General features: G+C 37.1%; 1 protein-coding gene across 1 annotated transcript; it reads right to left on the bottom strand.

Moving 5' to 3' along the window:
* Nucleotides 1-27,758: 27,758 nt before the first annotated feature.
* Nucleotides 27,759-67,160, bottom strand: LOC149183400 (WRKY transcription factor 28-like). The gene is made up of 4 exons (XM_089418722.1): nucleotides 66,382-67,160; nucleotides 65,836-65,938; nucleotides 65,449-65,592; nucleotides 27,759-28,402 (listed from the first exon to the last, which is right to left on the bottom strand). The coding sequence occupies exons 1-4, from the start codon at nucleotides 66,929-66,931 to the stop codon at nucleotides 28,231-28,233; spliced, it is 969 nt and encodes a 322-aa protein (XP_089274848.1). The 5' UTR covers nucleotides 66,932-67,160; the 3' UTR covers nucleotides 27,759-28,230.
* Nucleotides 67,161-144,179: the final 77,019 nt, after the last annotated feature.

The following is a 144,179-nucleotide window of genomic DNA, read 5'->3' as shown; positions in this document are numbered from 1 at the left end:
CATCTTTCTTTTTTCTTTTATGATTTGAATAAACACCATCTGAGTGGATTTGTGCCTCACATAAAAATAAAATAAAAATAGTAATTTCAATACCATTATGACCTATGAAGCCTTTTGATGGTTATCTTTATTCAAAACCTGATATGGTGCATCTCTATAATGACTAGCTGAACATATTTTCTTTGGACACATCATAAAATGATTTATTATTTCTGTATTGAAGCTTCTGTGATCCATAATGAATTAAGCAAAGTCTTTTGGTAGAAATCACATAAGAGATTTTTTATTTTTTTTTGTCCTACGCGTTTCGAACCAAAAAGTGTGGTTCATCATCAGGACCAGATGAAGAGGCAGACTATGGCAAAGGCTTAAATAGAGAGCAATGTAGAGACATAATTTCAAGTAATGGCTATATTTGAACAATAATATTTAAATTATAAAATTAATTTATTAATATATTAAAAACAAATATTATTAAGTAACAGCTATATTAGACGGCTAGTTTTTGAAAAATAACATTTAAATAATGATATTAGTTTATTAATTTATTAAAACTATTAATATATAATGGCTATATTAAACGTCTAGTTTTTGAAAAATAATATTTAAATTAATTTATTAAAACCAAGTATTACTAACTTTTTAAAAATAATATTTAAATTGTCATATTAGTTTATTAGTTTATTAAAAACAAATATTAATAAGTAACCGCTATATTAAACAGCTAGTTTTTGAGAAATAATATTTAAATTAATAAATAAATATACAAATATATAAATAAATAATTAAAGTCAAACTTTAAAGGAGGGGAGTCAAAAATTATAAAAACGAGTGAAGACCCTAATCGAGACAAGATCATTTGATAAATAAAATAATTAATGGAAATAAAATAAAACAAAAATATACACAAGTCAAAAGAAATATATATATATATATATATATCCAAAGAAAAATAATCAATAAATAAAATGGGGTCAACAATAAAATAAATAAATACATAAAAATAAAATAAGATATATATATATATATATATATATATATATATATATATATATATATATATATATATCCAAAGAAAAATAATCAATAAATAAAATAGGGTCAACAATACAATATGGGGCTCAGGGCCATTAAACGAATAACAAAAATACTAAAAGAAGTTAAGAATGAATAGGATGATCTAAAATACATAAAATAAAGACAAAGGAAAAATAAACTCCAATGAAGAATAAATCAACAACAAATACTATAAAAATGATGCCAATACTTACATAGATAAACAAACAAACAAAATAAATCCCGAAAAGAAGCCTAAAAAACTAGGAGGACATGACAGGGACCCAACTTCTACTAATATTCCAACCATCATCTCTATTCAAATTATTGGGTCTTTTTTCAATTTCTAGGGCCTCTCTCAATTTATGATGATGGAAATGACTAACCCTCACAATGACTTGGACCTCGTCAATGCAGATGTGATGCTTAGATTTATCTGCATGCTCCGCCAAAGCAAAGGAGCGGGTCCTGCCATGCTTGATGTTAGCAGCATGGCGAAAGACTTTGCTTAAATGATTCATTATTTTAAAACCATGCTGGCTTATTTTTCACACTTTGAAATGGATAAATCCCTTTGATATTATGATATGGGGGTAAAAGTATAAACTTTCATTGGCATCTTTCTTACTTCTTACACCATCCCTGACTCCTAAGGAGTAAATGAGCCTCCCTCTTTTCACAATAAAAGAATCAAAATATGAAAATAACGAAATATGAAAATACAACAAAAAGAGGATAGGGGGTCTCATCACGAGCCAACCTACCATGATCATAAGTATGTAACAAGTGACATTCCATGTTGGCCACCAAACCGAGGTAATGACCTTCTTAATAATTAAAATTGTCAAAAGGATAGGGGGTCTCATCACGAGCCAGCCTGATCACTTTTTTATATCCTGGTGAATGGCACTATGATTATCTGGTCACCATGTCAACATAGTGGTCTCTTTATTACAAGAAAATAAAGAATCATCTACATCCTAAAACGAAGATTCTAGCTCATTTGTGGGGTTAAAAGCAACATTGTCGAGGCTATGCATGCCCACTAGCAGCAGTGGCTCTGCTTGTGGTATCGGACTATTATCTTACACTGCCAAATTCTCTCTATTCTATTACCACCTATGGATTCGTTTCTAAAGGAAATTTCCCATTTGAAAAGCACTCTTACAAGCCAACATGCATGGTAACTTATGTTATATATTCATTATATTATATTTGTCCAATCACTTTATGATAGTCATTAATACTTACTGCCAATTATGCGTTTGTTACTAATACCACTTAAGGTGAAAATATTTTGACATAATGATTTAAATATCTGCATTTTATTTTTTGGCCATTTCACCTCTAATACGTGTATATCTTTAATTTCTTTGTCATAAATCGCACCGCTTTTATGGATTGGTTTCTGGCATTTATGAATTACCAATTCTTTCTCTTGATTTTCACATGCTTGGTGGACGTGGACGCCCTTTTTTCATTGGAGGGGGGATGGTCTGCATATGAACAACATGTGTGACAGTTATGGATAATTGAGTGATCATTACTAAATTGATTTTCAGGTAAAGGACTGCATGATGATTATGTATGCATAATAATTATCAAAGTATTTCTAATTGCAGAAAGGAAGTCGAACATTATGGATGGAATGCAGATTTATTATGAGACTATATCAAATATTGTTGATGAGACAAATGACTTGACTTTATATGTTGTTAATTCCCAAAACAATGTCATTTTCTTGTTAATTGATTTAAGGTTCTTTGTTGTTGTTCTAACTACGAAAGTCCAAGAGAAGTGCATGCGAGTGAACCAGTCACAGGAAAACAGTAGCCATGGGAGGTAGAGCTATCCGAAATGAACCCACAGTGCTCATGGTATTGGACCAGGCTTATGCAATTCTCGAGCGCGTTGGCTGGCTGCAATATCTGAATAAATTGCAGGGATTTCACGAAGAAATGACACTCGAATTCTTGTAGAATTTGCAGAATGGCAGCACCACAGTAAGAGGCAGAGACATAACTATCTCTAAAGCAGTCATAGCCGAAGTCACTGGACTTCCAGCTAAGGGAACAAAATGGACAGACAAACACGTCCTTCTGCACAATGTGGTCACAGTGTTCTAGGACCCAGGCAAGCAATTGGTGTGAATAGGGAAACAGATTCACCCTTCAGTGTTAAGACAACCATGGCAAGAATTGGCAGTAATTGTGCAATGGTACATCACATGTGACGGTCGTGAGGATGTGGTAAAGCCCCGCCAACTCAAATTGTTAGCGATCCTAAAACATAAAATTTTAGTTAATTTGTCATTTTATTTGAATTCCCTATTTCTTGATGTCGCTCGTCGAGTTAGAAAAGCTAAGGACCCACACATATTAATCAGTCATCATGGACTGATCAAATTGATTATCATGCATAGACTAGCCCAACAATAACTAACCTAGGACAATATTGTAAATCCTACTCTAGCCCCACCTCTAGAAATGCCAGCAACAGAACAGTCAGGGCCAAGGACCTCAGGTCTGAGAAGGACACTAAAAAGAAAGAATTCTTATGTGCCCTTGAACCTAGCAAAACATAGGTGCTCTGTTCGGGTTAAGTCCCAGTGTCATACCCCCATTCAAATAAATGAAGTTGGGCCATCTCACACACCACCTTCATGTCCACAAAATGCCCCTTTGTAAGACTATGAGGAAGCAGTGGCCAGGGTATTGGAAAACATGGGGATATTTGGTGAGGGAAGAGAACACTCTAAGAATGTTGAAGGACAGAATTGTACCCCCAACCAGTCTACCTATGATGATAGCCCTGGTTAAGATCAAACCCTGCCATTTACTAATTTCTTGGAAGAATAGAGGGAACTAGTCCCTTCTGTGAAAAAACCCCTTGAAGCCGAGGTGCATGAAGAGGAAGCCATTAGAGAAAAAAATTAGATACCAGAAACCGTTCTAGTGGACCCCCAAGCTGAAGAAAATCTTGCAGATGAAACCCTCGGATATGAAAATCAACCAGACATTACTAATTTTTTTAAGTCCCCTGAGGATGAGGCCTACCCAGAAGAAACCCCAGAGAATGATAATTACTCAGGAGACACCATTTTATTGGGGTCTTCTGAGAGAGAAATTCATGACGAGGAAGAGCTAGAAGGTGAAGCTCCATCAGGGGATACAATTCCAATTGAAACCCTCCCTGATGCTCACACAATACCACCTGTTATCACCCCAAGAAACTCTCCTAGGTTGTATATCAGAGATGCTCAGGAACATTACAAACTCAACAAAAATGTTGGAAAAATGGTGGATGAATGAAAGATATGCTGCATATTCAAGCTAGATAACCACTTCTACTATGATTGACCCCAGACATGGGTGAACACCCCCAAACTAAAAGGCTTTAGACCACCAATTACTCACAGTTTAAGAAAAATGTGATGATGGAGAAGACTGACCACACCAGCAGATGCACAGGACCCTGTGATGGTCGACTACAACCAGTTAAAAGGTTTGTAAATCTGTTTCCTAATACACATACAAGATGGCAGCTCTCTGGTATTAAAACAACAAAAACCTACAAACAAATTCAATGATACATGCTAAATTCTAACACAGAGGTGGGATGACAACCCCTCTAATGTTAAACATTAACAACACATGAATAAATGTAAAACAGGCACAGCCTGGAACAAGAAGAAGAAGTGGAGAGTGAGCAATTAACAGCAAAAGAAGCTTGCATTAGCTAAAAATGAAGACCAAACGCTGCAGGTGGCACAATAGTTACAGTCTCCAGAAGTTGAAGCTTACAACAGAATAACATTCATCAACCTGATTACATCTTGTTTTTCAATATATATAGAATTTGTTTACAAAATTGCTTTGCTAGGCTATGCGTGCAGGTGTCTTAATTGACCACCAACCGCATTTACAGTTAGATATGGGTCTTCTACTACAATCTAAATGTTTTAATGAACCAAATGGCTCTTTCTGTACTCTGGTGTACTCCTTGAACAGGTGGAATGTTTCATGAATAAATGTCCATAACTGCTGTATGAATTCAACTACTCAAGGAAATACTTTATCATCCTTGACTGTGCTGTTCTCCAAACGAAGTTGCTGAGGATTAAATGTCTAGATTTCTGGATCATCTCTTCCTTCTACGCGTGCATGGGATAAGCCAAAAACACTAAAACACACCTTGAGAATGGATGAAGAGTCGAGAAGGAGTGTTGGCCGTCGGATGAATTAGATGGACGGTCTAAATCGGATGGCGAGAGGAGATGGGACGTCACAAAGGCGTGATGGATTATAGGCCAACGAATTTGGCAAATCGGACGACAGAGATCAGATCTAAGAGCTATCGGAAGCACAGGGGAACGAATGAATGCTGACCATCGGATCATAGAGATTGACGATGGGGATTGAATTATGGAATCCATCGGGAAGAAATTCGAATGGAAAATCGAGGTGCAGGAGGGTGGTCGGATCACCGTCGGGCAAATCTAATGGTCATCGCACACGAAAGTTGCACGAAGTTTAAACGGCGGGGAGATAGCAGTATAGCAGGCCGGCGGTTTCCCCACACCGCTTATCGGGTAAGGGTGCTTTACATACGACGGCCTGCGATCCAATAGATATGCGACATGTGGCAGATGGGACAGTGGGGAAACAGCTTTCCCCGCTGGCTAACAGTTGCGCAGGTTATGGGAGCGGGGAAAGCGAAAATCGTTGGATCAGCGGGAAATGATCGGGTGGCCCAGATTTAACGCACACGTTCGGGGTTGACATGATAAGCAAAGCCGTGGGCCCGGAGTTTTATGATATGGAAAAAGTGCACGGTTATATGTGTTATGACTTTAGCGCCTGGGGACTAAAACAAAACAATAGGTTAATGTGAGGGTTTAAAGGGTTATCGAGGGTTTATAAAGCTTTTAAACATAAATGAAGCCTGAGAGCCCGAAAAAGGGTTTATGAGGGGTTATGGGAGAAAAACAGGGATAAAAGGGGTTTAAAGAAGAATAAGGAGGACTCAAGGGGAAAGAGGATATGGGGATGTGGGCGCTATAAGGTGAAGAGGGAAAATGAAGGAGAAAACATGAAAGACTACTGCCAGCCTTATACAACCAAGCCAGCACTGCTCAACACCTATTTTATCCATCAACTGTTGAAGAAATTAGAAGAGCTAACACTAGCTCCCTCTGGGGATGAGATCCTCCCTGTGAGGTCTCAAGAACCTACAGACCAATGCCTTTCTAGCTGAAAGCCAATTAATCAAAATTCCTAGTGTTCCATTGGGCATGGACTCTATTGTGCCTACACAAAACTGATAAAAACAAAATATCTACAGCCTTTAAGGCCAAAAGACCTTAAACAACATAAAATTTCAAAAATAGCCCATTAATTGGGCCATCAAAAACTGTCTCTCCTCCCATACTTTTCAGTATGAAGGTGTTGTTCCATTGAACCTGTGAAATGATGAAAGGCCCTATCTAGAAAGCATAAAATTTCCCATTATTGTCTTTCTTCTCTTTCAATGCATCCCACTTCAAAACCAAGTCACCAACCTGAAAATTATTTGTTTTTTCCTTCTTGTCAAAGGCTTCCTTGATCCTTCTCTAGTGTGATGCAGCCCTTTCAACCAGTTGTTCTCTAATCTAATGTATTTCTGCCAAATCAGTGATCCTCTTTGCCATGTCTTCTTCCTCATCCTGCTCTTCTTGAAGGAATTTTTCCACAGGGAGAGTTAACTGAATAGGAAATATAGCCTCAGTGCCATATACCAACTTGAAAGGAGAATTGCCTGTGGATTTCTTAATGGTCACTCTATCAGCCCACAGTGCATACTTGAGCTTTGAATCCCAATTCTTTTTATTGTCCTCTAATAGCTTTTTAATTATCCTGATCAGACTTTTATTAGAGGATTCTGCTAAACCATTTCCCTGTGGATAATATGAGGTGGAATGAACAAGTTTAATACCCATTGAATCACACATTTCCACCAGCTCTTTTGCCCTAAAAGCTGCTGCATTATCTGTAATTAATTTATGTGGGCAACCAAATCTGCTGAAGATATTCTCTGTCAAAAAGTTTATGACCACATTATGATCAGCCTTACTGGTAGGGACTGCCTCAATCCACTTGGTAAAATAGTCAATGGCTACTAATATCCATCTGTGCTGGCCACTGGAATGTGGATTGATTTCTCCAATGAAATCCAAACCCCCCTGTTGAAAGGGTCCTTTTGCTTGAATTGGTTCTAGGGGCAGGGAATTCAACTACTGTTTTCCTTCAAATCTTTGGCACCTGTCACAAGATTTAACAAAAGTAAACACATCAAAAAATAAAGTGGGCCAATAGTACCCAGCTCTCAGGATCTTATGGGCTGTGGTTTTCCAATAATGGTTCCCCCCACACATGTTATTATGAAACTGTTGCATAACTTCCTTTGACTGTTCTTTGTCCAAACACCTTAAAAATATTCCAGATGGATCCCTCCAGTAGAGCAGATTATCCATAATGCAATACTTTGCTGCTCTAAGTTTTAAAGTTCTAGCTTGACTTTGAGTAATCCTGAAGGGATCTCTAGCTTCAGCAAGAAATTAATTATTTCAGAATACCAGCTACATGAAGCTAGATTCTTAGCTACTAACTGCTTTTGGTCTGGTTCAGCTGCTTCCTCTTCTTCTACTTGACCATTTTCTGCCATTGTACATAGGAAATCCATATCTAAAGACCTGCAATTTTCTTCAGCCAATAACTTGGCAAGACCCTGACCTTTGACCAGCTTGGTGGGCTTCAGCTCATTATTAAATTCTATCATTTTTTCAATCCACTTTTCCCTTCTTCCATCAACATCAGGTTGTGTTAGGACATCTTTTATTGCAACAGAAGGCACATAAGCAATTATTTTTTAATGCAAGATATAAACTCTGAAAGCCTTCAAGGATTTGATAAGAGCATATGCCTGTTTTTCTATAATATCATACCTCAGTTCAGAATCCCTCAAATTCTTGCTGAAAAATGCCACTGGATGCTCTGAACCTTCTTCACCTGCCTGCAATAAAATTGCTGCAATGGTATCTTCAGAGGCAAAGGAAAATATGTGGAACTCCTTGCTATAATCAAGACTTATTGAAGTGGGAGCCTCCATAATAGCCTTTTTAATAGACTCAAATGATTGTTTTGTTGTTTCAATCCATCTTACCTCTGACCCTTTTCTCAACATGGAGGTCACGTGCTTCACCAATTCTACAAAATTTGGAATGAACCTCTTGACAAAAGTATTTTTTCTTAGAAAATATTGGATATCCTTCTTTGATCTAGGGACAGACAAAGACTGAATTTCTTTGACTCTTTATTGGTCAATTTGAACACCTGCAGCAGACACAATATGTCCTAACAGCTTGCCTTCATTCAAAGCAAATTGAGATTTTTTGGGATTGACTGATATTCCAAACCTCCTGCACTTCAAGAATACTTTTTTCAAATGCTGCAAATGATTTTGATGGCTGTTGGAGTAGACTATTATATCATCAAGGTAGATAAGCACAAATTTTTCCTTCTCTCCCACAAATGCTATATCCATAGCTCTCTGAAAGGTGGCTCCTGCATTCATCAACCCAAATGGCATTTTAGCATACATAAAAGTGCCCCAAGGAGTGGTAAATGTAGTCTTTTCTTGATCATTTGGGTGCACAGCAATCTGATTAAAGCCTGAAAATCCATCCAAAAATGACATTACTTTAGCTCCTGAGACCTTCTGTAACAAATGCTCCATTTTTTGCAGAGGATAGTTATCTTTCTTTGAGAATTTGTTCAAATTTCTGAAATCAACACACAGTCTGATTTCTCCACTCTTCTTCCTCACCACCACTAGATTGGCTACCCATTTTGAATACTTGAGAGGAACAATGATCTTGGCAGCCAGCAATTTTTTAATTTCTTTTTCGATCAATGGAAGAAGCATCAGATTTATTGGTCTCAACTTCTATTTGAAAGGAATAGTATCCTTTTCCAGAGGGATTTTGTGTTGAATTATGCTCCTATCATATGTCTTCAGGTTACCATACTCCCAGGAAAACACATCTACAAACTGCCTCATTAAATTGCAGTATTCAGCACTTTGATTAGTAGACAAATGAGTGGATAGATTTACATACCTAGGCTGACCTGGACTTCCTATATCATGCTTAAAGACTGCGGATTGGTCTTCTTTTTGGGCAGCTTCATAAGGCACATCATTTTGGTCAAACAGTCTTTCAAGAGGAATTAGACCCTTAGGGATATGGTTACTAGGAAGCTGAACTATGCTGTCTTTACCAATCTTATTTCTAAGCTGGGACTGGGGCTTTTCTTCCAAGGCATCATTCTCTTGGTCAATTTGCATTTCGGAAAACTCATCAATGACTTGAAGGAACCTATTTAACTCATCATCATCTTCAAAAACTTTCCAATGGTGGACATTATGAGGCAAGGAAGGTCTATATCTCATTTGAACTTCATACACTAGTTTTGGAGGCATGGGAGGTATAAATAGACTAGTAGAAATAGCAAGGGAAACAGCAAGATAATTTTGAGCTCTAGGAATGTATGAAATACAGAAAAAATAAAAAAAGTCTCTGATTCTCCATACCTCATCTCTATATGCTTTCAGCCTTGGGTGCTTTGTTTGAAATGTTTTATTCACTTGCTGAATAATTAAATCAGCATCTCGAAACACCTTTAGATTCTTGATTCCTCTATCTTTTTTTGCATTAAGGCCTAACAGCAAAATCTCATACTCTGCTATATTATTTGTGACTTGAAAAACCAGCTTAAAAGACAGTTGAATGCTTTCTTGTTCTGGAGATACTAGCACCAGCCCTGCTCCTGCAGTCTCCCTGGTACACGCTCCATCAAAGAGCATCTCCTAGATCTGACTTCCTTCCTCCTTCTCGGCCTGAACTGTTGGTTTTCTTAGCTATATTTCGGCCTTCTGAGCCTCTTCTATTTGGAGAATACATGCTCCAAAATCAATGTCCACTGCATATATGGGATGATTTGTAGGATTCTTTTCATCACTGATGATATATGCCAACTGTGTTTCTCTATATAACCTCCTGCTCTCTCCTCCAAAAATTGGGATAGTGGCATAAGATAGATCATTTTGTAATGTCCCACCTAGTCTCTTAATCCACCCTCTGGACAGCGGCATGCCAAACTTCGGATGGACATCTGCTACCATAATATCCATCATCATACTCTTCATGGGCAGTTGAGTTAGGGTAATGGCCAGATCTTTAATCAATCCAAGACATTTCACCTTCCTTGAATCAAAAGAAAATAAATCATGATAGGGTCTCGTGATATTAAGGCCCAACTCTTCCATGACAACTTTAGGCATTAAATTGTGGCTGGCCCCTGTGTCTAGCAGGCAATTGTGGACGATTTTGTCATGAATGGTCAATGAGACATAAAAAGATGGAGAATTATTATCAGCAGGTTCAATCATAGGGCTAAGCACAATAGCAGGCTTGTCATCTTGCAAATTAACAAAGTCAGTGGAGGTTTGTTTGATTTCTAGCTCAAGGGCTTCAAGGATAGGCTTCGCAAATACTTGACTCTTCACCAACTCAACCAGAGGCACAAATATTTTCAATTTCTGAACTTTTGACTCAAAGTTGAAAGAAGAAGATGATTTAGCAGAACTTTTTACCTCTTGAACTGAGGCTTTGAGGACGACTGGATCAGCTGCTGGTCTTCTTTGCTTGATATTCTGTGGTTCTACTTGGACAGCAGCCCTTTGGGCAGGATTCTCCTTTACCTTTTTTGCATTTGACCTCAGATTATATCTCTGTTGATCACTAGTTTGTAGAACAGCTCCTCTGTCCCATTCTTGGCTGCCTTGTTCATGTAGCAATGATTCTTCATACTCAGCCAACATAAAAAATGCAGCGCTGCCTTTATCTTCCATGAAGTGAATTTCATCCTCATCTTCTTCAAATTGTTCCTCCTCCATGACTACATTTTGAAAAGGAGCTTTAACTTTCTGATCTTCTTTTGATTCTTCACCCCTCTGCATTATTTGTAACTGCTCATTTGCTCTTCTAAAAATATTCTGATTTCTTGGAGCAAATGTGTTTTGTTGCCTTGTTTTCCCTGAATTTTTCTCAACCTTTAGCTTAGAAATTTCAGTAGCTAATGACTCTATCATTTTAGTCATTTTATCTAATTTAGGCTCTCTAGATGATGCAGAAGAAGTAGAAGCCTGACCTCTCTATCTTCTCCTGTCAGCTTGACTTTTGAGCTTTTCTACTGCCATGATATTAGATTCCACCTCTAGAGCTGCATCATGCATGTCTGCTAGAGTAGCACATCTCCTTTCTCTCAGTAACAATCAGAAATCAGAGTCAAAAGCATTTTCATAAGTGAGTTTGGCAGAGGTGGGGGTAGGTTTTACCTCAGCTGGTATCTTACTATACATTCGATTGAATCTTTTATTAAAATCAGGTATTGATTCCCCATTTTCCCTCTTCAGATTACCAAACTCAGTATGGTAATACAACAAGTCCTTTTTACCTCCCCATTGCTTCAAAAATGCATCATCTAATGCCTCAATATCTATTATAGATCTCTGGGGTAATTCTCTAAACCACTTCCTAGCCTCTCCATCAAGGCTTTGGATAAAAACTCTCATCCACACATCATTTTCACTTATATCTAAATAATCAGCATAACTGTAAAAAGCTTCAAGGAGTTATTCTACTGTCACTCCCTTTGTTCCAGTGAATTTAGGCATATATTTTTTATATTCTCCCACAGGCATAGGATTTAAAGGGACAGGCAACACCAATGGTCCATATCTGGCAGCTACAATTCTTTCTATCCTCGTAGGTGCTTGTTATCCTGCCATGTTTGGAATATTTGGAAGACTGCTAGCAGATTGAATGGTAGGGAGTAATGCAATGGATGGCAGAGAAAAAGGGATGTTTTGGACTAGATGGGAAGCTTTCTTTGGACTGAGATTCAAAGGGGAACTAACTGTATAAGGGGTTGAACTAACCTCTAAATATTTTTCCTTATTAACAGTGTTGTGCTCTAAATCTTCAAACTGTAAATCTTCAGCAATAACTTTGTCTTTCGGAGAAGAATGAGATTTCTTAGGCTTACATGATCCCGATGCCCCTTTCTGTGAAGCTTTCTTCGATTTATAGTCCTCTCAGGTTCAAGCACTGCTTCAGCTGGAAATTTCTAAGGATTTCTTCAAGTGTGTCTCACAAACTGAGCCAGAACTTCAATGTGGAGTCACCAAAGGATGGTCTTCCTCCAATGGAGTCACCAAACAGATGATTACAACCAGAAACTGTGTTCAAACCTTGTCTGTCATCAAAGCTTGAAGCTGTGTCGTTCTCCCAGAGAAGTTGAGCTTCGATTCTCCTCTCCCTAGCAACGGCGCCAATTAATGTTATCACCCCAAGAAAATCTCCTAGGTTGTATATCAGAGATGCTCAGGAACATTACAAACTCAACAAAAATGTTGGAAAAATGTTGGATGAATGAAAGATATGCTGCATATTCAAGCCAGATAACCACTTCTGCTATGATTGACCCTAGACATGGGTGAACACCCCCAGACTACAAGGCTTTAGACCACCAATTACTCACAGTTTAAGAAAAATGTGATGATGGAGAAGACTGACCACACCAACAGATGCACAAGACCCTGTGATGGCCGGCTGCAACCAGTTAAAAGGTCTGTAAATCTGTTTCCTAATACACAGATAGGATGACAACTCTCTGGTATTAAAACAATAGAAACTTGCAAACAAATTCAATGATACATGCTAAATTCTAACACAGAGGTGGGATGACAACCCCTCTAATGCTAAACATTAACAGCACATGAATAAATGTAAAACAGGCACAGCCTGGAACAAGAAGAAGAAGTGGATAGTGAGAAATTAATAGCAAAAGAAGCTTGCATTAGCTGAAAATGAAGACCAGATGCTACAGGTAGCACAATAGTTAGAGTCTCGAGAAGTTGAAGCTTGCAACAGGATAACATTCATCAACCCAATTACATCTTGTTTTTCAGTATATATAGAATTTGTTTACAAAATTTCTCTGCTAGGCTATGCATGGAGGTGTCTCAATTGACCACCAATCGCATTTACAGTTAGCTATGGGTCTTCTGCTACAATTTGAATGTTTTAATGAACCAAATGGCTCTTTTTGTACTCTGGTGTACTCCTTGAATAGGTGGAATGTTTCATGAATAAATTTCCATAACTGCTGCATGAATTCAACTGCTCGAGGCAATAATTTCTCGTCCTTGAACGTGTTGTTCTTTGAATGAAGTTGCTGATGATTAAATGTGCAGATTTCTGGATCATCTCTTCCTTCTACGCATACATGGGATAAGCCAAAAACACTGAAATACGCCTTGAGAATGGACAAAGAGCCGAGAAGGAGCATTGGCCGTCGAATGAATCATATGGATGGTCTAGATCAGATGGCGGGAGGTGATGGCACGTCACAGAGGCACGATGGATTATAGGCCATCAGATCTGGCAAATCAGACGGTAGAGATCAGATCTAGGAGCTATCAGAAGCAAAGGGGAATGAATGAATGCTGACCGTCGGATCACAAAGATCGACGGCGGGGATTGAATTATGGAAGCCATCGAGAAGAAATGTGAATGGAAAATCGGGGTGCATGAGGGCCGTCGGATCACTGTCGGGCAGATCTGACGGTCATCGCACATGAAAGTTGCACGGAGTTTAAATGGTGGGGATACAGCGGTATAGCGGGCAGGCGGTTTCCTTGCACTGCTTATTGGGTGAGGGCGGTTTACGTACGAGGGCATACGATCCAACAGATATGCGACATGTGGTAGATGGGACAGCGGGGAAACAACTTTCCCCACTGGCTAACAGTTACGTAGGTTATGGGAGCGGGGAAAGCGAAAATTGTTGGATCGGCGGGAAATGATCGGGCAGCCCAGATTTAATGCACACATTCGGGGTTGACATGACAGGCAAAGCCGCAGGCCCAGAGTTTTATGATATGGCAAAAGCGCACGGTTATATGTGTTATGACTTTAGCGCCCGGGGACTAAAATGAAACAATAGGTTAATACGGGGGTTTAAAGGGTTATGGGGGGTTTATAAAGTTTTTAAACATAAATGAAGCCCAAGAGCCCGAAAAAGGGTTTATGAGGGGTTATGGGAGAAAAACAAGGATAAAAGGGGTTTAAAGAAGAATAAGGAGGACTCAAGGGGAAAGAGGACATGGGGATGTGGGAGCTATAAGGTGAAGAGGGAAAATGAAGGAGAAAACATGAAAGACTGCTGCCAGCCTTATACAACCAAACCAGCAATGCTCAACACCTATTTTATCCATCAACTGCTGAAGAACATAGCAGAGCTAACACCACCTGACCATGAATTTGAGGAAAATGCAGTTGCACCACCGCCAATTGAAAGTCCCAAAATAAAGAATTCATACAAGAACAGGCTCAGAAAAATTCTTTAAAAGTATAAAAAATAGAAGAGAATAATTGGGAAGCTAAGACAGTGGTTAAAAGAAGCAATCAAAGCCAGAAAATTGATAGTGGAAATGGAGACCACAGGAACACTGACATAACATTGTTTTGGAAAAGATGTTGAAATCCAAACTAGATTCTTTTGGTCTATTCAATGGAAACTCAGACAGAGCCATGTCTTGTAGAGGACACTAAAATGCAGACTAAAGGCCCCTGTGTTTTCTCATAGAAGACCCAAACGAACTACCCTATTGTGAACATTGTCGCTCAAATTGATGTTGAAGAAAGCATCCCAATTGATTTTTCCAAATTCAAGAATCAGTCAAGGCTACTGCCCAAACTGAGCCTATGGAGACACAAGATAACGAATCCCAAACAGAGGAGACACCTACTTACATTCCCTTAGTAAGGGATGCATTTATTAGGAGACTTCAGAATGAACTACTAAAGGTTCAGCAGGAATTAACTCAGCACAAAGAGGAAGTAGTGCCCCTACGTATACATCAAGAATTAAGGAAAAAGTTTGAGGCACTCATATCTACTGAGGATGAGACCTTCGCTCAGTACAAGGCTGAGTAGAAAAAGGTTGAGAAAAAATAGGAAAAATTAGAAAAGGCTAAAGAGCAGTTGGAGATTGTCTTCTCTCTTTATTCAGACACCCTGTCATGTTGAGCTCCTAATACAATCTATGAATTATTCCTCCTGGAAAGGTACCTCCTACTGAAAATCAAATCAGTTAAGGCTGGAAAGTCTATGGAAATCAAAACTACCTTGAACTTTGTCAGGTGCTTCAGAGAGTAGAACGAGTAGGTACAACGCCTCCTTTGTGAACTTTACATGCACAATTTCTTTTTGGAAGATGACAGAGACAACAACCCTTGCCCCTTTATAGGGGATTTCCAATTCCAGGCATTTATTTCTTTTGCTACTAACAAAATCAACTGGGCCAAGGTTCACAATACTTTTAGAAAACGTGAATATGGCATCGAACTATGGGTTAGGGGGGAACCTACAAAACCCCTACATCTCTCTATGAGGCACAAGCAATTTATGAAGTGAGTTGGTGTTGTGGCCAATTAGGGCCATTCCACACAGATATTATACAATATGGGAATGAGTACTTCCAAGAGATCAAGGAAGAAGCCTTGTCTGTAGCCAAACAAAGGTGGAAAGTCTCCAGCAATACTATTAGAAACCGAGAACCATTTGGATACCAAAACTTTAAATCTTTCTCCTCTCGTTTCCATAAATACAGTAACATGGTCTTAACCATGGGGCCTAAATGGATAGGATGTTGGCATAGAACCCCAACCATATGGTATCCTCTAGATAAGTACCGCAATGACTACAACTTGAAGTATCATGAAGTAAACCAGGATTTCATTGTAGTTAAGAAGAAAAATGGCTTCAAAGTTTATAAGGAGGAGGTATACCCTACCTATTCCCTAACCCAACTGCACCTAAACCATTTAATTGCATGAGGACATGCAACAAGGTAAGCTGAGGACTATGTTGGGTCAAGAAAAAGGTATGTTTTCTCCTTGGTAATAGCTTTATTTAGCACTCATAGTCACATGATTATCTTTGTTTATGGATAAAAGTAGAGGAAATAACAGCTAAAGTTGGGTAAAAGTAATCAGTAAAAAATTAGATGAATATAACCAGGAAAAAATGATTTTAACTATCTTTATGTTTAGAAGACACGAATTGGATGATAGTTGTTTAATCGACAGAATAACGACATCTTATAAAGGAAAAAGAAGACGTCATAGGAAAAGTAGGACAATGGAAGATCGATTAGACTGATGCTATTTTATGACAGAATCAGATCAAGTATTGTGAAATCCTCAGGATCCCCTAATCCCGAGGATTCACTTTTATCTATTTACTTTTCTAATTTTTATATATAAGGTCGAAAGGAAAACTGCACAACTAGTTCAGAAATTCACAGTTTATAATTATTCTTTTGGACATATAATATTGTTACTTTGGTGATGTTGTAACTCTGTTATTTGTTTTAATGAAGAAGATTGCGTTTAAATCATAATTATATTATGAGTATCTCATAGCGGAGACTTCTAACGACTCTGGGCCCAGTCAAGAGAAGATCTACTGCTTCACCTATGCTATAATCTTTTCTATTTTATTCTTTATTATTTGTTAATGTTAAGTTAATATCATTTTGATTATGAGGATTGTCAATTCCGATTTGCTTTTATTGTTCTTTTGAGATTCAAATTTAGCTGTGTGTTATCTATGAGTAATTTTTTTAGTTGGATTGGTTATGTTAGTTCCAACATTAGATCACTGATTCATTCCAAGTAATGTTATCATAGATTTCAGAGATAGAATTGATCGCTTTCCACAATATAGTTACTTGTTGTTCAGATATCATTTGTTTTTCTATTATCATTTGCTTTTCAATTATCAATTGTTGTTCAATTGGGATTTGATGTTCAATTATCATTTGCTATTCAATTGTCACAGTTCTCTTTAATGATTGAGTGAGTTAGTTTCAAATCCATTTAAGATTGCCAAGTGTGATTTCTACAATTGTATTCAGATTCCTTTGTTGTCATAATAGGTTAAGTAGAATTGCAAAGTATGTTATGAATTTCTTTTAGAATTACTTCTTTCTGAATTTTTTGGATTGAGTTTGAAGAGATATTCATTAGAAATTGCAACGATTTATTACTAGTTAACCTCTGAATTCACTGCATATATAGTGCTGACAATCTTGAAATAAAAAGACTTGCCTTGGGTTGACAACTAATGTAGGAATTAAGATTGCTTGTAAAAAGACATCTTAGTGCACCAATAGGTTGGGTTATTGACCCCTTGATGTGATCCATGACCTCATTCTCAATGTGATTTAGGTCAATTCTTTTCTTCCACGCAAGGAAGTTTGAAGCCCCAACTAATTTGTTGCTTTATTTGCAATAATACATTTTGAAAGTATCAAATGAAGTCATAAACTTACTTGAGTGATTGATGCTTGCTTCCTCCTTAATATTGATATTTATTGAATATTACTTCATGAAGAATTGATGAGAGAGGGCTTGCTTCACGATCCTTCTGGAATGTTCTAACCTTCTTTCATTGATGATCTTAGAAATGCTTCTATGGTTTTGGTATGATGAAGATCTTGATCTCTTGCTTTGTGATCTTTGACTTTCTTTTGATCCTTCTTTGAAGCTCGATTCTTTTGTGTCTTATTGCTTGAATTCCCCTTCTTGAATTCAACACCTAAGCTCTGATACCATGTTGAGAAATCTAAGGAATCATAAGTTAGGATATTTCTCTTCTTGATAATTACTTGTGATATACTTTTACTTCTTGGATTATGATCTTCTCTTTGTTATGTTATTATTGTGTTCTTATCATCAAGACAATTACCAAATGAACAATAGAAGACAAGAGACATAGTATGTAGGCTTGATAGCCAGGGCCAAAACCTCTCTCTTTGAGAGTAAAACCCAATCAAAAATATTTCTTATAGATATTCAATTGATGAATACCAAGACTATGACACAGACCCTTGACTCTTGTATCCTCACAAGGCCCTTTTAACTATCCTTGATGCTCTAACTCCTCTCCTTCTCGGCTTCTTCTAGAGAATCACAGTCTCTTTTCTTCTACATTTCTCTTCTCAGCTTCCCTATAGAATATTGGTCTCTTAGGTAAACCCTAGAACAATCTTCGTGTCTAAACAAGGTCACTTCAAATGTAGCAGCAAGTTCTTTGACCTTCCCTTTATGCCCTCAGACCTATTATTCACACATGGGAGAGTATACAAGCCCAAATCAGAATCCCAGAAAAATCCCTTCCTTCACTATCCTTCCTTTGTTCTTCACTTCTCTTGTCTAGTCCCTTCTTCGCACTTTTACCTGTAGACTCTTCTTCAATGAATTTATTGCATTCAAGTGAGCCCAAGTGTGCCTATATATACAAATTGTCTCATGTCCTTTAGGTTGACATGATCACTTAAGGGAGAGCTGACATGATCTTCTAGGTTTCTCCATTCGTTGTAGGCTGACTTGAAGGGGGTTAGCGACAAGATCTTGGAGGAATAATTTACATAAACAATTGTGACTCTTTACAATGTGTAACATGACTTAATTACATGACAATGCCTCTTTTATTCTTTTATGGCTAGATGTAAAAATTCCTAAAGGCTCTCAATGGGAGTCTTGACTCAAAAATAAAATCTCTTGCTCATGAAACCCATGATGCAAGCATTGCAATAATTTTATTTTTCTTCTTTGCATCTCTTTACATTAAATCACAATTACATGTCATTATGAAGATCAAACCTAGTTACACTTTTCAATAGGTCAAACATGTGAGAAGAGCATGAATTTGACTAACTTCTTGAGCCCACATATGTGAGATGTTGACTAAGTTTGACCAAAGGAAGTTGACCGAGTTGATCTATTATTTGACCAAGAAATTTGAATTGGCATCGACTATAGAATAGATTGATTTTAGCCATAGAAGAAGGTGGAGTTGAACGCAAGTTTGATCACAAGTCCAATTTGACCATAGGGTGTTGAACTCACAGCCACATTGATTGTAGGACCATGTTTGACTAGGCCAACATTTGAATGCATATTTAACCATTGGTTGGTTTGACCAAGATTAAATTTTTGGAGTTTTGACTAGATTTGAATGGTATTTGACTTAGATTATTAGCAAAAATTTCTAGACAAATGTTTTATTTGTAAACCTTTCTAAAGAATAATTTCTCCTAAAGAAACATTTTTGGGTTTTCCCCAATTTTGGTTTCTAAGGGTAAAAATATTGTATCTATTGTGCCTGACTAACTTTATATGATGCTTATTATTTCTGTTGCATTTACTATTGATTTTTTCTTAAGTATAATTTCTCAATGATATCAATGGCATAAGAATATTGTGTGAAAATCACTAGGAAGTAATTAGCTAGGAGAAAAATGTATCTATTGTATATTGTGTACAAAAATCAATATGAAGAACACCTCAAGGCCCTGTTACAAGTGATATAGGAGCATCAACTATATGTTAAGATAAAAAATGTGATTCTTCTAATTGCAAGTGCACTACTTGGGTTATTTTATCTCCAAAGGAGTGGAAGTTGATTCTAAAAATATCAAGCCCATACTAGAATATCCTACTCCCTAAAATGTAATGGAAGTTAGATATTCTACGAGGTGGCTAGGATATTATGGGAGATTTATTGAAGGATTATCAAAGATATGGAACCCAATTACAACATTCAAAAGAAGCATTTGATATTTCATTGGACATTAGAGTGTGCATCTAGCTTTGAACAACTTAAGCACCATCTCATACATCCACTTATTTTTAATATTATACCTGGATAAAGGCTTCTTGGTTTACATAAAATATTGTGAATAGGGAGTCATTGGTGTTCTCATGTAACATGGACATGTGATTATCTATGATTCTAGGAAATTCAATGAGAATTGGAAAAAATATGTAACCCGTGATTTGGAACTTGCAACCATTGCAAATGATTTAAAAATGTGGAGACACTAATTTCTTGGGAGAAATTTTATATGAATGAAATATCACAATAAGATGAGATAATCTATTTTATCAACCACAATTAAATGTTATACAAGCTAGATGGATGGCCCTTATCAATGAATTTGATTTTGAAATAAAGGACATTAAAGAAAAAGAAAACCAAGTGGCAGATGCAATTAATAGAAGCATGCAAGGGATACAAATGATATCCATAAGCACACATGAGCTAGACATCACGAAAAGGATTAGAGAATCACTATAGGGATATGAACAATTCCAACATATAGTAAATTCTTGCAGAAAGAGCCCAAGGGGCCAATGGGAGAAAATTATTAGCTAGCCAAGGATATTTTTTTGTTTTTTAGAGGCAAGTTATACATACCCAATATGGTTGAATTAAAGAATTTCATAATGGACAAGTTTCAAAGAATCCAATATGTAGGTCACCTAGGATACAAAAAAGATGAAAACAACCACTAGGAAAATCTATTACTGGTTAGGGATGAAGAAAAAAATTACTAAATATATTGTCAAATGTTTAGAATCCCAACAATTAAAGTGGTGTACAAGCACCCAACACGATTTTTACAGCCAATACGAATTCTATAATGGAAGTGGAAATTCACATCAATGAATTTCATCACTGGATTTCCAAGAACCACAAGTAACGCAATGTGATAATGTTTCCAGTAGATTAGCTCATGAAGACAATTTGGTTTATACCTATAAAGTCTATATATAATGAAATTTATGTTGCCCATATTTTCATGAAGGATATTTTTAGACTACATGGTATGTCAAAGAAGATCATATCAGATCAGGATACCAAGTTTACTTTTAATTTTTGGAATGATTTACTTATAGGATTTGGAACTTATCTCTAAACACAGAATATCACCCTTAGAATAATGGATAGACAAAAAGAGAACCAAATTTTGGAAGATATGAATAGGATGTATTTCATGCACTAGCCCAAGAAGTGGGAAGAATTTGTACCTCTAGTGGAATTTTCATATAATAATGGCTATCAACAATAATTAAAGATGAGCCCTCTTCAATATTTGTATGGAGGAAAGTGTAATACCCCAATAAACTAGGATAACCTAGTGGATAGAGTCACACTAGGGATATAAATGTTAAAGAAAATGGAATAGGAAGTACTTAGAAAGAAGTAGAAATTAAAAATAGCACAAGAAAGACGTAAGATTTATGAAGACCAAAACATAACGCCTAAGAAATTTGAATAGAAGATTATATATACTCAAAATTAGGGTAGAGAAAGGTTCCCTAAGAATGGGATCATGTGCCAAGATAGCACCACAACAATTTGAAGCATTTTGTGTCTTGGAGAGAGTGGTACCAACAAAATATAGACTTGCTTTTCTGACCATAGTGAAGACGCGTGATGTGTTTCATATCTCATTCCTTGAAATACATATACATGATCCTAATCACATTATTAATTTCACTTTGATACAACTCAAATGCAAGGGAATATTACATTTATAACCACAATGCATACTTGATACAAACAAGACCATGCTTTAGAACCAAGTCGTCATGCAGGTCAAGGTGAAATGGAATCACTTTGGACCAAATGAAGAAACATGGGAGATGGTGGATTCGATGAAAAAGGCATACCAATTTTTGTTTTCCATATAAAAATTCAAATCTACAGAAGGTAGAACACCAAAGATGGTGTAACTTTGAGGAGGATGGGGATGTAACATCCCTTCTTTTAATCCCCAAGTTTTATAATGTAATTATAATATGATAACGTTGTAGAACTAGCATGGATATATTACCAAGACTATTTCATGTAAATATTTTGATTTAATCATAAAACTACTAAATCTGAACAAGAAGGATAACCAAACATAGATCCCGATGGCTAGAAGGATAACTTGCTTAGGAAATTGTAAGGGAGACTGGTAAGTTTCTTATATTACCTAAATTTAATGTTATTACCCCTAATTTTTTTACTGGTTTATCAATTTCCCAAAAAATATGATAAGGATGGGGGATGAGGTACACAAGCCACCTAAGTATGGATTTCATGCCTCATGGTAGACTCCTAGCTAACTCTACAGCCTGAGAAGGGCACCCCATACCTCTCTTACATGAAGTAGTTCTCATGGGGAGAAAATATGCTAGTCATTTTTGAGTTATTCATTTGGAGGGGATTATTGTAGAAATTTGGAGAATAGAGACCCAAACTGTGTGCAAACCCTATAACCTTACAGCAATGTGTTTAGAAATTGGACTATAGATTCCATTCATTTGTGATAGCTAAGGAAACCAATGAGAGAGCCATTTTCCTTACTTGGGTAGACTGAGAAGAAGTATATTATTAGGTTGTGTTTGTGAACATGAAGGACTCGAAAGAGGCGAGATTATTAAGGGAACTATAGAAAGAAGTGATGGGGTCTCCATTTGTGTTATCTTGACATTAGTGGCCATATTTAGTTGTGTATTCATCCCATCCTCACTTATTGAGAGGTGGCATCCTCATTTCCCAGCCAGTGAGGGAAATTAACATTCATTCTCTATCTCTAAATTGAGCTTTGGTGTGAACCCAGAGTGAACCGTCCTTTAAACATCAGATCTAGCTCAGGGTTGGTCAACGAAAATAAATTTGTAGTGTAGCTATGCCTAAGGTTAGGTGGAGAGTGGTAATCCATTCTTCAATTTCAAAAAGAATTAAGTGTAACAAATGAGTGTATCTCTAACCTATGAATGAATTTTAAATTTCCTTCCATGCTTCTTATTTATATACCATGCTAGATTTATTATGTATTTATGTATTCATTGGTTCAGAGCTAGTGTGTAGTCATGTTGAATATTAAATTGAATAAGTATGAATTATAGTGATTTGATTATTGAACATAACTTTCTTAGATGTTTATCTACATTTATATAATATATAGGAATGATGTCTCCATTAGAAGCCCTTCTTTTATGCTAAGTGATAATTTTATATGTTGTATGTTCAAAAAATGAAGAGTTGGCCCAAGGCTATAATGGTTATACCCTTTAATGTTTCATTAATGTGGAAATAAGGGTTTTTTGTACAAGATGTTATGGTGTAGTAAACATATGTGTTTAAAATAAGAAGTTTGGAATTCCTTATATAAAGGCAAAGAAAGCTATATTGGCTTGGGAAAAGGAAAAGAAGTTCAAAATGGGAGTTGGGAAAAAATCTCCCAGTTATTTTAGAAATTTTGAAGTTTTGGGAAGCCTCAATCCCACCCTCTAATCACATTGCCCAAGCGGATCTAGGACCAAGAGCTAGTTGTAAGAGGGGCATATCAACATATCGGGTCCTAGGAGAATAAAAGAGAATACACCTTATATGAAAAAGTATGATATATTGCATCCTGGGTTATGGATTGTCACTTGAACACCCTATTTCTATTCTCAAGTCAATTAATCAACGAACTTGGAGTATTAGAGTAACTAGAAAAATCAGAGTGATGTGATGATGACACCATGGATGGTGATGTGGAAATGTAATATAAATGACACGTGTCACCTATATTGAGCCCTTTTGGTATGGAATTTATACAAATACAAGTGACACGTGGCACACATCAGCAATGCCACATGGAAGGGGACACATCAATAGATGCCATGTGTTAGGTGATGATTGCATGTCAGTGATTAACATGGCACATCAAGTTGGCATATCGACATATTAACATATCAAGCTTTTGGGAGGACTGTATCCTAGAAATTCTCCAATATCACGATACCCCAACATACACATCAGTCATGATATGTGTTAAGCACAACATCCTTTGTCACGTGGTGGGTTGCAAATAGGTGTCAGAGTTATGAGGTGGCATGCCATGTTTGATACCAACCCATTAACTTATCAATGTTTCATGAAGGATTTTTGTTATAAAGAGAATTATCAGATTTATGATATACCTTGTCAAGTAACACTATATCGACTTGTCAAATGTTGGGGGCATAATTATACCAGCACATTGGGGGCTATATCAATATATTAGGCCCTCAGGATATCAAAACCTTTATTCATATTGATATACTGACATGTCAAAGATTCAAGGATTTGGAAAGTGCAATATTATGGAATTCACCAATACGATGAGGCCTTGGTATGACATATAGGTTGAGCACGTGGAATATTTTAGAGGTGACACGTGGCCAAGGGCCACCATGTGTTAGCCACATGGACATGTATAGTTGATGATATGGCCTTAAGGGGAACAACTTCAAATGGGCATAACTTTGTTCCTAGATCTCATAGGAAGATGAGCTTGTATATTATTGGAAATCTCTAGATGAGAGGAAGACGATGATGGGGTCATATTTGTGCTTTTAGGAAATGGAGGAAATAATATTTTTTTATAACCCCATATTCATAATATACCTTAAAGGTTGTGCTTAATTATGCTCCAAAACCATAATATGGTATTAGGGGTTTGGATTTGTTACAAAACCACATGTCTTACCACAATACTTGTTGCTTCCATTGTATAACATGAAAATAATTTTCATGCAATACACCCTATATCACATGAAAATTATTCTTGTTCAATACCTTTTTTACACTCAAATTTTCCTTTAAACTTATATAAACAATTCCAAATTATTTTAAATTATTTTTTAGTATGAATAAGCATTTTATCAAGGTCCATATGCTTCTTAATACATTAGAAAGGAGCTATTAAGACTTAAAATTCGATCTTGATTTAGCATAGGAATTCAGATTTAGGCTCATACATATGGCTTATATTGAGGAAGAGTGATTGAAATCTAGGATTTAGTCCTTAATGTTGCATCCTTTATCACATGTCTAATTTCCAAGTGTTTCCAAGTCCTAAAAATTCTTAAAACATAAATTTAAAGTTACTTCGAATGAAAATACAAGGTAATATTTAAACTTCAAATATTCCTTAATACATAGCAAATTCACTACTTTATATGAGGGAAAATAAGCATGGTCAACTAGATTTGAAAATACACATATACTTTTGGGTAAAGAGGGCCTTTTCATGGTCCTATTCAAATTTTTGATATAACTTCAACAAGGTACATATATGTATCACCAAGTCAATGCAACATTCAAAATGCTCATTTACACTAGAGAATATCTTAATAGTCAACCTATATATATATATATATATATATATATATATATATATATATATATATATATCGCTCCCAACCACATTTGATCTTAATTTATCCTATCAAATAAAGCTTTACTTAGCATAGCTCGCACAATAATTTCTAAATAAAATCTCATCTTACAATATATTCCATTTTCTTCTTTTAAATTGACTAAAATAAAGTGTAAGATATTCTTACAACATTTCATTAAATGAAATAAATTATAACTTATATTAAAACACTTAGCTTCAAAATAGCATTCACATGTACTCAAATAAAATTTATTCCAAATAAGACAACTTTTCTCATCCACTATTTACCTAAATAGAATGCATAAATATTTAAACAAACTACTAAGATGATATTCTCCGAACCTTAAATAGAATGCATGAATATTTAAACAAACTACTAAGATGATATTCTCCGTGCTTTGAGGACATTAGGTTAAATAGTCAAAAAATTTCCATGTTTGTAGTTTTATTAAAAATAAATTGTTAGCACATTTATGAGAATAAAAATAAGGCTTATCTAAAATTAGAACATTGTCCAACAAACCAACCACTATTTACCTAAGTAGAATGCACAAATATTTAAACAAACTACTAAGATGATATTCTCCACGTTTTGAGGACATTACGTGAAATATTCAATAAATTGTTATGGTTGTAGTTTTATTAAAAATAAATTGTTAGTACATTTATGAGAATAAAAATAACACTTATCTAAAATTAGAACATTGTTCAACAAATCAATTAAGTTGTATTTTTCTACTTAATCATTGGCATAGTTGTGCTAATTGTTTCTACAAATAGTTAACCCTAGCTTCACCATAATACCAAGAGGGAGAGAAAAGGTATCTATTTGCATGTGTGAGTTTAGTAATATTCCTCCTCTACTAAAAGTAGAGTCTCCACTATCTCAAGTACTTCTCTACATGTTACATAGTCCCTAGGATGCTCCCCTCCCTTTTGCTTATTATACTTTCTCAACTTGGCACCACTTCACAACCTTCAAAATGTGCAACTTGAAAATCTCCTCTATATATTGATTCTAGGCATAAACAAACCTACTATCTCATGGTGTATGAAAATTGCTTCTCATAGAAAAAATGATTTTCATTTAGATATACATTATCTTTTTCATACCAAAAAATTTCACTTTTTTTCTATTTCAAATTGTATTTTCCTTATACACAAAGATTACCTCACCAGATAATTAACTAAACCAATCTCATACTTACACATATATAATTTTAATATGTAAATCATGTATGATTATTTAAATATTATAAAATCTATTTTATTTTTTAAAACATTTTAATAATAAAAAATGTTTTAAATTGTTTTATTTTAAAATTTTATATTTTAATTTGATTAATAAAAAGTTTTTTAATATATAACCCAATGTATTTAAGTTACCATAATTAAATAGAATCAAATTTTCAAAATAATCAATGTGAATTTTTTTTACTAAAATTTAGTATTATGCAATTTCTAAAAATTTTATAAATAAATTATCATTATATAAAAACGATAAAAAAAAAAACAAAAACATTCCTCCTAATATCATGAGATTTGAAACCTAATTGCATTCTATTTAATTTTCAAATATTTATATTTATAATTATATTAATAGTTTAAATTTATTAAAATATTTAAATAATAAAAAGTTAAAAAAATATTATTTAATTTTAAATAAAATTTATAAAATTAATGAAAAGTATATTACTTATCCCAATAAAAGAAATAATATAATGAAATAAGTTCAACACGCTATCTCTATAACTATGTATCTCTATAACTATGAGAGTTATAACATCACTATTAGTGGATGTAACTATGATGTGTTAATTAAGTGAATACTGTGTGACATTAAACATGCTTGATTAGCTGTATTGCACTTAGGTGATTTAATAATAGATAAATATAATTTATATTATTTATTTTATAAAATAATTCATGTAACCTCACATCAACTTGAACCTTTAGAACACCACAACAAAACTTGGTCCGTAAAACTACTTAAGCATGAGATCTAACACTAAAGTAAATTTTTAAATAGGTTAGAACTATTCATCTAACAATAATGTAATTTCTTAAATATGTTAAGATTATTTATTGAATAGAATAATCTTCTCACATCTAGAAATATTTAGTGGATAAAGCAAAGAAAACTACTCTAAATAGCAACCCGCTTGATCATGAGGAGCATGAATGAAACTGCAACCTATTTGATGGAATAATTGTTGATAGAATAATTTCCTCAACATTTAGATTTTTAAATACTTTCCAAATTCTATAAATCAAACCTAAATTATTAGGTGTTAGAATATAGGTGGGACTACATTAAGTATTAGAATACAAGTCACATTATTGTAAATCGATTTTAAATATTAAAATTCTAGAGGCTAAAATTGGTAATGAGATTTGCTTTCATATTATATGTATCTATACTCTATGAGCTAAAAATGACACCTCTAAAAAAAATTTAACACCAATAAAATTAATGCAAATCGATTCCAAATACTTTCCAAATTCTATAAATAAATTTAAATTATAGATAACATAAAGTAGGCTTGATGTGACCAGTCTAAAAAGCATTTGAGAAGGTGTTAGATAACTCGAACCTTCAAGATCATGTTTTTACTTGGTTAACAGAAGTGACAATGTTCAATCAAATGCTAACACTCTGGCATAGATGTGAATGAGTAACAGGTCTCTTGCTTTATCAATGCAGTAAGAGAAACATGAAGTTAATAATTCGAACAAGCTCGTAGCATCTTTCAGATTACTCTGTTTTTGACTGAAAAGAAAGCGAATGAATCAGGGGCCAAGGCCTGCCTTCTAAGGTTTCACAGAGGAATGAAATGAAAATGATAAATTATGGTACTTGTGCTGCATATTGGGACTTTGATATGTGTGATACACAGAATCTATATCAAAATCCAAACGGACTAACATCATATGAACTCCCTTGGGCGATTGGAATTTAAGATAGAAAGTGCATTTGGTTCAAAATGTGGTCGAAACTCTCCATTGATTTTTCTGAAGGGTGCATGTGTATGCCCTCATACGTTGTCACAACAATCTCTGGATCTCTTGAAAGTCGCTGGACCTGTTTCTTCACACTGCAAGTTTGGTGGGTGCAGCGGTAATAACTTCTGCAGAAAATCAAATATATCAGCTCAGCTCCATTGCTTAAAACAAATATTATGAAAGTAAGTACCTAAGAGAGAAATTTAACAAAATACATTACACAGGTTATTCCTCTATTCACCATGTTATTAACTTTTTGACTAACTCAGCTACAAACAAAACCAAAAAGCATTGAAAGAAGAAATTAGAACAAACTCTACCAAACACACCAGATTACAGGAGATATAAAACTATTACATTTTATAAGATTAAATCAGCAAGATCGACGACTTTAAGACAATTAATCAATCACTGTCACGGACTACCTAACCAGCTTACGTTAGACGTACAACATTAAAAAGTAGGTGTGAGAGTTTTTAGTGGGAACTTGATTAAACAATTTTTTATTTTTTTATTTTTATTTTTGAAATTTTGAAGGAGTAGGTGTGAGAGTTTTTAGTGGTAACTTGATTAAACAATTTTTTATTTTTATTTTTTGAAATTATGTTGGGGGGAAGTTTATGTATGAAGCTGCAACACAATCCAGATGCAGAAGATATCCACCCACTTGAGCAGCAGCAAAACAGTTCCAAAATGAAGCCGACAAAGAAAATGAAATTGTGGGCACAAAAAGAGTTCATGTTTTTGAAAATTTAAATTTAGACAAAGAACTTTCACCGAAAACAATATAGAGCAAATTAGCAATGATTCTAGTAGATTTCAGCCGGAGGTGATAAAAAGAAAGACAAATAAAAAGTGAAATAATTATTATCATACTTAATTTGGAAAGTTTCTTACTCCTTTATGTAATCTTTTTGGTTTCTTTTTACTTTTGCATAAAAGCATCTAGACTTTACTTACTGAATGAGTTCAACATCTACAAAATGTAATCTTGTTTTTTTTTTATAATTTGATAAAATTACTAAATGTAATTTTATTTATTGTTTAAAATTTAATAAAATTACTGATTTTTTTCTTTGAAAAATTTAAAATTGAGTTTTTGATTTTATATATAAATTCAATGATAGGAAAACTCCTAAAACACTTTACAAGTCAAACTTATCATTCCAATCCATCTTTGTGTAATTAAATAAATTAAATAAATATATATATATATATATATAAATCTCTGCTCTGAGACCTGTAACAAATAGACTACGGCTATATATGTCAAGGATCATTAAAGCTAAAACAATACACTTTAAAAAGCTCTGCTCTGAAATCTGTAACAAATAGACTACTGCCATATATGTCAAGAATCATTAAAGCCTCTCCTGCATTCAACGTATACGACCAAGCAAATGGATTGAGATGCTCCAAAATTGGTAAGACGACACTGGTAGATAACCATCGAGCACCAACCTATACTACATTTCAACTGTCAAATTGACTTGACATCAGATAACTACAAGCGATATAGACATATGTAACTTTTCTCTAGTAGCCTTTCAATTTGACCGTCAATATCTTTCGTGAGCTCGGGTGGGCCCTCGGTATCGTTCACTTTGTGAGGTCAGCCGATGTCAAAGCTACGCAATCCTTTCCTCGGATTTGTTCAGGGTTGAGAAGGATAAAAGTCTCTGTTACACCGGAATCGCTCTCGAGAGTTTTCAACGTTTTCATGTTCCAGAAACTCATGTAATATAGATAAATTTATAGTGATGGACGGTTTAAAACGACGGATATGAAAATCAAATTCAACCCTTTTTCCAGAATTAAAAGGATTGGATAAAAAAGTCAAGTTTAAACCTTTGTCCATTCAGAAACTGCGTGGCCAAGATCGACATGTTTGTTTCGTGTTCATGGGGATGTTCTAGAATCCAAATTACTAATAATGAGGAGATCGATCAATTAATCAAAAATATTGACTTCTGATCTCCTCAACATAAAAATGTCCGATTCAAATTGTCATTTTAAAACTCAAAGTAAAAGATTGTTAAGCCTCTTTTGTAGAATGGAAAAATGATTTGGTAAGATATTGTTATCAGGATTATTAAATATTTTATCAAATCTGGAAATTTTTAGAAACAATTTTTATCCTCCACAATTAGCAAGTTCTATCAATTTTAAATATGGTTAGAAACCATTTTTATAATTTACAATTTGGGTCACCCTTAACTCTACAAAATCTAGACAAGCTCAACATAAAATCTATAGACAAGAGAAAGGTAGTTGCAGATGAGCAGGCCCCACAGATTGCAAAAAAATTCAGAGTGTGGACATTATTTGTGTATACACTTGCTCTTTCTCCCTGGTATACCTTACTCGGGGAGGTTGGCCGAGACATTAAAGTGAAAGCAATGGGAGTGAAAGCAATGGGGGCGAAAATTCAGTTCTCGTTAAAAAGTTGGAAAGACAGAAGGACCAAAATAGAAATTTCACACCTAAAACAAGTTACACAAGATTTATGGTTTTTCTATTGATCACACAAAATTTGATGATTACAATGAATCAAGTAAAGGATATTTAACTTTTTCCAACTAGAGACTCATTTAAAATAACTTGACATTGACATACAACCACACACTAAATTCGACTAAGCTCTTACCCTCTAATTTTTAGATAAATCTCCATAAGAAAATTAATTAACTATTTTGAACAAAAAAAACACCAAAAACATGGTGAAAAGGTTTCTGAAACTAGTAAAAAGTAATTAAGTATAGTTAAATTAAATTAAATTACAGATTTTAAAATATTCTAAAATTTTATGAACAAAAGCCAAAAATGGTGAAAAGGTTTCTGAAACTAGTAAAAAGTAATTAAATAAGTTAAATTAAATTAAATTACAGATTTTAAAAATATTCTAAAATTTTATGAACAAAAGCCAAATAAATTATTAATCTAAATATAAATAAAATAACATAAAAATAACGAACGAATTATCCCAGAATCCACAATCTAACCGTACACAACCAGCAGGAATATCGAACGGTATAGATACATGGACAGCCAACTCTGCAATGTAGAGAGAGTTTACAGGCACATCAATTAATCCTTATGCTAGACGATTAGCCATGTATTTTAACGTACGTCTCCAAAACGACAATGCCATTATATTTTTATATGTGACTCAATGGAATCGAGAAGAATATTGTATTTGACGTATACGCATAAAATATATTGAATCGTACGTTATATATATATATATATATATATATATATATAAACATATATATAACAGCAAGCGGATTATATTTTTACTTTGTGATCTACTTAGTAATCAAGGAGAGGCTTCTTATTTTTGAACGGCTTCCAAGAAGATGCTTTTGGAGAGGTGTATCCCGTTATGTCTCAGCTCTCCATAGGTCGGCTCGCTTGGCTATAAAATTCAAAGTCACTAAAGTGCTGAATGCGCATACTTGGCGTGCAAGTAACATCCTAAAGTCCAAAGTTGTCATCGTCGTTTAACTAATAGCAAAAAGTCCAAAGTTCACATCGTCCTTCAAATCAAAGTTTTATGTTTTTATAGAGTTCAAAGTCTTTTAAATTTGGACTGCACATGCTTTGCGTACAAGTAATGCCATAAAGTCTCAAAGTTCTCATCATCGTCTCCACTAAAGTTTTCCCGAATAAAAATCATCTCGAATTTCGTGGGCGTTGAATTGAATGCTAATCCAAACGAACTGGGATGGAATCTTTTCACGCAGAATAAATAAAAATCATCTCGAATTTCGTGGGCATTGAATTGAATGCTAATCCAAACGAACTGGGATGGAATCTTTTCACGCAGAATAAGAATGGGGTGGTAAATATAAAATATATAAAAATATTATATTATTATTATCTAATTTTAAAGTCACGGTTAAGTTAGACACTATATTGGTATATAAGATTTTTTTTTTTGAGACAATGGACCTATTTTCACTTAGTGATTTGACTACTAAATTTATGAAGGCATATATACTATAAGTCTCTACTCTTGAATCTATGACTTTTTAGGAGGAAACACATGTTCTTAACCATTAGGCTCACTCAAGTTGGATATATGTGTAGTTATATATATTATAAGAATTTTAATAGAATTAGCACAACCATATAGCATATGGAACAAGATTTTTAATCATCGAGATGTAGCTTGATATATATATATATATATATATATATATATATATATCATCCCATAAGTAAATATCTACTAAGTTACAATAGTTTCAAGTCTATAATAAGCATTCCATCCTCCATTTATCTTTTTCTCAATGATATAATTCTAGTTGAACTTGTGAAGGATATCAATTCCATGAAATTTTTTTATGGAACTACCTCCAGGTTTTCATTGTCACAAATGAAAATGTCATATATGTGACCTTTCTATATTTAATTATCATGGATTTCATTTGTGTCACTATCAATAGTCATTGTCTACTTGGAACAAAAATATTGCAGGATTCTTAGACTCATAGCTAAAAGAAAAATATCTTCAAAGTAAAAAAAAAATGACCTATATATAATAATATCTAAAAATTTAAATTAACAAAATTCTATCTTAAACTCATATTTACTAGTATCAAGAGGAATTAAATTTATTTAAGTATAATGTTTTTTCCATCTAATATGAAGAAGTTAATATATGACATGGAATTAAATGATAAACAAGATATACATTAATAAATATGATCCATTTAAATACTTTGATATATATAGATATAAAATAATTTTGTGTTTATTTCAAAAAATTCACAATAATCATAAAGATTTAAGATAAATTGAGTCCTTCCTTAAATATTCAGTGGATGTATTGCTTTGAAAATCAACCTATTAACAAGCATACTCATAACTTGAAATTGTACAAAATATTAGAAATGGATTGCCATATTTGGCACTACACTGACATAACAAGAAAAAGGAAACATGAAAATCTAGGGAATTTCTTCATTAACATTATAGAGAAGGAAGGTCATTGGGAGAATTATTTCTAGTGGGAGTTTTAAAAAGTAGGATATTTAGTTGTTACACGTGTCTTCTATTTTCAAGGACATTTCTAACTGCTTTCTCTTTCCTGTTAACATTGTTTCTAGTGGGAAAAAGTAGACTATGTAGATATCAAACTTGTCTTCTATTTTCAAGGACATTTCAAAATCCTTTCACTTTTTTATTAGGTTGCATATGGATGCTTAAGCTTCAATTTTCCATTCCATGAGGTGTTTCAAGTGTTTTTGGAATCTTAAAAGATCATAGTAGTAGTGTTCACATTTTTTAATCTCTATATAAGCTCGATGTTAAACATACAACATTTTATTAAGCCATAGATATTGAGTGATTATATTTATATTGTTATGTAGGCTAGAACCTTTCATCGTCCCATTTTATTATATGTGTACCATTTGTATCCTATATATATAATAAGAAGACATAATATTAGGATAATTAGATCCTATCTTGTACACTGTATTCATTGTAAATAAGGTTCCCCATCAAAGAGGACTGTAATTATTGGTTTCTTATCATTTGTAAGGCACAAGGTTCATAACATTTGGTATCAGAGCCACAAATTTTTTCTATAATGTTTCAAATAGTAAAACTTGTCAAATATTCAGGAGAAATATCAAGAAAAATCTTGTTCAAATTTCAAATATTCATTTACTATACTTTCATATATGTTCTCTATGAATGTTCTAGTTCCTAAATGCCCCTGAAATTAGTTTCAAATAGGTCAATTTGGCATTTTTTCTATAAAAAGAAACTTATTGATCAAATGGTGAAACTTGGAACATATTGAGGTGAGATATTTGGGAATAACTATTTCAAATTTGATAGTATGGTTCACTATTATTTCACATATATACTTTGTGGATGTTAGGGTTTCTAAAGGATCCTAAAATCTGTTTTGAACAAGTGAGCTTGGTAATTTTTCTATGACTTATTTTCTAGGATCTTTGAGACTGTGAAATATTCAAGGATCATAGGAGATATACTGAAGTATCTTAGATAACAATTTTAGAATTAAATTTTAAGAATTGGACAAAGTGCATGCTATACAATTTTTCCCATAGGAAGACACCAAAAATCAACAGTTTTGGGAAAGTTACCATAACTTTCACTTGGCACATCAATCTTTAGTTAAACATATGGAATTATAGAGAAGATATCAAAGTATTATAGACTAATTTTTAAGATTTAAATGGGATAAAATCTAGTCTATATATCAAGAAAGCTATCAACCATTCAAATATCCTCCGTATCAAGGTTTCAAAGGCGTGTCACTTACGAGTAACATAACTTTTCATTAAAAGGTCCATTTACATTTTGTGCCTAGAAATCGTGATAAAAAGGAGTGCTTTTATTATATTCTCACATGGCTCCAAAGAAATATCCAAAATCTATTACACAAATTAAACCTCTTGAAGGCTCATCCAAGACTTATAAAGAAATTGAATAATTACAATTTGGGTTCTCGCAATTAGAGAATAATGTTAATGAAATGAATTGTCGTATGTTCAAAAAGGTGGATGTATAAGTATTTCAATAAAACCTTAAAAGAGAAATTATGGATGACATGTAAAAGAATAAATAATAAATGCAAAAGAATATGAAAGAACTAATTCTAACTAACGCATGAAAATATATTATTGGGGAAGTTTCTAATAGCTTTATATCTTGTTAGGGGATCTCCATAAAGTTACCAACAACCGTTTCAATGTATTTTGATTAATACCTAAGGGTCCTCCACCTACTTGAGATCATGAATATGCTATTCATTTGCAACTATGAAGTGTACTGGAGATAAACGGAGAAGTGAAAATCATACTAGAAATAGAAACAATCTTTGGAAAAAGGATTAAATAGTTGATTAATCCAAGAATTGTGGAGCCCCTCATCAAATGGAGGAACCTACCAATAGAAGAGAAGACATGGGAATATGACTTATTCATGTGGAATCATTAGTCGATAGTCATTTGTTGAGGAAAACACTTGTTTGAAGTGAGGGACACGTTTTTCTTTATATAAGCCCCATGTTTCCCCTAAAACCCCTTATTAAGACCTACACATTGAGTGATTACATTTCTATTGTTATATAGGTTAGAAACTTTCATAGTCACAATTTATTATAATTGTACTCTTTGCTTCCAGTATATACACTAAGGATACATAGCCTTAGGATCATCGATTTTTGTCTTCTGTAATGTATTCATTATAAAAATAGGTTTTCCTGTAAAATAAGATTGTAATGATTGGTTTATTATTATTTTTAACATGCAAGGTTCATAATAACAATAACTATTTAGAGAAGATAAGTTTCTTATTCATGTTAAAGATGAATTATTAGATGAATTGCATGGAGAAAGTTTCTCTACTATGTTGGATCTCCATTCAAGATACCATCAAATCAGAATTAGGGAACAAGACATTCCCAAAACATACTTTATAATACATGAAGGTCATTGTCATTTTTTTGTTAAGCCATTTGGACTTACAAATGCACCTTCAACATTTCAAAGCTTAATGAATTCTATTTTCAAACCCTTCCTTAGAAAGTTTGCGTTAGTATTTTTTGATGACATACTAATATACAACAAATCTTAAGAAGATCATGTACAAAATTTTGAGAGGGCATTAAAAATATTGGAAGAACAATAAATATATTCAAATCCTTCCAAGTGTTCCTTTGGGACTCAAGAAGTGGAATATTTGGGTCCTATTCTATCTCATGAGGGTGTCAAGTTGGATCCTGAAAAAATAATAGCTATGATGGAATGGTCAGTCCCAAACACCTTGAAGAAACTCAAAGGATACTTATGATTGAAAAGTATTACTATATGTGTGTCAATAATTATGGTCAAATAGTGGCACCTCTAATGAAATTATTGAAGAAGGAAGAATTTTCTTGGAATAAAGAAGAAAAAAAATCATTTGAAAAACTTAAAGATCCTATGTGTACAACTCCCTTCCTTACAACACCTGACTTCACAAAAACTTCATTGGGGAGTGTGATGCCTTAGGCCATGGCAATTGTGTAGTTTCCATACAAGAAGGAAGGCCCCTTTCCTTTGAATGTAGTGAAATTAAAGAAAAAAATTACTTAAACCCATCTATGAAAAAGAAATGTTGGCCATAGTGCATGCCATTAAATAATGGTGTTCATACCTAATAAAAAGACATTTCAAATTAAAAAGAATATAGAGTTTTTCTACAAATCTAGCTCTGATACCATGTAGAAAATCTGATGTAGGTTAACCCAATAATGCAATATAAATCAAAGCAGAATATTGTAACCTACTTCTACTATCAATTTGTGGAAGCTTAAAGATCGAGCTAAACAATATAACCAAAAGAAGAAGAATCAATGGCACAATACACATGCAAATACTTTGGGAAAGCCTCAACTATAAACCCCACACTATTGTGTTATCATACATGGTGGAAATACGCAGGAATTATACAAAGCCTTAGCTCTCACAGCTAGACAGCTCTCAGTACAATCCTCACAGATGCTCACAGGCAATCTTGGCTTCTCTCCAACCTTCCTCTCTGCCCTCCAAGCTCATATTTCTTTGGGTTGTTCCTTGTGGATGATTCTTCTGTTACTAAGTGGATGATCTCTCTCCAAAAATGCGCAATCCTCAAGGATTAAATCCTTGACTGCATGCATGAGTTTTGTCCTTGAGAAAACACATGCAACTAATAGTACATTGTCCTTAACTTTAATCTCAATTGGGTCTTTCTCAGAATAGACATGCATGAGCTTCTGATGAGGGAATCTTTAGTTAACTGTAGTAGCACTAGTTGAGTGCATGCATGCATCAACTGACTGTTAACTCTCTATTAGTTCCTCAAACAGTTTGGAACTAATTTAACTGGACTTAACTCAGTAAATTGAGTTAACTAATTACAACTCAAATATAACTCAATCGTATCTCCTTAATTTAAGGGATAACTCTTGCATGACTTCAGAAAGACTTCTAACTTCAATATCTCCAACTAATTAATTTAAAATAAATTAATTAATTATTTCCATGTAGTTGTTAAGACTATATTCGATTTCAATTCACAATTTAATTCAAGGACAAATTAAATTGGAATATTCTTGTTGCCATATTTCAACACTCCCTCTCAACAAGGAAGGGATTATCTGCCACCTCGATCCTGTCTCTATGGAACTCGAATTTACACTTTGACAATGCCTTTGTCAAAATGTCAGCATCTTGCTCCTCTATCGAAATATATTGTAGCAACATGATCCTCTCGACCTGTGAAAAGCCACATGCAACAAATCTTGCCTTATGCTTCTCCACCCTAACATCAGCAGCTTGCTTTACCTTGTAAAGCCAACGGGAACTCACAACTGACTTGTTCTCCGGTCTTGGAACCACATCCCAAACACTGTTACGAACTATGGAGTCATACTCCTCCACCATAACATCAACCCAAATCGGCTGCTACACTCCTTCCTCAAAGGAATATGGCTCGTTCTCAACACATTCCCCAATAAGGGCCATGTATCCAGTGTACCTCTCAGGTGACCTCCTTTGTCTGCGCTGAGAAGATGGTGGTCCCACATTCTCTCTTGCATCCTCCAACAATCTGTCAGCTTCTCTTGTACCCTTCCGTCCATCTCTGGAAGACTCTGCTTGAGTGGATGTCTCCACTCCTGGAACATCTGCATGCGACTGCTCTGCATCAGTCTAAGGCTCCTCCTCCTTAGGAACCAACAATTACTCCATAGCCTGTAGTTGGAGCTCCCTCCCAAGGGAAACTCGCATGACCTTCTGCTCATCAAACTTGAGATCTCTACGAACCACTTTCCTCCGACTGGTAAGCAAGTACACCCGATAGTTGTGAGGTGTATCAGTGTAACCCAAAAATATCCCCAACTCTACTGTCGGCTCAAGCTTCTTGCATGCATCCTTTGTCACATGGAAATATACTGATGAGCCAAAGATCCTGAAGTGACCCACATCTGGTCTCTTACCGGAGAAAGCTTCCTCTAGTGTCTTCATCCCAAGTATGCGATGCGGGCTTCTATTCTGCAAATAGACCATTGTGTTGCATGCCTCAGCCCACAAGTGAAGTGGTAGGCCTTGGTCATGCAACATTGCCCATGTTGCCCCTACAATAGTTTTGTTCTTCCTCTCGGCCACCCCATTCTGTTGTGGGTTATGAGGTGTCGTCAACTCTCGTTTAATTCCTTCTGCTGCACAGAAGTCCTTAAACTCTTGAGAGACATATTCTCCATCGTTGTCACTTCTCAAGGCCTTGATCTTCTTCCCTGACTCTTTCTCGATGAAAGCTTTGAACTCACAAAAATTTGTGAAAGTTTGGTCCTTCTTTTGCATGAAATAAATCCATAATTTACAATAATAGTCATCAATGAAAATCACATAATACCTTTGCTTCACTATGGATGCCGTCGAGAATGGTCCACACAAATCAGTATGAACTCGCTCTAAGATAGCCTCTGCTACCCTATCTCAATCATGAAAGGAAGACTTGGTGTACTTTCCCAAGGTACAACCTTTGCATGTGTCAACTTGCTCAAGTTTACCTTTGGGAAGTCCTGTAGATATCTGTTGTAGTATCTTCAAATCCTCATGATGCAAATGGCCTAACTGCCTGTGCCACAACTCGCCAATGTCTTGGCTTTGCACCAACTCTACTTTCATACTTAATGTTGCACAATCATCTACCTCTAGTTTATAGATATTCTTCACCTGAATCCCTATCCTCTTGGTCTGACCCATGGCTATGTGTCTTAGGAATGCCTTTCCTTTACTAAAGACAACATCTTAGCCTTTTTCCTCCAACATCGCGACCGATACCAAGTTCTTCTTCAGTCCATGCACATACTTCACATCTGTCAAGGTGAGAGGAGCTCCATGCTCCCTCTAAAAAGCAACTGTGCCCACTCCTGAAACACTATACCTTCTGTCATCACCCATCTCTATGCGCATCTTGAGCTCTTTCTCCTCCAAGGCACTGAATAAAGTTTTATCACTGGTCATGTGGAATGAGGCTCCACTATCAAGATACCAGACACAACACATCATCGATGACACCATGCATGTGATGAGGGTAAATTCCATTTCGAACTGAGAGGCTAATGCCTCAACTTCCGATCCTTTCGAGGATCCCTTCTTGGACTTCTTCAATGGGAAATTAATCACATAATGTCCCATTGTGACAATTAAAGCATCTTATTTTAGTCATGTCACCCTTCTTCCCTCCATGAGAAGAATTCGATTTGGAATGGGAAGCCTTCCCCTTCCCTTTCCTTGCCTTACTTGCTAAGGCCAGATTTTCTTCATCATCATTCTTGGATGAAGAGCCATCTCGTGTGCTCCTCTTGATCTCCTCCTGCATCAGATCCAACCACAGTCATTCCCAATCCGGCAGTTTCTGCCTTCTATTCACAGAGTCCTGGTAGCTATTCCAACTCTTTGGAAGGCCAAGGAGAGCGAGGATCACCATATCATCATCGGTAGTAGTTATTCCCACACTGCCAAGCTCATATATGCAAGTGGTGAGCTTGTTCAGATATGTGGAAATAGTATCGCCCTTCTCCATCTTGATTCTTCGAAGCTTATCCTTGACCGCTAATTTCCTCTGGTTGCTACTGTTCTGGTAGAGGTCATTCAATGTCTTCCACATTGAAAATGTAGTATCCTTCCCATGGAGACTCGAGACAATATGGTCTTGAACTCTCTCAAGGATGATCCGTCTCACCTTCGCCACACACTTCTTTCCACTTAGCCAACTCTTGTGCATTAGTTGAAGTTGGCTTTGGGATTTCTTGATCAATGAATTCCTTCAAGCCATTATCTTATAATATAGCCTCCATTCTATCTTTCCATGATATGTAATTCTAGCTACCTTCCAAGGCATAGTCAAGTCTCAAGCCATAGAACACCATTGGCCAACCTTGAAGTATGATATGAATTCGATTTGCACCTGCAACCCCAAACTTCAAACTTTGAATTCTCTTCTCAGTATACTATTCACAGCTCTGATACCATGTAGAATTTTTCTACAAATCTAACTCTGATACCATGTAGAATTTTTCTACAAATATAGCTATGATACCATGTAGAAAATCTGATGTAGGTTAACCCGATAATGCAATATAAATCAAAGCAGAATACTATAACCTACTTCTACTATCAATTTGCGAAAGCTTAAAGATCAAGCTGAATAATATAACTAGAAGAAGAAGAATCAATGGCACAATACACATGAAAATACTTTGGGGAAAGCCTCAGCTAAAAACCCCACACTACTGTATTATCATACATGGTGGAAATACATAGGAATTATACAAAGCCTTATCTCTCATAGCTAGCCAGCTCTCAGTACAATCCTCACAGATGCTCACAGGCAATCTTGGCTTCTCTCCAGCCTTCCTCTCTTCCCTCCAAGATCCTATTTCCTTGCGTTGTTCCTTGTGGATGATTCTCCTGTTACCAAGTGGATGATCTCTCTCCAAAACTACGCAATCCTCAAGGATTAAATCCTTGACTGCATGCATGAGTTTTCTCTTTGAGAAAACATATGCAACTGATAGTACACTGTCCTTGACTTTAATCCCAACTAGGTCTTTCTCATAATAGACATGCATGAGTTTCTGATGAGGGAATCATTAGTTAACTAGAGTAGCACTAGTTGAGTGCATGCATGCATCAACTGACTGTTAAATCTCTATTAGTTCCTCAAACAGTTTGGAACTAATTTAACTGGACTTAACTCAATAAACTATTTTAACTAATTACAACTCAAATATAACTCAATCTTATCTCCTTAATTTAAGGGATAACTCTTGCATGACTTCAAAGAGACTTCTAACTTGAATTTCTCCAAATAATTAATTTAAAAATAAATTAATTAATTATTTCCAAGTAGCTATTAAGAGTAAATTCGATTTTAATTCACAATTTAATTCAAGGACAAATTAAATTGGAATATTCTTGTTGCCATATTTCAACAAAGAAATCATGATAGTTTGAATCAATTTTTGTGACAAAGACTATCTTTAGAAGAACAAAAGATATGGGTTCCAAATATGTTGAGTTATGACATTGAAATTATATACAAAAAAGGAAAACAAGATATCATGGTGGTTGCACTCTCAAATAAATAGGAAGATACAAAGGGTTTACTATGTGTTATTTCCATTCCACAACTTGACTACGTGGGAGAAGCAAGGATATAATGGAAGGAAGATGAGAAGGTATGCAAGATCATTCAAAAACTGCAAGAGGAGCTCAATGCAATAAAAAAAATGTGGAATAATGATTTTTTGTGGCATAAAAATTGCTTATATTTATGTAAGCATTATTAACACAAATAGAAGGTCCTTTGGGAGTTACATACTTCTCCAGTATGAGGACATTCATGGTTCTTGACGGTATACCATAGGATCTAGAAAGATTCCCTTTTGGGAAGTTCTTAGTCATGCAAATGTACACAAGTTTGTGGCTTAATATGTGGTATGCCAACAATATAAGGGAGAGAGAATCAAGATCCCAAGGCTCCTTAGTCACTAGCCATACCAATCCAACTTTAGGAAGTTTCAATATGTTTTATTACATGTTTATCCAAATCTAAAGGAAATAATGTCATTATGGTAGTGGTATAGCAAATGTAAAAGTATGCCCATTTTTTCTCTCTTTTTCATCCTTCCATCACAAGTAGAGAAGTAGAAGAATTCATCGAAATAGTTTGAAAGATACATGCAATAGTGGAGATAATTGTAAGTGATATAAATTCAATTTTCACTAGAAACCTTTGAACTAAATTATTTTCTTGTTTGCATACTCAATTGGCTCACAAATCCTCTTATCGTCCTCAATCTAATGGGAAAAATGAAATTATGAATAAATATTTAGAAGGATATATATTTTTCTTTACATCTGATTTAAAACACAACGAGTAAATGCCTTCCTTTGGAAAAATGATAGTACAACACATCATTCCATAATTCATTAAAAAATTTACCATTTATGGTGCTTTAGGGATATGATCCTTCATCCATCACATCACCCTTGAAAGGGAATATAAAGATTCGAGTAATAGAGGATCACATAGAACACCAAGGAGAAATTTTCAAACTATTGAAGGAAAAATTAGTTGCAACACAAAATAGGATGAAAGAACAAGCAGATCAACATTGCAGTGAAAGGGAATTTGATATTTATAAGAATACAATCATATAAATAGATTTCCCTCAAGTAAAAAAATAAGGACAATAAATTATATCCGAGGTATTATTTCCATTATAATTTGTCACAAAGGATTGCAGGTACATATTACAAATTGGAATTTTCTCCATCTTCATGTGTACATACAATGTTCCATGTTTATTTCTTAAAGAAGGTAATCAATGAAAATATCCTAGTGAAAAATATTTTACCAAAGATTAATGAAGAATTAAAAATCATGCTAGAACTAGAAACTATCCTGGAAGCAAGGATTAAGAGGCTAAGAAATTGAGCAATTATTGAGTACCTCATCCAATGGAAGAACCTAGAAGAAGAAACATGGGAATATGAGTTGTTCATCCAAAAAAACATGTATATAGTCAAGCGTTGAGGAAAACAATTTTTTGAAGGGGAGGTACATGTTACGACCTATATAATCCCCATGTTGAGCTTAAAACCCCTTGAAATTCCTATATATTGAATGATTACAATTTTGTTGTTAAATTGTTTTGTATGATAGAAACTTCATAGTCCCATTTTATTATAATTGTACCCTTTGTCTCCTATATATATATTAAGGAGATGTAGTAACAAAATCATCAAATCTTGTTTTGTACATTGTATTCATTGTAAAAGAAGTTTTCCCCATATAAGAGGACTATAATTATTGGTTTCTTATAATTTTTAAGGTGCAAGACATATAATATGTTTTTCCTTGTACATAGGGAATTATATGTTCTTAGGTTTTCATGTACCATGAGAATGGAATATACAGCACTGTAAAAATACAAAAACACAATACAATCACATCTGTTTGAACCTCCACGTAAGTATTTAATCTCCATGAATGAAAAATAGTGATAATAGGAGTGATCCACTTGTGGGATTATTTGAGAGACATATACAACCAATATTCCCTTAATTTCCCTTTTATCACCTTTTAGTCATGACATGGACGGTATGATGTTGTTGGTGTAGCATCTAATTTAAAATATTTGAATATTTTTCTTGTATTCTATGGTTTTAGGTTAGTTATACTTTGGTTTTTAGTTACATGAGTTATGGAAAATAGGATTTGAGAGTATAAAATGTGTATTGGTTATGATCAATATGAGGCTAATATAAAGTGTAAAAAAGTAATCAAATTGTTGAATGTTTTTTGGATAGTTCATCCAGAGCTTCATCCCAAAAACCACATAACAAAAAGAAGATTATTTGGAGTGAAGAGTAATTGGAATGAAGATATCCTTATATCTTGAACCCAAGAGCATATATTTTTTAGGAAATTAAAATAGGGTAGGAGGTCAACGTCATCAATGAAGTGGATAGGAGTATAACATTAGCCTCAAAGGAAATATTGATCCAATTTTTTCCATCAACATGACAATAGAACATTATCTTCTTATATATGTGTTCGATGTTGTGCATGGAGGTCAATGACTTTAGGTGATCCTTGAAAATCCATGGGAGTTGATGAATAGAATTGAATGCTAGATAGATCATATTTCACTATGGTATCTCCTAGCCATTCCTTGTACATTTGAAATCTTGATGCATTACCTCATACTTAATACCATATACATTTATGTCATTTGCAACCATACATAGAATTATTTGTTGACTACTCTACATAGAAGAAGGTCTTATGGTTTCACATGAAGGATGTCATTGAATTTATGTTGTTGTAGAAATAGAGTGTTATGAAATCACATGTAATAATCAATTTTGTTTCATGTTGGAAGCAATTTATCCTAACAAACAAAGGTTAAATAACACTTCCTTTTAATGATTTTTTCTATATGGCATATACCTTGTTGAAACTCATTCAACAAGTGTAGATTAAGATTCAACTTGGTTTCCATTGGTTACTAAGACATTTTTTTATCTAAGTATAATAAAGAAATATAATTTCATGCTAAATATGAGAGTCAATTATGATCAAGGAGAGTTTCAAATATGATGATTTTCTATCACATAAAATCAATAGTGGACTTTTACACTACTAGAAAAAGTGGACCCAAGATTCAATTTCAAAGCCATAGCCAAGACTAGAAATATAAGGTAGAGTGGTATGTCAGATTCAGAACTATAGCCAAGATCTAGAGTTGATAGCCATGTTATAAAGAAGTAAAAAAGGGTTGTTGATCTAGAGATTGGTTCCCTAGAATATTTTTGCGACAAAATGTTAAGCCTTAGACAAAGTCGCATGTTAATTACTAGATAAATCCCTAGATATTGAATTATTACAATGATCTTTTTATCTTGTTATTGTTATATATACCTTTTAATTATAATTATGCCTTATTTTTCCTATATACACACTAAGGAGGCATAGTCTTAGGATTATACTAATAAAAGGAGTTTTCCCTCGGAGAGGCTTATATTTCATTCTTGTATCTATTTATCAAGGTATGGGGATAAATATCTCTCTATTTCTATAACATTTTGGTGTTTGTTGTATAATATCAGTTATCAAAGATGATGGTCCTAGGGTTTTTCTCCTTCAATTAATACATATTGGAAGTTTCACTATATTATTTTGTTTGAGAGATTTCAGATATAAAAAATTTAAGGAGACTAAGAAGATATAGAAATCTACATGTGATCAAATTTTATATTTTTTTCTTTATACTTTCCAAGATATTCCTTATAATATCTAGGGTTTGTAACTAGTCCTAAATTAGTCTAACATAGGTTACCTTTTTATTTCCACCATAAATTATTTTTAGAGTAGTTTCTTACTTTGAATTCCTTTTGTCCTTAGGATACATAGTTAATAACTTGTAATTAAAAAATCATGTGTCGGATCACTAAAATATATCATTATATCCTATGGAAGTTAAGTTTTTTTACTAATCCAGAAATTGGCCACAAATAATTTATCTTGAAATTTTCACTATAACATTTTTTGTTGGTGTATCAAACTATAAATTTATCATAATTACATGGAGGAATATTTAATAACCCATGTTATAAATTTTAGGTTACTATATCTATAATTTCAAAAATACATGTTGTGGAAATTAGGGTTTTTTAATAGTCATAAAACTAGTCTCAATCAAATGTTCCTAGTATAATTGTCATATATGAAGCTAGGAAAATCTGAATTCACTTCCATGACGTTTTTAAGAAATAATATATACCATAATATTTTATGTGAAAGTTTTGAAAATATATATTAAATATGAAGCACATGACATTCCATAAAAGTTCTCTCTTTAGAAAATGAAAATAATTAACAAGTTTTGGGAAAGTCACAATAACATTCACTTACACATAAAATTTTAGTAAAACTTAAGAAATTGTAGAGAATACATATGAAATTAATTTATACCAAATTTTTATACTCCAATTGACCAAGAAAGAGATACATTAGAACAAATATGAATTAGAAATACAATTTCCAAATTAGTGTTTTAAAAGGTGTGTAACTTATAATCGGCATAACCTTTCATTGAAATATCCACTATTAATGATTCAAAAATTGTGGTAGAGAGAAAAAATAGGTGTATTATTATATTCCCAAGTAATAAATGGTTCTATAATAATTTCAATTTCTAGTAAAAGTTTACACCTAAAATCCAACAAAAGTGAAGACTTTGAAAATAGGTTCCTAATTAAAGAAACATGTTATGAAATTATTTGTAATATGTCGAAACTTGCAAAATTCTCATATTCATTAGAAATGTTAAAAAGGGAAATGGAAGACAAGTTGGAATATTTGATGTATAAAAACATCAAATAATTGAAATATTATATGCATTCCATGGAAACCATTTCCTTATATAGGTTCCCTGAAATTTATTTGAATATCCAAGGAAATCATGAAAATAAGGGGAATAATAGTATTGAACGCAAATCACATATGTGGAATGATTCAATACATTTAGAAAGAAAAATATTGAATTTGAATCTTATAATAAATCATCATTTATCACTCTAATATCGACATGATTGAGGATTCAACTTAGATCCATGGAACTACTAAATTCTCTCAAGATGTGTGTAAAGTTGATGGTAAATATTATATGACATGAATATTATAAATGAAGAAATTCTTTAGTCTACATAAAGTTCCAACTTTATGAAGAGTAACTACTGCATCCTTGTATTTAGGACTTTAACCATTTATTTGGTACCAGTGATTTTATGAATGAAAAAATGGTTGTACTATATCCTTGTCCATTTTTATGGATGTATTGATAGCACACTATAGGGATATATTTTTGTTGTGACAAAAACCCTCCAAAATTTTGCCTATATTTGAATTTTGGAGCCTATTATGGATCTTGTGATCATTTGTTCTATAGTCATTTCTTGGTTGGTTGATATTCTGTTAATTATTTGAGCTCCCTCCTTGGATTGTAAATCACTTGCTCACACGTGCTCAGTCTGTAATGAATTCATAAGAGCATTCCTTCATGCAAGCTTGAAAAGGCAATAACATAGTCCAATAAGATAGTGCCTGTGCAATATTCAACCCATGTCGACATTCAGTGTGCACAGTCATTGATACTCTCTCACTTTTGGTTGTGTTTGTACTTCCATTTCGGTGAGTTTTTCAAATTGTTTCCTTTGCACACCTTCGCTTTCGTGAGTGTCATTTTCATTTTTTTTATTGTTTCTTTTTTCTTGATTTCACATTAATGAGTTTTGTTTTCATGCTATATTCTTTATGGAATGTGTCTCTTTCACTGTCGTTCGCACATCACAAGCGTCATTCGCACTTTTCTTTTCATATAGCAAATGTTGTCCTTTATCATCGTAGACGTCGCACATAATATAAAATTAGTTTTGGTTTGTTTCAAGTGGTAATATTTGTGTTAATGAGTTTTAATTATCATATAAACATGTATCTCACTCATTCCCAAAGTTTCAAGCATTGTTGCACAAGTGTCGTCACTGTCATTGCAAATTGTATCTTTAGTGTCTCACTTGCAGTAAGTTGTCGCAATGTTGTCGCCTTGAGGAAAGTATGTTTTTCATGTGTTCTAAGTGTCCTGTGTTGTGTCATCAAGTGATCTAAGTCGTTGGTCATGTTATATTCTTGTTCTTGTTCAAATTCATCTCACTGATCCCACACTTAGTCAAAACTGGGAAAACTCCACGAACGGGCCACTCGCCCTCATTGATCCCTCTTGAACTACGCATTACACAGTCTTAGACCTCAAGCAACAACCTTTCCTCTTGGAACTATGCAATTTTCGTTCTCTACCTCCCAAAACTATGCACTACGTAGTCATAGTGCTCAAGCCCAACCTCTAACCTCCAGCACTGTGCAATTTTCCTCTCAAGCTTGTCCTTCACTACACATTAGGCAATCTCAATCCTAAAGCCTTATCCTTGAGCTCTTGAACTACACAACTGCGTAGTAACTTGGTCTCCTCTCCTTCCATAACTGCATAGTGGGAAATCTCAGTGCTCAAGCCCTTAGCCTACCACCTTGAGTCCCTCAACTACACAATTGACGTGTCCAGCCCAGCCTAAACTGCACATTCCGTAGTCTCAGGGCTTAGTCCTAACCCTTGACTATTTGAGCTACATAAATACATAATATTAGATTCTCTCTCTCATTCTATCACCCAATTCTAGCCTGTTCAGTGGATCATCGTGAAGTATCTTATACTAGGGCTTACCAGATTGATTTCGTCTTGTCATGAATGGTTGTTAGTTGTAAGTACTTTATATCATCATGAGAGGATGATGATGGAGGAAAAGGAAAAGGAGGCCATGTTAGAAGATACCTATGGAGATGAAGAGACCAGATGAGCATCAAGTGAGAAGACAAAGGAACACAAGGTTATAATAGAAGACAAAAGATCAAGATCACATTGAAGACTCCTTATCTTTAATTCATGAGGAGGAGGGAGAAGAATAACATGCACCATATTTCAAGAAGTCACAAAGGGAGAAACAACAAAGAGTGACTTGACACTCCCATGCCATCATGCATTCCATGTCACTAGTGCCATGTCATGTGATGTCATGTTTCATCATGTGCCACATCATTGGACAAATGTATTGTAAAGTGGAAGTCCAAGAGACATGTACAAAATTTTAAGAGTCATGTAAGAGTAAAATATTCATCGTGATGGTAGTCCAAGAGTCACAAGGGAGCTGAATGGTCGCCCCATTTGTTATATATACACCCTCATAGCTCATGACAAAGGATTTTTCACCTTGGATCCTCCTACCAGGCATTAGAGAGGAAGACAATTGTTTTGGAGGAGCGAGCGACTGCTCTAATGTTCCACTATTGGGGCTAGTGGTGTTCACTATCTTGATGTATTTTGGAACTTTTACTTAATTGAGAAATATCGTTGAGACAACACACTTTCATGCATATTTCATGACTATTGTAAGACTCATATTTGATTGTTTTTGATATATATTGTTTCCATCTGTACTAAGGAAATTGAATTTTTTCGATGGCTTTGGTAATTATCGTATTGAAGTTGTGTTGTATTTGCCTTAACAATCATTACTTCCTTGTGAACTATTTCATTGGTTGTTAAACGATTCATTCATATCTATATGCTCGTGTTCCTTTTCTAGATTAGTATTATTACCTGTCTTTAAAGGGCCCACTTTTCTCTTCCCTTTTGGTACAAGGACCTTGATATTTTCTGCAGCTGAAAATTTCACAAGGAATACTCACTTGCTGATCTAAAAATACCTATATATTACTCTCTTGTGTTGAACTTTGTAGGCAAGGAAAATCTACAAGGATACATGGCATCCATATCAAAACTTCGGATAGGGCTCCTACTCTAAATGGTGCGAGGTCTAATTGGGACTTCACATCGGGGATACCCCTTGGCTGACGGAATTCCAGCATCATCAACAAATGGCACTAGAAGGACTGTCAGATGACAAGGTGTGCCCGTTGAGTCTGTTTTGAACCTATTATCTGAAATGGCTCATCCTCAAAACATACTCTTGGGGTGTTTTTATAACCTATCCCTTGGTAAAATTTCAATCCCCAATGATCCTCCTCATGACTTTCCTCAATTCAAGTTTGATGGTGAGGTTGATACATCCATTGTCGAGCATGCATCTCTTTTCCTTAATTTCTGTGAATACTAAGAAATTTATTGTGAAATATGTGTCTTATATTCTCTTCTACCTCACCCTTGAGGGTCAATTTAGTCAATGATGTCACACTCTACCACATGCTTCCATTCATTCTCTTTAACACTTCATCAAGGAGCCTTGTTTAACATTTGATAGGTATGATTACAAAGATTTTTATAGAAGGATTAACAAAATAAGAATGAAGCCTAATGAATCAATTGAGGATTTCTCTAATTGATTCCTTTTCCTATGTTATGAATTTCCTAAAGAAGACACGGATTGGTATCTCTTTAAACAAAATTTTGAGCGTTTGGTTCATATCTCTTTACACGATGAAGCCAAACCACCTGATGTCTCTACTTCCCCAACTCTTGTAAGTCATGATACACCCCTAATTTTAGATGAGGAACTTATGATTCCTTTTTTTCCTTATACTCCTCCCTTTTCAGTTTCAATGTAGGTACCCCCTTGCGATGATAATAAACTTGAGAAATTTTCAAGTCAAATTCATAATCCATCTTCTCATCCTCATTTCACTTTTCATTATTCAGATACAACAAAGGAAATCCAACAATGGTTCATGAAGCCTATGGTGAAGACTAATACTTCCATTCCTCATGATGGTATAAACACACATAACCCTAGTCTTGGATCTAATTTGGATTCCTGTCATCCTCTATCACCTCTTTCTTATGATACCTTGCACCATTATTTTCTTGATCAACCTACTCCAAATCCAAAAAGTGATCAAGTGTGGGGTAGTCACATTTCTCAGGTAGAGGAGCAGGAAGGTGAGGATTCTTTTAATATTTCTTATGTTTTTCAAATTCCTTCGTGTGAAGATGGTGTTTCCCCATTCTTGGCTGATAATGAATTTGGTAATCTTGGTCATTAATAAAATATAATCAATTTTCCTAATCAATTTGACATCTTGGGTAGAAATCATTCTGATGAAGATGAATCCATTAACATATATGATGATTAATGCCAAGGTGCACCATTTGATATTTCAATTTCTCAAGAATATTTCGTTTCGAAAAGTTTAGATTTCAAACTTATTTTGGTCAAAGAAGATTCACTTATCAACACTTCTTCCTATTCACCTCCCTATCCATTGTGCTCTACTATTTGTAATGCACCAACTTAATATGAAGATACTCCATGCTCTTCAATTTATTCATATGATGAGTTAACTTATCAATTGACACAAGGTAGTGAGGTTATCTATGATGAAGAAGAAAGCAATGAAATTATAAAGCATCCATTCCATTCCTTATCATCTCCTATTTTGCATGAAGGCAACTCTTCCAATCAACTTTCTCATGAAGTTTCCCCGATTCACATGCACACCTTGCCCACCCGCGGTCGCACTTCGGGCAGAACCGCAGGACGTTACATCCTCCTCCACCTGAAGTCATTGTCATCCTCAACAACATATAATCCTGGTAGCCATCCACCAAGATCATCAATATCCATGGTTTCAACTCCTCCACATACTGCAAACATCCCTGCAACATATGTAGAACCATCATCTCCATCATGTCTCGCCTCGACAACCATCTGTCACCAAGATCACCATACCAAGGTATACACCTCATCGGTATGTCATACATCGGAAATCATCTCAATCCATGATCATCAATCACCATGTCACAATCTCCACATACTGCTCTCCATCGTGGAAGGCTAATCCCTCCATCTCAAGCTATATGCTTCTTGCAACATCTCATGTCGACCTCATCACGTGTCATCATGTGAACTGCTGCCATGATACTCCAACATAATGGTAACACATCTCTGTACGCGCTGCAGCCCCATGTTTGAACTAGTTGGGTAGCTAATCCAACCGTCACGTCCAAACCATGAGAATGTACATCCTCATGCCATCACCAGTCGTTTCTCAGAACATCCTGTCACATCCTCAACTCGATCAAGAATCCATCTCCATATAAGTAAGCCATGCTCAGGTCCATGAAGTAACCCTCATCTCATCTGCAACATGTTGTCCATGATGTTTGGTGTCAATGTGCTACATGAAATCAGCCACGTCTATCCCAACATCATCCATATGTGTATCTCCTCAATGTGAAGAGACTATCTCATCAAACCGACTCTCGATGTGCCACATCTAGGTCCATGAAGCAATCCTTCATCATATTCGTATGTGCCATCCCTCAAGTCTACCATAGAAACAAGCATGTACCTGTCTCATTTATCCATGTGTTGCCCATGATCATAGATCAATCAGCTTCGATGTGTCAAAAGTGGTTGAGTCTCGGCTCAACCCATGCCAAAGTGTTGCCACCAAGGAATCATCATCATTGTAACTCCATCACTCCAAAGTGTCTCATATCAATCCTCCACATCAAGTCACTCTTCCAAGCCACACCCATGTATGTACTTGAAAGTATGCACCTGCATCAAAGTCTCTAACCTCGGCTCCTCAATGCATTAGATCCTCCAAGTCCACCATATATGAAGTCCCTCTAGAAGTCACAAAAATCTCATGTCATCATGAGCTCCATGAGTCATCTCCAACTAACATCTAGTAAGCATACAAGTCTCGGCCCAAAGGTCTCTGCAAGATGCCTCAGCTCTCCATGTAGTAGGAATGCTCCATAGTCTGCTCACAACTCCATCCAAGTCCATGGTATTGTTGTACATAAGTGCACAACCTCTCCATTGGCTCATAAACAATAAGTCTCCATGTCACACTAGGAAATCCATCTGCACAACATCCTTGCCTTGGCACTCCTCATTGGATGCCCATAAGTGACACCTCTACAAGTGCTCCTGCATGATGTCCCTGCATAAGACTGCCATGTTCCATGTCTCCAACCTAATTTCCATGACTAAGTTGCCCACGTGGTCCAACCAAGTAGACCCATCACAACAATCGGTCATCCTCATTCAAGTCTGCAATCTTCGGTCTAGTGAACTCGGTCACCCAACCATATCATCATCATCACGAGTCCCTTCCATCATAGCTCCCCCACTGAAGGTTCCACCAATACTTGCTCTTGGTCTCGGCCATGAGAAGTCCACCCAAGCAACTCAAGTGTGTGCCCTTCAACCTATTCATGTGTCATGCTGGGCACTTAGTCAATGTGACTAAAGCATGACCCATTCATCCGAAACAATCATTGTGTTCCTCCCTTGTCACGGGCCTTTGTACCTTCTACCATAAGGTCACAAACAACCCCAACAAGTCCTGCAACAATCAACAATCCTTGCTTCTCCATACAAGGTCTCATCATAAACATCCATGGTAAGATGCTCCCTTGCATCGACAAACTGACTTTGCTCTTCCCTGCATACGGTCCATCTACCAAATGCTGAAGTGAAACACAAGTATCAATACTTACTTCATCATCATGAGGTTCCTCCATGTGAGTATCCTCATCCATCCATGTCTGCAAACTACATGATCTGGTCCAACTTGATCAATCTCAAGTTCATCCACCATCGTTGTCACATCTGCAACATCTTCAATTATCATGGCTTCCCCTTCCTTGTCAACACAATCTACAACTTCATCCTGCTCCATTGTCCAACCAAGTTGAAGAAGTTTGTCTCCAACATTCTTTTCCAAGACTTCAAGTTCCTTTCAAATCCAGGGATTCTCTTCTTTCATACACTTCAACCTGTATAAGGTAAGCAAGAGCTTCCCTTTGCATTCTTCCAAACCTACCATGTCTTGTCGTTCAGCTTGGCCCAAGCATTAAGCTTCACCTCTACTAAACATGTTTCACCATTCACCAACTTCACCAAGTTCCAAGCAACCATGAACCGTCCCTTGTTCCACTTGTATGTGAAACTAGCTTCCTTCACCTGCAAGTACCTGCTTCCACTGTCACTTCGTCACAAGCAACCTTGCTCTAACACCAGCTCCAACCGAGCTCTGATACCACCTGTCATGCCCCTACACCTGCGATAGTCTTTCAACCGCTTATAGCGAGGTGCGGCACTACCAATCGTTTTCTTCTCACCAATACTTACGATTGTAGACTATGCCTAACATTCCACTTTTCCTACTTAGTTTGTATTTCACAACCAAGTATTATTAATGTGTTCCTTTATACCAATGAATACCCATACACATTCATTATCAACAACATTATACAAGAGAAATGCACAACAGTATAAAGGGAGGGGCAACTCCCTGCAATATGAGTCTGCCCGAATATCAATATATTATACAATCTTCACTTTTACAATGTACAAGTTAAATCTTGGGAAACCCCAAATTTACACTTAGTCAATTTTCACAACTTCGGCAAACTCGGTTGCCCAGCTCGTCGGCACCTCCGCACGGTCGCCGCACGACTCACCAACCCTTCGTTCACCTCGTCGCATGATCGTGTTGTTTGCCCAACTTGGGCACACCTCCAAGTCGCCACACACGGGCACCTCTACCCGAGACACACTTCCGTTCACAACCCAACACACCAACAAGTCTTCGTGCACACTTGCACGATGGGCGGGCGCTCACCCGAGTTGCCAAGACACCCAAGCCAAGCCTTCGCACAAATCGGGCACCACACGTTCACCGTGCACGCCTCACCCAACCACCGGGCGCACTTGCACCCGCACCTTCGCCCAACACCAAGTGCAACCTTCCACCGTACAACTAGCCCAAGAATGGGTGCATGAGATCTGCGCCTTCACCTTCTTGTATTGCGCACTTAGAACTGCGCACTCCCTTCTCCTTGTGCGAAGATGACAAGTGATTGTTTGATGATGTAAATGACTCCAACGCCATTACAATATATACCAAAGCTTGGGGCTAAGTCTGGTTGCCCAGCCGACTTGCCCAACGCCTTTGCACACCCCTAAAACGCCCAAAACCATGTCGGCCTCCAACATATCGCTCCACACTCCAAGTGTGTGTATAAACTAACGCTCTCCTCCTCATATGTGCGCATATCATCCAAGAGAACGTCGCATAAGTTCGTTGCATATGTGTCGCGCAACTGCAGCTCGCACTCCAACCGACGCTCCTACACGGTCACACATTGTTTGTCCATCATTCAACCGCGTGTGCACCTTGCCCACCCGCGGTCGCACTTCGGGTAGAATTGCAGGACGTTACATGTGGGCTTGGAACCCAAGTATGGGGTTTTGCACCAAATTGTGTTTTGTGCATTTCTATGAGCACATTTCTACATGTGATGGCACGAGATGATAGAGGGCGGAGAGGAGAATCCAACGCTTCGAGAATCGTCGAATTCCGAGTTGTAGAAGTGGAGATATGAGTTTTTGAAGTTATATTTTGGGTTGACACCATAAGTGTCAAGGTAAACCTAAGATGTTTTTAGGCTCATGACATTTGGCAGCCCCTAAATGTGACATTCTAGAAGCCCTCCTTCATGGCATAAATAGGAGGTGATGTGAGGAGTATTCCTCATCCACTGTGCAACACAAAAACACATGTGAACAGTTCCTTGGAGGAGAAAGACTTCACTGTTTTGGGCCGCAGCAAAGGAGGACAAGAACAAGACGTTGAGGATTGTTTCTAGGGCATATTTGAGGAGGTTGAAGTGTAGGAAGGAGGATCGAGGGCCTTTTCTTGAAGGTCGAAGCAAAGGAGCGGAAGTCTGGGTTGTTTGAGAACGAAGTAGAGGGGAGGCAGATCCTAAACAAGGTTGTCGCAGACCTATGGTCCCTTGTTGTAGCAGGCCACAGGAAATATAGGGCAAGACGAGGTTTTTCGTGAGGGCTAGACTGCCCAGAATTACAAAAAGAAGGGTCAGGCTCCTAGTAAAGGGCAGTCACACTCCTAAAAAATGGAACTGGGTAGAATTGAAGGCTCGATATGGGACTATAATGATGCCCTAACCAGGCCTAAGTGGTAGCATAGGAGTGGACCTCAAACAGTGAGCTGGAGATGTGTTGTTGAGGTCTTGGATCGTTGTTTTTGGGTCAGTTTTGGATCGATTTCATTTGCAAACTGTGGGAGCCATTATGGAGGCTTGATTGGGTGATCGAGAGCCTTCATCAGTGCAGATCTTGCATTGTAGTATTGGGTGTCATTGATCTAGTGGAGGGCAGTGTGTTGTGTATCCAAAGTATCCCTAGACGAGCTATCATGAAGTGACGAAGAGGAGCTGAAGGTTGGGTGAAGATTGGTGTCGAAGTGCAGTACTCTTGATGGACAAAGGTGACTGCTAACCTGGTAGTTTGGAGCTCGGGAAGTGGCCAGCCTAGAGAGAAGATTGGATTAGCCCATGTACATGCAGCGGAAGTGGCTTACAGCAGTGTTAGGAGGCAATCCTCCTGGAGTCTTGATGTGTTGTCCTTTGAATGACTAAGGGGCATCTAGTGAGCAATACAGGAGCGAAGGACCAGCGAGACAACATACGACATCGAAGCTGCAATGACGTTTGTCATTGTATCTCATATACCATAAAATGTTGTATTGTTCATAATTGGTTTAATATAACGAAAATTGGGTTGTACATTATTGTACAATTTCGTTAAAAGGTGTGTATACTTGTGCATATATGATTTACTACTTCATATTTTCCATTGTGCAAAGTAGTATCGTTGTGATTCTTGGTTTGGTAGCATCAGAGATTTTAAGATTCTATCCTAGACCCACGATCGTGGAAATTCAAAAACTCTTTGTCCGTTGAATGAGAAAGCGGTGCAGGAGCATTGGATGCAAGGTTAGGTTGTGTGTTTCAGGATGAACTTGTTGGACCTCTACTTTAATATTTGGTATAGGGTGCTTTCTCTGGCCATCCTTATGTTCATTGTAGATTTGAAGAATATTGTTGAACTTTACTATCACGAAAGAGTTAATCGTTTGACCACTCCTTACCATTACATTATGGGATATTCATGAAATCTACAATAACATAAGTTCAACGGATAAGGATGACCTTGTCTAGGCCATACATAATTCTACAACCGTAATGGCCTACAAGCATTGCAGAAGTAGGTGTTTCCCCCTATGCAACATAATGGATGTTCAACAAAGAAATAAGTGATGTGATTGGAAGGTTGTTGAAGTGGAATGTAGTGTGATAAATTTCACCATCGAGTGAAACCATTAGCAAATGAATACGATATAAACAAAAAGTATAGAAGTAATTAGCAACAAGGTGCTTTCTCTGTCCATCCTTACGTTCATTGTAGATTTGAAGAATATTGTTGAACTTTACTATCAGGAAAGAGTTAATCGTTTGACCACTCCTTACCATTACATTCTGGGATATTCATGAAATCTACAATAACATAAATTCAACGGATAAGGATGACCTTGTCTAGGCCATACATAATTCTGCAACCGCAATGGCCTACAAGCATTGCAGAAATAGGTGTTTCCCCCTATGCAACATAATGGATGTTCAACAAAGAAATAAGTGATGTGATTGGAAGGTTGTTGAAGTGGAATGTAGTGTGATAAATTTCACCATCGAGTGAAACCATTAGAAAATGAATACGATATAAACAAAAAGTATAGAAGTAATTAGCAACAAGGTGCATCATAAACAACAACTAAGCTTTTTGGAATTCAAGGAACAAGTGAAACAAGTCGCTCTATTGCAAGAAATCTAATCCTAGAATCACAAATGGATTCATGGAATTCTCTAGTTGGAAAGGTTTAAGCTTTCCTAAATCTCCTTCTAGAGGTCATCCAATCCGCTCCTCTAAATTCCTAGAATTTTTCTAGCAAAAGAGAAGAAGGTGGACATCTTGTAGTCTCTGAAACTGCAGGTGGACACCATAAGCCAAGCCAACACTATAATTGAAATTGAAGTGGAAATACACTGTAAAAATGCAGTTATTGTTTTTCTTTTCCCATTATTCTGTTTTTGTAAGGACTTTTGATGTTGTCTATAGGGTCTTGGATCGACTATGATCGGGTGGGATGTTAAGGCACTCCTAGATGTTAAGCCACTCCCGGCCCTATTCGGATGTTGTTCTTGGACATGACCATGATGTAGCATAAGTGTGGAAAATCTTACAACAACAAAGAAAAAAAATATTGTTGTTATTTAAAGTCGTCCAGTAATATAAAGATAGATTTAAACCATTAAAGCTAAAGATAAACCATTAAAGTTATGGAAATTTGGATAATAATTAATTAGAGACATGTTTTTTTGTATTGAATGCTTGTATTATAAATTTACTATACAGTTTGCTGATAGCCATTAATCAGATTAGTGAAAAACAGAATGCGTAGCTGTTGAATGAAGAATTGTGGGTCAGACAAACCCAGTGGAAAGCAACGCAGAGCATCAACGGATAGATCCCATAAAGAAATCCGTACACGGGAGGACAAACTAATCTATTAGGACTCTCCTCTTTATTCTCAACGAGAAAATGTCAAAAATACAAATGTTCGTACAATTATATATGTATGTGTAGATTTTTATAGTAAATATTAAACACCATGCATAGTATATTTGTTTCATTTTTTCTAATATGATATGAAATGGATAGATGAAAGAATAGTTAACCATCATTAATTTACAGTACATTGTTTAGTATTTACTAATCTCCCCTTTTTAAAGGAAGAAATACAATCGCAGGACTCTACCTTAGAAAAATAGAAATGGAAACCATTAAACGCTGTCTCGGGAGAAAAAGAGTACTTCCTAAGAAAGAAGTAGAGGCAGTGAAGGTCCTACTTTTGAAAAGCACGTGATGGTAATATGAGAATTGGGAACCTCACAATGAAGCTATGTTACTTCTAGAGCTCCAGATTGTAAGACTATGTTACTTCATGGAGCACCACCAAGTTTGGTTGACTGTAAGGTAATGTTAATTAATGAAGCAACCGCGCAGGTTGACCATGTAATTTTATTGTGGGCCGTCAAAATGGGTAATGGAAGAAAAATTGCATTGGTCCAACTCATGCACGTTCTTTTTTTTTTGGGCTGCGTGATTCTAGGTGCCGGCAGGTTTTGAATAACAAATGTGAATGATGCACGCAGTTGCTTTTATTGGCTTTCTCTCACTAAAAAGGTATTTCTCTCACTAAAAATATGCTTTTCTTGGCTTTCTCTCACTAAAAAGGTATTTCTCTCACTAAAAATATGCCATATGCCAGCCCGGACAGTGGTCAATAGACCCTATTTAATCACGTTTCCAAAAGGTAGTCATCAGTCAATGTAGAGTGCGTTGAATAAACGACAATAATCATAGGGTGAAAGGCAACCACCATAAAACATCTTGACGAACGTAAAGTATCTGAAATTTTATATTCAACTTATTTTTTTAATATAAATTAATTTTGTTTAAAACTTGATAATGACTTTTTTATTTAAATACATTTTAAAAAAGCAGTTATTATATTTTAAATTTTAATTTTAATATCTCTATAACTTTTAAGAACAATATTTGTTTTTTATTTTGGAATAGGACTAGGGCGTTTAAGACTTTCAAAATCTAATTGACATAATAAGGATTTTTTGTTAGAGAATGGTGATGCATTGCTGCAAACTATTTATTGTTTCTTGTTTTGACACTATTTGCATGTTTGTTCTTTCGAGATTGTTTGTAGAATATTGTAAATGTAAAAGGTGGGAGGGAACGGCGGCGGAAATTTATATGATTTTGATATGGAAAATTATATTAACAATTTGACTTCAAAATGTTTTACGTGCAAGTTGACAAAGAATTTAGATTTAAAATGTTAAATTATAAAAAGTTAGCTCAATTTTTTTAATCAAATTTTTTAACTTATAATTTGATAAATAATTTTGATTTAAAAATGAATCATTAAAAAGTTTGTTTAAAATCTTTAAAATATTTTTAATAAAAAAGTTGGATTGTTTTGACCACAATATTATTAATAATATAAATTATTTAACCAATCATATATCAAGCACAATTAAGTGGTTTTTTTATGCTTATATTTTATGTATAAATATAATTTTTTTATCTTTTTATATTTATTTTTTTATTTTAGCTAGTAATTGATTTATTTTTTGGTTAATTAATATTTTTGTTAATATAAGGATATAAAAATATAACAATCATCTTGGCTTACTCTCTATCTACCAGTGACAAAACTTTAAGTCATCTAAAAATCATAAAGAGTATTAAGAAAAACATCAATATGCACTGAAAATTTGACTCTAGGCTCATGTTAAGTATCCTAGATTCTATAACAAACAAACTCACATAGCACCCATAGATGAAGCAAAAATCAAACCAACAAATCATGTTGAAGGAGAAGAGTCAGAGGGGACCATTTCATTGTGATCATTTCCTCTCCTTGGAGAATCTCTCTAGTGAGGAGTGAGGCCAAATTAATCTTCAATTCACTGCATACAACAGTCCATAGATTTCATTGATAGAAGAATTTCGTCCAACACTAGCAAAATCTCCTCCTTCACTTTGTTGTCGTCACTCTTCCCACTAATGTCTTATTTTTGCAGTAGAGATCAACCATTTCTATAAATTGATTATGTCTACCTCGGGAGTGCCCTATATCAAGGACCCATGCATCTACTTCTCGAGCTACATCTATATCTAAGAGACATCTACGATTAACTCTAACATTTATCTATGTCTCTACTATCTTTACTTGCCAAGAGGGCAGAGTTTGAGCATAAATCTAATGAACTGATGCTTCAGCCAATTCAAAAAATTACATACATGCTAGTGCCTCATAGTAAGTTAAAAAATCCTTTTTGGTTTCCCCTCATGTAAATATTATTGTATGAACTATGTATGTATTCATGCAAAAATGTAAATTATGACTTTGTTGAGAAGTGGACATAGATTCCTCAGGAGAGGAGTTCTTGTGCTAAATGTATACCATTGCATTTAATTTATCCACCTATTTCCCTGAAAAATTTATGGCTTGATGGGAAACTAATGAATTATGTATGGGTTTCCTGAGCCAAGGACGAGCCCATACCATCCTTGTCCTGTGAAGTGGGTTGTGTGGTCATCATGCAAAAGAAAAAGGATGCAAACATAGGAACAAGGTGCAAATAGAATTATGGTGTGTGGTATCGGGTGTGATGAGGATTCTTGATTATAGATCAGCATGGGGTGGCCAAGGAATGCTCAGTGGAGGAACTTCTCCTTTTGAACATTGTCTCAGATGGATAACCTATATTGGCTTTCCTTGGGGTTGATAAACTACTAGAACTTGTTGAATGGGAAAAAGGGGTTGCTTGGGTAGTTGTTGGAAGGTTGATAAACCACTCAGCAAGTTGAGACACTTGGGTTCTTGTTATCTCAGCTGATAAACCTCTAAGTTCTTCCCTTGAGGGTGATAAACCACTTAAGAGATTGTTGAATGGATTGATAAACCACCTGTATGTTGATGCTTGGACTCCTGTAGTGGTTGCCTTGAAAATCATGTTGAGAAGCCGCCCTCAAATTGAAGAAATATTCCTGGATGGAGCAGATCTTCATTGAGCCTTGGGTGAATACCTGTCTTAAAATATTGTTTGATTTGAAAACCATTATGGTGCTTACCGCTAGAGGAAGTTGATAAACCACCTGTACAACAAACTCCATGTTCTTGGTTATCTGTTGATTGTTGACTGGCATGACTCCCTTGAGCATTTAACTCCTGAGACTCTGAATATGTCTCATGGGAAATCAATTGCAAGGAAGGTTGCAGTGTAGTTGGCTCATGTTTGGGTGGAGAGTTGGAGTCTCGCCCTTATTTATCAGTCATATAAGTCAATCAGATAAGTATATTTACTTATGAATTTGTTGTATTGTGAATAATGAATGATGCTAACCTGTAACATAAGTGAACATATCAGTATTGTTCATGAAGGATTGTAATATTTATTTTCACTTATGATGAGATTATGTACATATGTTTTCATGGTTGTGATGGGTTGGAGGCCTCTATGTTAGGTAATATGTTCATGTGTTTAAATCTATTTACATGATTGTGTGTGAACTCTTGATGTGTTTTGTTAAATTTTTATAATGTGTGAATGCCATTGTTGATATTTTGTGGATATCATTGTTCTTTGATTGTATATGGATTGTTAGAAGTATATAATTAGAGTTGTGTATGGTGTGCTATATCCATGGACCTGAGGGGGTTTGTTGGAGATTCATTATGTGTGGGTTAACATAATACTACTGCACATGAAATTACAGTGAAATACCATATATGGTCGAGCGATTGTGCTATAGGATTGCAAATTTGGATGGTAAACCCATGGGTTGTATTAAAGACCTATGAATTATTCGGAAAGGGTGTCGAAGGAAATTTTCTTACATATAGGAGAGTAAAGTTAGAGTAATATTATGCTTTGTTGAATAGTCGAGCAGAGTCCTTGAAATCCTTTGAACCCCATTTAAACACAAAAAAACCTACAAATTATCAACAACCTTATTAATTATAATCATAGTGTTAGCCTTAATGATAGTGTTTTAACCTTGATCCAAGTGATTAAAGTCAATCTCGTGCACGCACCCCATTTCCAAGCATTATTTCTTTGTGGACTTGGGCGTGATTGACAGAAGGTGCAATGAAAAGTTGTTTGCCATCTAATGTATTTACACCTTCCATTTAGCGTCAACTTTAGTTGAATCCCTTTTGGATTCAGACATGGTTGATAGAGAGTATAATTGAAGCCTCTCCATCTATAAACGATAAAGCAAGAATACATGAATCAAGTTGAGGTCAAATATGCCACAAAGGCCAGGTAATTTTATGTGGACACCAAGAAAGTAGAATGACGTGGTAAGGTTGTTGATGTGGCGTGATATTAGAATGACATGTGGGAGGATATAACGACCCCTTTTAGATGGCCAAGTGATTGGTTTTTGGATGACATGTAGCATCGTAAGAGGAGGCCATGTGGTAAGGTGACATCAATGTGACATCATCAAGATGTAGAGAAGGTGGTAACATGGATTCTACATAGGTTATGTTGACACTAGGTGGTGCCATGAGCGATGCCATGTTGTCCTGGACCTGTGTTCAATGGAGGATGTTTAAGGCTTTCTCTTCCATCTTGATGCAGTTAATGGAAGGTGCATCATCAATATTGACATCCACAAATGGGAAAATTTTCGTTTGTGCCTCCCATTTAGCGCTAGGTTTGCATGAGATATCTCTAGGTGTCGATGTAGTTAATGGAAGGCGGGACAAAGATCTTCTATTAGATAACATGGAGAGTTTTGGTAGCAAGCATCCACTCCACTCATTAAAATTTGGATACACAGAAGGGGCACCACTCCTAATACATACTGTCAATTTAAATTAGAATGGTAAGGCCATGGCTAAAGCTTCCTAGTAGTTAATCCATTGGCCACATGGGTGTCATGTGGCACTGTTTAATTAGCCATTCTTTAAACAAGCATAACTCTTGATTCAAAAATTAGATCGAGGTAAACCTTATGTCACGAGAAAGCTCTTGATGATATGAATGTTATGTTGTTATCCAAAGTTAATTTCGCTAACTTTGAGGAAAAAGGAAATTTTGTAACCTCGTTTCCATAATGAGACCTTGGAGGTTGGGTTAATTAAAAGTAACACCTCATATCGACCTAGGAAGTCTGTGGGGGTAAGAGGAACTATTACAGTAAGCCATCGCTCTATGACTTATAGAGTTTTTCCTTTGCTTGGTGAGAACCCAGAAACACAAAACAAATTGACTAACAGGAGTGGAGAAAGAAAGGATGGTGAAGATGAGGTTAGGGAGAGTTATGAGAGCACCATTGAAGTAGCCGAGAGGACAAGTAAGCAAGACAAGCTTCTCCCAGTATAGTTCAATATTTTTGAAGCACTTGGAGAGGAGAAAGGGGCAAGGAAGGATAAACACCAGCAGAGAGGGAAGACTACAAAGTTACAGATAGTGTTAACCAAAATACCATGAGATGACAAGAGGTAACAACCAAGTCTAGAGGAAACATGTGCAACCAGACAACAACACCATGATAGGACCTAGAATATAGAGATTAAAAATACACTACAAAATCATAAGAGAAGACAAGAGTAAAGGTGAAGTGAATTTCATAGCACAGAGAAATTAAGCCCCATGCAATGAGCCACCTCTTATGATTGTGATCGTTGTGTGTGGTGCAATTCCCATCTTCATATGTTAACATTATGAGCTATGAAAAATGCTTACCCACTTATGATTGTGATCGTTGTGTGTGGTGCAATTCCCATTTTCATATGTTAACATTATGAGCTATGAAAAATGCTTACCCTTACATTAGTGCAGAGAGGAATAACCAACATACCCTCCCCTTATAATTCTCCTTCCCACCCCATATCGTAAATTAATCAAATTATATATTTATTATACATCTAAAACTAATCATTAAATAAATACCCAAATTTAGAATCTCATTTCACAATCAAATCTTTCTACCATTATTTATTTATTTTCTAAAATCTTTAACCACTGATCCATCCATGAAAGCCTCTCCTTTCACATTCTCCTTTCCTAAATCCATTTCACCTTACGAACTTACAAAATTAGCAACATCCATATATATCGATGACCTCCTACCTGCTTGAAGTTAAATGCTATTGTCTTAACCAAAGCGGAAGGGATACTTTGATCGTTATGCTTTCAACATAGTGATGGTTATTCAACAGATCAAGAATGAAAATTTACACACTTATTTGCATAAAGAATAACTAGTTCGCAATAAGAAAAATCACTCCCAGGGACCATAACTTTATAGAACAGAAAGTTAAGAAGAAAACTTCTTGCGTCCACTAAGACCATTCCGTGTGTTCATGGTAAAACACTAGTGATAAGACGTACGATAACAAGAAAACTTTTATTTCAATTGTTCAACCCCTATTTTCTGTTAGAGTATTAGTTGAAAGAGGAATGCTAGCTCTATAAAAGGGGGCAGTGTGGACGATATCTGAAATTTATATATAGCAGACCATTTAAGTGGATTCTAGATATGGCTTCCAGGGCTTTCGAACCACTAAATTTGGATTGCCATTTGCGGTTTATATTTTCAATTAATGTACCTAACGTCTGCCTAAGCATCACAGGAGGGAATAAATGAGGTGACAGTGTGAAGAGGTTGAAACCATAACATATGGTTTCAACCTGTTCACACTGTCACCTTGATTTATGGTTTCAACCTGTTCATACTGTCACTGTGTTTCATGGTTCGGCGCAGAATTTCAGTCAATGTTCAATGTTTCACTTTATGGACATGTTAGAACCATTTCATTATGGTTTCGGTCTGCCCGTACTGCCACTTCATGGATTCCGTGTAATAGTCTGTATGTTATGTTTCAGTTTGTTCGTACTGTCATTATGTGTAGGTTAAACCACAACTTTATGCTTTCAATCTGTTTATACTGTCACTTTATGGTTTGGGCAGATTCTGTGTTTTATTTTTTAACTCGTCCATATTGTCACTTCATGGTTTGGGCAATATTTCTGTATGGTGATATCATTCAGCCTGTTTATACTGTCACTTCATAGTTTCTGGCAGAAGTTTGTTAAATAAAGCCTCGTGATTCGAACATGCTCATCATGCTCCTCGGTTGCAACGATAAAAGCCATGAATTCAATTTCTATACAATTTCAGGCCCCGATAAACTGGTTTTAAACTTTGTCGCTGTGCAGGATCTGCATGTTTTCTGTGGGAGTAGGACTGTTGCCTTCTAGATGGCCCATAGGTTTTGCAGGTAAAACCATGACAACAGTCTCATGGAAAAATTTGAGACTTCGGAGAATTTAAGGCCAATAGAAAATAATGACAATCATTTACTTTGGTAGAAAAATAGAGAACCAAGCAGTTTCACATGATATAAAACAATATATATTTTCTCTATATATATTCTTTCTAAACATTCAATTGTGATCTTTATAGAGTGCAGCAGTGTTTCTTAAATTTGTTCCCCATTTCCTACTACCAGTTGGGAGCATACAGAATGAGAATGGTACCTTGGATAAAGATTGTTTTTCACCGACTTCTGACCATATTTTCTCCAACGATACCCATCATCCAGAATGTCAACTTGGCTTCTTGTCTGAAATGCGTATCTGGGCCTTCGAATTCTCTTCTCCAGCTTACCTCGAGATCTTGATCTGCAGAACAAAAATTACCTTATGTAAAAAATCTTAAAATAAGTTTATTAAAATGCTTTTGTTTTGTGGTCAAATTCTCTCCAACAAAAGACGAATACTGTATTGGGATGGTAGTTACATATTCAATTATTTGTGGATGTATCTCTGACCTACAATATGCAGATTAGGTTGAATGTAACTTCTAAGGTTGCGTTTTGTCTCTACAAAAACAGCTTTTTGCAGCCCCAAAGTCACACGGCTTACCTGTTATCCTTTACATTTCCACCATCGTTTTCTCCTAACTGTGCTCTTTCAGATTGCGCGATTCCTTTATTATGTTCATCATGTACTGCAGGAAACATTTGTCCTGAAAATAAAATTGGTAAAACCCATATTAGAATTTTTCAAATTAAAAACTATTAAAATCAATGATCGGCTTTCTCGAATGAAGAACGACATTAAAACCCATATTAGAATTTTCAAATTAAAACCATTTAAATCAATGATGGCGTTTTCTGGAAAGAAAAACAACATGGTAATCTGTGAGCGTAGGTTTTCACAATCATCCATGTTGCGGAGAATTTTCTTAATAAAGTGTGTCAAAGATTTTTGATCTGTGATGAACATTTTACTTATTATTACGCACTAGAAAGTAAGTATAATAGATAATTTCTAATGATGAGTAAAGTGTCTACCCAATACCTTACAAAGATTAGAAATCCTTTACACAATTTCCTCCTAAAATTCTCCACAACATTGTGCTTCACGAAATCTAGAGCATCATCGTTCGGGTATATCAGTAATATTTACCTTCTAATCCAGTAAACCCTCTCATAGCAGAAAGTCTAGCTTGCGTATCTCCAGAAGAATTTGATTCGGGAAAGCCCCCTGGAACACTAAATTCTGTTCTCTGCACAGATTCCTCCTTACCACTCGTCGTTGTCTGTGATAACCAGGAAGGTTTCCAGATGCTAGGATTGCACCCACTCTGATTCATCTGATCCTGTTGTTGTTGTTGTAGTATGTTCTTCATACTGTTCGCATGTTCAGTTTTCCCTTGATCATGAGCCCGTGGCTGGGTTTGGATAAACTCTGTTAAACCATGAGAAGCTGCCGGGGAGGAATGAGTGTTCGAGCTGCTTATTCCATTAATGCCTCCATTAATCCGCGGGAAACTTGAGCTATTTGCAGTGGTGGAAATATCTGGATTCATGAAATTTGTATCAACCCAAGACACTGGTCGCTGAACAAGTGAATTCGGCGAGAAAACCAAATCTTCGTAGCCGCCAGAAGCATAATGAAAGAAATTGTGTCTTGTTGCGGGGTCAATATTCATGCGAGCAGACATATCGTTCTTCATGAAATCGTGTTTGAGATTTATGAAAATTGGACGATTCAGGCTTTAACCCGTAACAGAGAATAATTATTACAGTGTTACCGAGAAACATACGACCAGGTAGGTATCTTTGGTATGCCTGTATTGAAATCCAACGGGGGAGAAATGGTGCCGTGGATAGCTCTATAAGCACGAATTGCAATTTAGTTTAGGCGTGAGTTAGGTGGCTGGGCCAGGGAACAACAGTGAGTGGAGTCAGAAAATGAAATTTAATAAAACATTAACCTCACATTGCTATTTCAATACTAGTTCTCCTCTTCCTGGCGTCTTCCTTCTGAATTCTTCTATTGCGACTTTTTTTGTTGCACAATTGGCGGCCAAAACATTCACCGCCGCCCAATACAACACGCGCGACTACTCTTCCTCTGCCAAAATTTTCATTTGGTTTTGAACAAAAACATCGCCACGTGCCGTGAACGGCACGTTTTTTTTTGTCTGTGCATTCACCTTCCATTCCCACTTCCAACGGTCTCTGAATATTTCATTCTAGGATACCTCAGTCTCATTTTACCCTCGTGGATAGATAAAACCAGGTTGCGGACTTTACCCTTGTGGATAGATAAAACCAGTTGCCGTAGTCTATTTGTTAGAGGTTTTAGAAGTTTTTTTTAATCATAATTGCTTACACCAAAATTTATAGGTGTTAGTAAACTGATTACTAGAGTTAGAGCATTTAATCATAAGCTTTAGTAAATAGACACATCTAGTTAACTAATACTTGAGAGGTGGTTAAGTATATATGGGGAAAGAGAGTGCTGGATTATGTAATGCCCAACAATTCCCCAACATAACCTAAATCTGACTAATACCCAACCATCTCACTCCGCCCCAGCCAAAAAAGTGTTCCAAACTCAAGACCTTTATGTTCCAAATTCAAGACCTTTAGCTTGTGATTTAGCTTACTGCAAAACCAGTGAATATTGATACTAATTTATTTAGAATGAGTTAAAATTATAAGTTTTATTTAATAAAGTGCGAATCCATCTGCTTAGTCAAAGATTTAACCCAAAAAAAAAAAAAAAAAAAACAACAACAACAACCAAATTTCAACTAAAAAACTCCAAAACATACGGTGAAACTCCTATCGAAAAACATACGGTTAAACTCCTATCGAAATTCATTCAAAGGAGGTTTCATGGGACCCGTCCATGGATGGATTACCGTTCAGCTTCCACACCTAAGTCACATCTACACGGCACTCCTAACCACCTCCGCTGACGCCATAACCCTAATGTAGAATACAGATATCCGTATATGAATCCAGAGTTCCATCATCTACACGAAAAGTAAGCACTGAATAACATATCTTTCAAAGTAGGCAGAAATGGACGCTCTAGAGAGCGTTGAAAATTTTCATGTCGAGTCACATCTGTAAATTCTGAATATTTTCTATAAATTTGCCTTTTTATTATGTTTATTATGTCTTTTTATTATGCCTGCGTACATACAGTTCAACCGTACGAGGCTCTCATATTTATTTATATATACCTGGATATATATGTGCTTCCACTTCTTTCAACTGCGTGGCGCGGGCATGACTCAAGGCGACGGCTATAAAGGTTATGATCTGCGAAAGATATGGTGACTAATGATGAAGTTTCTTATGGTGGTGGTGGTGGCCAACTGATCCATCGGGTGAACAAGTTCTTTCCTCTCACAATTATTAAAAATCTGATGTCTGCATGATGTCATCGTCTCAATCTTCTCGCTCAAAGGTAGAAAAAAGGTTGCTGTGGGACTAACAACATATATCAAAACAGCAGTTAGCGTTATCATGATAACAACACTATATCTAAACGACTGGACTATCGTTACCACCTTCGTCGCAATACTAAGAAGGGTTCCTGTTATTATATTGGAACGTAGTTCATGGAAATGGATTCAGTAGTTTGCAAGTATTTCTGTAAATTTGCTTTCCCAAAAACCAAGTCACCGAATTTACAATATTGGTACGTTCATACTGGAAACTTTATTAGTGGTAGTCTCACTATCACGAATTTTGGTTTTTTGGCACATCTTTTCTCGACAATTTTGTTCTAAATTCGGTAAATATTTGAATCTTCTTTGGAAGTAAGAAATAATTGAATGGCACAATACTAAATACTTCTCGCAAGAGGAAACATATATCTCGGGACAATTAATGATTCATTTTTAGTGAAATGGTTTCTTTAAATAATGGTGATTGGTGATGAGGATGAATGAATGTGCATTTGTTTTGTTGATGGATAATATATTTAATGAGGAATATTGTACTTTTTAACTCTAAAATGGACTGAAGTGTTTTGAAAGGTAATGTTAAAATATTTGAAGTTTGGTTACTGTGATTTGGATTTAGTTTGTGACTTGGATTTAGTTGGATAAAGAATCAAGGTTTGAGGAGAAGCCTATAAACATTTAGTAATTTTAAAAGTTTTTAAAGGTGAGTTTGGTTCATTTTACTAGTGAATGTTAATAAAATAGATAATTTATAATTATAAATCATAAATACAATATTTTAAAATGATTAATGATTTATTTATATAACCACTCTAAATGTAAAGAAAAACAATAGTAATCCCCTTATGAAAAGAATTCATGGTTACTCACTTTCATACAATACAATACACTATATGTGAGGGAAACTACATTATTATTTATAACTAAATATTCATATACTACAATACATTACCATAATGGAAACTGTATTATTATTTATAACTAAATAATGGGCCTTATTCAATGAAATCATTTTATACTAATTAGCCTTATTTAACAATAAAAAAAATTATTAGCTTCCTCCATTTTACTCTAATGGGCCTTCATCCCCCAATTGCATCATTAAGGAGTAACTCTACATTCCTAGCCCTTTAAAAAAGCATTGCCTTCAATGCCTATAGTGAGGAGGCACAACTATGATCCTATGTATGGGCATTCATTGCAATGCTAACAATGGTTATCCATAAATTGAAGTGGTCCAAGAAGTTCATCCATACCTTGGGTCCCATGTCCAAGTGTTCATGCTCATTACCAACAATTGATGCCTAAGCTTAATGAATGGATAAATACTTTGTTTCAAATGGTCATGTGAATCCAAATAGTTTGACCCTTATGTGTCATATAGCTATAAAAGGTTAGTTATCAATTCAGAAGGAACACATGACCACTAGAGAATATTCCCACTAAAAACTAGTAGCCATAATGGGTTCTTCAATTCCCTTAATGATGTTGATTGTAGATTGAGTATGGTCATCAAAGAGAAGATGAAAGTAGTTTAGTTTCCTTCCCATAAATGACAATGATTCAGATATCATTCCTCACAAATATTCTTTAAATCATACCAACCATAATATATGTCACTTGTATGCTCTAATTCAATATCATTCCAAATTTCCATTTTTTGCATTACTTCTAAAGCTTCCTATATTTTTTATATTTAATGCTCCATATAGAGATAAACTATACAAACTCCTTCAAGCGGTGAAATTATTCCAACTTAACTAACTATTTTTTGGTAAACTGAGTTGTAAACTGTCGTGGTTATTTTATTAAATAGTTTGTACTTAAAATTTGAAATGCATGTTATGAGGGTTATTTTCCTTAAAATTATGGATTTATTAATTATGGTGTTATCATTATGCATGAAATATATGAAATATAGAAAATAGAGAACAAACGAAAATACAATTACTCATAATCCTATTAACGCAAGATATGACCTGAGAAACCCTTATGGATGTTTCTATGCTCTCTCTTTCTTTGAATGAAAATGAATGGAATTACAAAGAAGTGAGATTTGTGGCCTGTGGAATTTTATAGTATGCAAACTCTCTCTCTCTCAACTACTTTGCTCATCTATGGAGCAAAACACATTTGAATAGAATGAAATCATTTTGCTCTTAGTGGCCTAATTGTAACACAACCTAATAGCCTATTAGTGGTTATGTTTGACTCCTTCAACTTTTGGCTAGAGTTACATATCAACTCTTCTAAAATATTCTTCATCATGATCAAGTGGCTATCATTTTTTCCATAAATAATAGGAGCTAACATTGTATTTTCTCAAATCATGGTAGTCAAAACAACAAGGTAAACTTTTGGGTGGCATAGCTTTTACATACATATTGTGTTTAAGGTGATTCTTATGACATCAGAAAGGTATCTATGTGTAGAATAGTTTTAAGGGGGTAAGGTGCTTAAGAAGAATATTTTTATCACCCAGAAAATGTTATTTGATATCTCAAACAACTTCCCAAAGGTTCCAATCCCCACTTCACCAAATTGGGACCTACCAGTAAAAATGGTCTATTGATTTGATTCCTCCACTTTTTCTACTTCAAAAGCATCAATATGAATGAAAATAATACAATGATCCAATTAGGGTATTAAACTCTTCATAGTCCATAGAAGTTTAGGAACAGGTGCATGAGAGAATTCTTCCACATAATCTGCATATAAAATTTGATATTTCTTAATAACAACGCCTAATATATCGTGTAAGTAATGATAAAATATTGTAAGTATGAGTGCTATATAATGCAATAATTTGAAATACCCAAACTCACCCCTCCCCCTCCCTCCCCACTTAATATCAATCATAATTTCTGTTATTACCATATTTATGGAATGCCATGACCATTATATATCTACGATATATCTGGAAAATCATATTCATGTTTTTATAACGTAATGCTTTAGACTTCAAGACGAGTCCATATTTGGGGTAATTTGTGGGATTGTGAACCCCATTAAGATAGACTCACCTTGAAGTCCAAAATTTTGTTTTAAAAAACGTTAACATATTTCTCTAGATATTTCACAAACATCTTGATTGTAATGGACTCACTCTTTCATATCTACCAGTATTAATTTGGTGGAAATTTGAGAGATTTATCAGAATATATATACTCTACAAGACATGTCGTCATCATATGAAAAACCATAAAATAGTTTATTTTAAATTAGTGATGTAACAATTTATTAGACTTTGATTTGAATAACATTTTTCCCAAATTGGGTGTCCTTTTGAACAAGCATTGGTAGTTCGTCACTCAAGTTTCCTTTAGTTTTTCACCCTTGGACGCAGCTCTAATAAATTTTAGATTTAGTATATGCTTCTAATCTCTTGGGAGAAAGAAAAATTGAACAGATACTTACACAAACCTATTGAAATATGAGTGTGAGTGTGTTTAAAAATACGGTAGCTGAAATAGTAGTTCTTTAGATTTACTTGGACCAAAGAACATGGGATTTTCTTGTTATTGGAATGGTATAAGTGAAATCTTTCATTGCTATTTATACCCCATTTAAGAAACATTTTTTGGATTCCTAGTTCTCATATTGACGATCGCTGATAGCCTCTTAGATCAATATATTAGTCCTCATCACTAAGAGATATATATTGTTAAATGAAGATCGTGTGGAATAATTATCTCCTACATATTTTCTTGAACATGGTATGAATTATATAGGGCACTTTAATCAATGGATACTTAAAGTAAAATAATTTTCTTCCTATGAATGTGTTTTATAGTGCGACTTTGTAGGGAGTATTGAATAAAAAATATAGGAATATTATGAAGCAATGTTTTTCTAAGTGGGGTGGAGTGTTAGGATCCTCTATAAGGATGCAATAAGAGGACAAAGTGCCCATTAGAATAATAGTTGTGGAGGCCATCTAATGTAAGTTGAAATAGGATTTTTATTTATATTATCATTAAATAATATCCATTATGCTAGTTAGTATAAATAAATATAATGTGGATTCCTTTAGGAATATCCCTCGGTAGTTAGCATGGGGTTATGACTATTATTTTCTAATTAGTAAAAAAAATATGTTGTAATCCTCATTACAAAAAGGTATTTAGTATTAAAATTAAATTTATTTAGCTCATAAAGCATATTGAATATAGCTTGATTCCCTCATTAAATGGATTATTATATAGCTTCACCTTATCTTAAACGTGTTTTTGATAGATAAAACATTAAAAATTTTCAAATCTATGTTATTTGTAATTAACTTCAAATATCATAAAAATTAGTAATTATTTTTAATTTTAATTTAATAAAATATTATAAATAATATAGAAAACAAAATAAATAAATAAATAAAAATTTGAAATTTCTATCAACATAAAAAGTTTAAAGATAAACTATAATTTTTATACACGCTATTCAAAAGGAAATTGTAAATAAATTCAAAAGGTATTTTTAAGATTACATCCAACATAAATCTAGTCATTTAAAGTTTTGAAAATAAACCATTAATAATATAGAATTATATAAATGTTTAAAAAGCACTTACATATATTACATTATATTTTGAAAATATATTTTATATGTATATTTTGGACTTAAAACATATGAACGTACACACACTTTATGTGAGAAATCAAGGTTAAAAAGAATGAATGTGCCCATGGATTCATGATAATCTCGAATCTAATGCTTTATGATACAATTCCACCATTTCCTACACTTTAGGACGAAAATAGGTACTGATACAGAAAAACAATAAAGTGTAATTAGATTGATTTGAATTTAAACCTAGGATATTCAAGGATATATGATATTTAATTCTATAAAGCGAAAAAGCTTTTTCCATTATCATAAAAGGCTTTAGCAAAGCAAATCAACATACTTAAGACTCGGATTTTTTCAAATTATTTTAAAGAATTTCAACCAAAGGACATGTTTTTTTTAATTTTTTTTTATAGTTTAATAATTTTTTTTAAAATTTCAAGAAAACTGATGCATAATATAAAATTTATATTCCATAATGTAGAATATATATTACCAAGCTGATGAATATTGTAAAAAAATATTTGAAAATACAAAAAAAAAAATTACCAATCATAAGCAAAACATTATAACAAATTTATAAAGTTAGGATAATTTCGCATCCATAGAATTGATTTAAAAGTCCACATTCCAAACTTTGAATAATATAACATAGTGGATACACCATCATTGTAGAATGTTACACAACGTCTTAAATTTTCAGGTACAATTGAATTTTGGAATGCATGCTTTGACAACCTTCCTTTTCTTGATCACATCATTGCTCCAAGGAGCATAGGTTTAAGTTCAATGCGTCCAAGAAACCCATTTGGATCGTTGCAAAAATAGTAATGCGTTTCATACAAATCTAACCAAATCCCCCATAATTGTCAAAGGATATATTTTCTGTGCACAACCTAATGGGTTAGGGGATTCTCCATCACTGTCAAAGCTGGAATATTTCGAGCACGAGTTACGGGTTAGAGGATAACGGTTAAGATATTCTCGGCCAGCTAGGTGGATTTACGCATACCTGTTTCACTTTAATGAAATTATATGAGTTATCCTTATAATTCATATATAAACCAGATAAATTGAATCGGTAACTTTGTTTAAGGGAGGGAAACAAAGCTAGAATTTTAAAACAAATTCACTCATTAAATTTGATGGCTTTCATATTTTTTCAGTGAGTTTTTATGGTTTTTGTTGGGCAACAGATCCCTGCGTAAGGTTTTTGGGGCTTAAAGCCTACAATTTTAAGTATTGGTATTGTAAAGGCTCCGCGAAGTGAGCGGAGCATGAGTTGTAATGAGTCAAGTTAAAGGGTAGTCTACCCAAAAATAATGTAAGATAATAGAAAGTGAGTCGGCCTTCCTATGGTCTGCGGACCATGGGAATGTATAAATAGAGCAAGGCTCTAGGTGTAGAAGGTAGTTTTTAAGTTTTAGATCGGATTTGAAGTGTTATGGGTTGTTGACTGTGATATTCGCTCTAAGTCTGTAAGTCCGAGTCGAGGGTTGTAATAGTAGAAGAGGCTCTGCAGCTGTGTGCGCAGAAGCCTGGTAGAGTCCATAGCTGTGTATGCAAACCCTTGCAGCTGAGTGCACAAGGTAGAATTGGATTCTACTGGAGTAGAAGATTAATAAAGATAAGTGTTTTTGAAATATTTTGCATCTGCTCGTAGATCTGTGTGACTATTCTTTTGTTATGGTTTCATGCATCTCTTTAAGGTTTATGTTTGTGCGCGCTAGTTACAAATATTGAATGATTAATAAAATCTACTGAATTAAGTCATATCTATAATAAAACATACTAAGGATAAGGTATCTAGATAGCACCTCTTCGCACTCGATACTAGGGCTACGAAAAGGTCGAATAGCTGCGTGAAGCAATAAAAGTGCGAAATATCGATTTGCGACTTTCCAGACCTCATCAAGACATCCCTAGGGTGCGGAAACCTGGTTTTAGCACCCTCCCATACTACCTCGGGTGAGGCCTCAGTCCACGCTCTGCGGACTGTTATCGAAAGGGCCGGTAGTTTTGGGATTTGTTTAGCTAAACATTTCTGAACCTGGGTTAGGCCCCAATAAGCCAACAAATGGTTCCGTTGCTAGGACCGGGATCTGCCTAAGGGATGTCTGATGTCAGAACAATGCAAACCTACGAAGAAGGAAGTTGAAGATTGGTTGGATCAAAAGCTTTACGTGTTCGTATTACAGGAAAACAAAACCCCGCAGATATCCGAGAAGAGGTGGCTGGATCGCTACATATATATGGAAATCCATGAGATCTTCTTCACGACCTTCTTGTCAACGCTGTATGATTGAATCACGAGGCTAGCCGACAGCCAGTGAAGGTGCAAGCTCGATCAACCGATAGTGTGGACTCCGGAGTTGGTGTGTAGGCTAGAGACATCTGAATATAAGATCGCGCAGGCCGTAGATCATTGCCTTGATCGGATAATAGGAGGGTTTATCACTGAATTCGCAATAGACATGACTGTAAGCTACAATGAAGCAGAAAGACGTTTTCTCAAAGGACTGCGACGTAAGTACATCAAATCTTTGAATACCTGAATTAAGATGTTATGTGAAAAATGAGTGATGTGAATACATTAATGAGTGGAACGACGTGGAGCAGAAAGGTCTACAAAGGTATCGAAGGGTTAGGCAACAGTCCTTTAATTTCACCTCCATGAGCGAGCGAGGAAGGGTGCGTTTGGGTTTCTCCGAGGAGTGCGGTCAGTTTGATAAGGCAACGCATTCTGCAGTTATCATTTTTGGGTGTGGAGCATGATTATTTAGAGGTCTTTGTTTTCAGCCGGATGTATTCCCTGGGAAGATTATACACCCCTCCACAGATTGTCCCCCCTTGGCTGGGGGGTCAAGGGGCCAGCAGTCCCCTGGCGGGTGTTTCGGGGGTAGCGCCCCCGAAGTTAAAAATAGATGTAAATTTGCCTTGTAAAAGTATAGTAATTTCTAGTCAATTTGGGTTGTTCATTAGGCAGATGATCTAACGATAGAGCTTATGTTTAGTTTAGGGTTTTTTGCCCTAGAAGGCAACCCCTCTCTTTGTATGAGGGCATTGTATTGAGGTTGTGTAATAGATGTGTATTCTCTGAGCGAGAAACAGAGAGGTGAGACTGTGAGAGAAAACAGAGGATATTACAATGAATCTGTTGTAGGTTGTGTCTCTTCATTTTGCTGGATAATAGAAATGAAGGATTGGCTGTTTGGGGTGGATGTAGCCCAAACTCGGTGAACCACGTATATCTGTGTCTCTCTAATTTTATGTGTGTGTTTTTCTGCATATTATATGTCTTGAATTTCTCTGTGATATAGATAATTTTTCTAACAACTGGTATCAGAGTCGAAGGTCTATTCAGCTGATAAACTTGCAGGAAATAAGGCTTCCTCATTCAAGTGGGAGATATGGTAGAAGATGGTAAGTTCAGGGTTGAGAAATTTAACGGCCAAAACTTCTCGCTGTGGAAGATGCAGATGAAAGATTACCTGTATCAGAAAGATCTGTACCTACCATTGAGTGGAAAAGCAAAGAAGTTGATGGCTATGACAGATGCAAAATGGAACATTCTCGATAGAAAAGCACTCGGAACAATATGGTTGTGCCTCGTAGCATCGATCACCTTCAAAATTTTGAAGGAAACAACGACAGAGGGTTTGATTCAAGCGTTAGCGAAACTATATGAAAAACCCTCGGCCTCAAACAAGGTATTTCTTATGAAACGGTTATTTAATATGAAGATGTCAGAAAGTGGATCTGTTGCAGACCATTTAAATGATTTTAATACAGTTACAAGTCAGTTAAGTTCTGTAGGGGTAAACTTTGATGATGGAGTTAGAGCTCTGTTATTCTTGTGCTCATTGCCAGAAAGTTGGAATGGTTTAGTAATGGCCATTAGTAACTCTGTTTCTGGATCTAGTACTTTAAAGTTTGATGATGTTGTTGGTGCTATCCTTAGTGAGGAAATGCGATGGAAAAGCTCTAGTGAGACATTGGGTAATGCTTTGAGTGCAGAGTCTAGGGGAAGAAGAATGGAAGGGGGAAAGAGCTCGGGATATCGCAGTAAATCAAGGAAAGGCAGATCCAAGTCCAGATCGGGGATAGTGTGTTGGAAATGCAGAAAAAAATGACACCTAAAGAAAGACTATAGATCTCGGAAGGGAAAAGAAGGAGATGCACAGCAAGAAAACAATCATGAAGCAAATGTGACAGGTGAGGTGTTACAAGATGCTTTGATTCTTTCTTTCAAAAATATTACTGATTCCTGGGTGGTAGATTCAGGGTCCTCATTCCATGCCACACCTGATAAGAAATATTTTCATGACTATGTTCAAGGAGATTTTGGACAAGTCCGTTTGGGTGATGATAAACCCTGTAAAATTGTTGGAATGGTTAAGGTTCTTGTAAAACAGCAGAATGGAAACCAATGGCTACTAAAGGAGGTAAGGCATGTTCCATATCTGAAGAAAAATATGATTTCAACAGGGCAGTTGGTGAAGGTTGTGTGACAACTTTCACAGATAAAGCTTCGAAGGTCACCAAAGGAGCCCTGGTAATAGCAAAAGGTGAAAGGGTTGGTACATTGTATTTATGTGATGGTATTTCTAACTATGTTAATGCTTTAACATCCATAAGAACAGATGCAGCATTATGGCATCATAGGCTCAAACACATGAGTGAGAAAGGGATGAAGATTCTTCACTCAAGGAATTTGTTTCCAGGTTTGAAGAATGTTGATTTGGACTTCTGTGAGAATTGCATTTATGGAAAATAGAAGAGAGTCAGATTTCTCAGAGTTTGGAAAGAAAATAAGAGCGAAAAATTAGAGCTTGTGCATACAAATGTATGGGGACCTGCTAAGGTATCATCTCTTGGTGGCTCTCGTTATTATGTTACTTTTATTGATGATGCAACTAGAAAAACTTGGATTTATTGTATTCAGAATAAATCTGATGTATTTGATACTTTCAAGAAATGGAAAGCTTTGGTTGAGATTGAGACAGGAAAGAAATTGAAGTGTCTCAGATCAGAAAATGGAGGTGAATATTGCAACAAAGAGTTTGATAGGTATTGTTCAGAGCATGGAATTTACATAGAGAAGACAGTTCCAAGAAAACCACAAGAAAATGGTGTGTCAGAAAGGATGAACAAAACAATCATGGAGCGTGCAAGGTGCATGAGATTGCATGCAGGATTGCCTTTACAATTTTGGGCAGATGTTATAGATGCTGTTGTTTATCTAATAAACAGAGGGCCTTCAAGTTCCTTGGATGGTGGTATTCCAGAGTAAGCATGGACAGGTAAAAAGGTAAACTACTCTTTTTTAAAGCTTTTTGGTTGTGAGGCCTTTCTCCATATTAATAAAGAAAATAGAACAAAGCTTGAGGCAAAATCAAAGAAATGTACCTTTATTGGATATGGTGTTAATGATTTTGATTATCGCTTATATGATTATGAAAATAAAAAATCATTAGGAGCAGAGATGTAATATTCAATCAAAAAGTCTTGTATAAGAATCAATTACACGAAAAGAAACAGGAAAAAGAAAACAAGGAATACACAGTTCTTGATGAGATCACTGAAAAAGTAAAGGTGTCTGAAAATAATAATAATCAACAACCACAACAAGAGAAACCACCACAACAGAAACAGGGACCCCAAACACCTGAAAGTTGTGTTAGAAGATCTACCAGGATAAGTATACCCCCTGAACGATATTCTCCTTAATTATATTATTTATTGTTGATTGATTCTGGTGAACCTGAATATTATGAAGAAGCAATGCAGGTTGAAAGCGAGAAGAGGTGGGAGCTAGCCATGGAAGAAGAGATGGACTCCTTAATGCATAACCAGACTTAGGACTTAGTCAGGTTGCCTGCAGGTAAAACTACATTGCAGAATAAATGGGTTTACAAGTTGAAGGAAGATGGAGGAAAACAAAGGTACAAAGCTAGACCTGTGTTGAAGGGGTTTTCACAGAAGAAAGTTATTGATTTTGATGAAATATTTTCTCTCGTTGTTAAAATGACTTCAATCAGAACTATTTTAAGTCTAGTAGCAGTCGAAGATTTTCATCTTGAGCAGTTAGATGTAAAGAGAGCCTTTCTCCATGGGAATTTGGAGGAAGATATATATATGCAGTAGCCACAAAGATATGAGGTAAAAGGGAAGGAGAAACTAGTGTGCAGGTTGAAGAAGAGCTTGTATGGCTTAAAACAGGCTCCAAGGCAGTGGTATCTAAAATTTGACAAGTTTATGTCGGAACAAGGTTATACTAGATGTCCCTCTGATTATTATGTTTATCTGAAAAAGCAAAATGATGGCAGCGATATTATATTGTTATTGTATGTAGATGACATGTTTGTTGCAGGGTCTAACATGCAGGAAATAAATTTGCTCAAAAGAAAATTGGCAAATTCATTTGCAATGAAGGATTTGGGAGCTACAAAACAAATCCTTGGTATGAGAATAACTAGAGACAGGAAAAATCACAAATTAACATTGTCTCAGAATGAGTACATGCAAAAGGTGTTGAAAAGATTTAATATGCACAATGCAAAACCAGTTAGTACACCTTTTGCTAGCCATTTCAAACTTAGTAAGGAGATGTGCCCAAACACGCATGAAGACATGGATTATAAGTCTAAAGTTCCATATGCATTAGCAGTTATAAGCTTAATGTATGAAATGTTCTGCACAAGGCCTGATATTGCACATGCAGTGGGAGTTGTAAGCAGGTACATGAACAATCCAGGAAAAGAACATTGGATGGCAGTGAAATGGATTCTCAGATATTTGAGAGGTACCACAAATCAAGCATTATGCTTTGGCGGTTCAAACATTTCTCTACAGGGATATGTTGATGCAGATATGGAAGGTGACAGAGATAACAAGAGGAGCACTATAGGATATGTATTTACTGTAGGTGGAACAGCTGTCAGTGGGGTTTCAAAAATCCAAAGTGTTGTTGCACTTTCAACAACAGAAGCAGAGTATGTTGCTACTACAGAGGCTAGTAAAGAAATGATTTGGTTACAAAGGTTTATGGATGAATTGGGTAAGAAGCATGATATGGGCATGTTATACAGTGATAGCCAAAGTGCCATTCATCTTGCAAAGAACTCAGTATTTCATTATAGGACTAAACACATACAACTCAAGTACCATTTCATACAATTAGTGTTGGAAGATGGAGAGTTGAAGCTGGAAAAGATACACACTAGCCAGAATCCTGCAGATATGCTAACAAAAGTTGTAACCAGGGAGAAACTGAGAATATGCTCAGTTTCAATTGGTCTTCAAGGATGAAAATGAAGATGAGAAATAGCCAAGTCCAAATAGGAGTCATTGTCCAACAAATGAAGTAGCGGTAGAGTTGCTACAATCATTCTCCAAGTGGGAGATTGTTGGGTGTGGAGCATGATTATTTAGAGGTCTTTGTTTTCAGCCGGATGTGTACCCAAGAAGATTGTGCACCCCTCCATGCAGGGGGTACATGGGGGACTTGTCCCCCCCGACTGGGGGGTCCAGGGGCCAGCGGTCCCCTGGCAGGGGTTTCATGGGTAATGCCCCTGAAGCTAAAAACAGATGTAAAATTTCCTTGTAAAAGTATAGTAATTTCTAGTCAATCTGGGCCGTTCATTAGGTCTATGATCTAACGGTAGAACTTATGTTTAGTTTAGGGTTTTTTGCCCTAGAAGGCAACCCCTCTCTTTGAGCGAGAAACAGAGAGGTGAGACTGTGAGAGAAAATAGAGGATATTACAGCGGATCTGCTATAGGTTGTGTCTATTCATTTTGTTGGATAATAGAAAGGAAGGAATGATTGTTCGTGGTGGACATAGCCCAAACTGGGTGAACCACGTATATCTGTGTCTCTATGGTTTTATGTGTTTGTGTTTTTCTGCATATTATATGTCTTGCATTTCTCTGTCATATATATAATTTTTCTAACAATCATCCCCACTAACGCCACCACTCACGTCACTTGCTTCACCTCCATCTTCACCCACACCACCCCCACAAAACTAGTAGTTTAGCATGGCGAGCGTGATCAAACTGCCTTTATTCAGAGTAGGGAACGAAGATCCAGATCAGTTTTGGTTCATAGTAAGTGCAATGTGGGAAGAACACGGGCTTACGAATGATAACATTAAGAAGGCCACATTGGTAAGTGCGCTACAGGATTGTGCGCTGACATGGTATATCAAGCACTCGAATGATCACTCGAATGTCAGAATAGTGGAGATCCAGATTGCGTTGAACAAAGAATTTAGCCGGCCGAAATCAGAGATGCAGTCGATCATTGGATTTAAGGAGATCATGATGCTTCCAGGCGAAACCCCCTGGGATCTAGATCAGAGGCTGAAAAATATGATCCGCAAGGCTAATATGACACTGACAGATGCGCATCACCGCGCATGGTTTGTGGCGTCTTTGACACCACACCTGAGGACAACACTGTCGCAACAGAAGCTCTCAACCCATGTAGAAGCATTGGAAATGGTGATGAGGAATGAAACTCTGATACAAGATCCAGGGTTGGGAGTCCAGTAAATCCATGCACAACTACAAAACCTATGCTTGGAGATGCAGAGTTTGAAGCAGGATAGGGCGCCCTGGCCAGAGGCACGCGAAGAAGTGTGGTGTATAAAATGTAAAGGCCAGGGCTACGATAAGGATCACTGCCCAGTATTTGCAAACTATTTGGCAGGAGGGGGACCGATGCCATTAAGATCGGAGGCACAAGTAGGGCTGAGGGCGATACCCGTGCTCTGGTGCACGATTTTCTAGGTGGGATGAAAGCATGCGATAGACAACTGTCACCTATTGTAAAAGTATACCCAGATTCCACAGCAACTATAGTGTAATTTCTATAGATCAGTGGGCCACGATGAGCAGACATGTCAGAGCTATGAGCTAATGATGGATAGGACTCCAACTTATCAAATGAAGACAGAAACGTGAGGCCTAAATCCAGCCGCAACAATAGCGCGGGGGGGATTTCAAGGGCGAGGTCAAGAACAAGGAGGAATGGAACCCGGACAAGGGCACAGACAGTTAATTTGCTATAATTTTAGAGGACCCAAGCACTATGTGCACGACTATACGAGTCCAACCAGAATGTGTTGTTTGTATTATTATCAGTTTGATCATGAAGCAGTAGATTGTCTGACGTTGATCACACAGATGCATGAGAAAGGGGTACTACAACCTACTCCAACTCAAAATATCCAAATGATGAGGTCTGAACCACGCGAAGAAGACCCCAATGTGAACATGGTGCTTAGAAGCGGTGCAACCACATGGTAAGATAAGGGAAAGCAACCCAAGGACGATACATGGGTTCGCAAGGCTCCTACGAAGGAACCTGAGTTTGACTTGGAACACGTAAGCAAAACGTTTATGGAAGCTAAGAAGAGCTTAAAGGAGGCCTCTACTTTAGGTAGTAAGGATCAACCAGAACCGGGAATGGATCCTTCTATGCTTACTACTTTTTAGAGACATGCATGAAACTACTACGATACAATAAGGTAGTAAAAGGACTACAAGAGCTGATCACTAGGTGTGCAGGGTCAGGGGAACCGCGCGTAGTTCGAAAGATGGGGAAGCATGCTTTGCGCACTGGGAGGGAAATGCGGTTGACGGCACAAATTGGCGAATATGAGATGGATCAGGTAATCCTAGACCTGGGTTCAGATGCGAACATGTTACCAAAGCAGACATGGGAACGCATGGCAGGCCTATGCTACAGTGGTCTCCTATTCAATTACGGATGGAAAACCAATAAAATATCATGCCCATGGGAAGATTGCAAGGGGTAACAATGGATATCGAAGGTGCGAGCACGTAGACGGACTTTGAGGTAATAGAGATTGTGGATGACAGTAACCCTTACCCTGCATTGTTAGGGATAGACTAGGCCACGAATATGAATGGAGTCATCAACCTGAAGAAGCGAAAAATGAATTTCGATAAAAAGTCCCTACACGTAGTAGTTTCGCTGGATCGAGTCGAAGGAGTGCACTACACTGAACCGGTGCGCAAGGATGATAGTGACGATGAGATGGATTGCATTTACCAGATAACAACACAATACCAAGATCAGGTGAACCCTACTGAAGATGGAAGAATCTCATGGGAGCATGACAGTTCCTGTACTTCAGATTTAGATGAAGAAATAAAATGTTGGCAAAATCGGTTGCACGAAGTAACAATGCTAAATTGCAACATCATGATTAGATCACTGTGGTGCGTGATGACCGAAGCAAGGGAATTTCCCACATATCATGGGGAAATAGGTGTGGATGAATTCTTAGATAAAGTCGGAAGGTCAGCACCAAAATAGCAGTGGTACGGTGCGATGGAATGGGCGTTGTGCACAACACCTGCACAATGGTGGCAAACACACTAGAAGAATATTGGGAGCTGGCGTGAATGCAGAAGAAGGATGCACTTATGGTTTAGAATTCCCCAGCGTCAAATGTGAGCCGGGCAGCCAGGAAAAAGCAGTTTGTGCACCCACCTATGTCAATGGGTATAGTCACACGCTGGGAAGGCACATCCCAGACTAAGGATAAAAAATCAGGACGCGACGCGGTAGCAGAAAGAGCGACGCACACCACAAATACCCCACAACAGAGCATTCACAAGGCTATGCGGGATCATGAATAGAGTTTACCAGGCGGGATGAATGGATTGGGACCTACGCATACCAAAGTTTTGATGGGCCTATAGGATCATAAGCAAAAACCAAAGCGCAGAAATGATCTCAATAGTGACAAGAAGAGAGGAAACCAGGAGGACAGAAAAGAATCCCTAAACCATGGCTCTCGCAGTAGGGACAGGATGCGAGGACCTGGGTAAAGGAATTAGGTAGTTGCAAAAAGACCTTCGGTAAGGAAGCATGAAACTTCGTGAACTCGATGATGAGTGGGGATGACTTAGGAAGAGAAGTATGACATTGGATGAAGAAATCAATAAACTGGAAACTGAAGTCGCACAAGCAGGCCGCGAGAAACTAAGTATGATGAGATCGAGTCCAGCTAGCCCTACTACTGCATTAGAAAGAGTTGCGACCCTACTATCATGGCTGCAACCGCACCTTACTAAATAAGGGAGCATACCATACAAAGAGGAATGTGACGCACTACCAGACGCAAGGGCATGTGAAGGGTGCCCGCAACTCGAGCTAGCAGAAAAAGTGAAGCGTTACACTAGGGGTGTGACCACCTGACTATCTGTAGGAAGCATAGTCTCAGCACTCCAAGTAGTTGAAAGAAGGCGCGGGACTATAAAAAAGGCTGTAGGAAAGTTGCATGGAAAAGAGGTTCCACATAGGGCCCGTCTGTCACAGGGCTCGCGGTCGTGCATAGGGGTTTACACTGCTGCGCGGGTAGGCTAGGAGGTGACCGTTGATGGCACTGTTCATGACAAGAGGGCTAATTTGAGGCAGAAAGGAGTGGGTTGTGGGCTATTAAGACAGGAATTACGAGCTAGATTCGGGGTGATCTACTGCCAAGAAGGTACTAATGACTTAGAAATGGAGGGAATGGTCGAATTCATGTCCAGGTGTTACTATAAAATTCCGAGGGGTAGTTTCAAAGCAACACTTGGTTGTCTGAGATTTCAACTAGTATAGAGCAGTGAGCCCCAAGCTACCTTGCCACCCGTGAGTACGCGACCAAGCGAATCCAGTATAGACACAATGTCGAGAACCAGAGTGTGATTCATGGGAGTTACCGCAGAACCCCGGGTGACCCAGGAGGAGCCTGGAGAGGCAGCAGGCACATAAGAGGTACCTATGTCCCCACACACGCCGCGACCACAGAAAAACAAACAGCTAATGGGGCCAGTCCAGGTATCACCACGGAACCCAAGAGTTAGTAAATTATCAATGACAGAGAAAGCCAAAGCTGTCACTAGTGAGACAGAGGAGGAAGAGGAAGATTTGCCAGCTCTGATAGCCCAAATTGAGGCACAGAACGATGAGGTGGAAAATGTCTCCCAAGTACCTTCAGCGACAGAGTTAACCCCCTACATTCCCCCGTGGAAAGGGACAGCTAAGATACCGAAGGACCTGGAGGCCACGAAGCGTGCGCTCTAGACCCCGCTTCTTCCGGATGACATAAGGTTTCATGGTCTGCCGCTGGGACGGGTACCGAATATAAAATTTTAAGATTGGGACCTCGCAGATAGTAAGAAGTTCCCACAGTTAGCTGTGGAGAAATTACTACAGCAGAAATGGTTGCGAGGTGTGGAGAAGGCTGGGTTACTCCATCTGTGGTGGATACACCACTACGACCACACGCCTATCACAATTTTTGTCATCCAGCACCTATTGCGTCTAGTACATGATGGGTATCTTTGGCTGGAGGTGCTGATTTCCATCACGGTTGACTTAATTCACTGAATTTCATGGCTGCCCATTAAAGGAAGCAATCCCGTAGACATCGCTGAAAATAGCAGTGACTTGGGCCTCGCAGAAGCTATGAAGGCCAAATAAAAGCTAGAGAAAAGGAAGCGAGGGTATGTAATAGCAAGAATCAAGGACCGAGGGGTGCGCATCACCACCCAGCTGCTAGCTGGCAAGATCATGAGGAAATGTCGCACAAACGAAGTGCCAGCATCTGTAATTGCATTGGCAGAGCAGTGTGTAGAAGGGGTCCAGTTAAACTCAGTGCAGTTTCTCTCTAATGAATTTTTTACGAATTGCAGGGAAGCCCAGGACCAGGGTAAGACCTTCCACTACACGTCTTTGCTCTTATCCATCATGTTGGTTGCCAAGGAGTTGCTGACGGACAGCCAGTTTCCCACTATTGAGCAGAACCTACCCGTGGTCGTGAGGTACACCTCGCTCTGGGCAATAAAAGACACGACGAGGATTCGGGAGATAAAGGTATTTTGGACATTCGTAGAGGCAAGTTTACAAACATGGATCAACTGTAGGCTGCACTTGTCCTCGACAGTATATAACACTTTACAGAGCGTGGAAAAATTCAACGCGAATATGCATAACATGTATATCTGGGCGCGCAAGGATCCAGCCTGAGCATGGGAAAAGCTATCATGCATTGTCATAGATGATGCAATATTCGAAGTAATGGTGTCATGGTCTCCGAAGTAGCATGCCCCAGACTTAGCAGAACTAGAAAAGATCACAGCGCAGCAGAGGAAGAGGGAGACCAAGCTGCGCATCGCGAAGCTGTTGGAAAGAAAGTGTCAAGAATAGGAAGCGGCCATGTAGCAGAAGGCAACTGAGGTAGCAGCACTAGAGTAGATGGTATAAACCATAACCATGCCCACTAAGGAGATCAAGGAAGGCCAGGAAATGTCCACGGAGCATGACATATAGGGGGAGGTGGAGACACAGGAATGCACGGACCCTACAATAAACTTTACCCAACTCAAGAGGCCGCGCGTCTAGGAGCAGCCACCCGCACACAAAAAGACAAAGAAAATGAAGACTGTGGAGGGGACCCTTATTGAAAGTACCAAACCAGTTCACGATGTCACTAAGGATGCTCTGGCAGAGTTGATGACAGAGTAGACAACTGTGTTGGGGGCGCTCAGAGCACAGTTGCAGGCATTACAGGTGTGACCCCCAGGAATGATGACACCACACCTTGTGGAAGGTATAGTCAAAGCTGAGAAGATGTTGCGCGCATGCACAATGAACACTTTGGTGTTACCAAAATGCATCGTCTTAGCAGAAGCTGAAGGTGACATGAGGGGCTGGGGATTGAATTTGGTCGCCCTTCCCAGAGAAACCCTATACCAGCTGCAAGATGGGGTAACTGTTGAGTTTTGTGCCAGGTGTTGTGTGTGGAGCGTGATTGTTCAGAGGTCTTTGTTTCAGCCGGATGTATACCGTAGGAAGTTTGTACACCCCTTCACGCAGGGGTCCGGGGGTCAGCGGTCCCCCGAAGTCAAAAAAAAAAGGATGTAAAATTGCCTGGTAAAAGTATAGTAATTTCTAGTCAGTCTGGGCCGTTCATTAGGCAGATGATCTGATGGTAGAACTTATTTTTAGTTTAGGTTTTTTTTCCCTAGAAGGCAACCCCTCTCTTTGTATGAGGGCATTGTATTTGAGGTTGTGATTAGATGTGTATTCTGTGAGCGAGAAACAAAGAGGTGAGACTGTGAGAGAAAACAGAGGATATTACAGTGGATCTGCTATAGGTTGTGTCTCTTCATTTTGCTGGATAATAGAAAGGAAGGACAGGCTGTTTGGGGTGGACGTAGCCCAAACTGGGTGAACCACGTATATCTGTGTCTCTCTTATTTTATGTGTTTTCTGTGTTTATATTTCTGCAATATTTTATGTGTTCCATTGCTCCGTAATATATAATTTTATAACAACTGGTGTCAGAGCCGAAGGTTTATTTGGCTGATAAACTCACAGGAAAGAAGGGTTCCTCGTTCGAGTGGGAGCAGTGGCGGAAGATGGTAAGTTTAGGGTCAAGAAATTTAACGGCCAAAACTTCTCACTGTGGAAGATGCAGATGGAAGATTATCTATATCAGAAAGATCTATACCTACCATTAGGTGGAAAATCAAAGATGCCGATGGGTAAGAAAGATGAAGAATGGAACCTTCTCGATAGAAAGGCACTCGGAACAATATGGTTGTGCCTTGCAGCGTCGGTCGCCTTCAACATTTCAAAGGAAACAACGACAGAGGGTTTGATTAAGGCGTTGGGGAAACTATATGAAAAACCCTCAGCCTCAAACAAGGTATTTCTTATGAAACGGTTATTTAATATGAAGATTTTGGAAGGTGAATCTATTGCAGATCATTTAAATGATTTTAATACTATTACAAGTCAATTATGTTCTGTAGGGGTAAAGTTTGATGATGAAGTTAGAGCTCTGTTATTCTTGTGCTCATTGCCAGAAATTTGGAATGGTTTAGTAATGGCCATTAGTAACTCTGTGTCTAGATCTAGCACTTTAAAGTTTGATGATGTTGTTGGTGCTATCCTTAGCGAGGAAATGCGACGGAAAAGCTCCGGTGAGACATCGGGAAATTCTTTGAGTGCAGAGTCTAGGGGAAGAAAAATGGAAAGAGGAAAGATCTCAGGATATCGCAGTAAATCAAGGAAAGGCAGATCCAAGTCCAGATCGGGGATAGTGTGCTAGAAATGCGGAAAGAAGGGACACCTAAATAAAGACTATAGATCTCAGAAGGGAAAAGAAGGAGATGCACAACAAGAAAACAATCATGAAGAAAATGTGACAGGTGAGGTGTTACAAGATGCTTTGATTCTTTCTTTCGAAAATATTACTGATTTCTGGGTGGTAGATTCAGGGGCCTCATTCCATGCCACACCTGATAAGAAATACTTTCATGACTATGTTCAAGGAGATTTTGGACAAGTTCGTTTGGGTGATGATAAACCCTATAAAATTGTTGGAATGGGTAAGGTTCTTGTAAAACAGCAGAATGGAAGCCAATGGCTGCTAAACGAGGTAAGGCATGTTCTAGATCTAAAGAAAAATCTGATTTCAACAGGGCAGTTAGGCGGTGAAGGTTGTGTAACAACTTTCACAGATAAAGCTTGGAAGCTCACCAAAGGAGCCCTAGTAATAGCAAAAGGCGAAAAGGTTGGTACATTGTATTTATGCAATGGTATTTCTAACTCTGTTAATGCTTTAACTTTCAAAGGAGCAGATGCAGCATTATGGCATCATAGGCTCGGACACATGAGTGAAAAGGGGATGAAGATTCTTCACTCAAGGAATTTTTTGCCGGGTTTGAAGAATGTTGATTTGGACTTCTGTGAGAATTGCATTTATGGAAAACAAAAGAGAGTCAGATTTCTCAGAGTTGGGAAAGAAAAGAAGAATGAAAAATTAGAGCTTGTGCATACAGATGTATGGGGACCTGCTCAGGTATCATCTTTCGGTGGCTCTCGTTATTCTGTTACTTTTATTGATGATGCAACTAGAAAAACTTAGATTTATTGTATTAAGAATAAATCTAATGTATTTGATACTTTCAAGAAATGGAAAGCTTTGGTTGAGATTGAGACAAAAATTGAAGTGTCTTAGATCAGACAATGGAGGTGAATATTGCAGCAAAGAGTTTGATAGGTACTATTCAGAGCATGGAATTCGCAAAGAGAAGACAGTTCCAAGAACACCACAAGAAAATGGTGTGTCAGAAAGGATGAACAGAACAATCATGGAGCGTGCAAGGTGCATGAGATTTCATGTAGGATTGCCTTTACAGTTTTGGGCAGATGCTGTAGATACTGTTGTTTATCTAATAAACAGAGGGCCTTCAAGTTCCTTGGATGGTGGTGTTCCGGAGGAAGCATGGACAGGTAAAAAGGTAAACTACTCTTTTTTAAAGCCTTTTGGTTGTGAGGCCTTTGTCCATATTGATAAAGAAAATAGAACAAAGCTTGAGGAAAAGTCAAAGAAATGTTCCTTTACTGGATATGGTGTTAATGATTTTGGTTATCGCTTATATGATTATGAAAATCACAAAATCATTAGGAGCAAAGATGTAATATTCAATGAAAAGGTCTTGTATATGAATCAGTTGCAGGAAAAGAAGCAAGAAAAAGAAAACAAGGAATACTCAGTTCTTGATGAAATCACTAAAAAAGTAAAGGTGCCTGAAAATAATAATAATCAACAACCACAACAGCAACGACCACCACAATAGCAACAGGCACCCCAAACACCTGAAAGTGGTGTTAGAAGATCTACCAGGACTAGTAGACCCCCTGAACGATACTCTCCTTCATTATATTATTTATTGTTGACTGATTCCGGTGAACCTTAATGTTATGAAGAAGCAATGCAGGTTGAAAACAGGAAGAAGTGGGAGGCAGCCATGGAAGAAGAGATGGACTCCTTAATACATAACCAGACTTGGGACTTAGTCAGGTTGCCTGCAGGTAAAACTACATTGCAGAATAAATGGGTTTACAGGCTGAAGGAAGAATATGGAGGAAAACAGAGGTACAAAGCTAGACTTGTGGTGAAGGGGTTTGCACACAAGAAAGGTATTGATTTTGATGAAATATTTTCTCCTGTTATTAAAATGACTTCAATCAAAACTATTTTAAGTCTAGTGGCAGTTGAAGATTTGCATCTTGAGCAGTTAGATGTAAAGAGAGCCTTTCTCCATGGGGATTTGGAGGAAGAGATATATATGCAGCAGCCACAAGGATATGAAGTGAAAGGGAAGGAGAAACTAGTGTGCAAGTTGAAGAAGAGCTTGTGTGGCTTAAAACAGGTTCCAAGGTAGTGGTATCTAAAATTTGACAAGTTTATGTCTGAACAAGGTTACACTAAATGTCACTCTGATCATTGTGTTTATCTGAAAAAGCAAAATGATGACATCTATATTATATTGTTATTGTATGTAGATGACATGCTTGTTGCAGGGTCTAACATGTAGGAAATAAATGTGCTAAAAAGAAAATTGTCAAATTCATTTGCAATGAAGGAGTTGGGAGCTGCAAAACAAATCCTTGGTATGAGAATAACTAGAGACAGGAAAAATCGCAAATTAACATTGTCTCAGAATGAGTACATACAAAAGGTGTTGAAAAGATTTAACATGCACAATGCAAAACCAGTTAGTACACCTTTGCTAGCCATTTCAAACTTAGTAAAGAAATGTGCCCAAAGACCCAAGAAGACATGGATTATATGTCTAGAGTTCCATATGCATCAGCAGTTGGAAGCTTAATGTATGCAATGGTCTGTACAAGGCCTGATATTGCACATGCAGTGGGAGTTGTAAGTAGGTACATGAACAATCTAGGAAAGGAACATTGGATGGCAGTGAAATGGATTCTTAGGTATTTGAAAGGTACCACAAATCAAGCATTGTGCTTTGGTGGTTCAAACACTTCCCTACAGGGATATGTTGATGCAGATATGGCAAGTGACAGAGGTAACAGGAGGAGCACTACAGGATATGTATTTACTGTTGGTGGAACAGCTGTCAGTTGGGTTTCAAAAATCCAAAGTGTTGTTGCACTTTCAACAACAGAAGCAGAGTATGTTGCTGCTACAGAGGCTAGTAAAGAAATGATTTGGTTACAAAGGTTTATGGGTGAATTGGGTAAGGAGCATGATATGGGCACATTATACAGTGATAGCCAAAGTGCCATTCATCTTGCAAAGAACTTATCATTTCATTCTAGGACTAAACACATACATCTCAAGTACCATTTCATATGATCAGTGTTGGAAGATGGAGAGTTGAAGCTGGAAAAGATACACACTAGCCAGAATCCTGCAAACATGCTAACAAAAGTTGTAACCAGGGAGAAACTGAGAATATGCTCAGTTTCAATTGGTCTTCAAGGATGACGATGAAGATGAGAAATAGCCAGGTCCAAAGAGGAGTCATTGTCCAGCAAATGAAGCAGCGGTGGAGTTGCTACAATCATTCTCCAAGTGGGAGATTGTTATGTGTGGAGCATGATTGTTCAGAGGTCTTTGTTTTAGCCAGATGTATACCCCAGGAAGTTTGTACACCCCTCCATGCGGGGGGTGTAGGGGGGACTTGTCCCCCCCGCGGGGGTCCGGGGGGGCCGATCCCCCCTGGCTTGGGGGTCCGGGGGCCAGCGGTCCCCCGAAGCCAAAAAAATAGATGTAAAATTGCCTTGTAAAAGTATAGTAATTTCTAGTCAATCTGTGTCGTTCATTAGGCGGATGATCTGATGGTAGAACTTATGTTTAGTTTAGGTTTTTTTCCCTAGAAGGCAACCCCTCTCTTTGTATGAGGGCATTGTATTTGAGGCTGTGATATAGATGTGTATTCTGTGAACAAGAAACAGAGAGGTGAGATTGTGAGAGAAAACAGAGGATATTACAGTGGATCTGTTGTAGGTTGTGTCTCTTCATTTTGCTGGATAATAGAAAGGAAGGACTGGTTGTTCGGGGTGGACGTAGCCCAAACTAGGTGAACCACGTATATCTATGTCTCTCTTGTTTTATGTGTTTTCTGTGTTTATATTTCTGCAATATTTTATGTGTTCCATTGCTTCGTAATATATAATTTTATAACACCAAGGAGGGTCACGCTCTCCATGTCTTGAGTGAGCAGAAGGTAAATTTAGAACATCTCAACCTACAATGTGATAGCATGGTTGCCCAAAACTAGGGGTTAGAACAAATAGTGGAGGAAGCCTGTAGCAGCATTCCAGAGTTGGTCGTGCCAGTAGCACTCCCCGCTGCAGAAAATATTCACCAACTGGTAGCTAGAGTCCGCAGGACCCAGGAGGAGGCTGCGTGGTTTAGTTGGAGCTGAACTTGTATATCGCGGAGCTATGACTGAAGGCGTGGTCCTCTACACCCCCAAAAATTAGAAAGCAGTGCCACCATGCCATTCAATCGGGGTTGAAAGAGATAGAGCATGTTGTACAAGATTGCACGAGATTGTTGGACCAGTCCCTCTTAACACTCACCTCACTACAGGAGGACCCAATGCTACAGCAATTAGAGACAGAAGCACAGGAAATGTAGCAGGCCTAGGACAATGTTTAGGGGACCACGCACACAGTCACCCTTACCCAGCGATTGGCCAAGATAAGGGAGGCCCAGGATCTGAAGGAACAGGTGGACACCGCACGCTAGAAAGAAGCAGGGCTTAAAGCATGCATCCAACCTTGGCTCGAGGAAGCATTCATGGTCATCGCCACGATCGAAGGGAAGCTAGCCTAGATGCAGGACACATATGCAAAAAGGCAAGAGGGTGCCTTTGGCAACGATGCATCAGACAGTCACGCACAATTGATACAGCAGACAGTGGAGGAATGTATGGTAGACGTCTGCGAAGTGTAGAGGTTGCTAGATGGACTTCAAGAAAAGATAGCCACACCGGCCAAGTGACTCAGGACGAGTCACGATGTTTGTGTTCGGGGCCTGTTCGGCAGCGGATCACCTGCGTAAGGGTTTTGGGGCTTAAATCCCACAATTTTGGGTATTGGTATTGTAAACGCTCCATGCAGTGCGCGAAGCATGAGTTGTAATGAGTCAAGTCAAAGTGTAGTCCACCCAAAAATAATGTAAGATAATAGAAAGTGAGCCGGCTTGCCCATGGTCCATGGACCATGGGAATGTATAAATAGAGCAAGGCTCTAGGTGTAATTTAAGGCAGTTTTTAAGTTTTAGATCGGATCTGAAGTGTTATGGGTTGTTGACTGTGATATTTCTCTAAGTCTGTAAGTCTGAGTCGAGGGTTGTAATAGTAGAAGAGGATCTGCGAATGTGTCCGCAGAGGCTTGGTGGAGTCCGTAGCTGTGTGCGTGGACCCTTGCAGCTGAGTGCGCAGGGTAGAATTGGATTGTATTGGAACAGAAGATTAATAAAGATAAGTGTTTATGAAATATTGTGCATCTGCTCGTAGATCTGTGACTATTCTTCTGTTGTGGTTTTATGCATCTCTTTAAGGTTTATGTTTGCATGCGCTAGTTACAAATATTGAATGATTAATAAAATCTACTGAATTAAGTGAGATCTATAATAAAAAATACTAAGGATAAGGGATCTAGACAATGCCTCTTCGCGCTTGGTACTAGGGCTACACAAAGGTCGGATTGTTGCATGAAGCAGTAAACGTGTGAAATATCGGTTCACGAACTTTCCATACCTCATCAAGGCATCCCTAGGGTGCGGAAACTTGGTTTCAGCACCCTCCCATACTACCTCGGGTGAGACCTCAGTCCGCGCTCCGCGAACTGTTGCCAAAAGGGCTGGTAGTTTTGAGATTTGTTTGGCTAAACATTTCTGAACCTGGGTTAGGCCCTAATACGCCAACAGTTTCTAAGAAAGATTTGAAAATTTTTGTAGTTTTTTCAATCATATTTGATAAGCAAATCCCAGTTTTCATAGTTTGTAGGAAAGATTTGAATTTTTTTGTAGTTTTTTAAATTGTATTTGATGAGCAAATCACCCCATGATGGGCATCAAATTCCATCCCTGGAGAGAAGTGATAAGCACATGTCTCCAGCCGACCGTTATAGAGGATAATTATGGGGACTTTTGATGGAAATTCATTTCATGAGAAAGTATTGGAAAATATTGGGCTATATAAACCAGTGTTATTTGGTTAGGGCCACCATGGTCGATAGAAATGATAATGATTGTGAAAGATTTATTTTCGAAATAAGATTAGATGTTGGAGACTTTAGTGTTTATCCATGTTCATTAATAAAAGGAGTTTTAAAATTATAATATATTGAAGGTATTTGATGATGCAAGATGGGAAGTGTAAAAAGAGTTATGTCACTAAAATATAGTATATGTATTAAAAATAGGGTTTCTTTCATTATAAATATGTATTGGGAGGGGGTTTAACAAAAATATTTTGAGTGATTTTTATTAATATCTAGTGAGATTGTTACTCATTAATATTTCAAGAATGAAGAAACTATGACATAGATTTGCTAAGCAAATACCTCATGCTTTCATCATTGTTACTACAAATAGGAAAACACACGAAGGGAAATAATAGTTGAGGATATGCTGAAGTTGGGTTGTGTACATCCATTTGACAATTTAGAGTTTATATTTGGTTGCAAAAGTAGTGAAGAGGTGCACATCCATTTTGCAATTTAGAGTTTATATTTGGTTAGAAAAGTAGTGAAGAGGGATTTCAAGGGAGTAATTGTCTGGCTTGGATTGCAAGGTTTGTTAATTATCTAGGGAATTTAGTGGTAGTCTAGTTTTTCATGTTTATTGGTCACTCCCTTGGCTATTTAGATAGAAGAAAGAAGATGCGTACACACACTTTTTTTTTTTCTATTACATCTTAATCACACAATTACAAAGCATATATAATGCTTATCAAATCTAACAATTTCTAAACTAAGAGAGTGGTTGTTAAGAGAATATGTCAACAAACAATTCTAACTATTTACAAAGTAAGCGTTATTTTCAAGTTCCCCCCAATGCTTACATTATTACATAATTCACAAATTACATATAGATCACTTCAGTCTAATATTGTCTTCATCAGCAATTACATTCACTCTGGAATCTTGCAGACACTGCTATTTTTCACTACCACACGAGCTACATCCTGATCTCCATTTGAATCATACCGGCCTCTGACCATCGTTGAGAAGATTTGCAGAATCGATATTTATTAACTACCCCAAAGAATAGTTGAGATATTGAGTATATCTATGGACAAGTTTCCGTCCTAGTAGTATGCACCAAAATACACACTTCTATTTATATGGGTAACATGTCTAAATACAAATCTTATCCAACAGTCAATTATGCAACTCACCTTTCTTCACACACACATACACACATTAATAAATACTATAAATTATAACTATTTTAGAAAAGCATGAGAGCCTCTGTATTAAATTCATTATCATTGTCACAATATGAGAAGTATTGAAGGTTAGTCTCTTGCAAGTCTTCAATAGTAGTTATGTTGGATTATTCCTTTAATTTTCCATTTAAAAGATCTATGGCACGAGTTTTACAATTGAAGGTTGTATGTCAGTGTTTTCAACATTACAACATTCAACTGAGTTCATGTTTTAATTGACCCTGCCCTTAGAGAATAGTGACATCTCATCATATGAGTTTTCCTCTATGTTAGATTATTTCATCCTCTTCTCTTCTGCTAAGAGTGCTGCAATCATTTTGTCTAATGATCGAGATGAAATTTGACTTAAGGTAAAAAAGACATTATCATAATTTGATGATAATCTATTTAATAAATAGCCTTAGCAACTTCTTCTTCTATTTTTACCTCAATGTCCTCTAGTTTCCTTATAAGTTATTTTAGATCATTTATGTGTGTAGATAATGATACCCCATTATGCATTTTGAATTTGAAAAACTACAATTTCAAAGAGAATTTTTCATTCACTTCCTTTTCCCCAAATATCTTGCTTAAATGTTCCCATATTTTTGAAGAGGACTTTCCTAAGTGTTATGAAACCAGCGCAAGAAAAGATAGAAAAGATAGATCAACGCCTTAGAATTCAGCCTCTTCGAGGGGGCAACCTCCTTTACATTACATAAATGAACAATTCTTGGATGATACAAATGGAAAGACCTCCTTTCTATATATAGGAGTCTAAGGGGTCAGAACATAATCAGAGCCGACATAACAATAATAATGTAAGGGCACAATAATAACAATAGTGGGCTTCTATGGGGCACAATAGTAACAATATGGGCACTACATGGGTACAACGATATAATAAGTGGGTTGTACTAATAACAATAAGGGGTTACACTAGTAGTATAGGGGCCTTGTTATAGACATTTTTGTGCCTTACAACTCCAAGCATGAAATGTACATAAACCAAGGGCTCCTAAGTCCCTAAAAGTGTTGTTCTAACCCCTAAAGGAACAAGGTCAACAAATTACAGCTTCTCCCAGAAGTTCTCCACCAGAAACTGCTCAGAATAAGTCAAAACAGGATCATTTTAGCTGCTCCACTGGCTAGGTGCATTGCATAGCACCTAAACACACTGGCTAGGTGCGTTGCAAAACACCTAAATGCACTATGAGGGTGCGTTGGGCGAGAAATGACAAATGGCAGTGTCATTCCGCGAGGTGGGGAGACAATGGAAGTTTCCAGAATATTCTCCTATGACACTTGCCTCACTGAATTCGACCAAGGATGAGTAAGAGGCCTACACTCTCCAAGTGGAAGCAAGAACTGATAGAGAGAAGACACTAATCAAATCACAAGCTGACTCATCCTCCTTACATACATCTATATATGGATCCCTCATCCCAGAGATCCAGAGGCTGGAATTTTTCACATTGTAAGGAATTGCTGTTGGTTTTGAGACAAACATCAGAGTATTGGGTGATCTATGCTTTGTTGGAGGTGAAGAGGGGCTTCTTTGCTGGGAGGTTGATGCTGGGTCAGGAATCATCGGTTGTAACTCTTCCTGGATCTTTTCTTGTTTATCAATAAAAACTATTTGAGTTTTTCCTCCATGCTTTTGTATCATTGATGCTTGTTACATTTGTATGGTTAACTTAAATCTGATCCTAAGTTGTTTATGAATATAGATCCATGTCTTTGTATAGTGTTCTTCTTCTGTGATCTTACAGGCACTTGGTGAAGCTGGGCAAGTAAGGGAGCAGGTAGCTGGAAGCTGTCAAAGAAGAGAGAGATTGGATCAAAGGATTAGCGCAAGACATAGGTTGGTTTTTCCTATTCCTCTCTATCTATAGTTCATAAAGGAAATACAAAAGTAGTTTTTCTCTGTTTGTTTCTAAGGCAGCTGTCACACCTTAGTGGGATAGAGTAGTTCTAAATAGACACTTTTCCCGGTAACAAAATGGCAACTCCGCTGGGGAGAATGTCTAATTAGTTTGTTTGTGTATCTCTTTGTTGTTTGTTTCATAAACTTATAAGTAGCATTCGAACTGCATTTGCCATAACAAATGCAAAGTAGACATCTGTTGCTTCAATCCATTCACTAGATCTGTTTATGATTTGAACAGCTGATCCACAAACTATCTGATTGCCCTTGTGATAGCTCTTAGACCCTCCTTAGATCTACCCCTGATTGTGCATTACTGATTGCTTTTACTCGGCCAAAAACCAAAGACTGAACTGCAAACTGTGACCCAGAACCCGGATAGATTCTCGTTTCTGGCCCAGCGCAGATACTGTTAAGAGATCCTGCATTTCAACGCACTTCCCGAAAGGGCAACCTGTGCTGCAATGCAGTTTCTCTGTGTTATAGGTGCGCTGATCAGACTAGCCCTGTGCAGCTGAGGTTCTTGTGCTTCATTCTTTCCAGTTCTGTCTCTGAATTTAGCTGCCTGTGATCAGTGTATACCTGTTTAAAACCCCTTTTCCTTGCTGTTATTCCGCCTCCTTTGTACAAAGGAATTGTAGATTTTTTTGTGTGTTTGTTGAGTCGTTTACAGTTTTCCATTGCAAAAGTAGAATAGTCGTATTGCCGTCCTTTGATTTAGATCTGTCGCAAGTGTCAATTTCGATCATAGGAGAAAGTTTGATTGTTGTTGATGGTCGATTATACTTTTACTATTGCCTTTGGTCTGAATTTGTGATTTTCTAGTGTCAAAAATGAGTATTCATTTCAAAATCGTAAAGTGTCGTAATCGTCTTTATCTTTTGATTTCGAAAAGAATCTTGTTTGTGTTTGTCGCTTGAAAGCAAATTCAGATTTGTACATCAACTTTCTTTTTAGCATCAATACTAAGAAAGTCGAAAACAAATACATGCATGTGCATTTGCATATAGACAGTCTGTTTGGCTTGATTTAGGAAAGTGCATTTACAGTGTGCTCTTTGCTCTTTGTGAAAAGATTGTGTCTTTCTTTTCCTCTAGTAGCTAGGATTTTCATTGCACAAAAGAGATAAAAGTTTGTTTATCATCTTTAGATTGCATTTTAGGAATTACATCTACATCTCGTGGTGAACCCAAAAGGAAAACTTCATAAGCAAGATCAACTTAAAATAAATTCAATGAATCTAACAACGCTTTGGAACTTAACGCACAACATTTAGAGGTCTAGGCTAGAGATGTATTCCTGCATCGTAAAGCCTGGTAACTGTTGTCCTCACTGATGGTTGGGTGATTCCTCCACTTTGAGATGATAAGTGCCAGTACGGACTTGTGCTCCCACGTACCGTCGAGTATATTTTGGGAGACCCCTATAGGCTTAAATCCTTTATCCATAGGAAGCCGTGTCTGCCGCCCTATCGATCGCAATGCACTGAACACAACATTCGGGAAGATTGACTGCCATACCGTAAAAAGTATTCTGCAGTTTTTCGATTGGTTTGGTACTCCCTCTACCTAGACCTCCAGAGCAGTCCCTTTCGTTCCTTTTCAAACTCCTTAACGGAAAAGGTCCATCTGAGCACTTGTCACTTCAGGCTCATTAAAAATCGAAGGCGACTAGAGTCATCTTTTGTTTTTTCTCGACTCTTAAAAACTGAAAAAACAAGTTGTGTCAAAGCGTATAAAATTTATTTTAAACGGAATATTCATTACCCTTTCCTACGTTGATCTTGGGTTGAGAAAATGGAGTCCACCAACCAAGGAATTCCCCTTGGAGGAAATCCTAGTCCCTTCTCCTCTTGGGGAGATGTTGGTGCACCCCATATGGCCACATTGTCGCTTCCAGGACTGACAATTGGTTTGCCTGTATGGCTCTTCTCAAGCTTTGTCGTTCAGAACACCACTATTCCTGAACAATCGAATCAGCAATTAGACGAGTCCAGAGTTTCCCACCAACCTTATACTTCCTCTAATTCTTCCTCTCCTCCTTCCTCTTCGCTTGATGGGGCTGGTAAAGCCAAAAGTCAAGTTCCTAAGGAGAAGAAGGAAAAGAAGAATAAAGAGAAGAAGAAGAAGGAGCCAAAGGTGAATGGGGGAAAACGAGTTTCGTCTAACGAAAATCCACACACTGCACCGACCAGGCCTAAATCGCCATGTGTCATTTGCAAAGGAGACCACTTTCACAGAGATTGTCCTTTCATCCCTCGAATATTAACGGACTGGTCTGCTCGTTTGCACAACCCCGTGTCGTCAACCTCTGATGATCATGTTGAAAGCACACCATCAACTAGTGAAAGTGAAGCCCCAGGACAAAAAGGGAAATGTAGATTTCCTTGTAAACTATGCGAAGGCGATCATGCCGTCCACCGTTGTCCCTTCTTAGACGAAGCTAAAAGAGTTTTGGATGATCGTCCGGTTTCACCGTTACGACTTCCTCCTGGATATAAAAAACTCTTGCCGAGTCCGTCACTAGTTGAAAATCCGGCTGGCCCGCTCAGTTGGTCGGCTGAAGCACCTACCATTGAAGATAAACCATCTGGATCCATACCAGACGAAAATCAAAAGGTCGAGGTGGCAGTTGACCCGGTCTTGCCTTCAGAGGTTTCATCTTCAGATGATACAATCACTGAAGAGAATAAGGATGACACCGTCCAAATTCTTTTCATAAGCACAGACTCCGACGAACATGGGGCAGTTTACCCGTTCCTTTACCGCAGGAAGGAAGTTCGTCAGAGCCGTTCCCGGCCATCTATTCGGTCCCACCTCCAAGCAACCTAGTTGTCTCCTTCGACTGGAATCAACTAGGCAGACCCCGTTTACCAGCAAGCATACCATTCCGAATTATCGTTCAAATATATAGAATGGTTATGGCTGGTACCATCATAGATGAGGGGGCTTCTGTGAGTATCCTTTCCTCAACTGCTTGGAAAGCGCTTGGTTCGCCATCGCTTTTGCCTGAGATGAGAAATCTGACAGGCTTTGATAAAGGAACCAGTCGACCTTTAGGGATCCTTCCCGATGTGCCCATAACATTGAGAAGGAAAACAGTTCGCATGAACGTAATGGTAGTTCAAGGACCCCTGGATTACAATCTACTCATTCGACGAGACTATATTTATTGCATGAGAGCCATTGTCTCATCACTCTTTAGAGTGATGTGTTTTCCGCACGAAGGAAGAGTGGTCAAGCTCGTGGACCAGCTTTCATTTCCCGGATCACGCATAGCAAATAGTCATATACCATCCCTAAATGGTCTTTTCACGCAAGAAATGTCTCAATCTCCAGTCCATCCTCCCGATGAGCGCAAGTAATTCGGAGGGATATGACTGAAACCCAGGGGGCATGCATCCTGGTCTGCTTCGGCAAGAAAACTTCGGGTATAGGGTAGGTTTCCGCGGGAGAATATGACTAGTCTGTACCCCCATCCGTGATTGGAAGAGGGGGTTATTCTAGAACAAGATTCTCTTGTCAAAGTTATGTGAGTTGGCAGGCATCGCCGCTCACCTTTGTTTATTTCGGTAGACATCGCCAGAGAAGTGTTTTGTTTACGCCGTAAACAGAACTATCTTTGGGTAACCTGTAAGAAGTAGGCCTCTCTCGGTAAAACAAATGTTTTGGCGGAAAGAAGTAGAGGTAACCTTGAAACTCTGTTTTATACCTGGGGGCATGCAAGCCTTTTGGCATGCAAGCGAAGAGCGACTATTTATTTTTTAAATTTTTAGGACCTCTAACCCTTTAAACCCGTACGATTGGTCGTTTCCTAACTTGCATAAAGAAAGGATGTGGGGCAAAACTCTAAAAGTTGCCGTTTTTATATGAGACATTCTTATCATACGACTGGTTTAATCGAGTAGTGTTAATGCAAGGTTCAAGCTCATTAAAAAATAAACCCACACCGAGCAAATGTTTCAACCCGCGTTTAAGCTCGTTAAAAAATGAACTATTCCCCGGTAAATAACCACCGTGAATGTAGTACTTCAGCCATTAAAGCCTTGGTCGTGTTTGCACCGTCACCTCCACTTTTTCATTGGCCGATAATTCACCTCCATTTGATTGTTTACCCATTTTGAGGAACAGCTGCGAAGAGTGATTTCACTAGCCATCCTTGTGACACTGCTGTGATTGGAAAATTCCAAACCTTACCTGGAATCAGCTGCTACCCATTCTATCACTCGTTCCTCAAAAGACGAGTCTTCTTTAAGCTCTTTTCAACTGACTCGTAAAATATGAAAAGATTGCCGAGCCATTGGCCTCTCCAGCTCGTTAAAGGGACAGGAAGTGCTATCCCTCTAGATTTTAATCTTTTTGGACCTGAGGGATTATTGCACAAAAAGATCGAGCGCTTGTTTTGTTCGGCTCGTTAAAACTATCGAAAATTCATCCCTTCTGTATTGTTTTATACTTTTTCGGACTTAAGGGATTAGATGACGAAAAAGGAATTTTGGAGTTAACTTTACGTACCTTTTCAGACTCTCTAAAATTGAAAAGGACCGATTTATCTTTGTCGTTAAACTCGTTAAAAAGGTTAATAGCGACAAACCTGTCTTTAGACGAGAACGAGTTTCACTATCGCTAGGCTCGTTAAAACATAGCGATGGGTTTGCCCGAAGGGCAAATTATAGAACAAGCATATGTTATCCTCCTCGAGCTTGACAAAAATAAAGAGGTACTGGTCAGCAATGACTGGGGAAAAATTGGGAAGAAAACTCAAAGAATCTTTATTGGTAGCAAGTCGCTCTTGAACATGACACTTCCACTCCGTGTCCGAGTCGGGTTGGGTTGTTTCATTCACCGGTCACATCGCCATGGTCACACCATACCATCCACATTTGGGGCTAATGCTACCAATCCATCACATCAGTGTCACCAACATGTTCAAGAGAAGTCATCCAGAGAAGCCACCTATGTCCCACCCACTACCATACATTATACTCCATTTTTTTCATGACCGCCACCCTGAACCGTATATCATCAGATCGTTTTCACCTCCATCAAAATCATTTGATCCGTTCCGTGTCATTGATGTGGGATTCATTAAGGCCCTTCTGTGATGGATCACTTCTTGTCGACATCAGCTCATTATCCAAGAAGTTGGTCTAGGAACACCCCATTCAGTACTTTGAAGCTTGCATGTCTCAATGGCAAGTTTCTCACTTTCGGCGACAGGTTTACATCAATGACCTTCGACCGAAAGATTTTGCGTGGTGTTCGACGCCAAGTCCTTTATTCACACCACGTGAATTGTACTGCAGTACCTTGAGGATCATTATCATTATCGGTGATTCCTCTCGCGCTTGTTAACAGTTTACATCATTGACTGGTAATCAAGCGATGTCTTTCCATGTTCGACTTCAGAACATTTCTCACATGGATCGACTTGTACTTCGAGTGAAGATCGGATGAGACTGAAGACCCCGGATCTAGTTTCATCCATCCGGGCTGCGATATATATTCAGGAAAATAAAGACATTAAATGTACAGCATTGCAGCACAGATAATCATCCTACCAAAAGGATGATGGCTCTATCAGAATCATCAGTCTACACTCAGACGATTGTCTGTCCTATGTACATAAAAATGAATTTATAAAGCTGAGCATGGGAATGCCCGCCTCAGCTAGGTCATGAAAATAGTATGAAGATAATGTATTGTATTGTATCTTATTACAGGTCTCCTCCCAGCATTGAAAGAACTTCGGATCCTCATAATAAAGCATTTCACCCAATTAACGGCCTCATATTTTAGGGGGCAACTGTTATAGACATTTTTGTGCCTTACAACTCCAAGCATGAAATGTCCATAAACCAAGGGCTCCTAAGTCCCTAAAAGTGTTGTTCTAACCCCTAAAGGAACAAGGTCAACAAATTACAGCTTCTCCCAGAAGTTCTCCACCAGAAACTGCTCAGAATAAGTCAAAACAGGATCATTTCAGCTACTCCACTGGCTAGGTGCGTTGCAACACACCTAAATGCACTATGAGGGTGCGTTGGGCGAGAAATGACAAATGGAAGTGTCATTCCGCGAGGTGGAGAGACAATGGAAGTTTCCAGAATCTTCTCCTATGACACTTGCCTCACTGAATTTGACCAAGGATGAGTAAGAGGCCTTCAGTCTCCAAGTGGAAGTAAGAACTGACAGAGAGAAGACACTAATCAAATCACAAGCTGACTCATCCTCCTTACATACATCTATATATGGATCCCTCATCCCAGAGATCCAGAGGCTGGAATTTTGTACATTGTAAGGAATTGCTGTTGGTTTTGAGACAAACATCAGAGTATTGGGTGATCTATGCTTTGTTGGAGGTGAAGAGGGGCTTCTTTGCTGGGAGGTTGATGCTGGGTCAGGAATCATCGTTTGTAACTCCTCCTGGATCTTTTCTTGTTTATCAATAAAAACTATTTTAGTTTTTCCTCCATGCTTTTGTATCATTGATGCTTGTTACATTTGTATGGTTAACTTAAATATGATCCTAAGTTGTTTATGAATATAGATCCATGTCTTTGTATAGTGTTCTTCTTCTGTGATCTTACAGGCACTTGGTGAAGCTGGGCAAGTAAGGGAGCAGGTAGCTGGAAGCTGTCAAAGAAGAGAGAGATTGGATCAAAGGATTAGCGCAAGACACAGGTTGGTTCTTCCTATTCCTCTCTATCTATAGTTCATAAAGGAAATACAAAAGTAGTTTTTCTCTGTTTGTTTCTAAGGCAGCTGTCACACCTTAGTGGGATAGAGCAGTTCTAAATAGACACTTTTCCCGGTAACAGGCCTAACATGCCCCTCTCCTTCAAAAAGCGTTGTCCTCAACGCTTGAGTAGTTCTTGATGCTTCCGTATAAAATTCTTTTTCGCCCATGTGGAATATTCAGTAGGTAAGTTCTCCCACTTGATGAGATACTTTGAAATTGGTTGATTTCGTAGGTGTCGGGTTCTTGTTTCTGTGACTACTCCAGGTTCCAATATGATTTTTCCTTCCTCTTCAATTTCTAGCAATATTGTTTGAATTGGGATCTTTTGCAACTTTTGAATAAGTGGCCATACTTCTTCGTCCTTCTTCCATTCATTCCTTGCTTCATTTATCCAATCTGGTTGGATAATAGAAATAGCACAAAACAATGCTTCCACATCCTCATCCTTGAAGAGTCTTCCCATTCGGTAAGGTCACCATTTTTTAAGTGCATGTAGTGTTGCCAACATTTCCTTCTCATAAATAGCTTGCTTGAGATGTAGTAGTAAAAATACCTAATCACCTACATCAAAACATTTTTCACTACGATGTTGATCTACTTGTTGTTTCGTTTGATTTTGCACCGAAATGGCGTTATCCTTTAAAAGTTGGAGAACTTGTTGTTGATGCTCGATGTGATCTTTCACTGCTTGAATCTTTTTCTCCTTGATATGTACTTCTATCTTTAAAGTTTGAGGAGTGGTAATTTCTTCCAATCCTTTACAATATATGGTCAGATTCATTTCGTGATGCTCAATGTGATCTTTCACTTCTTGAACATTTTTCTTCTTGATATGTCCTTTTATCTTGATAGTTTGAGGGGTGGTAATTCCAACCAATGAATTACAAGATATGGTTGGATTCATTTCTTCTTTCTCGATGTGATCTTTCACTTCTTGCACCTTTTTATTCTTGATATGTCCTTCTATCTTGAGAGTTTGAGGAGTGGTAATTCATGCCAATGCTTTACAAGATATGGCCTGGTTCATTTCTTCTTTCTCTGGGGTTGGGTCATGGTGTATATCCTCTTCTTTTGACATTTCTTGATCCTTTTCTTCCTCCTCTTCATACTCTATGTAAAATAATTTCTTCTCAGTACACTTATGACCTTTAGTGCATTTGCTATCACAATTGTAACAAAGCCATTTTTCTCTTTTTTCTTCCAATTGTTGTGGTGTAACCCTTGTAGGTTGTGCAAGGCTAGGAGAAACAACACTTCCATATTTATAGTCGTGAGGGGTAGACTTCCTTGTTGCCCTAATTTTACTTTCCATTATGTAACAAAGTCCTTTTACTATTTCCAATTGTTGTGGTGTTGCTCTAAAGAAGGTGTTTCTCTTTGTATCCTCATAATGTGCTATCATTTCCTCTGTGAAAATTGACCACGTAACAAGTTGTTTACGAGAACAAAGCCCTTTATACCATAAAAATTGATCTGGTTCTAAATATGAAGATGCAATACATATCTTTTGTAATAGTGGTGCACCATGTAGATCAAAATATTGCTCCATCTGAAGTATCCAATTTACCGGATCCTTGCCATCAAACTTCCTCATCTTGCTTTTTCTTGATTTTAGGAGCTCGATCTTGAAACGACTGTAACTTTGTACTTTTGGATCTTTAAGTTTTGAAATTATGATCTGCAGTAGCCCTCTGCGTCCTCTTTCCAATGCCACAAGTCTGACCCAAATTGGATTCTCCAAGGAAGAGTTATGCCAAATCTCCCACAGTGACCTGATTATAGACTAGTTCAGTAGAGCGAACTTGTACGACGTGCCACGTGTCACTGTTTCGACCTTTGGCTCTGAAAAACATATACAAGAAACTACAGTCCGTCCTCTTTCTGTACCTTCTTATGAATTTTCAATCCAATGCCCAGAGACAAAGTTATGACGATTTTCCCCAAGTCACCTGTTTGGAATGTAATTCAGGAGTCTGCAAAAAGACCAACTTCCTCAGATCATATCTCCGCAAATATAGTGTGAAAAGATCTGAAATTCGAACCCGAGGTTCAGCGTGATTTCTTCTCAAATGGGATTTTTTTGCAACTTTTGAAACGTCGTAGAAAAAAGGTTATAGCGAAAATGCCACGATGACCTGTTTGGAGCAGCAAAACCCTAGAATCCAAAGCTCTGATACCAAATGTTATGAAACCAGCTCAAGAAAAGATAGAAAAGATAGATCAACACCTTAGAATTCAGCCTCTTCGAGGGGGAAACCTCCTTTACATTACATAAATGAACAATTCTTGGATGATACAAATGAAAAGACCTCCTTTCTATATATAGGAGTCTAAGGGGTCATAACATAATCAGAGCCGACATAACAACAATAATGTAAGGGCACAATATTAACAATAATGGGCTTCTATGGGGCACAATAGTAACAATATGGGCACTACATGGGTACATCAATATAATAAGTGGGTTGTACTAATAACAATAAGGGGGTTACACTAGTAGTATAGGGGCCTAACACTAAGTCTATAAGGTGAAGTTATGAATCTCACAAAGATAATCCTATAATATACTTAGCTCTTTCCTCCCTTTTTTGCCATTCAGCTAATTTTTTGGATCTTGGGGTGTTGGCTCTTGTCCTTTTACTAAGCTCCATAGGTTTTTATGCATCAAATTCATTTGAAACTTCACCTTTCAGGTATATAAGTTTGACACATTGAATTTATCAATAACTATTTGTTCCATAATTATAAGAAAGAACTAATTTATCATTTTTATTACCTCGGATCCACTGCTCACGACCCTTTTGACGGATCCTATAGCTAGATCCTCTTCTCGACAATGATAATCTCACAGTAAGAACTTTTGTTGCTCCACCCAGTTCTCAACTTCTTGCGGTGTTGGAATGCACTAACTGATACTTGGAATAAACTTTAAATTAAGATTTAAGGCACTCTTATATATGCCTCACCTCGAACTTCAAATGGATAGGGGTACTCGAGATTTTTCCAAGCAACCCTATATGAAATAAATTATCAACTAAAGGGTGGAACTTCAATTGTGGGTTGCACCTTTTGACAACAAAGTTAATACAGGAAAATATTGTTGCCAACTCTAGAAGAAAGGTTGTTGTGGAACAAACAGATCCCAAAGTAGGTTCGTTATTAATCAACTAGCATTTAGCAGGTGGAAAGAATATCCCTTTTCCCTTCGGAAAGCTCATTCCAATATTGATACCCCTACTCATGTATAGAAAAAGGAGCGGATTGAGCTTTCAGCCCTAAACTAGAAGTGGAAGAATGAGCTTCAATAGTCACATCATTAAAGGAATAAAATCACTATCATTTGCAGGTGCAGAAGAGATGTTTGGTCACGAATCTACCCCGCATTATGGTTTTTATTTCCTAAACCATTGGAGAGACATAGAAAATTTCCATGCAGTGGATTTGATAATGTCTCAATCATGAGTATTAACAATCTTCAATAAAATAAATAAAGGAACATAAACGACTCACCCTTAGCAATTCTTCGAGAAATGTGATCTTCTTATTCCCTATCTGATGAGATGCAGCAACAAAAAATTCAATTACTATCACATTTTCCTGGGCTCTTCGGAAAGGAGTTAACCCAGAGCTACCAGCTCTAATACCAAGAATGAAGAATGAAGATCCGTACACACAAGACATTTTTTTTCTATTAAATCTTAGTCACACAATTACGAAGCATCTATAACACTTATGTAACACCCTCCTCCCACATCTACCCAAGTATCTAACCAATTGGGGTAAACATGTGACGAGAGGCTACTATGATGGGATTCAAAATCTTAGGTGGCCTTAAGGAAGCAGAATCATCAGAAACACACCATACAAACCTTCCACATCACAAACAGGACTACCAGGAACCATTCCAACCACTTAGTAACCAACCTCTAAGTGCCTGTTTAGTCAATTTAGTATGTCCTAAATTGCTACATTAATTATCAATCCGGGAGTCGTAAACTGATGAAGTGTGGTGCACTATATGTGCAAGACAACCTCTTCCTTACTTTTTATTGTTTTTAATTTTATTTTCTTTTTGGGGGTTTTATCTTTGTTTGTCTCCTAATGCAAATGGGAATCCTATTCCTAAGTTTTAAGAATACTTTAGAAGGCAAGTATGGATATATATTTTAAGGAAATTATGTCCTTTATGATGACTTCCAGAGCTTAACACTTCAGAGGATCTCAAAACATACTAGTGATGAAATTAGTACTTGAACAAGAATGTAAATGTGCAGCTATTCAAATCAAACAAATGATGAACTACTGATCATGAAATCACTATCCTTGCTGCTCATCTAAATACAGAAATAAAAGTTAAGCTATTGCACTCAAACAAATCAAAAACTGCAAACTAATAAAAGTAAAACCAATTCACTTCACTTATAGTCCGATAGCTCACCAAGTAGCTTTTCGGGGTTAAGCCATGGCTCTGGAGATAACGTCAATAACATGAGGAATTGATATCTAAATTACCTACTTGCAAATGAAAGTAAAATCAAGTTACTTCACTTATAGTCCGATAGCTCGCCAAGTAGCTTTTCGGGGTTAAGCCACGGCTCTGGAGATAACGTCAATAACATGAAGAGCCTGATATCTAATTAAAAAATAAAACTAAAATCAAATCACTTCACTCAAAATCCGATAGCTCGCCAAGTAGCTTTTCGAGGTTAAGCCATGGCTCTGGAGATAATGTTAAATGACATGAAGAATTTGATATCTAAACTAACTAAAACACGCAAATAAATAAGACTGAAATCAGAGCATAACTGAAATTGAAAAGCTAAGAAAACAAAGTCAGCAGAGAGGCCAATCTCATGTCACTATTTGATGCAAAAATTATATGAAAATGCTCGAGCGTAACTTATCGTGAAACACACCGATCAGTGTTAGCAAAAATATACAGTGCTGGAAAATCATGTACAGGAATGAAATGTTAACATCATAAATGAATCAGGAAATATATACATAGATGAAAAAACTATGAAATATCTACAATGGAAATGAGACAAAAACACATAAAAACATTACAGAAATAAAGAAACAAAACCTCAGCCAGCAGGGGCCCTCTGCACGGCCTTGGCTAACACGCTATCAGTCTGAAATTACGCTCACGCAATCATATAAAACAGAGTCATGTTATATTGCAAAACAGAGGAAGGATCCTCTTGTTACAACAACAGGACCAATGTCATGGCACAGTACATGAACTAACAACAAGACTACATAAAAAAACTAGCTATATGCATTTGCAAACGCGTGATTTATAAAGGAAATTACATAACTGTTTTTCCTATGAAACACCTTCAGCAGAGGACACGTAAAAAGATAGCATCTGTGAGCTTAGCATGTTGGTTTCCATGATCATTCAATCTACCAAAAGGTGGCTATTGGATTTGCATCGTGGAGGAAGTCTACAGCTGTCAAAATGAATCCATGGATCTAGGAACGGTCTCTGACCCTTCACATGTTGAAAACAGAGACCTGTTTGTCGTAGAACTCCTCGTTTGACCATTGTTTGACCAAGGCTTTGCTCTACGAATTTGGCTGAACCAATAGGACCTGGTCCATGTCTAGATTATTTATGAATTGCACACGTGCCTTGTTTTGCTTGTCGACACCTGTAACCTAGAGATCAACAAAAACAGCTGCGGAATCTTGAGTCAGCTGCGGAAAGTGGATGCATTCTACAGCTAAAGAACAAAATCTAAGTCAAGTAGCAAACACAAAAATATAGTTAGAAAACCACTTGAATGCACTCTCAGAATCAATATGTAATGATCTTTGATAGCTTATGAGGCACTGGTGAGGGGAAAAAGTCTAGGAAAGTGTGTAGAAGAGATGTAGTTTCAGGGCTCAACATACCCCCACTGTGAAGGTCTTGCATGTCCTCATGCAACCAAAACTGTGACTATCCTCCCTTCAGTTCATGTGTTCTGAGACCTCTGCTAACACATACAACCTTCTTTTCTTCTTTCTTGGTACCACTGTCATCCTAGGTTTTCTCATTCGGCACCTGAATTTGAGGTTGATAAGAGCTCTGCTCAACCTCCTGCTCTTTTTCTTAAATTTCCTATTTTTCTTTGCCATAGCCCAATATTAAACATGGTGTTGTCGTGAATAATTTTATCCAACCTGCTATGTTCTTTCAATGTTTCATTTTCTCTTTTGATGTGTCTATTCAAGACTTCCAGTTCAAAATATTCCAGTTTTAGTGATTGGATTAGAGATTCCTATGCTATATTAGGCTGGGTAGATGAAGTGCCTTGATCTGTGGCAGTCTTCTCCAACGACTCAATAAAATCGTACATTTCTTGCTCGGTTGGATCTATCTGAGGTGTAGCCTTTCTTGGGCTGACCCCAAAATCTGGCTGAGAAGGACCGATCTCAAAATCTTGAGAAGGACTAAACTCAAATTCTGGTTGAGAAATAGGAGTATGTTGTGGGCTACGGCCGGGAGGGATTGTTGGGGAATTTTCTAGTGTTTCCCCTCCTAAGTCATTGAAGTCGGCCCCTTTAGTTTATACTTTCTTCAGTTTTCCTTTAAGTCTGGAGCTCCTCCTTAGATTCTGTGAGCTGGTGTCTCCTCTCTCCACACTCTGTTTTTCTTTCCCTTTTCTCTTTGCTGTAGCTGCTTGTTCCTTAAGGTAAATTAGTCTTTCAGAAAGTATTTGATCCTATTCTGAGGAAGGTTCTGGGGTTTGATAGACAACTTCAATATTTCTTTTCCCCTTTATTTTTCCTTGCTTCCTAACCTCAGTTCTTTCCTTCCTACTTTCAGACAGCTTCTCTTCCTTATTAGTTTCTTTAGCTATGTTAGTAGGAGTATCCTGAATGTTCACACTTGTTTTCCTTCTCCTAGTTTTCTTTTTTGAGCTACTCTCGAGTGTTTCAGGTGGATCCTGAAAGAAGTTTCTAATCAAAAACTATTCCCAAGTATCCTTTCTTTCTTTCAACTGTTTTTCAATCAAAATTTTTACAAGGCCGTGATGGTAAGGGTGGGGTTCTATGTCATCCAGATTCTTTTGTACAGTTATGGACATCTTTTTCAGGATATTCAACAGAAAGTAAGGCAAATTGATGGTTTGATTTTCTAGAAAATTCATTAGCAACCGGATGTGGTACATGTACATGGACCCAAACTATCCTTCACATGTAATAAACTTCTGGATTATCAATAATAAACTAGTCCAGTTTTCCTCTAGAGAAGAGACATGGATTCCATGTTTGAAAATGGTTATATCCATACCTGGATTGTGCAAGATAATCCTCCAGGCCCTCTCATCAAAATCTTTGTTTTTGAACCACCATTCCCCCTCTTGTGGAAGTTCCATTGCTGCTGCGATAGATGCCTCTGTGACTGAAAATTTAAGATCTCCAACCTCAACTTCCAGGCCATTAAAAGACCTTGCAAATGTCTTCGTGACTTCTTTATTGTGACCTCTGAATTTCTGGATGAACTACAACCACCATGCCTTCCTTAATATGCTTTTCAATTGTGCATAACCCTCCACGAATTTAGGCCCATCTGGCTCTATTCTTGTCAGAAGGCCCATTCCTTTCTCCTACCTTAAAATACATCTGTGAGTGATGGACTGTGAGTAATGGATTGACAAAGGTGAAACAGTTGTGTTGTGTTAGCGGGAGATGGAGAAGGATTGTGGAGAAAAACTAGTAGTTGTAAACGGAAGAGCAAAGAACAGGTAGTGAAAATGAGTTCACGGAGTGGAGGCTTATGTAAACAGGCCAGAAATAACAAACACAACTTCAATGGGATAGTATGGAAATAGAGTGAGCCCGACAGAACTTTGAACTAGAAGTCTGCGAAATAGGCGTTAGCATGTTCTCAAAATTATTGCGGATTTGTGCAGCAGGAAAGAGCCATGATCAAATAGATTATGTCCTCATAATTACCCAGTTCAACAAGTGGAATGTCAATGTACAACTAAACACATGTTAAATTCGGAGGCGGATCATGAGGCCGTTAAAAATTAATGCAAAGTTTGTGGTGGAATTATGTAAAGGCCATGCAGCAGTTATGAAAGCTATCAAGATGAATCATTACACATAATGGAGCCGGTGGTTTCATAACTATATAGAATGTGCTTTAAAATGCTATTTGAAATGAATTTTTCTTACCTTAGAATATTACCACTTCCATCCACTGACCTTTGATTGGCTGCTTCCTGTTGGTGCTTTAGGTGCTTTATATATTCAAAATATTTTCCTTTGTCATACTTGCATTTGGTTCTCATCATTATTTGGCTAACATCTGACTGTCAGTGCTGAATAACAGAGTGTTAGCTGCGGAATCAGTTTTTAGTTGCGGAAACAGAATTTAGTTGTGGAAACTGACACAGTGAACATATGGCTGAATGGAGATGGATGGAAATGAATGATGACTGAGTGAATGATATATGAAAACTGGTCATGAAATGGCTTTTATTGGCGGAATGTGATGATGAAATGGAGTGAAATGAAGTGAAGTGAAGTGAAATGAAGTGGAGTGACATGAAACTATGAATAAAATGAAAGGGATTTTTTTTTGGAAAATATAGGGCGTCAGAAGTTTATGATTTTCGCCCTGTATTTTTTGTATAAGACTGCCAATCAGTGAATGGTTTTCAGGCTTATACAAATTATTATTATTATTATTTTTAAACAGAAAAGAACAAAGACTAGGTTAGTGGAGAAGAAGGATTCTTCTTCACCAGCCTTATTGCAGAATTATCTTGAAAGATTTTGACAAATTCCTCCTTTGAGAGTGGCTTATGATAGATCTTTAATCTGTGACCATTCACAATAAGAGGAGTTTGATATTCATCAATGGTTTTGATTCTTACCGCTCCATTGCTAAAGACTTTGTCAATCTCATATGGCCCAAGCGAATGAGTCTAAAATTTACCTTTGAAATCTTTGAACTTGGAATCAAATAGCAATGCCCAATATCCTTCTTGAAACTTTTTCTCCTTGATGTATTTGTCATGCGACTTAGCTCTTTGATATTGAACCAGATCAGTTCTTAGGATTGCTTCTTGTCTGATCTCATCTAGTTCATTCAACTGCTCCATTCTATGCTTTTGAGCTTTTGATAGATCCATTCCCAATTGAACTGCCATCTTGAAGGTTCTAACTTGGAACTCAATGGGGAGCAGAACTTCTTTCCCATAAACAAGTTCATAGGGAGAATGTCCTGTTGTATTCCTCCATGTAGTTTTGTAGGCCCATAAGGCTTCAAGAAGCCTTTCTACCCAATCGCTTCTGTGTAGATGAACAGTCTTGGTAATGATGCCTTCAATAACTTTGTTTGTAGACTCCACTTGACCATTTGCTTGCAGATGGTAAGGAGTAGATTTTATGTGCTTGACTTTGTACTCTTCCATCAGCCTCTCCACCAGTTTGGATGTGAATTGACCTCCCTAATCTGTCACAATTTCTCTTGGAACACCAAAGCGAGTAAAAATATCCTCATAAAGAAAACTAACAACTGAATGCTCAGTAGCAGAAAATAATGCTTTGGCTTCTACCCATTTAGTAACATAATCGGTATATATCAATATATACTTTCTTTGTTTAGATGGTGGGTTAATAGGTCCACTGAAGTCTAAAGCACATTTTTCAAAGGGTTCGATGAGTACTTGCGGTTGTAATGGCATTTCATTTGAGAGGGTAGGTTTCCCTACTCTTTGGCAGCTGTCACATCTTTTGACATATTGTTTTGCATCTTTGAAGAGGGATGGCCAATAATATCCTAAAGAGAGGATTTTATAGGTTGTCCTTTTGTCAACAAAGTGTCCGCCGCATGGTTCATCATGACATGCTTTGAGAATATCAGGCATCTCATCTTTCCTAACACATCTTCTGATCACAAGATCTGCCCCTGTTTTAAACAATTCATTAGAAATCCATGAATATTTTGAACTCTCCTGAATAATCTTTCTTCTTTCACCAGGAAATAAATGTGGAGGTAGTTTCCCTATAACTAAATAGTTAGCTATATCTGCATACCAATGAGTCTTAGTAGTTACTGCAAATAAATATTCATCATGAAACTTGTCCTCTATAGGAGAATCTTCTTTAGTATTCTGAATCCTAGACAAGAAATCAGTTACTGTGTTTTGTTTTCCTGGTCTATCTAACACACCAATATTGAATTCCTGTAAAAGTAGGAGCCATCTTGTAACTCTACCATTAGTAATGGGTTTGTTCATTAGATATCTAATTGCAGAATGATCAATATAAATAAAAGTTTCATAGCCTGTTATATAATGTCTGAACTTATTGATTGCATGAACAACAACTAAGAATTCTCTTTCAGTCATAGTATAGTTCAACTTAGTGGGAGTTAAATTTCTACTGGTATAGTAAATGGCATAAGGAACTAAACATTTTTGTCCCAATACAGCCCTTAGAGTTGTATCTAATGAATCTATAGAAATATGGAAAGGAAGTTTCCAATTTGGTCCTCTCAAGATAGGTGCTTTAGATATTCTTGTTTTCAAAGTTTCAAATGCTGATTGGCAATCAGGACCCCATTTGAAGTCACAGTCTTTTGTAAGCAGTTTGAAGAGTGGAGATGTTATTTTAGTGAAGTTTTCTATAAATCTCCTATAATATCTAGTAAATCCCAGAAAACTTCTAACATCCTTTTGACAATTTGGAATAGGTAACTTGGAGATGACTTCAACTTTTGATCTATCAACTTTAATCCCATCCCCTGAAATATGATGTCCTAAAAAAATACCTTCAGTAAACATCAGAAAGCATTTTTCATGGCTTAATGAATGGTTTGTTTCTTTACATCTTATAAGGAATTTTTCCAAATTTTCTAATGCCTCTTCAAATGAATCACCATAAACTGTAAAATCATCCATATATACCTCTACAAAATCATGGATTAGATCAGAAAAAATTCCTAGTACTGCTCTTTGGAATGTTGCAGGTGCATTACATAATCCAAAAGGAAGCACTCGATAAGCAAAATTTCTCCATGGACAGGTAAATGTGGTCTTATCCTAATCTTTAGGTGCTACCTGAATTTGATTATAACCACTAAAACCATCCAAAAATGAAAAATACTTTTTGCGTGCTAATGTATCTAATACTTGATCGATAAAGGGCAAAGGAAAGTGATCCTTCAAAGTTGCTTTATTCAATTCCCTGTAATCAATGCATACCCTCCATTTACCATTATTTTTGGGTACTATAACCAAAGGAGAAATCCATCGGCTATTTGAAATTGGGTAAATGAAGTTTACATTGAGTAGGTTTTGGAGCTCTTCTTTCACTGTCTCCCTAAGATTTGGATTCATCCTTCTTTGAGGTTGTCTGATTGGTCTACTGTTTTCCTCGATATAGATATGATGGATGCAAGTCTTAGGGTCAATACCTTTCATATCAGTATACTCCCATGCAAATGCAGCAGAATGTTTTTGCAAGATTTTGGTTAGCTCTTCCTGTTGTGACTTTTCCAAATTTTTGTTCATATTCAGTGTTTTTTCTAGAAAAATTTCAATGGTAGAACTACCAAACTCTTCCATAGAGTAAAGAGACATTTGTCTTGATGATAAATATTCAATATCAGAATCTAACAGAAACTGTGTGGGGTCATATTCTGAAGATGTTTCAAAATCTTCTAATGTGTTCAAAATTTGACTATCTTCACTAATTTCAGAGATAGTAAAGACAGGTTGTATAATATCTTCATCGTCGACTCATTCATTATCTCCTACTTCTGTAATTGCTTTTGCTGGAGGATACAAATTGAATTTCTTTGTCGAACTACCATCAGGAATATACATATCCCCAGATCTACAACTAATGAAAGCATCAGCTGTGGCTAGCCAAGGTCTTCCTAAGATGAGTGGATGCCCTCCTAAATTACTCTTGGGAGTCAAAATCATGAAATCTACTGGATATTCCCAAGAATCTAAGGAGACTGAGTACACCATCTGGTTTGATTATTGATCTATCTGCAAGTTGTAGTAAAGTGGGTGTAAAAGGAAGATTAGGAAGTTTAAGCTATTCCATAGTCTATCTACTCATAATGTTTATAGCAGCCCCTAAGTCAATCAAAGTGTTTGGAATTTCTATCCCATTTATATGTGTCTTGACAATTGGACTACCTGGATCCACATATTTCTGCATGGTAATTTTTCCCATCATGATATCTGCAATTTTTCCTACCAGGTGGATTCTTCTTGTATCTCTTGGTTTCCTTCCTGGTCTTTTGAGACTCAAATCCTTTATTGTTTTCACTAGAATAGGAATCTCTATAATGGCTTGTAGTAAGGGAATCTTGATACAGACATTCTTTAATTCATCTAGAAAATCATAGTCAGGCAACAGGATTTGTTTTTCCACCCCTTTGTCAATTTGTAATCTTTCAGGGAAAGGAGGAGTGGATGAAGATGCAGGTTGCTCAACTATAGGAGCTATGGGGGTTGAATCTTTTTATTTTTCTTTTTGAATGATTGGGTTTTGAGGAGATGCTTCCTCATAACCTTTATTGACTTTAAGAGAATCCTCCTCAGAGGTACCTTGCTCTTGAACATCTATAGAAGGTTTTTCTAAAACTCTACCAGATCTGAGTTGAACATCATTAAGAGGAACAATCATATAGGTAGGAAATTGTTGTCCTTCTACCATGTAAGCATTTTGAGGATTTTTGTTGTTGGGATTTGGCAATGGCTGGGCTGGTAGTTGATTTGTCTTTTGTTGAAATGGAAGCAAGACTTGAGAATTTGGATTTTGTTGAGAAGATTGTTGTTGTGGAAATGGCAATGAAATTTGTGGGTTTTGATTTGCAAGTTGTGGATTTTGTTGATTTTGAAAAGATGGAGGATATTGATAAAATTGAGCAAATCTCCCATAAGGATTTTGCATCCCTTGTGCCCATGATTTGTATGGATTTTGAGGTTGGGGCCAAGGTTGTTGCCAAGAATTCCAATTTGGCGGGAGCTGAAAGTTCATAGGATTGTTAAATCCTTGATTTTGTTGCCCCTGCCACGGTCTTCTTGAAACAAAACAAAGGGACTCTACTGAATTTGGATCTTCCTGAAAGACAGCTTTGAGCTGAGGAATTGAAGGACAATCCTTGGTCTCATGATTTTCTGAGAAAATCATACATGTTTCTATAACTTTTGCATCCAAGGGGCATTCCCTTAGAGCATGTTTCTTTCTACATTTTGGACAAAAGATGGCCAAGGAATCAGCTTATGCTTTCTGCTTGTTTTGTATTTTAAGGGTGTCTAGTTGTTCACTAAGGCTCCCTAGAATATCAGTTTTGAACTCATCAAGTATATTGCAAATCTCTGCCCTACTTACTGATCCAGTTGCAGATTTCTTTGCTCTAATAAGAGAAGGATCTCATGGCCCTTTTCCAGTTTTATATTTTCCCCTTGAGAGATGGACACATACTTCTGCTATGTCACGAAGTGGAAGTTGAGAAATGTCTCCCTTCCCCATCATGTTTAAAATATCTATCCATTCATCTCTAATGGCTTTCAAGGTTTCCTTGTCTAAATTACTCATTTTTGCTCTCTTTAACTTGTACTGAAATCTTTCAAGTAAATCCTCCAAGTTTTCATCTTCTTTTTGCATCATCTTGAATACCTCATCCTTATGATTGGTGGGCATACAATAATCTAGGTATCTATCCAAAAATGTTTGTTTCATATCATTCCAAGTCCTAATAGATTGAGTGACTAATCCCATGAACCATTTCAAAGTAGCTCCTTTCAATCTTGAAGGAAACAGTTTGAGTTTTTGAGAGTCTTCCATATAGTCATAGGTTCGGCACAAGACTTCAAACTCAAATAGAAATGTTTCAGGATCCTCACTTCACAACCCATAAAAGTTTGGGAGGACAGATGGTGAAATTTTTTTCATTGTTGTATGAGTTTCCTCATCGGCTATAGGGAATCCAAATGATTTATCTCCTTCCCTATTTCCCCCATTGTTACCTCTACCGCCTCCATTATTTCCTCTTCCTCTACCTCTACCCCCTCCTCCAAATCCATCTACTATTTCCTCTGTCATGATAGTTTCCTCAGAGTCTTCTGGTTCTTCTATTAATGGTGAATGAGAGAGAGTTTCTCCCTTTCCCTCCTCTTCAGGTGATTCTACTTCTTTGATTACAATATGTTCCCCTGTAGAAGTGAAGAAAGGTTCTTCTCCTAGATCAGATTTAGTAGATAGTGTGGGAGAATATCCTAATTTGGTTTGCCCCTTCAATTCCAGGAATCCTAAGGCTGGGAGTATGAGTTGGAGATGGAGGTGTATCTTGTCTATGCCTTGAAGTAGCTGGAGCTGTGAAAATTGAACTTTTGGCCCTAGATATAAACCTTCCCCTAGAATCTCTTGCTTTATGCATGTCATTTTTTTTTAATTTTTTTTAAGTCGGGCTAATAATTCTCTTTCCGATCTTCCAGGTCACACTAGGTGTAAGACGAGAGCATATCAAGAAATTATTGAATTAATAACTCTCTTTTCTGATCCTCCATATCACACTAGGTGCAAGATGAGAGCATACTTCAAGAAGTTATGAATTTTTCCCTTACTTTTTTTTGTAAGAGATCGGATACCTAGTTACACTTCCCCAGCAATGACGCCAAAATGTTTAGTCAATTTAGTATGTCCTAGATTGCTACATTAATTATCAATCCGGGAGTCGTAAACTGATGAAGTGTGGCACACTATATGTGCAAGACAACCTCTTTCTTACTTTTTATTGTTTTCAATTTTATTTTGTTTTTGGGGGTTTTATCTTTGCTTGTCTCCTAATGCGAATGGAAATCCTATTCCTAAGTTTTAAGAATACTTTAGAAGGAAAGTATGGATATAGATTTTAAGGCAATTATGTCCTTTATGATGACTTCCAGAGCTTAACACTTCAGAGGATCTCAAAACATACTAGTGATGAAATTAGTACTTGAACAAGAATGTAAATGTGCAGCTATTCAAATCAAACAAATGATGAACTACTGATCATGAAATCACTATCTCTGTTGCTCATCTAAATACATAAATAAAAGTTAAGCTATTGCACTCAAACAAATCAAAAACTGCAAACTAATAAAAGTAAAACCAATTCACTTCACTTATAGTCTGATAGCTCGCCAAGTAGCTTTTCAGGGTTAAGCCATGGCTCTGGAGATAATGTCAATAACATGAGGAATTGATATCTAAATTACCTACTTGCAAATGAAATTAAAATCAAGTCACTTCACTTATAGTCCGATAGATCGCCAAGTAGCTTTTCGAGGTTAAGCCATGGCTCTAGAGATAACATTAATAACATGAAGAGCCTGATATCTAATTAAAAAATAAAAGTAAAATCTAATCACTTCACTCATAATCTGATAGCTCGTCAAGTAGCCTTTCTGGGTTAAGCCATGGCTCTGGAGATAACGTTAAATGACATGAAGAATTTGATATCTAAACTAACTAACAACGACAAATAAATAAGACTGAAATCGGAGCATAACTGAAATTGAAAAGCTAAGAAAACAAAGTCAGCAGAGAGGTCAATATCATGTCACTATTTGATGTAAAAATTATATGAAAATGCTCGAGCGTAACCTATCCTGAAACACACCGATCAGTGTTAGCAAAAATATACAGTGCTGGAAAATCATGTACAAGAATGAAATGTTAACATCATAAATGAATCAGGGATTATATACACAGATGAACAAACTATGAAATATCTACAATTGAAATGAGACAACAACACATAAAAAAGTTATGGAAATAGAGAAACAAAACCTCAGCCAGTAGAGGCCCTCTGCATGGCCTTGGTTAACACGCTGTCAATCCGAAATTACACCCACACAATCATATAAAACAAAGTCTTGTTATATTGCAAAACAGAGGAAGGATCCTCTCGTTACAATAGCAAGACCAATGTCACGACATAGTACATGAAATAACAACAAGACTACACAAAAAAACTAGCTACATGCATTTGCAAAGACATTATTTATAAAGGAAAGTACATAACTGTTTTTCCTATGAAACACCTTCAACAGAGGACACATAAAAAGACAGCACCCGTGAGCTTAGCATGTTGGTTTCCATGATCATTCAATCTACCAAAAGGTGGCTGTTGGATTTGCATCATGGAGGCAGTCTACAGCTGTCAAAATGAATCCATGGATCTAGGAACGGTCTCGGACCCTTCACGTGTTGAAAACAAAGACCTATTTGCCGTAGAACTCCTCATTTGACCATTGTTTGACCAATGCTTTCCTCTACGAATTTGGTTGAACCAATAGGACCTGGTCCGTGTCGAGATCATTTCTGAACTGCACACATGCATTGTTTTACTTGCTGACACCTGTAACCTAGAGATCAACAAAAACAGTTGCAGAATCTCGAGTCAGCTGCGGAAAGTGGCTGCATTCCGCAACTGAAGAGAAAAATCTAAGTCAAATAGCAAACACAAAAATATAGTTATAAAACCACTTAAATGCACTCTCAGAATCAATATGTAATGATATTTGATAGCTTATCAGGCACTGGTGAGGGGAAAAAGTCTAGGAAAGTGTGTAGAAGAGATGTAGTTTCAGGGCTCAACAGTGCCACTGATTTTTTAGACCATTAAACCCCCAAATACTCCCTTGATATCGACATTCATGCGTCCAGAGGTCTATGGACGCTCCAACAACATGGTATGCCAGCATCCAAGGTCTTTTCTACCTATTTTTATGCCTACGTCCCTGGGATTTGAGCCACATCTTCAGGCCCAGATCCCATGTCATTTCCAAGAACTAAATTACACCTTTAGAATAGAAAGATAACAGTGGAATGATGATACAAATGAAATTACCTAAACAAGGGCTTGACTGGACCCCTACTAACCATGACAGGCATTTTGTCAAACATATCACAAATATGTAATCTACAGGAGTAAACAATATATTTGAGCATAGGGGTCTCATACTTATCTAAGAATCATTAAGACGCATTGTTCCCTTATATCATTAACTACATTATCATCTATTAGGTCATAGTTACATTTTTAATTCATTTACAAATCAAAACATGAGGGGATACATACATCATCGTTGTCATAATACATGCTTATAACTAGCATAATAACAATAGAAATAACAAGGATACATCACTATAGAATCCACATATAAACAAGTATAATACTCATGAATTAACAAGGATAAATAACCTCATATTAATGATTTAAAATCCAGCCAGGGTTGGGACTACCACATTCCACTCGAAAATAGAATTCCTGAGCCAATACTCTCTTCATTCATTCACCCCCATGCCATATTCTGAGTGTTAATGTGGGATTCAAACCAAAAGAACCAATCGGGGCATCCATAGGCTACACCACCTCACCCTCATCAATAGAAACCAAGATTTACTATAATCCATCCCGAATCACTAGGCCAACACAATAAACATGTGAAAACAGGCTTTACCATGATCTCCACCAGATCACAAGCCCAAAATAAGCATGGATGCCACCGATTTCTCCACCTATATTGTGAGGAATTTTTCTATCTCCTAGTCTCTCAGGCTTTACCACAATCCACATCTAATCACTAGGCCATAAACTGAGACCTACTCTCCAAGATTTACCACATATTCCATCCTAGTATTACTAGGCCTAATGGAGAGAACCCACCTTTGCACTTTACTGTATATCTCTCCATTCACCAGTCGAGGATTCCTAGGCCAACCAAGGTGACACAAAATTTGGCTTTACCATAACCCACAATCTAGTTTAGGGGTTATTAGGACATGTGTTCTACTATTCAGAGATCCACCTCAATCTGCTTCTAATCCATCTGGCAATCCATCTCAACCAAAACATGAGAACCCCATCACACCATGGTTATGTGGAAATGAGAAGGCTAGGCTGAAAACATTGTTACACCTAGAAAAACCCATGCCATAACAACAAACATCCACATGCAATACCATGCATGCCAAATATAGCAAGGAAAACACACATGCAAATCGATACTTGTAAAGAATCCAATTGTAGCTACTTGATCTTGCTCTTCCTCGCTTACTCCTTCCTTCCTCTTGCCTTCTCTGCCTTTCTTGATTTAATGCAAAGTTCTCAAAGAAAAATCGAAGTGTCCAAGAGAGAGAGAGAGAGAATAATGAGATAGCTCCAAAATTGAATTGACAAAAGGTACCCATTGATCCTCAAAATGCTTTTTATTAATTAGGCCTCTATTCTCTTCATTTTCCTCCTCACATGCAACCTCTGACCATTCACCTTCCTTTCCTCCTAATTTCCATTATTTTCATAAATAAATGTGCCAAAAAATGCCATTTTCCTTTCCAAAGCCTTAGCCATTGTCTTTGCCAATTTCATCAAACATAATAAACCAAATGAACACCCACTAGGATATTTTTCCCAACATTCAGCTTGGAATAAGTGTCCCATCAACCATAGTTATTTTTTTTCTTTATTAACTATTATTACATGGAATTTTCATGAGGGTTGTTATAGAACCCTCCCCTTGGGGGACACCATCCTTGGTGTTCAACCACACCTGTACCTCAGTAAAACTACTGAAAGAAAACATCCTTCCTATGGAGCTTTATAACATAGCTCGATGTAGTATTTACAATGATCACCCCGCTGAAAAGAAAACCAACATGAAAACATAACAACATGACAACTATAGTGACATGACATTTGTACCTCTTATTGGATATTTATAACATATCTCATGGTGGTATTTACACCATATACATATGTATATATACCACACATCACCAAAACATATACCAAACACCATACGAAAAATGCTTTGCTTCAACCAGCAAACAATGAAGGATACATAGCCTGCATTTAATCTGCCATCTCCCATGTAGCTTTATTGGGCCCAAAGTGCTTCCACTACATTTTAACCTACTCAATTGCTTGGTTCTGGAGCATGAGCACCTTTCTCTACAATATACACTAAGGCTCCAGATAGAATTCTCCACCTGCAATACAGACCAGTCAATCACATGGTCAGTATCTTTAACATACTTCTCAAGCAATGAGACATGGAAAATATCATGGAATTTCATTGTCAAAGGCAGTGCAATTCGATAGGATACTGGTGCAATTCTCTCAATAATCATGAAAGGTTGATAATACAAAGGTGTCAGCTTGGCACATGATCCAATTTGCAAGGATATATTCTTTTATTTGATGTGAAAGTACACCTATTACCAACTTGGAACCCCTTGAATAACCTATTTCGATTTTCATAACTCTTTTTCCTATCCTGTGTTGCTTTCAAATTATTCTTGATTACCTACATCTCTTCTTCCATTTGCGCCAACATGTCTAGTCCAATCAACACCTTGTTAACTGGATGGCTCCAACTAGTGGGAGTATTGCAACTCCTCTCATACAATGCCTCAAACATACTCATCTTCAAAGATTCCTAATACCCATTGTTGTAAGTGAACTCTACCAGTGGAATATACTCTTCCCACTTTCACTGTTGATCCATCATGTACATCCTCAGCATGTCCTCCAGTATCATATTCACCCTCTCAGTCTGTCCATCTGTCCACGGATGATAAGTTGTACTGAAGTCCAACTATGTGCCCAAACCTACAAACAACTACTTCCAAAACTTGAATGTGAACTTCGCATCCCTGTCTGACACAATCTTCTTTGGAACTCCATGTAATCTGACCAAATCTCTAATGAATACCTATGCTACATTTCTAGCTGAGAATGTAGACTTCACTGGAATGAAGTGTGATATCCTTTTCAATTTGTCAACCACTACTATGATGGAATCATGTTGTCTCACTATCCTCAAAAATCCTGTGATAAAGTCCATGGAAATGACCTCCCATTTCCATTATGGAATCTCAATCAGTTGTATCAGTCCACCTGGGTGCTTACACTCTGTATTCACCTGCTGACAATCAAAACACCTAGCCACAAAATTTGCTACATCTTTCTTCATATGTGGCCAATAATAAAACTTCTTAATTGCAATCAATGTCTTCTCATAACCTGGGTGACTCGAATATGGTTTTGCATGAAACTCCCTCAAGATCACCTTCTTGAGATCATTGTTGTATGACACATATATCCTTTCCCTAAATCTAACTAATCCATCTATCGTGAGATGATAGTCCACATCCTATGCACCTGCACATATACTTGTACCTGTACCACTACCTATACCTGTACTACCACCTATACCTATACTTGTACCTATAATCTTCTACAACCTGTGCACAATCTCCATATACCTAGAATCATGTTGACCTACCTGCAAGATCCTATCCTATAGATTTGTCCCATAGGAACTCATAGCTACTATATGATTTACCTGTATCCACCTGTTGAGAGCATCTGCGACCCTATTCTCCTTTCCTTTGATGTATCGTATCTCAAAATCTAACTCACTGATCGTGCCCACCCATCTAGACTGCCTAGCATTTATATTCGGTTGGTCAAACAAGTATCTCAACCCTCTGTGATCACTCATCAGTACAAACCCCATGCCAAGAAGGTAGTGCCTCCACATCTTCAATGCATGTATGATCGTTGTTAGCTCAAGATCAAGGCGTCAGATAGTTCTGTTGCTTCTCATTTAGTTATCATGACTCATAGCACACTACATGTCCTTCTTGCATAAGGATTCCACCAAGTCCTCTCTTGTAAGCATCTGTACATACTACAAACTCTTTGTCCAAGTCTTCAATCTTTAACACTTGTGCATGTGCCAACAACTCCTTAAGCTTCTCAAAACTAGCCTCACACTCCTTTTTCCATTCAAACTTCTTACCTTTCCTCTGCAATGATGTAATAGGATAAGAAATCTATGATAATTTCTTGATGAACCTTCTATAATAGCTTGCCAACCCCATGAAGGATCTCACCTCATACACATTCCTGGGAGCTGACCACTCCATGATAACTCTTACCTTTTCTAGTTCCACTTCTTTTCCATCCTTGGAAACAACATGTCCCAAGTAATGTACCTTAGTTTGAAAGAAACTGCACTTGCTGAGCTTAGAATACAGCTGATGCTCTCTCAACAACCTAAATACTGTTGCTAAATGCTCGACATGATCTTCATCATTTTTAGAATATACCAATATGTCATGAATGAAGACAATAACAAAATTGTCCAAATAGGGATGCAACACATTATTCATCAAGCACATAAATGTAGCTGGAGAATTATTCAAACCGAATGGAACTACAAAAAACTCACAATTCCCATACCTGGTCCAAAAAGTTGTCTTTTAAATGTCTTCTTCCTTCATCCATATTTGATGATATCCTGATCTCAAGTTGATCTTCAAGAACATTGTTGCTCCCTTCAACTGATCAAACAAGTCATCAATCCTTAGCAACAGATCCCTGTTCTTGATGGTCACTTTTTTCAACTTCCTATAGCCAATTAATAATCTAAGAGTACCATCCTTATTCTTCACAGACAATATCGGTGCACCCCAAGGTGATACACTTTGCCTAATGTATCCCTTGTCAAGAATCTATTTCAACTACAACTTTCACTCTACCAAATCAGGTGTGCTCATCTTGTAAGGTTCTTTTGATGTTGGAGATTCCTTGGAACTAACTCAATAGAAAAGTCTACTTCCCTATGAGGTGAAAAATATGAAATATTTGTAGGAAACAAATCCTGAAATTGTTGTGGAACTGGGTACCTTCTCAAAACATCTGCATCCTCAACTTCCTTACCTTTGTCGCTAGAAATATGCACTGCAAATAACACACACCCTTTTCTGTGACTGCACTTTGCCTGCATAGTTATCACAATCCTAACTGATGTGGCTTTCTTCTTTCCCTGTAAGACTCTTGGTTCCCCATTGTCATCCAAGCCCTTAATGAATTTGTTATAAAAATCCACCTTGTTTCTATGAATATACAACTAATCCATGCATAGTAACACATTGTATGATCCCAATGGTAATACATTCAAATGTGTTGTGGTAGGCATACTATTCAAATCACGTGCACAAGCTCTTACCCAATGATGAACTCCCATCTTTGTACCCGTAGCCAACTGCACTAACCAAGATTCTACATGCAGTTCTTTATTCAAACCACACATATCCACTAAGTCAAGAATAACGTAGCTATAATTAGATCTAGGGTCAATCAAGATAGAAACAACTTAATCACAAAGCTTACCATCCATCTCAATGATAGATTCCTAATGGTCTTCATGTATGTTATCCAGTGCTGCATAGATACGAGGAACACTCTAACCAACATCCCCAACAAAATATGCCTCATGTGCACTCTATATCTGAGGCCTACCACCCTGATTCCATGGACAATCTCTCTTAAGGTGTTCCTTAGCGCATGTCCAACACTCCAATTGTCTAGTACCATAACCTTTATGCCGCTTCTATGATCCATGTCCTTGTCTAGCTATATTGAACTTCTTTTGAGGTGCCACATTTTCTTTCTCTTTTGCATTATAAGGCCTTGTTCTTTTCGGCTGCCATTTACCTTTACCTTTATCTTTCCCTTTCCATCCTTGCTGAGATTCATTCTTATACTTTGACTATTCATAGCAATGCTTCAATTTCCCAATCAAATCCTCAAGTGAATGAGGTTCCTCATACTCAATCCGATCTCTAAATGTTAATGGAAACTGCTAAAAAATCACTAAACTTTAGCCTTCTCATCTTCAAGATATGGTACATACCTCAATAGCTCTAGGAACTTTCTATATACTCTTCATCTATCTTTGATCCCATATTTAGCTCATAGAATTCTTTGGCCTTACTGTCTTAGTACCTTTTTGACAAGTACTTCTTCCTAAGAATCCTCTTGACCTCAGGCCAACTCAAATCCTCTATCCTGATGCCTCTAATATGCTTCATATCTTCCCACCATATATCCGCTTTACCTCTCACGCTAAAGATAACTACTCTAGCGTTCATATTATCTATGTAATTATTCAACTCAAAGAATTTCTTCATTCCAAGTATCCAAGCCTTTGCATCTTCCAGCCTCTTCACGTCTCCATCAAAAGTAGGTGGCTTTCATTTCTTAAACTCATTTGGAAATTATCCCCCATCACTCCTCCTATAAGGATGATAAAAATGATGATCATAATTCCTATCAGAACCAAAACTATAATAATACTTGTATCCATCATCTCTCTTATCTAGAGTATCCAACAACTTTCCATCTCTCACAGTGTCATCTCTATCCAACCTGTGAACACCAAAAACCTACCGCCATATGCCCCATTAGTCCTGTCCTCCTATCCATGGTTGATCCAAAGTGGCCCCACTTACTGAAATTCTGACAAACTTTGATGAAGTATTGCATTAACCTCTGGTTGTTTCTCTTGTGCTTACATGATTTTGTCATTGTCCGAATTACAACTCCTTATTTCTTCCTTCAATATTCTCAATGTATCTGCTAAATTATAAGAATGTCCAACACCATGCTGCTCATCTAATTCATAGGGAGAATCTTTGTAGTCTACCATCTTGCGAGCCATTTTGATCTCTTTCCTGCAAGGCATATTATGTAACCTAAACTAAATCACAATAAACCAGCGTAACTTAGCAAAGTTCGGGAGGGATATCTCATTTGCAAGATAAACCAGTTAGCATAGTATATGTTTAACATAATCATAACACCATATATCCATATATTACATAAGCACATAACCATATAACCATCATTCAAGCTAGATTCCACTCATCAATGCATGACCATATCAACCACACACCATGACCTCATGCATGACAACAACAACCATACCAATGCACATTTGACAACATGTAAGAACTAACACACATAGAAATCCATAACCAATCATACATTCATAACAACCCCCTTCACAACAAAAACATCTTCTTTCACATGGTGACATCACTACAACCATGACCGACATCATGCATATGAAACAAGCATATAGACCACAAGGATGATTAACACATGTGCAACTAACATGAATGCATGATAACCGCACACCATTCATCGAGTCCAATGGGTGAACCATGCTTTGATACCACTTTGTAAAACTCTCCTCCCACATCTACCCAAGTAAAGAGCCAACTGGGGTAAACATGTCATGAGAGGCTACTATGATGGGATTCAACCTCCTAGGTGACCTTAAGGAAGTGAAATCATTGGAAAGACACTTGGCCTAATGTATCCCTTGTCAAGCATCTTTTCTAGCTACAACTTTAACTCTACCAAATCAAGTATGCTCATCCTGTAAGGTTCTTTTGATGCTAGAGCTTCCCCTGGCACTAACTCAATAGAAAATTCTACTTCCCTATGAGGTGAAAAATTTGAAATATCTACACAAAACACATTGTGAAACTTCTATAGAACTAATTACCTTCTTAAAACATCTGCATCCTCAACTTCCTTACATTTGTTGCTAGAAATATGCACTGCAAATAACACACACCCTTTTCTACGACTACCCTTATCTTGCATAGTTATGACCATCCTAAATTATGTGGCTTTCTTCTTTCCATGTAAGACTTCCCCATTGTCATCCAATAACTCAATGAATTTGTCATAACAATCCACCTTGTTTCTATGAATATGCAACCAATTCATGCCCAACAACGCACTGTATGATCCCAACGGTAATACATTCAAATGTGTTGCGGTAGACATACCATTCAAATCAAATGCACAAGCTCTTACCCAATGATGAACTTACTTCCTTGTACCTGTAGCCAACTGCACCAACCAATATTCTGCATGCTCTTCTTTATTCAAACCACACTTATCCACTAAGTCAGGACTAACATAATTATAATTAGAACTAGGGTCAATCAAAATAGAAACAACTTAATCACCAAGCTTACTGCCCATCTCAATGATAGATGCCTAATGGTCTTCCTGTCTGTTGTTCAGTGCTACATAGATATGAGGAACACTCTGAACAACATGTCCAACAGTTTATATCTCATGTGCACTCTATATCTGAGGCCTACCACCTTGATTCTATGAACAGTCTCCCTTAAGGTGTTTCTTAGCACATGTCCAACTCTCCAATCATCCAGTACCATAACCTCTATGTTGCTGCTATGATCCATGTCCTTATCTAGCTGCATTGAACTTCTTTTGTGGTGCCACATTTTCTTTCTCTTCTACATTCTAAGGCCTTGTTCTTTTCGGCTTCCTTTTACCTTTACCTTTATCTTTCCCTTTCCATCCTTGTTGAGATTCATTCTTATGTTTTGATTGTTCATAGAAATGCTTCAATTTCCCAATGATTTCCTAAGGTTAATGAGGTCCATCATACTTAATCCATTCTCTAAAAGTTAATGGAAAATCACTGAAAAATCATTGAGCTTTAGCCTTCTCATCTTCAAGATATGGTACATACCTCAATAGCTCTAGGAATTGGTCATATATTCTTCATCTGTCATTGATCCCATCTTTAGATCATAGAATTCTTTGGCCTTATTGTCGTAGTACCTTTCTGACAAGTGCTTCTTCCTGAAAAGCCTTTTTACCTCATGCCAATTCAAATCCTCTGTCCTGATGGCTCTAACCTTCTTTACATCTTCCCACTAGATATCTTCTTTACTTCTCAGGTTGAAGATAACTACTCTAGCCATCATATTATCTATGTAATTATGCAAGTCAAAGAACTTCTTCATTACAAGTATCCAAGCCTCTGCATCTTCCAGCCTCTTCACATCTCCATCAAAATTAGGTGGCTTTGCTTTCTTAAACACATATGGAAAGTATCCCCCATCACTACTCCTATAAGGATGATAACAATGATGATCATAATGCCTATCAGAACCAGAACTAGAATAATACTTGTATCCATCATCTTTCCTATCTGGAGTATCCAACAACCTGCCATCTCTCACTGTGTCATCTCTATCTAACTTGTGAACACCATGAGACCTATTTCCATATGCCCCATTAGTTCTTTTGTTAGGTCCTTATACTACTATTGTAACCCCTTATTGTTATTAGCACAACCCTCTTATTATATTATTGTGCCCATGTAGTACCTATATTTTTATTATTGTCCCCCATAGAAGCCCACTATTGTTATTGTTGTGCCTTTACATTATTATTGTTATGTCGACTCTGATTATATTATGACCCCTTAGACTCCTACATATAGAAAGGAGGTCTTGTCATTTGTATCATCGAAGAATTGTTCATTTGTGTAATGTAAAGGAGGTTTCCCCCTCGAAGAGGCTAATTTCTAAGGCATTGATCTTTCTTTTCTATCTTTTTGTGAGTTGGTTTCATAACATTTGGTATCAGAGCTTTGGATTCTAGGGTTTCTCTACTCCAAATAGGTCATCATAGAATTTTTGATATAACATTTTTCTACAAAGTTTTAGAAACTAAAACAAAAAATCATTTGAGCCGAAATATTTATGAACCTCGGTTTTGAATTTTAGATCTTGTCTTGCTATATGTTCGGATATATCATTTGAGGAAGTTAGGGTTTTTGCAAGCTCCAGAATTCCATCTCAAACAGGTCATCGTGGAATTTTCACTATAATTTGTTTGATACAAAGGTTCAGACTTTGAAATTAAAACCCATTTGAGACTAAATCGCAGTGAATCTTTGACCTGAAATTCAGATCTTTTTTCGCTATATTTGCAGTGATACAGTCCAAGACATTTAGGGTTTCTGCAAGCTCATGAATTACATTCCAAACAAGTGACCTGGGGACAATCGTCATAACTTTCTCTCTGAGCATCAGATTTAAATTTCGTAAAATGCTACAGAAAGAGGATGGACGGTACTATGTTGTATATTGTTTTTAGGTCTGAAGGTCGAAAACGTAACACATGGCACTTTGTACAAGTTCGCTCTACTGAAAACGTATATAAGAAGGCCATCTTGGGAGATTGGGCATAACTCTTTCTTGGAGAATCCAATTTCGATCAGGCTGGTGGAATTGGAAAGAGGACACAGATTTCTACTAAAGATCACAATTTCAGACCTTGGAGATCCGAAATTCCACAGTTATAGTCGTTTGAATATTGAGTTCCTAAAATCAAGAAAAGGCGATATGAGGAAATTTGATGGCAAGGATCCGGTAAATAGGATACTACAGATGTAACAATATTTTGATCTACATGGTGTAAAACTATTACAAAAGGTACATATTGCATCTTTATATTTAGAACCAAATCAATTTTTATGGTATAAAGGACTTTGCTCTCGTAAAGCACTTGTCACTTGGTAAATTTTCACAGAAGAAATGATGACACATTATGAGGATACAAGAAGTAATGCCTTCTTTAGCCAATTGATAAATGTCAAACAAAAGGGTTCAATGGCAGATCACATTGACAACTTCCAAAAATTTAATATAAGGGTAAATGATATTCTAGAGAAGAAAAGGATTGATATCTTCATAGGGACTTTACAGGATAGCATTCAAGATGAGGTTCATCTTTGGGAACCTGATTCATTGGAGAAGGCATTCAGGTTGGCAAGAAAATTGAAAGCATAATCATGGAAACAATGAATCCTACCACTCACAACTATAAATATGGAAGTGTTTTTACTCCTAGACTTCCACAACCTACAAGCTTTACATGACAACAATTGGAAAAAAAAAAGAGAAAAAGGGCTTTGTTACAGTTGTGACAGAAAATACACTAAATGTCATAAGTGTGCTGAGAAGAAATTATTTTACATAGATTGTGAAGAGGAGGAAGAAAAGGACCAAGAAACGTCAAAAGAAGAGGATATACACTAGGAACCAACCCGAGAGAAAGAAGAAATGAATCCGACCATATCTTGTAAAGCATTGGCAAGAATTACCACTCAAACTCTCAAAATAGAAGGACATATCAAGAAGAAAAAGGTTCATGAAGTGAAAGATCACATCGAGCATCAAGAAATGAATCCAACAATATCTTGTAATGCATTGGCCAGAATTACCACTCCTAAAACTATCAAGATAGAAGGACATATCAAGAATATAAAGGTAATAGTGTTGATTTTTGGGAAATACCCATGATTTTATTCATTGTAAGATAGCCAAGGAATTGAATTGCTTCCTATATCTAGCACCAGAGTGTCAAGTGATGGTTAAAAGTGCAGGAACCATAAATTGCTTTGGAAAGTGCCATAATATCAAGCTATCCATGGGAGAATATGTATTGAATAGCCCAATGCTTTCCATTCCAATGGGGTGGTGTTGATGTTGTACTAGGAGTCCAATGGCTACAATCCTTGGGTACAATAGCTTTTAATTTTCAAGAACTTTTCATGAAATTTTCTTCGAAAGGAAAGGAAGTTGAATTAAGGGGTATCACAGGGAAACCAGGAAAGATAATCATATCTAACGGAATGACAAAGCTTCTAAATAAAGAACAAAGAGATGTAATTTCACAATTATGTTCGCTAGAGGTTCCCACATCGAAATCATCTATTTCTCCAAATCTCAAAAAAGTCTTGGACAATCATTCCAAGGTATTTGAGACTCCCAAAGGCCTCCCACCTATTCGTGATCATTATCATGCTATTCATTTGATTCCAGGAAGTGTTTGTTGAGTCCTAAACCTGCATCTTCCCTATATACCTTTTCAGCCTTCTTTTCCATTTACTTGATCCACGAAGCTGTCAAATCATTGCATATTAGTCTAAAAAGAGCTTATGAAATGGTTTCCTAACTATGTTTATGATTTCTGTTTGATTTAGATTTTGTTCAATCAGCTGCGGAAACTTGTCACTTTCCGCAGCCAGCTCAAGTTTCCGCAGCCATTTTGTCAAAGACTATGTTATAGGTGTTCAATGGAGAATCCAGCCACATGGGCAAGCTGCAAATGACATGTACATGGAGCGTGTCCCCTTGGTTCAGCCGAATCACTCAAAAACAACCATGGTCAAAGACAGTCAAAGGAGGGGTCAAACCAAGAAGTTTTGCGGTGGCACGGCTCTGTTTTTCCCACGTGAAGTTTTGCGTGGTAAGATCCTAAATTTCCGGAGGTGTACCAACACCTGTGGATCAATTCGTGAACCGAATCAAGCAGCCACCACTCCATGGATTTATCTGTCATAATTACCATACCGCTAGATCTCAGGTTGTGGAGATTTACGTGTTTGTTTGGCAGCGTAGAATCTAGGAATTAGTTATAGCATTTTCACTTATAAATAACGCGTATCAAACGCTTGACAGTTAGCTTTTGTTATCTAATCTTGACTGTGTTTTTCGAGCCACTATACCGTTCTCTATTTCCATGTTTTTACTGCACTTTAATATATGAGAAGACAACATTCTTGAGTTCAATTTGTGACTAATTGTTGATTGGATGAAGTTGCAGAGGGCCCTTGTACACCAAAGCTCTGTATCTACTGTATAGTTTCTCGCTTTCTTTCATTATGTTACTGCTTTTATAATCAGTTGCTTGTGTATATATTTCCTGATGTTTATAACTAACTGTTGTTCATCTTTTCTTTATTGCTTTCTCATGATTGCTAGCTGATCAGTATTTTCTCTTTCAGGTTCTTGTAGGCAGCCCGGGAAAATTATATAGTTTTAATGACTACTGACCATAGATCATCTTGTCCTTTCTGCTGATTCATTTACTGAGTTTTAATTCCAGCATTGTCATTTCTTTCATTTTTGCTTTGCTTATTTACTTTTCTGCCACTTAGATATCATATTACTCATCTGTTTATGATTTCCTTCCTATAGCCAAGCAACTCAATTAGTGAGGAATCAGAATATTATTTGATGTAGTAAGATTTAGTTTGCTTTCCTGCAAGTTAGTGATTAAATTACTTATATCATTTTCAAGAATTGAAATATGAATGAGTAGTTAAATCTTAGTTTCCTTTTATGAAATTTGATTTCTTGCAATTTAGATATCATATTACTCAGCTTATTTATGATTACTTCCTATAGCTGGAGCGAGTCGAAAGGTGAAGGGTCAGAATGTGGGTTGAATTAGTGTGATTTAATTTGCTTTGCTTTCAGTCTTTGAGTTGCTTTGAGTTCAGTTTTTATTTTCTTTTCATACAGCAGTAAGGATACTGGGTCATTGTCACTAGTTCACTGTTTTGGTACATTCATTTTCTTTTGAGAATTGATTTCATCACAGTCAGTTTAAAACCAACTTTAAAGTTTGGAAAATCATTGTAGAAATCGCCATTACCATCCATAATTGAATCATTGTAGAAATCACCATTACCATCCATACTTGACTTTCAATTTTTCTATCTCACACTAGGGAATCCACATAAGATAAACCCAAAAACAAACCAAAAACTCAAAAACGACAAAGAATTAAGAAATCGGTTATCTTGCATATACAGTGCACTTCACTTCAGCAATTTACGACTCCCGGATTGACATTTTAAATAGAAATTTAGGACACCCCAAATTGACCAAACATTTTGGCGCCGTTGCCAGGGAAGTGAAATTAGGTAGCCAATTTCTTAGAAAAAAAACAAGAAAATTTCAAGGAAGGAAAATTGATAACTTCTCAAAGTATGCTCTCCTCTTGCATTTAGTGTGAACTGGAGGATCAGAAAAGAGAGAGTTATTGGTTTAATAATTTCTTGAGTATGCTCTCTTCTTGCACTTAGTGTGACCTGGAAGATCAGAAAGAGAATTATTAGCCCGACTTGAAGAAAAATAAAAAATGACATGCATAGAGCAAGAGATTCTAGGGGAAGGTTTTTAGCTAGGGACAAGAGTTCAATTTTTACAACTCCATCTACTTCAAGGAATAGACAGGAGACACCTCCATCATCTCCAACTCACACTCCTAGCCTTAGCATTCCTGGAATTCAAGAGGTAGTAGTTTAATTAGGAGACTCTCCCACACCATCCATCGAATCTGAACTAGGAAAAGATCCTTTCTTTCCTTCTACAGGGAGACACATTGTAGTTGAAGAAGTAGAATCACCTGAAGAAGAAGAGGGAGAAATTCCTCCTCGTTCACAATTAGTAGAGGAACCAGAGGACTCTGAAGTCTCTGAGGAAACTATCATGACAGAGGAAGTAGTAAACGGATTTGGTAGAGGTAGAGGTACAGGAGGAGGAGGAGGAAACAATGGAGGAGGTAGAGGTAACAATGGGGGAAATAGGGATGGAGATAATTCATTCGGATTTCCTATAGTCGATGAGGATTCTCGAGCAATAATGAAAAACATCTCACCATCTGTCCTCCCAAACTTTCATGGGTTAAGAAATGAGGATCCTGAAACATTTCTATTTGAGTTTGAAGTCGTGTGTCGAACTTATGATTATCTCGAAGACTTTCAAAAACTTAAATTGTTTCCTTCAACATTGAAAGGAGCTGCTTTGAAATGGTTCATGGGATTAGTCACTCAATCCATTAGGACTTGGAATGATATGAAACAAACATTTTTGGATAGATACCTGGACTATTGTATGCCCACCATCACAAGGATGAAGTATTCAAAATGGTGCAAAAAGAAGATGAAAACTTAGAGGATTTACTTGAAATATTTCAATACAACCTGAAAAGAGCAAAAATGAATAACTTAGATGAGGAAACCTTGAAAGCCCTTCTATTAAAAGCCATTAGAGATGAATGGATAGATATTTTGAACATGATGGGAAAAGGAGATATATCTCAACTTCCACTTCATGATATAGCAGAGCTATGTGTCCATCTCTCAAGGGGAAAATCTAAAACTGGAAAAGGGCCTAGAGATCCTTCTCTCATTAGAGCAAACAAATCTGCAACTGGATCAGTAAGTAGGGCTGAGATTGGCAACATGCTTGATGAATTCAAAACTGATATCTTAGGGAGTCTTAGTGAGCAACTAGGGAATGTCCCTTGGATGCAAAAGTTGTAGAAACATGTGTGATTTGTTCAAAAAACCATGAGACCAAGGATTGTCCTTCAATTCCTGGGCTCAAAGCTGTCTTTCAAGAAGATCCAAATACAATTGAGTCTCTCTGTTTTGTTGCAAGGAGACCTTGGCAGGGGCAACAAAACCAAGGGTTTAACAACTCTATGAACTTTCAAACCCCACCAAATTGGAATCCTTGGCAACAACCTTGGTCCCAACCTCAAAATCCTTTTCAATCATGGGTACAAGGTATGCAAAATCTTATGGGAGATTTTCTCAATTTTATCAATATCCTCATCTTTTCAAAACCAACAAGCTCCACAACTTCCAAATCAAAATCCACAACTATCATTGCCATTTACACAACAACAACAACCTTCTCAACAGAATCCAAATTCTCAACTCTTGCTTCCATTCCAACAGAAGACAAATCAATTACCCTCCCAGCCATTGCCGAACCCCAACAATAAAAACCCTCAAAATGCTTACATGGTGGAAGGACAACAATTTCCTACCTATATGATTGTTCCTCACAATGATGTACAACTCAGATCTGGTAGAATTTTAGATAAACCTTCTATAGATGCTCAAAAGAAAAGCATTTCTAAGGAAGATTCTCTTGAAGCCAATAAAGGTTCTGAAGCATCTCTTCAAAACCCAAGCACTCAAAAAGAAAAAGAAAAGAGTCAACCCCCACAACTCCTATAGTTGAGCAACCTGCATCATCATCCACACCTCCTTTTCCTGAAAGATTACAAATTGACAAAGGGGTGGAAAAACAAATCTTGTTGCCTGACTATGATTTTCTAGATGAATTAAAAAATGTCTGTATCAAGATTCCCTTGTTACAAGCCATTAAAGAGATTCCTATTCTAGCAAAAACAATAAAGGAGTTGAGTCTTAAAAGACCAGGAAGGAAACCGAGAGATACAAGAAGAATCCACCTGGTAGGAAAAATTGTAGATATCATGATGGGAAAAATTACTATGCAGAAGTATGTAGATCCCGGTAGTCCAATTGTCAAAACACATATCAATGGGGTAGAAATTCCAAATACTTTTATTGATTTAGGAGTTGCTATCAACATTATGAGTAGACAGACTATGGAACAGCTGAAACTTCCTAATCTTCTTTTTACACCTACTTTACTGCAACTTGCAGATCGATCAATTATCAAACCAGATGGTGTATTAGAAGACATTTCGGTCTCCTTAGACTCTTGGGAATATCCATTAGATTTTATGATTTTAACTCCCAAGAGTAATTTAGGAGGACACCCTCTCATCTTAGGAAGACCTTGGCTAGCCACAGCTGATGCTTTTATCAGTTGTAGGTCTGGGGATATGTATATTTCTGATGGTAATTCGACAAAGAAATTCAATCTGTATCCTCCAACAAAAGCAATTACAGAAATAGGAGATAATGAGTGGGTTGATGATGAGGATACTATACAACCTGTCTTTACCATTTCTGAAATCAGTGAAGATAGTCAAATTCTGAACACATTCGAAAACTTTGAAACATCTTCAGAATATGACCACACACAATTTCAGTTAGATTCTGACATTGAGTATCTATCATCTAGACAAATGTCTCTTTTCTCTATGGAAGAGTTTGGTAGTTCCACCATTGAGATCTTTCCAGGTAAAACATTGAATATCAACAAAAACTTGGAAAAATCACAACTGGGAGAGCTAACCAAAATCTTGCAAAAACATTCTACTGCATTTGCATGGGAGTATACCAATATGAAAGGTATTGATCCTAAGACTTGCATTCATCACATCTATATCGAGGAAAACAGTAGACCAATCAGACAACCTCAAAGAAGGATGAATCCAAACCTTAGGGAGATAGTGAAAGAAGAGCTCCAAAAACTACTCAATGTAAACTTCATTTATCCAATTTCAGATAGTCGATGGGTTTCTCCTTTGGTTATAGTACCTAAAAAGAATGGTAAGTGGAGGGTATGCATTGATTACAGGGAATTGAACAAAGCAACTTTGAAGGATCACTTTCCTTTACCCTTTATCGATCAGGTATTAGATACTTTAGCAGGCAAAAAGTATTTTTCATTTTTGGATAGTTTTAGTAGCTATAATCAGATTCAGGTAGCACCTGAAGATCAAGATAAGACCACATTTACTTGTCCATGGGGAACTTTTGCTTATTGAGTACTTCCTTTTGGATTATGTAATGCACCCGCAACATTTCAAAGGGCAGTACTAGGAATCTTTTCTGATCTAATCCATGATTGTGTAGAGGTTTATATGGATGATTTTACAGTTTATGGTAATTCATTTGAAGAGGCATTAGAGAATTTGGAAAAAGTCCTTATAAGGTGTAAAGAAACAAACCTTTCATTGAGTCATGAAAAATGCTTTATGATTTTTACTGAAGGTATTGTTTTGGGACATCATATTTCGGGGGATGGGATTAAAGTTGATAGATCAAAAGTTGAAGTCATCTCCAAGTTGCCTATTCCAAATTGTCAAAAAGATGTTAGAAGTTTTATTGGATTTACTGGATACTATAGAAGATTTATGGAAAACTTCACCAAAATAGCATCTCCACTCTTCAAATTACTTACAAAAGACTGTGAATTCAAATGGGATCCTGATTGTCAATCTGCATTTGAAACTTTGAAAACAAGAATATCTGAAGCATCCATTTTGAGAGGGCCAAATTGGAAACTTCCTTTCCATATTTCTACAGATGCTTCAGATATAGCTCTAGGAGCTGTGTTGGGTCAAAAGGATTTAGTTCCTTATGCCATTTACTACACCAGTAAAAATTTGACTCCCACCGAGTTAAACTATACTATGACTGAAAAAGAGTTCTTAGCTGTTGTTCATGCAATCAATAAGTTTAGACATTATATAACAGGCTATGAAACTTTTGTCCAACTGATCATTCTGCAATTAGATATCTAATGAACAAACCTGTTACTAATGGAAGGGTTACAAGATGGCCCTTACTTTTACAAGAATTCAATATTACTGTGTTGGATAGACCAGGGAAACAAAATACAGTAGCTGATTTCTTGTCTAGGATCCAAAATACTAACAAAGATTCTCCTGTAGAGGATAAGTTTCCAGATGAATATTTATTTGTAGTAACTACTAAGACTCCTTGGTATGCAGATATTGCTAACTATTTGGTTACAGGGAAGCTACCTCCACATTTATTTCCTAGTGAAAAAAGAAGAATTATTCAGGAGAGTTCGAATTATTCATGGATTTCTAACGAATTGTTTAAAACAAGGCTAGATTGTGTGATCAGAAGATGTGTTTGGGAAGATGAAATCCCTAACATCCTGAAGGCATGTCATGATGAACCATGCAGTGGACACTTTGCTGACAAAACGACGGCCTATAAAATCCTTTCTTTAGAATATTATTGGCCTTCCCTCTTCAAAGATACAAAACAATATGTCAGAAGGTGTGACAGCTGCCAAAGAGTTGGGAGACCGACTCTTTCAAATGAAATGCCATTACAACCATAGGTACTCATCGAACCCTTTGAAAAATGGGCTTTAGATTTCATTGGACCCATTAATCCACCATCTAAACAGAAGAAATGTATATTGGTATGCACTGATTATGTCACTAAATGGGTAGAAGCCAAAGCATTGCCTTCTGCCACTGAAAATTCAGTTGTTCATTTTCTTTATGAGGATATTTTTACTCGTTTTGGTGTCCCAAGAGAAATTGTGACAGATCAAGGAAGTCAATTTATATCTAACTTGATGGAGATGCTGATGGAAGAATACAAAATCAAGCACAGAAAATCTACTCCTTACCATCCGCAAGCAAATGGCCAAGTGGAGTCTACAAACAAAGTTCTTGAGAGCATCATCACCAAAACTGTCCATCTACACAGAAGAGATTGGGCAGAGAGGCTTCCTGAAGCCTTGTGGGCCTACAGAACTACATGGAGAAACACAACAACACATTCTTTCCTATGAACTTGTTTATGGGAAAGAAGTCATGCTCCCCATCGAATTTCAAGTCAAGACTTTCAAGATGGTAGTTCAGTTGGGAATGAATCTATCAGAAGCGCAAAAGCACAGAATGGAGCAGCTAAATGAGCTAGATGACATCAGACAAGAAGCAATTCTAAGAACTGATCTAGTTCAACATCAAAGAGCTAAGTGGCATGACAGATACATCAAAGAGAAAAAGTTTCAAGAGGGAGATTGGGCACTACTGTTTGATTCCAAGTTTAAATACTTCAAAGGTAAGTTTAAGACTCATTGGCTTGGGCCATATGAGATTGACAAAGTCTTTAGCAATGGAGCGGTAAGAATCGAGACCATTGATGAATTTCAAACTCCTCTCATTGTGAATGGCCACCGATTGAAAATTTATCATAAGCCACTCTCAAAAGAGGAATTTGTCAAAACGTCTCAAGAGAATTCTGCAATAAGGCTGGTGAAGAAGAAGAATTCTTCCCCACCAGCCTAGCCTTTGTTTCTTTCAATTAAAAAAAAAATAAAAAAAAATTGTATAAGACTGAAAACCAATCACAGATTGGTGGTCTTATACAGAAAATGTAGAGCAAAAGTCAAGGACACCTGACACTCTATATTTTCCAAAAAAAAAATATCTTCTCTCCTTCTTTTTCCATCTTCACTCAACCTCATTTGCCATTCCACTCCATCTCCATCTCATTTTCATTTCACTTCACTCCGCTTCATTTTCATTCCATCCCACTCATTTCATTTCATTTCATCAATAAAAGTCCCTTTCAGGACTACTTTCACTCAGTTAGTTATTATCTAACTATATTTGTTTAGCTAAGAGGGTGTTGTGCAGTTTTCGCAGCTGGTAGCAGTTTCCGTATCTAGAAGCAGTTTCCGCAGCAAGAAGCAGTTTGCGCAGCCAGAAGCAGTTTCCACAGCCACCACTCTGTTTTTCAAATCCACAGTCAAAATGTTAGTGCAATAATCATGAAAATGCAGGTGTTATTGAACATATGCTATGAAGACATGGAGCATCTCCAAGATATCAAGGAAGAGCAGTTGGTTAAAAGCTAATGAGCAAGAAATGACAACGTTTCCAAAGGTATGAGAAATTTTTTTAAATCAAATAGCAATTAAAGTCATGATTATGCATAGTTATCAAACCATAAAAGCTCTACTATGTGCAATGATCACTACGATAGCTCCATTACCCACTCCCATTCCACGATATTATTCCACACACCATGCATTCATTTCTTAACGGTCTCATGATTGATTTTCGGGTTTAAACTCATAGTCAACTGCACTTTCATTCACCACCTGTAATCATGAGATGTGACCTATCCCATTACGGCTCCTCTCCACCACATTTTCCGCAGCCATCCATTAAAACATGTAATATTTCATACGCAGCCGTTTAATTCAAAAATCTCGACCTCACTTCATTCCCTTACCATTCTATTAAGACCATCCTCTTCACATACATCCGCATTTCATCTTGTGAACTCATTGCGGCTGCTCATCCTCTGTTCCGCCTGTAATCCCTAAGCATTCCTGTTACCTGCTATCCGTCTACCGATTGCAGCTAAGCATTCCTGTTACCTGCTATCCGTCTACCGATTGCAGCCACTACATTTTACCATAAACCCTGCAACCGAGCCACCTTCCCTCTACTAAACCCTCACACGCAATTGAGTTTTCAGTTGAAATTCAAAACAGAGGAAGGAATGGGAAAATTACTAAGGGCAGAACCAGAAGGACCGAAATATTTAGAAGGTTACCCTCAAGCAAAAGATTTGCTAAAGAAAGCCAAATGGTTACACTTAATCCAAAAGTGTAAGGGCTATAATAAAGAGGTAACCAAAGCTTTTGCACGGTCTTTTGATCGGCAAAAGGTGGAGACTAGAGACTTGAAGCTCACGGTGACTGAAACAATAGTAGCAGCTGCCACAGGCTTACCCCAGGAAGGTGAGCGATGGTTCAAAAACAAAAGCGTGGATGAACAGGCATGGAGAATTATGCTAAGAAACCCAGGTATGGACACCACTGTGTTTACAAAAGGAATTTCTGTTCATGCATTGAAAGAAGAATGGGTCAGTCTGCTGTTATTTATCCAAAAATTTATCACTTGCGAAGGACGCTTTGGTTCAATGTACATGTACCATGCTAGATTGTTGATGAATTTCTTAGAGAGTCAAACTCTTAATTTGCCTTATTTCTTACTGTTGAGTTTGAAGAAGATGAGTATCACAGTCCAAAAACACATAGGAAATATAGAACCTCATCTATATCATCATGGACTTGTAAAGATTCTCATTGAAGACCAATTGAAGAAAAACAAAGTTACCTGGGAACAATTCTTGATAAGAAACTACTTTCAAGAGCCATCTGAGGCATCTGAAAGTAGTACACCAAAGACACCAAGAAAGAGTAGGAGAAAAGAAAAGAGTGCCATAGTCCAAGACTCTCCTACTACAGAAACTCAAGAAGTTGGTCAAAAAGAAAAAGAGAACAGAACTAAGGACAAGAAACAGAGAAAAGTGAAAGGCAAAAGAAACATACAAGAAGTCTACCAATCACCTGAGCCATCTATAGAGGAAGATTATCAAACACTGTCAGAGAGATTAGTGCATCTTCAAGAACAGTCTACTATAGCAAAGAAAAATGAAAAGGGGAAAAAGAGCATACAAGAAGGGAGCACTAGTCCACCATACTTAAGGAGAAGCACCAGGCTTAGAGGAAAGGGGAGTAAAACACAAGTAAAATGGCCCCACCTCATTGACTTGGGTGGGGAAACACCTGAGAAACCTCCAGTTGGCCGTAGTCCACCTCGTCCTCAGCCAAGTATTGAAACTAGTCCTCCACATCTTGATGAAAGCCCTTCTCGGCCAGAGCTAGAGAGCAGTCCTCCTCCTCCACAAGATTTTGAACTCAGTCTAAGAAAGACACCTGAAATAGATCCCAGTCAATAGGAGTTATATGACTACCTTGAATCTTTAGAAAAAAACAGCTGCAGGTCCAAGTACCACTCTACCCCACATGACACCAGATGCACAAGTTCAATCCTTAAAGCAGGAGGTATTTGAATTAGAGGTTCTAAACAGGCATATCAAGCAAGAAAATGAAGCACTTAAGGAGCATAGTAAAGTAGATAAAATTATTCATGATAATACTATGCTTCATTTAGGACTATGGAAAAGGAAAAACAAGAAACTAAAGAAAAAGTGCAAAAAATTGAGCAGAGAATTGATCAATCTTAAATTCAGATGTCTAATAAGGAAACCCAAGATGGTGGTAGCACCAAAGAAGAAGAAAAGAGGACTAGATGTCCTAGCAGAGGCTTCAGAACATATGGATTAGAGAGGGGAATGACTAAATTTTGGTTGCATGAGGACATGCAACACCTTCACAGTGGGGGTATGTTGAGTCCCAAACCTGCATCTTCCCTATATCCTTTTCAGCCTTCTTTTCCATTTACTTGATCCACCAAGCTGTCAAATCATTGCATATTAGTCTAAAAAGAGCTTATGAAATGGTTTCATAACTATGTTTATGACTGTTGTTTGATTTAGATTTTTGTTCAATCAGCTGCGGAAACTTGTCACTTTCCGCAGCCAGCTCAAGTTTCCGCAGCCATTTTGTCAAAGATTATGTTACAGGTGTCCAATGGAGAATTCGGCCACATGGGCAAGCTGCAAATGACATGTACATGGAGCGTGTCCCCTTGGTTCAGCCGAATCACTCACAAACAGCCATGGTCAAAGACGGTCAAAGGAGGGGTCAAACCAAGAAGTTTTGCGGTGGCACAACTCTGTTTTGCCCACGTGAAGTTTTGCATGGAAAGATCCTAAATTTCCGGAGGTGTGCCAACACCTGTGGATCAATTCGTGAACCGAATCGAGCAGCCACCACTCCATGGATTTATCTGTCATAATTACCATACCGCTAGATCTCATGCCGTGGAGATTTACGTGTCTGTTTGGCAGCGTAGAATCTAGGAATTAGCTATAGCATTTTCACTTATAAATAACGCGTTATCAAATGCTTGACAGTTAGCTTTTGTTATGTAATCTTGACTGTGTTTTCTGAGCCACTGTATCGTGCTCTATTTCCATGTTTTTACTCATATGTTTATGATTTCCTTCCTATAGCCAAGCGACTCAATTAGTGAGGAATCAAAATA

This window comes from Pinus tabuliformis, chromosome 3_2 (assembly GCF_031772625.1).
Source record: "Pinus tabuliformis cultivar Carrire ecotype Pingquan chromosome 3_2, CPIR1, whole genome shotgun sequence".
Taxonomy (NCBI): Eukaryota; Viridiplantae; Streptophyta; class Pinopsida; order Pinales; family Pinaceae; genus Pinus; species Pinus tabuliformis.
This window is presented reverse-complemented; position numbering and strand designations above follow the sequence as displayed.

Bases quoted from the DNA above. Each gene is read 5' to 3' on its own strand.
- LOC149183400 (XM_089418722.1), bottom strand. From the start codon at position 66,931: ATGAAGAACGATATGTCTGCTCGCATGAATATTGACCCCGCAACAAGA. The intron at 65,939-66,381 runs GTAAATATTACT...TTTTATTTTCAG, and splicing joins AGGGTTTACTGGATTAGAAG to GACAAATGTTTCCTGCAGTA. The intron at 65,593-65,835 runs GTAAGCCGTGTG...TTTGTTCTGCAG, and splicing joins GGAAATGTAAAGGATAACAG to ATCAAGATCTCGAGGTAAGC.